The 144179-nt window shown below is 46.7% G+C and overlaps 1 long non-coding RNA gene across 1 annotated transcript; it reads right to left on the reverse strand.

The window, feature by feature from the left end:
* Positions 1 to 7796: 7796 nt before the first annotated feature.
* Positions 7797 to 93987, reverse strand: LOC138247329 (uncharacterized). Its single transcript, XR_011194445.1, has 3 exons — positions 93967 to 93987; positions 9213 to 9315; positions 7797 to 7821 (listed from the first exon to the last, which is right to left on the reverse strand). It is a non-coding gene; the product is annotated as an uncharacterized lncRNA (long non-coding RNA).
* Positions 93988 to 144179: the final 50192 nt, after the last annotated feature.

Raw genomic sequence — 144179 nt, forward strand, 5'->3', positions numbered from 1 at the left:
TTTGGACTGCAAAAATGTTTTAAAAAGTTTTTTAAAAATGTTTTTGTCATTATGTGCAAATAATACATTTGAACAATATTATTAGCACACATAAATATATATATATATATTTTAAAATACTGTCAACGGAGGTAGTACTACCCCATGGCACTTTAGTTGACAGTCAAGATCCACATTGTATTGTGTCATATCTTTCCAAGAAACGTTTTGCTCGTATCTGACATTTAGAAATGCACCAGCCTCCATTTAGAGTGTTGGTGATGCAGTAACAATGGAAAAATGTGCAGCTTCACACCCTAAAATGGTGGCTCCCTGAACTTAGGCTAATGTGTGTGATGGCTACTCTCAAAAGCCAATGGCTGTGTCCGTCTCTGTCACGGATCGTGTCAGCCATGTACTTGCACGTCCCATTGTGAAAAAACACTTGCCTACTTACATTGCAGACATCAAGACTTCCTTTCTTTCTGCTGTTACTGACCTTTGGGAGCCAGGATGCCAGCCAACGCAGGTGACAAGTTCCCTGTCTTCTCCCCTCTGGAGCTCCTTGCCAGGAAGGTTCTCCCCTGTGCAGCCAACTCCATGGGACCCTAGAGAAACACATGAGTGTCTGATTGGGGAATGTCTGACTGAGTAAGCCCTTCCTTTCTCATTCATCTGCTATTTGGTTCCTTTATGGTAAAGTGAGCAGTGTTGTGATAGAGTAGACAGAATGATATAGCTGGGACAGAGTTTTGTGACCAATGTCTGCAATGTGCATGGCAATGCTAAGTCACCTACCTGAAAGTAGAAGCTGTAATGTGTGTCCATGTAACACACAAATCCTATTTCATCATACATACTGCAAGCCGCTGACCACCAGTGGCCGTTAGACAGTTTACCAGTAGTGTGACTGACAACATACAGCCAATGTTGAAATGAAAGTGATATTGATGGGAACATTTAAAGTGTCTGGAGTTATTGATGCTGTACTGTCAGGTGGGATTCCAGCATATATTGTTTATTAGGTTGCTGTGTATGGATTAAACCTGTCCTGTAGCCACATATAGGGAAATATCTTTTAGATGCAGCAAGTTCAGGCAACACTGGCTCACCATCATTCATCCCAGTCTGTCCCATTTCAAAACACACTTGTTCAAACAACCCACAAATCCTTGCTTTCATTGACACATAGCAGCCCTTCTATCTTGCATTCAGTTTAGGCAGGAAGCCAATGTACTTAGGAGATTAGGCAGGAAGCCAATGTACCTGTGAATATGATTATGTGCAAAGATTGTACCATTGGTTTTGCCTTTAGTAGCTCACAATGATTGTGAGTAATCAAGGGCGGCTCTCACAACAGGATTAGCTACATAGCTTTGGACAAGAGGATGTTGTAGGCCTGATTAGGTACACACGAGAAGCTAGTAAATATTGAAGCTAGCAAGTGTTGATGAGATCACTGCAAATCAGTATTTCAGCTCTACCTGTAACACTTCGCTGGTAAAAAATCTAGTAACTGTTTGGTGAAAGTATGTGTGAATTTCCAAAATGTAATGTCACTGCAGTACTCCCCAACAATAACACAGAATTTTCTTTTCTTGTTCCTTTAGGTCACTTATACAGGTCAACGCCTATCAGAAGCGGAAAATCTGGAAGGCCATTGCCATGAAGGTGATGATCCTGGGGGTCCACAAGCGATGTAGCCTGCACTGTTGAAAGAGGTGGGAGGACCTGTGTCAGGCAACATGAAAGTCAGCTGAAAGCCAAGTCGGGCAGTCCTCCCAGTGATCCAGACAGACCCTTACCCCCCCTATTGGCCCGCATCTTTACAGTGGCTTACCCAGACCATGATGGGCAGTTAAGGGCCCAAAAGCAGCAACAAGGGAGTACATAATTTTCTGTAGACATTGTTGTGGTTTTATCTAGTTACTTTCCAGTTATGTTGTATGCCATCAAATTTGAGGTTGACACAAATCCAAAGCCCACAAGGTTTTTTCGAGATGCAATTTGATCAAACACTGTCTGATGCTATGAGTGCTGTATTACTTTGTGCTATGGGATGCAACTAGATTCCTACTCACAAGGCAAGAACTGTTGTGAGCAGACATGTGTATAGAATGTATGCTTTGTTACTGGTAAGTGTGGCAAAGTGCACAATTATGAAGCAGCTGATAAATCAGACTTGACAATGCTTAGTTTGTTCTATGACAATGTGAACATGTGCATCTGCACCAAAAGTATTGGTTTTCTGTATACAGTGGCATCATTCCATATCTGACACACGTTTCAAAGCAGTTTGTCAAGCAAAAGTCTAATAAGTTGATGTGAGCAGTAAGGCAAGTAGACCTGAGCCCTTAAGCCCATATTTATAATTTTTGATGCAAAACTCCGCAAACGCAGTTTAACGTCAAAAATGTTAGCGCTGTCTTGGGTCATTCATCAGCACCAGCCGGCCGCCATATTTATGGAATGGCGCAAGCCAGCACTAATAAATGATCAGTGTCAAACAAAATTACGCTAACCCTTGTGCCCTGCTTTAAGGCAAAACAATGTTAATGCTGCAAAAGTGCCGCTAGCCAATTTTGTGGCATGTAAACATGTCGCAAACGGGGTGGCACCATCTTTACACCGCATTGGCATAAAATGTAAGCACACATGCAGGAAAGAGTGCAATTGCAAGAGAAGATGGAAGCAGCAGGCCAGGAGAGACCCCAGGAAAATGCCCAAGCACCAGCCAGGAGGATACACAGAAGTCCCAGGAGAAGGAAAAGAAAAAGCAAAAGTGTTGATTCAGTGAGGAGGAGCACGACATCTTTGTCAGAGAGATGACGGAGCACCAACACCAACTCTTCGTCACCTCCAAATTGCCAAGTGGTAAGAGAGAGGCTATATGGCACCCAATAGTGGACAAACTTAACAGTGTGGCAGAGGTGAAGAGAACTCTCACTGAGTGCAAGAAGCGCTGGTATGATTGCAAGCGCAGAACTAAGGAGAAAATGGCCAGGAACAGAAAGGCAGCACTCAAGACTGGAGGTGGAAGTCCTGCACCACAAGAGGACCTGGGTGAGCTGGAGGAGATGGTTGCAGCGGTCATCCCGAACAGCTGGTCACCAGACTCCAAGGACAGGACAGCGCAGACTTTCAACAACCACTACAAATGCAGGGTAAGTTGCATGGGGGAAATAACCGCAATTTTACTTTACAAATGCCAGAAGGTGAAGGCACATGGGACACACTCAATGCATGCTAAAGGATTCTATTGCGACACATTGGCCTGGAATTAAGATGCCTCATCCCCACACAAGTAACAACAGCACACATGCCTTGGTTGTGCTATGCACTCAAACATATACGAAATATGGACATACACCAATCAACAGAGCTATACTCCAACATGTACATATGCAGTACATTGGCTGGAAGAGACGTCTAAATACTGTTGCTGTGGCATCACAACACCCCTTGCTCTCCTACCTACATGTCTCATTGCTTAAACACATGTGTGCTGCATCTTGCAACACACATTGAAATGCCAACTTACCTAACATGACTTGCACAAGTGCAGGAAGGGGCACCACCCAGCACATACAATTCATCCCCTCAAGGCAACTACACCTTCATCATGCTGCAACAATGCCTGTCTAAGTGCAGGGAGAACAAATCTGTAAAGACGCAGGGGTAATTTCAGGGCGGTCCCATATCCCAGTAAACATGGCACTTCCCTGCATATCTAACCTGGTGTAGTGTTGAGCAACAAATATTCATGCTGACCTGAACTGTGCCACCAGAGAAAAACCTGCACTAAAGCTTGCAACCAGTAGAACACAACACATACAGGGTGAACTCACAATAACTCTGACACAACCAAATTAATCAAACAAAAACAAAAATGGCATATGTCTGTAAACATTATGGTGCCCATGACGACATTGGCATGCCACAGATGCCGCCCAGTAAAGTCCAGCTTTGGTAAGACTGCCAGTGCGGTCTTCCCTCCACGGCAGGCATTACGAATTGCACGTTGGGATGGGGGTGGAATCTGCGTTTCTGTTTGCCAGCTCTGTGGAAATGTCACCACAACATTGTCGCTGGATTGTAATACAGCCACTGCCAATGTTGGGGTGCGTTGTGTGTGACAGCACATGCTGCGCTTTTCACTGCCTGTAAATCAGGCAGTGGAAATAACAAAGGGGCTACCCATAGGGGCCCTGCACTGTCCAGGCCAGGTGCATAGGCAGTGCGGGGGCACCCAGGGGCCAGCCACAAAACATTATCACCGACCTTTGCATGGCGGTTTGAGCACCATGCAAAGGCTGGTGGAAAAGCTGGATCATAATCTGGAGGGTAGTGCTAATTTCAGTGCTGGCCTGGTGTAATAAGACCAGTGGCATTGCCATGCAATATGCTGGTGGCAACCAGGCAGTGCCAGGCCATTGTACCTATAACACTTTCACCACAGTCCTAATTTGCCAGTTTGACTGCCGCTGTTGGCAGTGGTCCAATCAGCACTGCAAGTCTGGTGGTCACAGGAACACCAGACTTGTAATGACGGCCCTTGTGTACAGTTGTACAAGTAGCTGCAATCTCTCCATCAAATCCTGATCAAAGTAGAAATGAAAGCGCAGACTCAGTACAAAATTAGATGGGCTCAGGCACTTTCATTTACAAAACGCACTTGTCATCACAAATCATACCCATACCGGCCATTCCTGGGTCCACATCTGTGCCAGTGGTAAGATAGCTGTCCCGTCCCAACACTGCAACCCTTGCACCATAGTGCAAGCATGGCTGGGTTGAGTTTCGAGATTATTATTGTGTAGGAAGGAACATCTTCCTGCACAACTAGAAACTGAAAAGGCAATCTGCTAGGTCCATGTGTGCTGTGGAATGTGGCACACATAGACAAAGCCAAAGATGAGGAGGGATTTAAGAATACTTCATCATTGTGCCTTGGTCAGGCCACCCCTGGGGTTCTGTTAGTAAGTGGAGCTGACTCAGGTGTACAAAAACACGTAAATTTGAGTCAGCGTCAAAATGCGATGGGTATTGGTGTAGCCCACACACAGCAACAGTCATTGAATTCCCCTTCCATGCAAATTGATTCATGGGAAGAGACCCTATTTACCAGGTAGCGTCAAGCAACAATAAGTGGCTAAATGATATCTTGTAAACATGACACAGCCCATAGCACCACCGTGTGTGCCTTGACGGGACACTCAGGTGGCACTAAGGGCTCATAAATATGTATGCTTCATAATGTACAATCACAACTTTTGGCCTGTAACTTGTCACTGAGCCTCCACTGCCAAAGAAATGATGTGTCATGTCAACTGCCACAATGATGGAAGATTGTTTGTACACTATTTTATAGCAGAGGATGATGGCTCTACTGCTGTCCTGCCTGTCCTGGATTCACTGATAACCTGGATGACCAGCTGGCAACCATAAATCAACAGACTTTCCAGGATGTCCTAGGAGCCCTCCAGACACCACCTACAGTTGCAAGGAAGACACACAGCGTTGTGAGGTCTCCACAAGAACCACCCAACAACCAAAATATACCACCTGCCAGTACTGACACAGCCCTGGACTCCAAGGACCCAGAGACAAGCTTTCAGAGAACAGTGGTTGCAGTTCAGCAGGAGCTAGCCGAGCAGGTGCAGATGGTATGGAGACCATGGCAGGCAGCCTAGAGGGAGTGCGAATGTACCTGGTGACAGCTAATGACAACACAGCTGCCATCTGAGGCACAGACTCCCCACTGCATGGACTCCAGCTGTCTCTGACAAACATAGCTCCTGCCATGAGGGATAGGCCACAACAACTGCTTTCCCAAACTGGCAGCAACATGACAGACAACTGCTGGAGTCCTTTCAGTAGAAAGTGACCTCCCTCAGGGAAGACATGGTTGCCTACCACCACAATCTTGCAGGTACATTGAAAAATCAGTGGTTCCTCCTTACTGCAGTGATGCTATATGTCATACCATAAATGACAGCTGCCGGGAGCTTGGACTCCACATCTTTATCCCCTGAAGTGTGGTGGCCCCCTCCACCTCTATACCAGCACCACCAATGGCACAGGAGACAACACACACATCAGATGAAGAAGATGTGAAAGAAATTGATTTCAGTAGGAAAGGTACCTGGTAGCATCAGTCTGGGCCACATGTACATTTTTGCCTTAGTTTTGGGCTTAAGATCATGCCAGTGTTGTCACAGTAGGAAATGTGCTCTCTTCACCCACCCAATGTTGACTTGTCTGCTATGGACTGTCATTGTCTCTTACATACCAATCGGCACTTTTTGTACCTCCTCACTAATCAACACTAATCCTAAGCATGTCTCATGGCATGCCCCTCAACCCTGGAATCTGATTGTGTCACATATCTATAAATTTCACAAATGGGATCTCAGACCTGGACATTGTAAATATTCACTTTCACACTTCCAGCTATAAATAAACACCTTGTACACAGTTAACATGTCCATGTTTACTGTAATGCATCTACCTATGTAAATTATTACAGAATAGCAGTACATGAGTGCAAGACTTGGGGGACACAAAGCTACACACATGGATTCTAACATGAGAAATGTGTATGATGGTATTGTGTGATAGTAGCAATTAAATGAGTGTAAAATTAAATTTGGATACAAATATAATTTTCTTATGAAGTACGGCAGGCAGGGCTGAGAATCAAATCAATGGAGGTATAGCCAGCAGGGAGTACCAGAACAACTCATTGGTGTGGTACATAGGTAGATAACCTGATCAGTGATGGCCACCTATCAGTGTTGCAGGATAGAGTTCCAAGTGTGCCTGTTGTCAGATGTGTCACATTTCCCAACATTGTAACTACAGGATCCCAACAATGACAGCTAAAGTTCCACACTTACCTGTCCAATACAAAGTAAACATGGACATGATGAATGGTGGGTACACTAGATGGCAGATGCATGGACCACTGGACGTGATATTGTAGCCAATGTGATAGCTTCTTCCTCAATATTGGAAGCACATGGTAACTCAGGGATTTGAAGGCAGGAAGTATTCCCTTGCCCTTTCCCCCAGTTTGTCTAGTTCACTCATAGGAAGACTCTGATACTCAGGCAACTTACACAAAATGTATGCAACTATTAACAAAATTGATTAAGTAATCATATAGCTTAAAACAACCTAAAACCTACCCTATCCTAAACTAACCCATCCTAACTCTAACCTATATTATGCAATCCCCCACCCAATAAAATAATAAAACATGAGAAGAAAAAGCCATCCCCCCCTATACGCAACCTAACTAATGGCTACCCTACACTAACCTAACACTAACTAACTAAAACCAAACCCAAACTTGATAAATACTTTAAAAGGGAGGGGAAGGAACTAGGAGGTAGTCCAATGCAGTTGAAGATCATTTCATTGGTTTCTTCATTTTCGTCTTGATGTACTTCAACATGTGAATGATTGTCCACAGATTCCTCCTCCAACTTATCAAGTGTTAGTGTGATCCGATCCATGTTCCTCTTTAGGTCCTCTGCAAAATGGGTTGGTACAGAAGCTGCTGGTGGCCATACTTGGGCCTGTGTGGGGACAGGTTGAGCTGCAGTTGACGGGGGAGGTGCTGATGTGACCCCTGCATCCCTGAGGTGCCTGCTTCAGTGTCCATGCTTGTGGACTTTCTGGGTCCCCCATGTGCAATTGCACACCATTCCCCAGATGCCTTCTCTTCTCAGAAACGCCGGGCCATCCTGCAGTACCACTCTTGCACCTGTGGGGTGTAGCGGTAATGCTCAGCCCTCCGCCGGTTATTGCGCCTCTCATCCATTGTCATGTTGGCTGCTGAAATATGAGGACAAGCAAGCATCATTAAAAAGTACACTGCAAAAGCAAATTAAACATACAGTCCTACACACATCACTTAACAATGACTTCCTCCTCATCTGTGTCAATTTCCAACCATACATCATCAGTATCATGTAGCTGTCAGTGGGATGGCGGCAATACATTGATAATCAATAGGGCCCAGACCTGATGGGAAAAAAGAACCATGATCAACATTTGTGTCTTACAACTTGTGAGGATCATATGACTCTATAATTCTTGATTGAATGTTTCCCTGGGCATAAGGGGGGCTGGGCATGCAATCCATCACCTGAACACCCCTGGTGATTCTTCAAGATGACCACCAGTTATGGAGTCAAGTTGTGGCCTATATGCTATGGGAGCTGCTGACTACCAACCACCTATTCTAAGGTTGGGGAAATGAACAATTGGGTTTCCTGGTGTAAGACTGGACCTGAACATACGTCACAAGGGGCTACACCATTTCCCATGATGTGTCCACATGTACAGCTGACGTACTGTTGGCAGAAGAAAAGCTGAGCAAAGCCTGAGCTGCACATCACATTTGTCATCACATTACAGAACTGAAACCCCCTAACCTGCGCTATGTAGGCCTTCATGTGTTAAACAGCAGACATGGCTGTATGGATACCCTTAACCCCACACTGGTATTGGCACAGCATTGGGTGCTGCAACTGTACCCTGAAACATGTGACATCATTGGCACATGCATGTTCAGACATCCTCAAAGAACCAGTAACACACACAGCATAAACATCATATGCATATGTGATTTGACCTACATAAATCACAATTGTCATGGTGGCAGAGCCATGTTATGAAAACTGCAGACATCTGTTGTGAGAGAATCATAGAATGTTCCCACACACATCTGGGATGGAGTTGTCCACTATCTGTGTACTCTAAGGACTGCTATGCAGGATATGACGGCTCCTTGCTGTACTACTAACACAACACAACTGAAGATAACTGAGGCACCTGTGGTGTCTGTATCTCCTACATGATCCCCCTAGAGACTACTGCAGATAGAACCGACATCTGTACTTGTCAATTAGGGTAGAATATGTCTGACACACATTGCTGACTATGATGCAGTGAAAAAGTGGTTGTCAATAGGCATGCTATATACATGTACAGATGCCCTGTGACCTATGATGGTAGATGGCAATGAATATGTGGTCAGCCATTACTATTCCTATTACACGCAATTCCATGCCAGCATACGTTGGCCTTTGTACTACATGAAAGCCATTCTAATAGCACAACATCACAACAGTATATTTGTCACCATCCATCCACCTATACTATCTGTTCATTGGTCAGGCAAAAACATCTGTCATTGTATTCCACGCTTCTGACTGACTTACCACAAACCCTGGATTTGCTCACAGGACGCGCAATATGACACGTATTGGATGCCTCGGGTCTTCAAATGTCGCCACCTCTCCAATGGTATAGGGGGCAGGTCACCTGTAAGACATGAATGATCAAAATTGCTAAGTGTAAATGCTAAGTAGTCATCAATGGACAACATTGGTCAGTGTATACCTGTTAGGCTGAGTGAGGAAGTGATCCTACTGGTGGATCATAGTAACTGACAAACATCTATGATCATTCAATTACACATACTCTCAGAGAAGATAGACATGCGCACCCATGAACCATCACTGTTTTTGACATTCCTGTGGTGCTTCTCACTAAACCATTTAGACAAGGTATAGTCATGCAGCTGTCTGTTACCATAATACCTCCATGACCATATGGGAATGCTGGAGAATACATATACCATCTTAGGGGCATGCGATGGTTGTTGCAGTGGCTGTCCCATTGTAACAGCCTCAGCATTTCAGCCTGCATCAGATGTTGTACACATCTATGTCATTATCACAGCAAACTGACAAACTACTAGCCTGGGGTTATGTGCATCTTCCAAGGTGTTTGAGGGTTGGCATTATACATCTTTCTTTGAAGTATGTCAAATGTGTGTGCCATCACAAGGCACACACACTTTACAAATTGCTGTGTGAGTGTATGCATGTGAATATGATGTACATACCTGTACACTGACTGAAGTAAATCGTGGATGTTTGCCCAATAGTGTGTGCTCTGTCATTGTTGCCATTTACACTATTGGTAGTCCAGAGAGGGATATGTACATGGGCATGGACATGCGGCTCAGCATAGACACACCTGCTCAGAGTTCAAAGGATGCATCTGGTGGCGCAGGTTAGTGAGTGGTGTGCCAGAGATGGAACTGATGCAGTGCAGCCCAATATTTTCAGTGAGAAGCAGCAGGCCTGTGGAACAGACACTGCAATTGTGTGTGGTTTGTGAGATAGAAGAAGCTACCTGTTATACACAATGAACTGAAAAATTGAGCTGCCAGTAGTCGGGAGCCAGTGCATGGAAAAGCTGCTTTACAAGGCTTTGGCTTATGACACAATGGGGCAGATTAATGGAAAGTGGTGCTGCAACAAGCGCAGCAATACTTTTCCTGCACCCCTTAGCGCCCCATTACCACCACAATGTATGCGCCGTATATTCAATATGATGCACCAATGGTGCAGCGTAGTGGGCAATGGCATCATATTTATGATGCTACTGATGTGCTCTGCAGGTGTCCCCCATTATCTTGGCACTACTCATGCACAGTAAATAGGGGCCCACACTAAATTATGGAAGCACCCTTTAAACGCCTGCTCTGAGCAGGCATTAACATTTGACGTACAAATTGGTGCAAGGAAATCTCATAGATTTCCTGCACTAAATATTCGGCCCCCCAAAGGAGGAACAACCTCTTTGACTACATTATGCCAGCTGCAGACATAATGGAGCTCAAAGGGTTACAGAGTGGTGCAATGCATGCATTCCCCCATTCTGTTTATACGGCATGGCAATGTTTGGTTTGTTGGGCACATTGACGTCAAAACACTAATGATTTAAATGTGGCACAAGGTGGTGCTAGGGGATCGTCAATATGCCCCAAAGTGTCCAATTGGACTACAGTGCTGCAGCACCAATTGCATCCATTCTATCCATGTGGACCCCAGTGCACCCCTTACTCATGCCATGTGTGGGTGTTGTCAGTTATGAGTCATAGCATGATGCTGGTGTGGTCCAACATCATCTATTCATGTGAAGGTCAATGATGTACTCATCAAGAGATGCAACAGATCATCACAACTTCTGCTGGGTATATGGAGGCCCTTCGCATACAATTATGTGCCCACATATCACATCTACTCTCAGCAGCTGTTCAGAGTGATTGGAAGTTATACATAGGGAATAATCTTCAGACTCAGAGGAATGTGCTTTGGCCTACCAAATTGGTTTGGGAACACACTTTCATGCCTGTTGCATGGCACAGGCGTCATTTGTAGCTGCTCAATACCAAGTAACACTATGCATATATCACAATACTTTGTGATGGTTGTGCATGGTTAATGTTACTTCTGTCCTGCATTGGCTTATTTGTAGTACATTTGTACCTTCAGGCCTGAAGTGGTGCAGAGACTCTTCATACAGGTTGCATACAACATGTTCACAGTCATTGCATGCAGCACTCAAACTGATCTGCAACTGCCATGCTCATGCTAACAAATTGAGATGTATGTCAATGGCAGACTTACCAACAGTTCTACCGATCACGATGTACAAATGGTCAAGCAGATCCTGCTCCCTGCCCAGCTATGCTTTATCTGGTGGTCATCCATACCGCCATTTGTCACCAGAAGCATGCTGACCTCAGACCTCTCAAAATGAGGCTTCAGTCGGTTCTGATGGAGCACCCTTAGGGGATTTCTAGGGGACCTGAGGACCACTAGGTAAGTGGCCTCCCCCTTCTGCTCCTTGATTTCAAATGGGCCAGTCCAGTGGTCCTGGAGAGCTCTAGGCTCTACTGGCTCCAGTACCCAAACTTTGTCTCCAGGTTGGAACTATACCAGTGTGGCCTTCTGGTCATACCATTACTTCATAACCTCTTGATTGGCCTCTTGGCCTTCTTCCAGAAGTGTTGCATCTGGTTGCAGACGGCCAGCATGTAACTTACCAGATCCTCGGGTGTTTCCTGGGAGCTTTCGCCCACCTCTCTTTTACTATGCTTAGGGGTCCCCTGACAGGACACCCATAAAGAATTTCAAAGGGGCTGAACCCCACCCCTTTCTGGGGCACCCCTCTATAAGCAAAGACAAGGCATGGCAATAGGAGGTCCCATTTATGCCTTGTGGCCTCAGGGACTCCTGTGATCATGCCTTTCAAGGTCTTTTTGAATCTCTCCTCAAGACCATTGGATTGAGGATGGTAAGGGGTGGTGAACCGGTAGGTCATCCCACATGCATCCCACATAGATATCAAGTATGCAGACATGAAGATGGTGCCTCTGTCAGACACAATCTCCTTTGGGAATCCCACACTGGTAAATATCCCCATCAGAGCTCTAGTCACCACCGGTGCAGTCACTGTCCTCAGAGGGATTGCCTCTGGCTAGTGGGTGGCATGGTTCACCAAAATCAGGATGAACCTGTTGCCTAAGGCAGGCTTGGGGTCAAAGGCATGAATGACGTTGATGCCCACAATTCAAAGGTGGTGCCAACGATGGGGAGTGGGATTAGGAAGGCCTTGAGCCTTTTCCCTGTCTTCCCACTACTTTTGGCAGGGTGGACATGACCTACAGAATGCATCTGAATCCACCCACATTCGGGGCCAATAAAAGTGGGTGACAAGCCTGGCGAAGGTCTTGTCTTGCCCAAAATGTCCCACCAGGGGGATGTGTTGGGCCAGACCCAGTAGGATGGCCCAGTAGAACTGGGGGACCACCATCACACATGCTGCCCCAGCCTCCGGCACCTTAGACTCACTGTTGAGGAGATTATTCTCCCAATATATTTGGTGATCGCTAGAGGCTTCACCTGCTGCTTGAGCAGAGGCCTGTTGCCTCAGACCCTAAAGAGTTGGGCATTCCTTCTGTGCTTGGCAGAATTCCTCCCTGTTTGGTCCAACCTCAACTTGTAGCCAGCAAGCTCAGGTAGGTTGCCCAGGGCAGCAATGTCCTCCCCAGTTGGCTCAGGGACCTCCTCCTCAGGGACCCTGCCAACCACTGTGGGAACTTCAGGGACTGGTTTCCAGCACCTCTTGCCCCTCTTCTTGGCAGCTGTCTGGGCCATTGTTCCAGGCTCGAGACACCCTTGACTCCCTTTCCAGGTAGCCATGGGTCTTGTGGTCATGAAAACCAACTCAGGCAAACTTAACATCGCCAGGTGAGACCTGAGCTCTACCTCCTTCCAGGTAGTATGCTCAAGGACATTGCCTAACAGACAATCTACAGGCATGGCAGGACTAAATGCTACTTTCAGAGTACCAGAGACCTCCTGCCCCCACTCAAAGGGAATCAGAGCCACAGGTAGGTGTTTCTCACAGTTGTCAGCGACTATGACCTGGTGGTATGTATTGGGGATGATCTGCTCTGTTGACACCAGCCGACCCCTGACAGTAGTCATGCTGGCTCCTTTGTCAAGCAGAACCTCCACCCTTTGCCCATTAATGCTGACCCACTGACTATACTTGGAAGCATTTGCAGGCATGTGGGCTTTTGGCACCATTTCCTCATCTCCCAGGGACACTAGGTTCACCTCTATCTGTTCCCCAAAGCTAACTGAGACTACCTCCTCCGTAAGCGCTACACTAGCCAACCTTGTGTGTGCGCCCTCCAGTGGGGGGCTGTGCCCTCTGGGGACACTTGGAGTGACCATATTACGTGCACTCTGCACATTGGAGTACAAACCTCCCTTTCTTATGATCAAAGAAACCTGGTTTCTTTTTTAAATCAGATTGGGACTTTTTACTGCAACCTCCCTGGGAAATATTTTGGGGGCTGTTGGAAAGTGGATTATTGATAAGGGCAGGAAAGTACATACACTTAGCAATAGGCCACTAACCTCCATTTAGGTCTAGTTAGGTCTCAATAAATTAGACCCAGCTCAACCCTTGGAAGCTTGGCAACGAGTGACAAGGCTTAACTTAGGAGCAAGTGTGTAAAGCATTTAAAAATCACAAAAAAAGTAAATAAGTAAAATAAAAAACATAATAAAAATCCAATACCAATTCATAACAATAGATTATATTTGTATCTTGAAAATGACACCACAACCAATAAAATCAGATAAGGGGAACCGGAGAAATGAATTTTGAAAGAATTAAAGTTTTCTATTGCCTAGGAAAAAATCCCGCCAATCTGGTCATCTGGTCACACCTCGACCAGGGCAAAGTCAAAGTTTAAGGCTGACAGTGATGGAGCCCTGCTCGGCTACAGCAAGCGGGAGGCTTTGGTCAAACGTTTCCTTCAGATTTAGTCATTTTCTTGAAGCTTTTCTTCAGGATAAAGTTGCCAGTCTGATCCAAACTCCCTCAAGCCCTTCCTCAAATATACGTTGCGGGTGACCTCAGTGAAGATTTCTACGTTCGGACTTAGGTGATTTTTCGAAATGAAAATCCTTCGACCAAGCAGAATCTGAATCTTGATCTGACATCCCTGGAGCACTCTTCGGATATAGTGCTCAGGAGCACCGGTCAACTTTCTACGTTTGGATGTAGTCACTTTTTTGGAGATTTTCTTCAGGGGGGTGAACCTGCAAGTTAGGCTGGGTCGCAGTTGAGGCAAGCCAGCTACAGTTGCCGTGCTGGATTGGTCCCTTTATGAAGCTTTTTGCAGAAAGTTCTCCCAATCTTCTCCAAACTTCTGGATCTTCTTCCAGAAGGTCTTTTAAGGTTCTTTTGGAGTCCACAGCTCACCCCAAGGCTCCAGAAGCTCTGCTTTGCTCCTTGAGGGTGTGGACAACAACTCCCAGAATGCACTTAGCTCAAACACCAAAACAGCCACTGGACAGTGGTCAGCTTGTCAATTTCTTCAGGATATGAGGCAGGGGACTCTGGTTAGCAATGTTTCACCTTTAGCCAACATGGAGTCCCTCCTTGAACTAATTAAATCCAGGCAAAGTCCTTCTTGTGGTGGAGCCCAAGTGTGCAGCTGGTGCAGTCCTTCAGAGTACAGTGTCCAGGTGGAGGTCAGGGGTCTAGAAGGGCAGTCCTTCTTCTTCTGATGATCTTCCTTGTTGGGATCTGGTAGGGATCTGAGGTGTGGGTGCAGCTCTGCCATATTTATCCCTGCTCCTAGGTGAAAAACAGGGCGGTCCTTGTTCTCCAATCACATGGAAGGTCCTTCCCCCTGTGATGACCACTTCCTGGGAACTGTGGCAAAAACCATTCCCAAGGAGCAACATTCTTCAAAAATCCATCATGGCTGAAACTGATTTTTAGAGGTTACATCTGGCTGAGCCCACCCACTGATATGGCAAAAATTTCTAAACACATCCCTCTACTGCCCTCTCTAATTTCATCAAGAGGGCACCTAATTGTTTGGGGTTGCAGGATGTGAGGGAGGTGCTGGGTTGCTCCAAATGTCCTTCCTTGCCTTTGAAGGCCAGTTTGGCAGCCCTCCCCCCTTCCTGCTTTCCCATCTGCCGAGGTAGTACTCCTCTTCCAGGCACATCCTTTGTGTTCAGCCCATGCTACCTCACACCTTATCAAGGCAGACTGGCTAGTCTGCTAGAGGCTGGCCAATCAGAGAAGGGCACTAAAAAGCTGAAGTTAGCAACTTTTCAGGTAGAGTTTAAAACTATTTACTTGAACTAGTTGTATTAAGCCCAACAATTGTAAGTTGTGTTTTTTTTTAATAACAATTAATTTGATACCAAACTTGAGGTATCTGACACTTATGGGGACTTTGTTAATTAAAATAAAGTCTCCCCATTTTAGCCTATCGAGGCCATTCACTATAGTGAAGGAAAAACAAATTTGGCTATTTTACCTCATCAGGGCTTATAAAACTATTTTTATAAGGTCCCAGCTTATACTTACATGGCACCCAACCATAGGGGCACCTAGGGCATACCTTAGGGTGACGTATTTGTAAAAATCAGGTAGTTTAAGACTTTGGAAGTACTTTTAATTCCAAAGTCATATTTGCATTTAGACCTGCCTTTAAAACGACCTTGGGCACCTCAGCAGTGCACCTTAAGGTACACTACCTATGCTGGGGTCTCTTAACCTATATGCTCTACCATATACTAGGGTCTTATAGGTAGGTTGACATAGCCAATTATAATTAGCCTAATTTGCATACTGATTTTACGCAGAGCACAGGCCCTGGGACTGGTTATCAGTACCCAGGGCACCATCAGAGTCTGGAAAACACCAGCAAAAAGTGGAAAATGGGAGCAAAAAGTTAGGGGGCTTCTGCTGTTGTGAAGCCATTTTAGTTATAGCTCCATGCATGTCATTTTAGCACACTAGGCCTGCCGCCGGGCACTTTAACCTATATATATTTTATTCAGCTTCATTATTATTTTAGCAATAGCCACATTTGTGGTCCTGTTTGTTTCTCCCTATCTAGTTGTTCTTTGCCTAGGCCAGCACTATGTTCTTAGACAAGACATTTCTTTCTCTCTGTGCTTCTCCCAAGGCTACAATAAAATAGGTTGCCGGTAAACTTGGTAACATTTTGTCTCTGGTATTCATAGAAATACAGACATCCTTACATAGGGATATTTTCTCAGAACATCAGCTGTTTTATTATAAAAAAACTTCCCTGCCCCATACAAGTTAGAGGTAGATTCCAGCCAGATGACCACAATGGTATTCTGATTGCTGAATGCTTCGCTAAAGCTGCTTATGAAAACTTCAGGCCTTTCCTCAGGTATGGGAAATTATGTCTTCCCAGAGGAACCTGAAGGGCAGAACTAGAGCTAAGCATGCTGTGCTCTAATATAGCTGAGGTAGGAATGAGTCTATTGACTCTAGTGACAATATGGTAGCGTTATTTCTATGCTTTACTCTGCTTGTCACAATTTTAATCCTGTCAAGCTTTATCGTCCTGGTTCTTGCAGCACATGTTTTATTGTGTAAGATGCAGTTGCTTCATTTAAACCTTATTGACACATATACTTCTTCTGCTTGTCCTTGTATATGTGAGACTTATGTAACTGAGAGAAACGGATGATATCTGAGTGACCACGATTTCCTTGAGGAGTCAATTGTGTCATGCGCTCGTCTGCTGATTCATCCCTGCCCTTGGGTAAAGTTGAGGCCCTGCTAGTAAGCCAGAGCAAATCCCAGATCGGGGCATCAGGTGTAACCTGTAGTGGGTTAGACTCAGTCTCTCACACTGCAGGTGATTCTGCCGCTGAAATCCAGTAGTCTCATTAGAATAATGAGAGCCTACGCAACACTGCCATCAGCCTTATTTTCTCACAGGGCTCTTTTGAGAACTCCTTATTTATAAGCCCCCCCCCTTTCTTCTGGTGGGATTCCTGACCACCTTTGGAGGTGTGTCCCCCCTTTTTGGACACTCTGGTGCCAACCCAGAGGTCCGCTTCCTCAGCAAGCTTTCTGGGATCAGTCAGCTTACTGTCAACCAGGTGCTGGCACAACTCTGTAAAGCAAATACTGAGCGTATGATCAAATTATACAACCCCACATTATCATTTACCTTACTGCCCACACAATCCATTTAGTGCCTTACTAGAAACATCTAAAAAGTCTACCCAGGTTTGTGTGGAGAGTTTGGTACTGTCCTTGAATTTCTGGTGATACTTTTCAGGGGTCAGTCCAAACTTGGTAATTAAAATGGCTTTCATGAGCAGGTACATGTTCTGGTCCTTCTCTCCTAGTGTGAGAAGTGTGTCCCTCCCACTTACTGGTACACGTTTCCACAAGCCTCCCCTCTTGGTCTTCAGAAACCCATGGGCCCTTTGTGCAATTTCATAGGCAGCAAACCATTTGTCAATGTCATCTCCCACCACATAACTTGGCACCACTGCTTTGGTCATATGAACCTTTTTGTCTCCAGCATGTCCTGTAGGTATGCTGCTACCATCACTGCTGGACTCAGACTGCCTAGACTTGAGGTCCAGGTCCTTTAGACTCAGTTCAAGAGCCAGAAGTAATTTCTTTTCAGTCAAGGCCCTTTCAGCCTCAGCTTGCTTTGCTTCTCTCTCTTCTCTTCTCTCCTCTGACTCCCTTTCTGCTCTTTTTTCTTTCAGCTTTAATCTGGCCAAATGCAGTTAGAATTCTCTCTCCTCCCTCCTTTCCTCTGTAGTCAAGCCTTAGCTTGAGACACTGCTCCCTAATATAGCCGGGGGCACAAATCCAGAGATGTCACCCCCCACTGCTATTGGCAAATCCTCTTGGGAGCTATCCTCTGACCCCACCACCTCACCTCAACATCCTCATGTGAGTTCCCCTTGCAGAACCCTTTCAGCTGGCTGACAGTGTATGTCTCCAGCTTAGCTAGGTCAAACTCCCCAGCTCCTCCTGAGACCCAGTCAGAGACATGTTGTTTAGGATTAGATTAAAAATGTCAAGCAGAAGGACATTGCAGTAAAAAGAATAATCTAATTGGCCTTTAACTGTAGGTAGGTAGTGTACATGTAGCTGTTGTATGTTACTGCACAAACACAAGTCCTATCCTCACTGCCGATCACCAATGATGGAAATTGGGTCTCTAGTTGGCAGAGGTATACACCCTTGTCCAAGTATGGACTGCAAGCCTAGTCAGGGTAAGTCACAAACAATGGAAATTATCCCGTGCCCACCCTCTGGTAGCTTGGCACTGAGCAGTCAGGCTCAACTTAGAAGGCAATGTGTAAAGTATTTGTGTAATAAATCATGCAATAACACAGTGACCACACCACAAAAATACACCACACAGGTTTAGAAAAATATGATATTTATCTGGATAAATTAAGGTAAAAAATGATCAAGATTCAATAAGCACACATTGAGATATCACTTTTGTAAGTTTATAAAGAATCTTAAGTCTTAAAAATCAATAGTTGTCTCTTGTTCGCACAAAGTACCTGATTTGCATTGAGAATTACCACGCACGGAGACCACAGAGGAGGAGATGAGGCACAGATGATATGTTGATTCTTTCCACGCTGCAAGGGGCTTTGTGGCTATTTCCGGTGCGTAGTCTTGGATCCTCACTGCATTGCGGGGATCTTTTGATGCCCCGGGCCGATGCAGAGAAAAATCCTGGGTGTGCGGGAAGAAGTCACAGGTGTTGCATCAATCCAGTAGGGGATACGTCAAATTTTCTGACACACGGCAGGCACTACATCGATTCTTCACTCAGGAAGTCAGGCTGCATCATTACGGCTCGGCTGTGCGTCGATCCGGTAGGGCCGTGTGTTGAATTTCCGGTCGAACACAGATGCTGTGGAGATCTTTGCTCTGGAAGTGGGCTGCGTCATTCCGGTTCGGCTGTGAGGCGATTTTCTCATCACATGGCAGGCTGTGTGTTGTTTCCGACAGGGTGTACGTCAATTTTCAGTGCACAAGGAGTTTCCTTGAAGAGATTAAGGCCCTCATTCTGACCCTGGTGGTCGGTGATAGGCCGGCGGTCTAAAATATGCAATTCTGACCCTGGCGGGAACCGCCAACACAGCCCGCCAACTTAACACTCCGACCGCCACAGCGGTACAAACAAACAGCGCGGCGGTTCCCGCCAACAGCCCGGCGGCAGACAAAGTACCGCCCACCCTATTACGACCCACCAATCTGCCACCTTTTCCGGGGCGGGAGCACCGCCGATAAGAACACGGCGGAAACAGACTACGAACGGGAAAACGCTCACCTCTACGCACTCCACGCGAGATTCCGGCAGTATGGAGCCAGAGTTACAGGTCATCCCCGCACTCCTATTCCTCCTCATATACCAGGAGCACGCCCGGCGGCGCGGAAGACATCGGTGAGTACTGCACCTACGACACAGGGGAGGGAAAAGATTACCGGCACACACCCACCCACCCACACCCACTACAACACACACATCAATGCATTCCCACAGATCACTGTCACAACCCACAAACCACCCCCCTCCGAAATAATGCAAAGACCAAAAGAAGAGATCATAAACGGGCAGATATATTGAAATATGTACGCCATTAATCCCCAAAAATAAATAAACTATGTACAAAATATATACAGCTACTAAATGTAGTCCAACCACTGTCCGTGGATCACAGGGGTCCTGTGCAAAGGGGCAAGGCCCAGTCCCACGACAAGAACTCCACGGAGAGAACACTGCAGGGGCATCAGAAAGAAAATAGGACAGGCACCTCAGGGGGAAGGGAAGGGGGGGCACCTCAGCCACTTGAGTACACGACGCCAGATCCACGAGGGGACTCCATGACCACTGGCCCATCCTGGGGAGAGCAAAGCCACAGTCCATACAGTCCATACAGTGGGTGGCCTGCCCACTGGGCCATCCTGGGGAGAGCAAAGCCACAGTCCATACAGTCCATACAGTGGGTGGCCTGCCCACTGGGCCATCCTGGGGAGAGCAAAGCCACAGTCCAAACAGTCCATACAGTGGGTGGCCTGCCCACTGGGCCATCCTGGGGAGAGCAAAGCCACAGTCCAAACAGTCCATACAGTGGGTGGCCTGCCCACTGGGCCATCCTGGGGAGAGCAAAGCCACAGTCCAAACAGTCCATACAGTGGGTGGCCTGCCCACTGGGCCATCCTGGGGAGAGCAAAGCCACAGTCCATACAGTCCATACAGTGGGTGGCCTGCCCACTGGGCCATCCTGGGGAGAGCAAAGCCACAGTCCAAACAGTCCATACAGTGGGTGGCCTGCCCACTGGGCCATCCTGGGGAGAGCAAAGCCACAGTCCAAACAGTCCATACAGTGGGTGGCCTGCCCACTGGGCCATCCTGGGGAGAGCAAAGCCACAGTCCATACAGTCCATACAGTGGGTGGCCTGCCCACTGGGCCATCCTGGGGAGAGCAAAGCCACAGTCCAAACAGTCCATACAGTGGGTGGCCTGCCCACTGGGCCATCCTGGGGAGAGCAAAGCCACAGTCCATACAGTCCATACAGTGGGTGGCCTGCCCACTGGGCCATCCTGGGGAGAGCAAAGCCACAGTCCATACAGTCCATACAGTGGGTGGCCTGCCCACTGGGCCATCCTGGGGAGAGCAAAGCCACAGTCCATACAGTCCATAACAGACCCCACTGCCACTGGAGGAGGCAAGTTGGCCAGAGGACATCCTGCAGCCCTGCCCGAGATAGATCCTGCCCTGCCACGTCTGCCAAAGGGCCAGCGGTTCTTGCCCTGAAGGACCCAGTTCAGCGGTTCTTGAGACGGCGGGGCCCAGTTCAGCGGTTCTTGCCTTGAAGGGCCCAGTTCAGCGGTTCTTGAGACGGCGGGGCCCAGTTCAGCGGTTCTTGCCTTGAAGGGCCCAGTTCAGCGGTTCTTGCCTTGAAGGGCCCAGTTCAGCGGTTCTTGAGACGGCGGGGCCCAGTTCAGCGGTTCTTGCCTTGAAGGGCCCAGTTCAGCGGTTCTTGCCCTGAAGGGCCCAGTTCAGCGGTTCTTGAGACGGCGGGGCCCAGTTCAGCGGTTCTTGAGACGGCGGGGCCCAGTTCAGCGGTTCTTGCCTTGAAGGGCCCAGTTCAGCGGTTCTTGCCCTGAAGGGCCCAGTTCAGCGGTTCTTGAGACGGCGGGGCCCAGTTCAGCGGTTCTTGAGACGGCGGGGCCCAGTTCAGCGGTTCTTGCCTTGAAGGGCCCAGTTCAGCGGTTCTTGAGACGGCGGGGCCCAGTTCAGCGGTTCTTGCCTTGAAGGGCCCAGTTCAGCGGTTCTTGAGACGGCGGGGCCCAGTTCAGCGGTTCTTGCCTTGAAGGGCCCAGTTCAGCGGTTCTTGAGACGGCGGGGCCCAGTTCAGCGGTTCTTGCCTTGAAGGGCCCAGTTCAGCGGTTCTTGAGACGGCGGGGCCCAGTTCAGCGGTTCTTGCCTTGAAGGGCCCAGTTCAGCGGTTCTTGCCTTGAAGGGCCCAGTTCAGCGGTTCTTGAGACGGCGGGGCCCAGTTCAGCGGTTCTTGCCTTGAAGGGCCCAGTTCAGCGGTTCTTGCCTTGAAGGGCCCAGTTCAGCGGTTCTTGAGACGGCGGGGCCCAGTTCAGCGGTTCTTGCCTTGAAGGGCCCAGTTCAGCGGTTCTTGAGACGGCGGACGGTCTATGGCCAACTGCTAAATGCCTGGTGGTGCCCTCCTGGGCAGCGGGGATGGTGCTCCTTCACTGCCCACCTGGGCTGTGGGTGGTGGGGCCCTCCTGGCCAGCTGGGCTGGGTCCTCCCTGGGCAGCGGCTATGGGGCTGGTGGGCTCTCCCGGGGCAGCTGTGCCGGTTCCTCCCGGGGCAGCGGCTATGGGGGTTGTGGGCTCCTCCTGGGCAGCAGGCCTGCTGCCTGACCTCTCCAACTTGCTGCCCTTGCCCTCCTTAGTCGTCAGCCTGTGGCCCTTTCCTCCCTTTGGAGCTGTGGCTGGTGACTGTCTCTGGGTGGTGTCCGGGGGGGATGTAGAAGGCGGGCTCCTGCGGCGCCCCTTCCGCCTTCTGCTCCTCTTCCCAGGGGGTGGGCTGGCTGTCCCCTTGCTGCTGGGCGAAGATCCAGACATGCGGGCTGGCGGGCTCCAATACCCCTGCACCCTTGTCAAGGGGGCTGCAGGGCTGGTGGTGGCTGAGGTGCTCTTCTTACCCCGACGAGAAGGAGGGGGGGGCTCAGGGTCAGGAAAGAAGTTAGTAGTGGCGAGGAAGAGCTTCTTGGGACAATGGAGAGTGGTAGGTACAGTGGGAATGGGAGTGGAGGGAGAGGATGTGGTTGTAGGTGAGTCACGTTTGCTGTCTTTGGGTGCAGGTGCAGGAGGGATAGGCTGTCGTGAGGTGGATGGCTGTTGGGTGGGTGGGTGGCTGCGTTTGTGTGGTGTGGAAGAGGGGGTGACAGACACAGTGGGAGAGGACACGGGGGACGTGTAAATGGCAGTGGGGGTGGTGACTGCACGTGTGCGGACTGGAGTGGAGGGTGTGCTGGTGATGGAAACACTGGCTGATGGTGAGGTGAATGGAGGTGTGAGTGTAGACGTCACAGGGAGGGAGGAGGGAGACGAGGAGGTGGGGGTCACAGAGGTGGTAGTGACTGTTGGCATGTCTGCATCGGAATGTTGCGTGTGTGAATGTCTGCGTGATCTGTGGTGCTTATGTTTGGATGAGCTTCTCTTGGGTGTTGAGGTGTGTGCAGGCTGGTCTGATGGTGTGGGTGGGACAGGCAGAGGAACAGGAGACTGGGAGGAGGGAGTTAGTAGAGGCAGGCAGGAGACAGGGACAATGGCTGCCGTCAGTGCTGAGGCCAGAGCCTGGAACGATCGCTGATGGGCAGCCTGACCCGAATGAATGCCCTCCAGGTACGCATTGCTGCGATGAACCTCCCTCTCCACCCCCTGGATGGCATTCAAAAGGGTAGTCTGCCCAACAATGAGCGTTCGGAGGAGGTCAATGACCTCCTCACTGAGGGCAGCGGGGGCAACAGGGGCAGGGCCTGAGGTGCCTGGGGCGAAGGAGATGCCCGGCTTCCTGGCAGAGCGGGCACGGGGCGAACGCGGAGGGGCTGCTGGGAGGGCGGAGATGGTGCGCTGGGTGGCGGCTGTACCTGTAATGGCGGGGGGCACGGATGGTGCCACCCCCGCAAGGGAGCCCTCTTCCGAGGACGTGTCCGTGTCGCTGCAGGCTCCAGTCGTCCCCGTCGTGGAGCTCCCCTCGCCCTCCGTCTCACTGGTCCAGTCTGACTCTGTGGCCTGGCCCTCCTGGGCCATGTGAGATGCAGCTCCCTCCTGCCCCGATGCCACTTCTCCTCCGCCTGATGATGCTGATGCACACAAGCACAGAAAGACAAACAAAAAGGGGGGGGGAGAGAGAAATAAAGGGATATTGAGTACATGGATCTCCGGTACAGTTAGCGGACATGACAGACACAGATGCCCCCTGCACTAAGTTGCGCACTTGGGGTCCGCTACGCATTCCGTGGAACATGCCCTACACGCCTAGAGTTGACAACTGCACCCATGGATGACACGGCCCAGGGATGGCTGTACTGACAAACTACTGAGGGTGGTGGCTGGGGACACAGGGGCTTACGGGGGTGCCCAGCCTACAGATATCGCCCTGGCCTAGGGGGACCCACAGCCCTCCTCCCCCACCCAGACACCTCCACTGCGCGACAACAGAGTAGATAATGCTTGGACTCACCCCCTTGTGTCTGCTGTGCTGCCCTCACGCGCTCATCCAAATCAGGGTAGGCCACCGCCAGGATCCGGAACATCAGGGGGCTCAGTTGACGGCAGGCACCCCGCCTACGTTGGGAGGCCATCCCCAGCAGAGACTCGGCGGTCTTCTTGGTCCCGCGGCGGATGTCCTCCCACCTCTTGCGGCAGTGGGTGCCCCGTCGATGGTGGACCCCCAGGGCCCGGACTTCCTTGGCGATGGCACGCCAAATCCCGATCTTCTCATGGGCGCCGACCTATGTGACACGTACAGGGAGGGAGAAATACCACGTTCAAGTTACTCAGCATTTTCCTTTCCAGTGGCCCAACGCCCCCCATCCCCGCCAGGCCCCCCGCCAGGCCCCCCGCCAGCCCCAACATGCCCCCCATCCCCGCCAGACCCCCCGCCAGGCCCAACGCCCCCCATCCCCGCCAGGCCCCCCGTCAGGCCCCCCGCCATGCCCAACATGCCCCCCATCCCCGCCAGACCCCCCGCCAGGCCCAACATGCCCCCCATCCCCGCCAGGCCCCCCGCCAGGCCCCCCGCCAGCCCCAACATGCCCCCCATCCCCGCCAGGCCCCCCGCCAGGCCCAACATGCCCCCCATCCCCGCCAGGCCCCCCGCCAGGCCCCCCGCCAGCCCCAACATGCCCCCCATCCCCGCCAGGCCCCCCGCCAGGCCCCCGCCAGCCCAACATGCCCCCCATCCCCGCCAGACCCCCCGCCAGGCCCAACGCCCCCCATCCCCGCCAGGCCCCCCGCCAGGCCCCCCGCCAGGCCCAACATGCCCCCCATCCCCGCCAGGCCCCCCGCCAGGCCCCCCGCCATGCCCAACATGCCCCCCATCCCCGCCAGACCCCCCGCCAGGCCCAACATGCCCCCCATCCCCGCCAGGCCCCCAAGCCAGCCAGTGGCCCCAAATCCAGATTGAATTAAACTCACTTGTTGGTCTGGAGGACCGTAGAGTAGCGCATACTGGGGGAGGACCCCATCCACAAGTTTCTCCAACTCCTCTCCAGTGAAGGCAGGGGCCCTTTCCCCAGTCGCAGCAGCCATTGTCCCTTCCAGACCGAGGTCACAGCAACACTTGCAGTATAGGTCCTCTCCTGTGAAAGTTCAAGTCGCAAGTGGATAAGTAGATAGAAAATGGCGGTCACGTCCGCGGCGGTGCGTACCGCGGCGGTGCGTCCCGCCACCGCCGGCGCCCTTCGCCATTGGCTCCTGAAACCCATAGGCTTCAATGTTAACCAATGCGGCTTCGCGCCGCGGTCTTCGCCCGCCGCCCGCCGCGGTGTGCCACGCCAGCGCATTGACCTCACATCCCATTGTCACACTTCACAGGTCAGGCAGCCGCCATTTCCAGGACCCACATGGCTCAATTTCAACTGCGTCACACAGGCCTAGGCCTTGGTTAGCCACTCAGACACGCCATTCACTGCATAGAGAATCGTATACTGTGCTAGCTGTGAGTACGTACCTGTGGGTTGCTTGACTGTGTGCTCCATGTTGTCCTTCCTAGGCACCGTCCGCTGGGTTGGGCGAGGAGACGGATGAATCCTCCTGTGTACCGACCGCTGGTGGACCTGTCGACAATGGAAGAACGCCACATTATCCTGACCTACCGTCTTAACCGTGCCACTATCCATGAACTGTGTGCCCGGCTGGAGCCCGACCTGATGTCCCCCATCCGCCAACCCACAGGGATTCCCCCTCTGGTGCAGGTCATGTCAGTACTCCATTTCTTGGCAAGTGGGTCATTTCAGACAACCGTGGGAATTGCTTCCGGGATGTCTCAGCCCATGTTTTCAAAGGTGTTATCCAGAGTGTTGTCTGCCCTGATGAAATCCGTGAGGAACTACATCATTTTCCCTGAGGTGGGCGAATTGGCTACAGTGAAGGGTGATTTCTACGCCCTTGGACATATTCCCAACGTAATTGGTGCCATTGATGGGACCCATGTGGCTTTGGTTCCCCCAAGAGACAGGGAGCAGGTGTACAGGAACAGAAAAAGTTACCATTCAATGAACATCCAGGTGGTGTGTTTGGCTGACCAGTACATCTCGCATGTAAATGCCAAATTCCCAGGGTCAGTTCATGACGCCTACATCCTGAGGAATAGCAGCATCCCTTACGTGATGGAACAGCTACAGAGACACCGTGTATGGCTAGTGGGGGACTCTGGGTACCCCAACCTGTCGTGGCTACTGACCCCAGTGAGGAATCCCCGGACCAGGGCAGAGGAACGGTACAATGAGGCCCATGGGCGTACTAGGAGGGTGATCGAACGCACCTTTGGCCTCCTAAAGGCCAGGTTTCGCTGCCTGCATATGACCGGTGGATCCCTAATGTACTCACCTAAGAAGGTGTGTCACATCATCGTGGCCTGCTGCATGCTTCACAACCTGGCTTTGCGCCGCCAGGTGCCTTTCCTGCAGGAGGATGGTCGAGACGGTGGTGTTGTGGCAGCGGTGGAACCTGAGGAGAGTGACGAGGAGGAAGACGACGGGGCTGAAACAGACAACAGGGACAGAATCATTGAACAGTACTTCCAATAGGACACAGGTAACATTTCAAAGATAATTTAGTAAATGTTAACTACTCTGCAGCATCTCTGCTGCCTGTCTATTTGCCCCAGTGTATGATGACTGAGTTTTGGCTTTTCCCTCCCTATTTCAGATCTGGGGTCCCCACTACGAGTCCTGTGCTTCGTTTCCCCATGGACTACAGCTTTGTGGCAGCTGTTTGTTGACTTCACCATGTACAAGGACATATTTGCACTGTCATGTCAATTACAATCTATTGAAATCACAGCCAGACTCCTGATATTTTGGTGCAAAATCGGTGTTTATTGAAGTGCTCAAAATGGGATGGGTGGTTTCAAGTGGGTGGGGGCTATGGTGAAGGAATGTCCATGGCAGAGTCCAGAGTAACAGTCACACAGGTGCATTGTCCAGAGGCCTGTGGAGAGATGGAGCATGGGCAGTTCGAGGATGGACAGGGTGACAATGTGGGACAGTGGGATGACATCAGGTGGTATCCATTGCTGGCGGGGGTCTTGACATCCTACTCTGTCTTGCGAGATCTCAGGGCCCTCTTGCGGGGTGGTTCTTCTCCTGCAGGAGGTGGGGGTCTGGTGGGCTGCTGCTGTGCGGGGGCCTCCTGTCCACTAGCGCCGGCGGAGGTGGATGGCTGTTCTTGGTCCCGGCTAGTGGCAGGGGCCCTTGGGTGTTGTTCAGTGTCCGCCCTGCTGTTTACGAGGTCCTGCAGCAGCCCTACCATGGTAACCAGGGTGGTGTTGATGGCTCGGATGTCCTCCCTGTACCCCCGATAGTGTTCCTCCTGCAGCACCTGGATCTCCTGGAACCGGGCCAGTACGTCGCCATCGTCTCCTGGGAGCGGTTGTATGCTCCCATGATGGTGGTGAGGACCTCGTGGAGAGTGGGTTCCCTGGGCCTCTCCTCCCCCCCCTGTCGCACAGCTGCCCGCCGAGTTGCCCTGTTTCCCTGGGCCTCTGCCCCCTGGCCGGTGTGCCCACTACCACTGCCCCCAGGTCCCTGTTGTTGTTGGGGTGGTGGGTTATCCTGGGTGCCCTGTAGTGGTAGACACACCGCAGATTGACGCGCCCTGGAGACAGAGGCATGGGCCCGCTGGGTGGGAGCTGTGCTGGTGTTCCCAGAGGGGTTAGGGACTATAGTGGCCTGTGCCTGTGTGAGGGGAACCGACTGTCCAGAGGTCCCCGATGGTCCGGGCTGGTCATCGGTGTCCAGATCGACAGAGCTGCTGTCATCGCTGACGGCCTCTTGGGTGGGGGGTGTGGATAATTCTGGCCCCTCCGCCGCGGTGTGTTGACGGTCGGGTCCTGCAGGGGTATAGAGGTATGGTTATAGTTTCAATGTGTGGCATATGGGTGTATCTGTGGGTTCCCGTGTCCCCAAGTGCTGGCATTCGTGTGTGGGGGCTTTGGTGAGGGTGGCTTGTGGGGGGGATGTGTATATGCATTGGGCATGCTTTGGTGATGGGTGTCCATGCTTAGTGGACGCATGCAGGCCTAGGTTTTGGGATGTGTGGGTTGTGATGGTGAGACATTGGCGGGGAATAGGTGTGGTGGGGGTGGGGGTGAGGATGGTGGTGGGGGTGAGGATGGTGGTGGGGGTGAGGATGGTGGTGGGGGTGAGGGTGGGGGTGAGGGTGGGGTTCGAGGATGGGGGTGAGGGTTGGGGTCTGATTTGGCATGCAGGTGGGGGGGAAGCAGTATTGAAGCTTCAACTTACCAGTATCCATTCCTCCGCCGACTCCTGCGAGGCCGTCAGGATGCAGGATGTTCAAGACTTCCTCCTCCCATGATGTGAATTGTGGGGGTTGAGGTGGGGGTCCTCCGCCAGTCTTCTGCACGGCGATGTTGTGCCTGGATACCATGGAACGCACCTTCCCCCGTAGGTCGTTCCATCGCTTCCTGATGTCTTCCCGATTTCTGGGGTGCTGTCCCACTGCGTTCACCCTGTCGACAATCCTCTGCCATAGCTCCGTCCTCCGGGCAATGCTGGTGTATTGTATCTGTGTGCCGAACAGCTGGGGCTCTACACGAACGATTTCCTCCACCATAACCCTGAGTTCTTCGTCTGTGAAGCGGGGTTGTCTTTGGGGTGCCATGGGGTGGTGTGTATGATGTGTGGGGTGGAGTATGTGTATTTAAGTGAGTTGAGTGTGGTGGTGTGTGTTGTTTTGTGTGTGGATAGTGTGTGGGTGATGGTGTTGAGTGGCTGTGGCTGTTATGTTTTGGATGCTGGTGTCTCGCTCTTGCCTTCTTTACGAATTTGTAAGCGTAGGGGTTTGTGGGTGATGTGGGTGGGTGTTTTATATTGTATTGTGTGTGTGGGAGTGGTGTGTGTATGTGTATCAGGTGTGTGGGATTCAAATCGTCCAATGTGGGTGAGTTTTGTTCGTTTGTGTGTATTCTGACCGCGCCGGTGTGTCCCGCCAATGGAATACCGCGTTTGAAAGACCGCCGCGTGGATTCGTGGGTCGTAATGGCATGGGCGTATTTCTGTTGGCGTGGCGGTGGAGGTTTGGTCACCTCCACCTTTCCGCCGACCGCTGGTCTGGCGGTCTGTTGTGGCGGTCGGATTTTCGGAGGTTTGCCTTCTGCGGGTCAGAATGACCGTGGCGGGTTTCCGCGACCGCGGCGGGATTATGGAGGATTTCTGACCGGCGGTAGGCGCCTTTTACCGCCGAGGTCAGAATGACCACCTAAGTCTTTTTGGCCCTGAGACTTCACAAAACAGGAGGCAAGCTCAATCCAAGCCTTTGGAGAGCACTTCTCAGCAAAGTCAGAAGCCAACAAGGTGCAGGGCAACAGCAAGGCAGCAGTCCTTCACAGCAAAGAAGTCCATGTGAGTCCTTTGGGCAGCCAGGCAGATTCTCTTGACAGGTTGCAGGATCTGCTCCAGAGGTGTCTGGTTTGGTGGGGACAGGATCCCAGTTTATATAGCAAAAAATGCCTTTGAAGTCTGGGAGACTTCAAAGAGTGGTTTTGAAGTGCACAAGGTTCCCTTTCAGTAAAGGTCTGTTTGCCAGGGTCCCAGTAGGCGGTTTGGCAGTCCATTTTATGAGGGCCGGCCACTATCCTTTGAAATGTAACTGTCAGTCCCCTCCACCCTTCCAACCCAGGAAGATCCATTCAGTATGCAGATGAGTGCTTGTGCGACTGAATATCCTGTGTTTGTGGTTGTCTGGGTGAAATGCACAAGGGATCTGTCAACCAGCCCAGCCAGACTTGAATTATAGATAGGCTGTAAGGCACAGATAGATTTTAAGTGCAGAGAAATGCTCACTTTCGAAAGTGGCATTTCTAAAATAGTAATATAACATCCAATCTCATCAATAACCAGGATTTCCTATTACCATTCTGACCATACTAAACATGACCTGTTTACCCCTTTCTGATCAGAATCTACCACTCAAACAGTATATGAGGGTAGCCCTAATGCTAGCCAATGAAAGAAGCAGGCTGCACAGTAGAGAAAAATGAATTTAGGAGTTTTCCACTACCAGGGCATATATAAAACATACAGCTTTATGTCCTGCCTTTTATCTACATAGCACCCTGTCCTCTGGGTTACCTAGGGCCTACCTTAAGGGGGACTTATATGTAGAAAAAGATGAGTTTAAGGCTTGGCAAGTACTTTTAACTGATAAGTCGAAGTGGCAGGGAAACTGCACACACAGGCCTTGCAATGGCAGGCCTGAGACATGGTTACAGGTCTACTTATGTGGGTGGCACAAGTGATGCTGCTGGCCCACTGGGAGCAATATGATTTACAGGCCCTGGGCACCAGCAGTGCACTTTACTAGAGGCTTACACGTAAATCAAATGTGCCAATTGGGAATGAACCAATGTTACCATGTTTCAGGGAAAGAGCATATGCACTTTAGCACTGATTAGCAGTGGTAAAGTGTGCAGAGTCCTAAAACCAACAAAAACAGTGTCAGAAAAGTGGATGGAGGCAGGCAAAAAGTTGGGGGATGACCACCCTACGTCTATCAGGTTTAACAATGTTGCTCAGCTTCATGTGTGCCATGTGGTTCACCATGCATCTTAGTTGCTAGGGATGTTATGAAAACCTGTGTTAGTGATTTATGGTATATGCCATGTGGGTGTATGTAATGACATGTGTTGTGTAATTTCTGTTACACATGACGGCATTGGTGTGTCAAGGTGATGTGCAGGTTCACATTACAATCTTCCTGCATAGGCAGAAGTGCCTTTTTACTATTGCATATGTAGTTGCATCACTGCCACCCATATGTCCGTATGTCAGCACACATTTGTTGATTATTTTTACTGTCACAGGTCTTGTGATACCTAGGACATCATTGTTGTGCTAGTTTGTCTATTGTACTGGTTTCATACACATTACCATGCCTAAGCCATAATGGTGGCACGTGTGTGCACCGATATGTGTTATATGTGTGCCAGCCTCCAAATGGGCACTAAGATTGGTTATCAATATCTTTGTCATGACTGTCTCATACTATGCTGTACCACTGTGTAGCAGTGTTGCAGTGTGGCATTGATGGCAGGCCTACTCATCGTCATCACTGTGTGAGTATGTGTGGCAACACACACCCATGTTGTGTGTGAAGGGGGCAGGTTAATGGTATTCCACTTTCCTGTGCCCTCTGTGCGCATGCATCAGGCACCTGAAAATGTCATGCGTTGATGTAGGCAGAGCAGTGGTGTGTGGGTTTATTGTGCTGGGATCTCAACCATTAATGAATACTATTCAGCAGCCTATGCACACTTCTCCTGCAGTACTTGATGTCAACCTTCCCCTCTCAAGTACAGAGCTTGGATACTTGTACATGTGGGACATGTCTCATTATTTGAAGTCCTTAGTTAGTTCTATGTGCAACTTGTTTAAGAGTTGTATGACTGTTGTGACTTCAATGTTAGACAGATGGCCTGGTACAGATGGTGTTGTCTGCGACTTCCTCCTGTCATGGTGCCATGCGAGGCCAAATACCATGGAAGGCTAGTGCCACACATATCTGGGTCATGTACATACCTGGCCACCCTCTATGTACAATTATGAAAGTTAAACATGTAGACATTGATGTGTTGCACACTGTTTTGGAGTATGTCTATTCATTGTCCACTTTTTTCAGCTATTGCTGTTAAGATAGGTATTGTGTCCTCCATTGCTCCCAGTCTTTTGGCTGCTAGCACTTTGCACCCATCTTCTACAGTAACATTTTCTGGTCATTTAGGGACAGTATCCAACACGTGACTTGTGTTATGTGGAGATGTATCCTTCTCCTACTACTGGCAACTTTCTAGTTACCATTCCAATTCCGGTATTAGTGTGATGTCACACATTACAGATGCCACATCACTTGTGTTGTTTCCGAGGGACATGGCATGTTGTATTTGCAAGGATCTTTGGGTATCTCTGAAGTCTCCATCTACATCTTCCTTTGAACATGGGTATACAAAACTCCCTGTATGCCACAACCTAGATAACTTTTATCATGACTGAATGATGTAGAGATGTGAAATCATCTCAGTGGTGTTGAATCTTTTGCCAAATGCTACCAATGTGGCTAGGTCTACTCCCACTCAGTTTGATGTTGGGCCTCTGACAGTGTGGATCAATGATGGACATGTTACTGCATGCCATACCTGAGTCAGCTGTTGGACTCCAAGACATGTATGGGCTAAGTGGTACCAGTTAATACTATGCAATTGATCTGTCATGTGAGTTGCAATGAATGGTGTTGATTGCTATGTGATGTTGTGATGCAGAGCATACTTAGTAAACATGCAGACACAGGTCAAGCATTGTGGATAATGGCATACCCGTTGCTACCTGGGACAGACACCCATACGTTTGTCTTCATATGTTTGTCAGTATTAGCAGGAGACATGTTTGAAGCCAGCTGATTTGTGTGACAGGTGTGCAGCTTATGTACATTGGAAGTCTTACACACTCTGCCTACATTCAACCAAGATTATAATTTTGCTGATGCATTGTCCCATTTAATTCATACATCCTGGCTATCTGTAATGGGTTTGTATATAGGGTGACCACCTGTCCATAATTTTCACAGACTACCATTAATTTTGCCCCGCTGTCCGTTGTCCATGATGAAAGGCTTAACAGACAGATTTGTCGTAATTTTAGCTTTTCAGCTAAGGTACAAAATTTAATTAGGACTGATCAGTTTCACTAGCTGGATTGAAAGGCAGGGAGTTTACAGTGCTGTGGGGGAGGGAGGAGCAGACAGAAAAGAAACAGGCCTCCTTTCCAGGGGGTCTCCTCAAAAGTAATGCAAATGTGTCCAATTGGTAAATCTGCAAATGTAAAGGGGCCTGGATACCAGTATTGACTTTAATCCAAGGAATCGCTTGAAGTTTTCTGATGGAAAAGATATTTTCTTTTAGAAAGGTACTGTAAGTGTATTCCAATCTGAGCTGTGGAGTCTGGGGTTTTAATGAACCAGTTATAAAAAAAAATTGCATTAGGTATAGGCCCTCATTATGAACACGGCGGTCGAAACTGCTGTGTTCATGCTGGCGGTCAAACTACTGACCGCCAGCGTCCCCGGATTCCTGCCGGCCGTATAATGAACATTCCTGTGGACCGGCGGGCGGAAGCATTGTTTCTGCCCGCCGGCCCACAGGAATGCCTGGCCGGGACATTGACGGCGGCTCCACATGGAGCTGCCGCCAATGCCTCTGTGCGGCGGGTGCAGCTGCACCAGTCGCGCAGATCACTGCCCGAAAATCAGCCAGTGACCTTCGCGATGGGGCACTGCACAGGGCCACCTGCACTGCCCATGCCAAGTGCATGGGCAGTGCAGAGGCCCCCAGGGGTGTCCCGGTGCACCCCCCCCACCAGCCTTTCCCTGGTGGAGAAAGCCGCCAGGGAAAGGCTGGAGGATTAGGGATCATTATCCGAGGGGCAGCACCGCTGCCCTGTCGGATAATGATTCCGACTGCCACCAGGCTGCCTGACGGAGGCAGCCTGGCGGTGAGTGAGGGCCGCCGATGGCGGCCCTCATAGTGTTCATTATGTGGTGGTGTGGCCCGCCATGCCGCCATGATCACAATGACCGCCATAATCCCTATATTATTGAAATTTGTATTTTAGAAGGTCATTTTTTTTATTTAACCTAAATGTATTTGCGCATTTTTTAGCATTCTATGTTATGCGGGATGTAATGCATGTTTAAAATAAGGACTTAACATTTACATTTCTTTCAGGGACCTCAGTATTTCATAGTACTAACAAACATTGGCAAAGCCAATTAGTCTCATCTATGCACATTATTGGCTTTGCCAATGTGTTTTTGCCATGTTATACACCAGAGTGGCTGCTGTTCAGCATGGCTAAAAGTTAGTGGCATAAAGGAGAGGTGCACAGTGTTGGAGAGTGCAATGGCAAAGAGTGGAGTAGGGTGTTGTAGAGTGGAGTAGCAGAGGGCGTTGTGTTTAGAAGTGCCATCCTGTGGAGTTGTGTAAAGTGGCATATAGTGGGGTGGTATGCAGTGGAGTTGACTGATGTAGAGTGCTTTGTTGTAGTGTGTTGCAGAATATAATAGTGTAGCGTGAAGTGGCATTGAATGTAGTGGCATAGAATTCAGTGGCATACAATGTAGTGTCATAGAATGCAGAGGCATAGAGTAGAGTGGTGCACAGTAGAGTGTAGGGGTGCAGAGTGGGGTGGTGCTGAGTAGATTGGCATGGAGTGCAGTGACAGAGTAGAGTGGCAAACAATAGAGTGGCAGAGTGTGCAGTACTGTAGAGTGGTGTATGGTGCTATAGCGTAGATTGCAGGATAGAATCGAGTGGCATAGAATGCAGTGGTGTAGAGTGGTATAGAGTAGAATAGCATAGAGTGGTGCAGAGTAGAGTATAGTTCTGTAGAGTGCACTGGCATAGAGCGGAGTGATGCAGAGTAAATTGCCATAGAGTGTAGTGGTGTAGAGTGTATTGGTGTAGAATGCTGTAGTACAGAGTAGAGTGGTGTAGAATACAGTGCCAGAGAGTGCAATGTTGCACAGTAGAGTGTCAGTGCAGTGGTGTGGAGTAGAGTGGCATAGGAGCAGTGGCATAGAGTGCAGTGATGCAGAGTAGAGTGCAGTGGAGTACAGTGCAGTTGTTTAGAGTGAATTGGTGAGAGTGCAGTGGTTTAGAGTGCAGTGGCATGAAGTGGTGTGGGGCAGGGTAGAGTGGCATAGACTGCAATGGAGTAGAATGGCATACAATAGAGTGGCAGAAGGTGCTGTAGTATAGAGTGGTGCGGTGGTATAGAGTGCAGAGTAGACTCGAGTATGCATAGAGTGCAGTGGGGAAGAGTGATGCAGATTGGAGTAGTGTATAGTGGTGCAGTACAGAGTAGAGTATAGTGCTGTGGAGTGCAGTGGCGTAGAGTGGAGTGATGCAGAGTAGAGTGGCATAAAGTACAGTGGCATAAAGTACAGTGGTGTAGAGTGTATTGGCATAGACTGCAGTAGTTGCAGATTACAGTGTCAGTTCAGTGGTGTGGAGTAGAGTGGCATAGAGAAGTGGGGGACTGCAGTGGTGCAGAGTAGAGTGCAGTGGTTTAGAGTGCAGTGGCATAGAGTGGCATTGGGCAGAGTAGAGTGGCATAAAGTGCAGTTGAGTAGAGTGGCATACAATAGAGTAGTAGAGAGTGCAGTAGTGCAGAGTGGCGCAGTGGCATAGAGTGCAGAGTAGACTTGGGTGGCATATAGTGCAGTGGTGTAGAGTGGTGCAGAGTGGAGTATTGTGAAGTGGTGCAGTGCAGAGTAGAACATAGTGCTGTAAAGTGCAGTGGTGTAGAGTGCTCCATCTCATGCAGGGGCAGGCAGACAGGCAGCAAACCACCCATTGGACCTATGCAGCTAAATAATAGTGTTCCAAGTCCAGAAGGCCTAATCCACCCGCAGTCACAGGTGGCTTTAGAGTGGAAAGAGCTACCCGATGGTGCCCCAGTGAACAAATCAGATGTGTGGCATGTATGAAGAAGGAATGAAGGACGAGCAGGGGAAGGTCTGCAAAATATTACCATCATCGGGGTAGCACACCATTTTCACTGGTGCCCAGTGGCCCACTGCAGAAAGCAGAAGAGAAGACCAAATAGCAAACTGGGTTCCGAGGGATCATGACGCTCTACCGAGATTTCCATCCTGCAAATCAGTGGGGAAATGTAGATATTAATCACTACGTATCGAAAGGTAACTGGTTCCCAGTCCAATCTAAGGTCTAATTGTATATAAATGGGAAAACAGTACCATATGTTATAGAAACACCAATTACATTTGAAATTCTTTCCCTTGTTCTTACATTTTGTTTGTGCAATGAACATCCCAAATATTTTGAAGATTCTATGTGTACTTTACACTTAGGGATAACCCAGATCACTGGTTTGGCTTTTGCTCAATTGTAAAACCATTTTAAGAGATGGACGAGTGGGCAATTGCCTTGCACAACCTTGCAAGCAAGGGGTCTGGCCCCTGCTTACCCTTCACAAGCATGAACAGTGGACCATTGCACCAGAAGAGTTTGCCAGGATTGGTTGGTGCTGCTTGTTCAACACTTGACAGTGCCTCTTCTGTTTCTCTCCTGTCTGCAGAGACAACTCCCCAGGAATGCAATACCTTCCGATAGTCTTGGTGAACTCACCTCGTTTGGTTTTAGGAATTGTCCCACCTTGTTCTTCTCCTCCTTATTTATCTAGTTACTAGCAACAACCCTTTGAATCAGTTGCTATGGATCTCCCATTGGATATCAATTTCATCCTACCCTTTTAATCTCTTTGATTGGTAGTCTGGGCTCCCAGTTCTGAGATAAATGTCACGGATATACACTCTAGTGCTGTGAGACTACAGACAAATTATAGGAACTTCACATCCTGACATTAGGTGTGTTAGACTGTCACCCACACCATCTGCTCTGTCTCATACTTTTTTTTTAGGTTGAACGTCCATGGGCAGTTGGGTTGAGCCAAATGTTTTTGTTAAGAATGTTTAAATGAGCATAAAGTTACTTACCTTAATGTTTCCTAAACTGTTGCAAGGGGGTTTAAAATTTTTAAAAAGATAATCAAGATTTTGCTATTGCTTTCTCTCCGAGAGAGATTGGGTAGATTTGAGTTGGGGTAATGGCCTTGATACAGTGCTGAGGGGCATTAATTTACTACTAAACAATGATGTAATGTTACACCTGAATGTAGCATACCAGGAGGCAATCACAAAAAGACCACAGTGAATAAATAGTGTTATGATAGAAAAGAGTAAATAAATGCACTGATAACGTAATGGGGTATGGTGTTTCTTGGGTGTGTCTGTAAAACTGACATTTGTTCTTGAATGTTTGTCCTGTATTTTGACCCTTTGCCCTGAATTTTTGTCCTGAATTTTGACCGTTTGTCCTGAATTTTTTACAGTCCTGTCCAGAATTTGCCTCAATGCCAGGTGGTCACACTATTTGTATAGGGATTCTACACCCATAGCTGCTTGATATGTCTGCCAACCCATTACGCATTCCCCAGCCAATGTGTGTGTGCCATACGTGATGTAGAGTCCACCATGTTTCAGAGTTGTGCCTAATAGGAGTGGTAGAACCTAATTCCATGGATACACTGTGCAGGCTCTGCTTCACACATTGATTACAATCCCTGGGCAATTACTGAAGGAGCATAGTGACCTATGATGTCCTTTCCTTGTCACACATGTACCATGCAGGCAAAGCTACAATCAAACTGAGTGGTGACAGTGACAGTGTTCAGTTCCAACAAAAAGTAACCTCCATTTCTTGTCAACCCCTTCCTTATACATACATCATATTAGGCATGGGGTTGTTGAGGTGATTGGTCATAAAATTGCCACCTTGCCCACCTGCTGCCACACTATCTATATGTGATGCATGGATCTGGGCCTTCAGAAGTCACATGCCAGTGATTATCATACCACAGAAATGTGAGACACAGTCAGTAGAGCCCCCACATCCAGGATGTTGGTACCATAATTTTTGTGTTTCTAACAAGCTCCCGAAGGTTTGTGTCACATTCCAATTGTATATGTAGTGGAGAATGAGTAGATCAAGGAGAAACAGTTTAAAGCTACTTTATTTGTGCTTTTTACAAAGTGACGCTCTTACTTCCTATGCATAAAAGTTCTGCACAATGTTGAGTCTCCTGTGAACTCCTGCAGCTGTGTGTAGTTGTTCCCCCTCCAAGTTATCTGCTCCATTATCCTCATCCTCCACATTGGGGACATCAACGTGGCTATCCCGGGGACATTTGTCCTGACACAGATATTGTGCAGGATTGCACTCATAAGTATGATCTTGCATACAAGAGGTGGAGCATACAATAGGCTTCCTCCTGTCAAGTCCAGGCATTAAAAAATGACATCGCTAGTCACCCTAACTACCACCATGGTGCGCTGTATTTCACATATGGCCCTACCATGGTGGTGTTGGGGGACGCTAAGGGGCATAAGAATAGTGGCGCTGCTCTATGTGCAGCACTACTTTTCATTAATCTACCCCTTAGTGGTCCATAGTGGCAGATGATGGTTGTGGCAGCCATCAAGTGTACAAGGGTGTGTATCACATATCAGTATGTTGCTCACATTTGGTACAGGTGTATCCTATAGCTTCCATTAATGGATTTTCTGACATACTTTCAACACATGCACAGTGCAGCCTTTGGGAGGGGGCACAGCTATTTTTCTGAAGTGTAAATTAGTACAGTGCATATATGGTAAGTCCTGCCCTCTATACTCCTACAGGGGCCTACTATGGCATTCATGATAATTTAAATGTTGCACTGGCTCTGCACCATGGTGCTCAATTTAAATCTACTGAACAGACATGTTGATGTTAGGGGGCACTAAGTGACTCATGTGAGGTGGCAGTAGAGTAGGTGTGGCACAATTTCTCATGATTCTTCCCCATGTTATTTCACAGCAGTTACATTTGTATTCCTGTGTGTGCAACACATTGCATAAGACAGAAGTATGGGCACACTACAGGTATGTCAGTTATGTGTGGATGAGATGTAGTTGATTTTGGCAACACTTGGGTGGCATTTGTTGTAGATTGTGCCAGAGGCTTGCATGTCATGCGTTAGGTGGGGCTGTGCTTAGGTGTGACTTTCTTTACCTAGCCATGGCATATGCCATTGACATAGCAGAGCTATTCTTAGTTTGCTGTGATGTGTGTGAAGTGAATTTAGTAGTCAACTAGTGGACTCTTGTAATGATTTGTGGGCTTCTTCCCTATGCAAGGGGTACATGGTTCAACCTGACCTTCACATGGTGTGGCTGTCAGGTTGTGGCTGCGTTAGGTACAGGTGGGTGTATGCATTTGTGATGTGAAATGATTGCTGTATACTGCAGCATGTTGCATAGGCGTTGATGCCTGTACATCTGTGTGGTCCTGCCCATGTCCACTTGTGGTGTGTGTCTTGTTTGTCCTACAAGGTTGGTGTGTTGTGTGTGTTTTGATCAGTTTGTTGACTTACCGACAAGTAGGCCATTGCCATATCGCCCATCCTGGAACTGCTCATTGATGGTGGAGTGCCGGAATATGAATGCATCACGAACACTGTCTGATACTTGGCCAAGAGGTTAGAGAAGAGTTCACGGTGGCCCACGATGGCCTCAACATTTATGGAATGATTGTGCTTGCGGTTCCTGTATAGGTGTTCTGTAGCTGCAGGTGGCACCAGTTGTACATGGATGCAGCCAATTGCACCCAGCACATGCGGAACCCCAGCAATCTGATGGAAACCTTGTTCAGTCTCCTGCTGTAGTTACTGGGTGTTTGGGAAGCAGATGTGGCAGGTGTGAGGCGGATGAAGACATTTAGGACATTCAGTAGAAAGACTGAGAATGATGGCTGGGAGACCCAAGAGATTAGTGCCCTTGTTGTATGAAAGGACCCAGACGCCAGAATGTGCAGGACAATGAGGAGCTTTGTGATGGGTGGTATATTGGTTGGAAGTTGCAGTCTGGCTGTGATGTCTGGTGCTATGCAGTGCAACAGTCACATAATGGACTCCTGATTGAGGTGGTAAATCATGATGACGTCTTTTTCCCTGAGGCTAAGTAGGGCTGTGTGCTGTTTGAAGAAAATCTTTTGCCTTCTGTGCTGCTTTTGTGGGTGCTGTGGTGGTGGAGGGAGCTGCTATCTTCGCTGATGTCTGTGGCATGTCCCAAGCTGGAGCAGTACAACTTCCATGTTGTCCTGGAGGTTGCAAATGTAGCTTCTGTGAGTTTTCCTTAAGTAGTGGTGTGTGGGCCTCATTTTAATGCCTGGTCTGACAGAGGCATTAAAATTTGACGCTAATCAGGTTTTGCTTCATATTTTGGGTCCGCTTCCGGGGTGGCCGTCATTTTTGCGTCGAAAGATAAATATGGCGCAAGGGCTTGGATGGGAACGCCCACCATGCATCTCATTGCCGCAAGGTAGCTTCACGCATCCCAAAAATGGTGCAACCTCCAATATTTTGGTGCTAGATGGGTCTGGCATCAAAATATAAATATGGGGTTATGTTTGCATTGCATTTGCATAAACACAAATATTCAAATGCGGCGCAAACAGAGTATAAATATTCCCCTTAGTGTTTCACAAATGTGCATGTCAGCCAGGCTGTAATTGCCAGTGTGAATTTCTATGCCAAACTGTATTTTTGGCAACATAAAGGAATGTGTCCACATTTTTGACAGAATTGTGCACCTTACAGACAACATTTTGATGCCCTTAGTCCTGCCCAGGGGAAACAATGATGATGGAGAGCAATGTAATACTGAAAGGGTCATTTGCATATGGAAGGTAACATCACACAGATGTTGGGTTGTCCCATTTTGAACAGACAATTTCCATCCAAAATCTTACCCTTTAGGAAAAGTGAACCAATTTTAGCTCTTTACTTTAGTGATTCAGAGAAGTAACCAGGACTATGGCCCTCATTACAACCCTGGTGGTAAATGCCGCTTACCGCCGTGCAGAAGACCGCCAACATACCGCTGAGGCAGCGGAATTCCGCTACCGGTATTACGACTCACAGCTCGGACTCCGCCATAATACAGACACCCATACAAGTCCGCCACACCAAAGGTCAGTGATAAACTGGCAATAACAAAACCTCCACCGTCACGCCAACAGTAATACGCCCGCTGTATCACGACCCACGAATCAACGCAGAGGTCTTTCAACCGCGGTAATCCATTGGCTGTACACACCGCCATGCTCAAAATAAACACACACTTACAAAACACAACCACATTGGACAAATTGAAATACACACACCTGATACACATACACACACCACACCCACACACCCAATCCAATATAAAGCACACACCCACATCACCCACAAACGCTTACTACCAGAAATTTGAAAGCAGGCCACAGAGAGACACTACCTAAAACAACACCAGCATCCACAGTCACACAACACCATCACTTACACAACATCCACGCACCTCAAACAACACACATCAAAACATCCCTTCACACATCACAACAGACACCACCTCACACATTACCCACACCACATCATGGCACCTCAACGACACCCCAGGTTCTCTGAGGAGGAGCTCAGGGTAATGGTGGAGGAAATCATCTGGGCAGAGCCACAGCTATTCGGATTACAGGTGCAGCAGACTTCCATTGCAATGAAGATGGAGCTATGGCGCAGAATTGTCGAAAGGTTCAACGCAGTGGGACAGCATCCAAGAACACGGGATGACATCAGGAAGAGGTGGAGCGACCTAGGGGGAAAAGTGCGTTCCATGGTCTCCAGACACCAGATTGCTGTACAGAGGACGGGCGGGGGACCCCCACCACCTCCCCCACAACTAACAACATGGGAGGAGCAGGTCTTGGCAATGCTGCATCCTGAGGGCCTCGCAGGAGTAGCAGGAGGCCTGGACTCTGGTAAGGCAAATCTATACTACTTTATCCCCCACCCTACCTGAATGCCATCACATACCCCACCCTCACACCCATCACCCTAACAACCCACAGATACCCCACCAACACAACCCACACATACCAAAAACTAGCCCTGCATGTAACACCAATGCATGGACACCCATCACCAAAGCATGTCCAGTACAGATACCCACACAGACCCCCAAACCAACTATCACACAAGGACCAAACCAAGAATGCAAGCACTGGAGTACAGGGTCACTCACCCATTGCACACGATGACACACACAGATGCAATAATCATGTCTTTACACCCCTACAGGACCCCTACCCAATGTCACTGGACAGGAGGTGCCAGACGTATCCAGTCCCCTCACAGAAGAGACCCAGAGTGATGATAGCAGCTCTACACAACTGGATCAAGATGACCAGCCCGGCCCATCAGGGACCTCGGGACAGTCGGTTCCCCTGACACGGTCACATGCCACCACAGAGCCTCCCCCTCAGGAAACACCACCACAGCACCCACCCAGTGGGCCCATCTCTCTGTCCCCAGGACACGTCAATCAGCAGTGTGTCCAGCACTACAGGGAACCCAGGCAACCCCACTAACACAGGACGATCAGGGACCTGGGGGCAGTGGCAGTGGGCACACGGTTCAGGGGACAGAGGCACAGGACAACAGGGAAGCTGGGAGGACTGCTGTGCGACAGGGGGAGGACAGGCCCAGGGAACCCACTCTCCACAAGGCACTCTCCAACATCATGGGAGGTAACCATCATTCCCAGGAGACGATGGCAACGGTACTGGCCAAGATTCAGGGGACCCAGCAGCTGCAGGAGGAACACTACCTTGGGATCGGGGAGGACTTGAAGTCCATTAAAAACACCCTGGTCACCATTGCAGGGGTGCTGCAAGACCTTGTCAACACCAGGAGGGACACAGTGGTACAACAAGGGGCCCCTGACACTAGCCTGGATAATGAACAGCCCTCCACCTCCACCGACGCTAGTGGACAGGACGCACCGCCACAGGAACACAACACCAGTACCCCACCCCCAGCAGATGGAGAACCACCCTGCAAACGGTCCCTGAGATCCAGGAACAAGACAGAGAGCATTGCCAAGACCCCTGACACGAAATGAGACCCCCCTGAATGTCACCCTTCTGTCCCACTTTGTCACCCTGTCCATCCTTCAACTGCCATTGCTCCACTTCCTATGCCCCTTTGGACAATGCACCTGAGAAACAAATAGACTGGACTCTGCCTTGGTCATTCCTCCACCATCCCCGAGCCCATTTTACAACCCCCTCCACTTATTTGCACAGAAATAAACACACTTCATTCACAAAAGAATCTGGAGTCAGTCTGTGCTTTCACAAACGTGTAATTGCAATAACCATGGAATATAGCAATGTCAATTTACTTGTGTACATACCGATGTAACACAGCTGTAGGCCTGGAGGAAATATAGCAGAGGGCACAAAGTGGGACCCACATCTGTGAAATGGAAACGCAAAGTGAAAAGTCAGGGTCCATACACTGAGTGAAAAAGCTAGCTCCACAAATTGTATGAGATGTGGGAGGCAGTGACATCTTCTTACCTGTGCCTCACTGGAAGTATTGCATGATTATGTTGTTTCGGTTGTCGAAATCCTCTTCTTCTGCCTCCTCTTCGTCACTGTCCACAGGCTCCACAGCTACCACAAGACCACCAGCTGGCCCATCCTCCTGCAGAAAAGGCACCTGCTGTCGCAAAGCCAGGTTGTGCAGCATACAGCAGGCCTTGATTATCTGGCACACCTTCTTTGGTGAGTAGTAGAGGGAACCACCTGTCATATGGAGGCACTGGAATCTGGCCTTCAGGATGCCAAAGGTTCGTTCGATCACCCTCCTAGTTCGCCCATGTGCCTCATTGTAGCGTTCCTCTGCCCTTGTCCTGGGATTCCTCACTGGGGTCAGTAGCCATGACAGGTTGTTTTAACCAGAGTCACCTGCAAATATCGAGGGACAAGTGTTAGACACACACTAACCCATAGGAACAACCCCGTACCCAGACACCTATTCACACTGTATTGGGTCCTTGGCCTCACCTATTAGCCACACACGGTGCCTCTGGAGTTGCCCCATCACATAAGGGATGCTGCTATTCCTCAAAATTTAAGCATCATGCACTGAGCCAGGAAAATTGCCATTCACATGGGAGATATACTGGCCTGCAAAAAACACCATCTGCACATTCATAGAATGGTAGCTTTTTCTATTGCTGAACACCTGTTCACTCCTTCGGGGGTGTACTAATGCCACATGTGTCCCATCAATGGCAGCAATGATGTTGGGGATATGTCCCAGGGCATAGAAGTCACCTTTCACTGTGGGCAAATCCTCCACCTGAGGGAACACGATGTAGCTGTGCATGTGTTTCAGCAGGGCAGACAACACTCTAGACAACACGTTAGAGAACATTCAAATCAAATCATTAACATTTATAAAGGGCGCTACTCACCCGTGCTGGTCTCAAGGCGCTAGGGGAAAAAGAAGGGGTTATCGCTGCTCGAACAGCCAGGTCTTTAGGAGTCTCCGGAAAGCGGAGTGGTCCTGGGTGGTCCTGAGGCTGGTGGGGAGGGAGTTTCAGGTCTTGGCCGCCAGGAAGGAGAAAGATCTCCCACCCGCCGTGGAGCGGCGGATGCGAGGGACAGCAGCGAGTGCGAGGCCAGAGGAGCGGAGGAGGTGGGTGGGGACGTAGAAGCTGAGGCGTCTGTTGAGGTATTCCGGTCCCTTGTCGTGGAGGGCTTTGTGTGCGTGGGTGAGAAGTCGGAAGGTGATCCTTTTGCTGACTGGGAGCCAGTGAAGGTGTCTCAGGTGTGCGGAGATGTGGCTGCTGCGGGGTATGTCGAGGATGAGGCGGGCCAAGGCGTTTTGAATGCGTTGCAGGCGATTTTGGAGTTTGGCTGTGGTCCCTGCGTAGAGGGTGTTGTCGTAGTCCAGGCGGCTCGTGACGAGGGCGTGGGTCACGGTTTTTCTGGTGTCGGCGGGGATCCAGCAGAAGATCTTGCGGAGCATGCAGAGGGTGAGGAAGCAGGCGGAGGACACGGCGTTGACTTGCTTGGTCATGGTGAGAAGAGGGTCCAAGATGAAGCCGAGGTTGCGGGCGTGGTCTGTGGGGGTCGGTGCGGTGCCAAGGGCCGTGGGCCACCAGGAGTCGTCCCAGGCGGAAGGGGTGTTGCCGAGGATGAGGACTTCCGTTTTTTCAGAGTTCAGCTTTAGGCGGCTGAGCCTCATCCAATCTGCAACATCCTTCATACCCTCTTGTAGGTTGGTCTTGGCGCTGGCGGGGTCCTTGGTGAGGGAGAGTATAAGTTGGGTGTCGTCGGCGTAGGAGGTGATGATGATGTCCTGCTTGCGTACGATGTTGGCGAGGGGGCTCATGTAGACATTGAAGAGTGTCGGGCTGAGTGATGAGCCTTGGGGTACGCCGCAGATGATCTCGGTGGGTTCTGAGCGAAACGGAGGGAGGTAAACTCTTTGGGAACGGTTTGAGAGGAAGGAGGCGATCCAGTCCAGGGCCTGGCCTTGGATTCCGGTGGAGCGGAGGCGGGTGATTAGGGTGCGGTGACAGACGGTGTCAAAGGCAGCCGAGAGGTCGAGCAGAATGAGGGCGACTGTTTCACCATTGTCCATCAGGGTTCTGATGTCGACAGTGACTGAGATGAGGGCGGTTTCAGTGCTGTGGTTGGTTCGGAATCCGGTTTGTGAGGGGTCGAGCAGGTTGTTGTCTTCCAGGAAGGTGGTCAGTTGTTTGTTGACGGTCTTCTCTATTACTTTGGCTGGGAAAGGCAGAAGAGAGATGGGGCGGAAGTTTTTCAGGTCGCTCGGGTCAGCCATAGGTTTCTTTAGTAGGGCGTTGACTTCGGCGTGTTTCCAGCATTCGGGGAAGGTAGCAGAAGAAAAAGAAGAGTTGATGACGGTCTGGAGGTGCGGGGCGATGATGTCGTCAGCTTTGTTAAAGATGAAGTGCGGGCAGGGGTCCGAAGGGGCGCCGGAGTGGATAGAGTTCATGATGGATTTGGTTTCTTCTGTGTTGATGTGGGACCAGTTGTTGAGGGTGATGGCCGTGGATGCCGGTTCGGTGGTGTTTGGTTGGGTCTGGTGTCCGAAGCTGTCGTGGAGGTCGCTAATCTTGCGATGGAAGAAAGTGGCGAGGGATTCGCACAGATCCTGTGAGGGCGTGACGACGTTGGCGCTGGGGATGGAGAACTCCTTGACGATGCTGAAGAGTTCTCTGCTGTTGTGTCTGTTTTTGTCCAGTCTGTCAGTGAAAAAGTTCCTTTTGGCGGCGCGGATCAGGTGGTGGTGTTCGCGGGTAGCGTTCTTGAGGGCGGTCATGTAGTCAGCGGTGCGGTCCTTGCGCCAGGCTTTCTCAAGGGCGCGACAAGTTTTCTTTGATTCTTTGAGGGTGTCAGAGAACCAGAGAGGTTTTTTGGTGTTGGTCTGTCGATGCGTGCGTTTGAGGGGAGCACGGATGTCTGCGCAGTTGGAGATCCAGTTTGTGAGGTTGAGGGCTGCGTCGTTGGGGTCAGTGGTGAGGGTGGGTTGGTTGGCGGCGAGTGCGGAGAAGAGTTGCTCTTCGGGGATCTTGTTCCACTGTCGACGAGGGATGGGTTGGGTGCGGAGGTGGCGGGTCTCGCGTCGGAATGTGAAGTGGACGCAGCTGTGGTCAGTCCAGTGTAGGGCGGAGGCGTGGCTGAAGAAGATGTGTTTGCTGGCGGAGAAGATGGGGTCAAGCGTGTGTCCGGCGATGTGGGTGGCGGTGTTCACCAGTTGTTTGAGGCCGAGGTTGGCGAGATTGTCGAGCAGGGTGGTGGTGTTGGGGTCGTTGTTTTGTTCCAGATGGAAGTTGAGGTCACCTAGGAGGATGTAGTCCGGCGAGGCGAGGGCGTGCGGGGAGATGAAGTCGGCGATGGCGTCGCTGAAATGGGCGCGTGGCCTGGGAGGACGGTAGATGAGGGATCCTCTGAGGGTGGTCCTTGGATCGGTGCGAATCTGAAAATGCAGGTGTTCCGCGGCGAGAGGGGTGTCTTCGGTGGAGGTGGTGATGCTGATGGAGTCTTTGAAGACGATGGCGATACCTCCTCCTACCTGGTTGGTGCGGTCTTTTCTGGAGATCTTGTAGCCTTCGGGGATGGCAGTGGCGATGTCAGGGGCCGAGGAGGCTTTCATCCAGGTCTCCGTGATGAAGGCGACGTCCGGTGCTATGGAGTCCAGGAGGTCCCAGAGTTCAACGGCGTGTTTGTGGACGGAGCGAGCGTTGACTAGGATGCACTTGAGGTGGTTGATGGCACGTGGGCTTGTGGTCGTGGTTGTTGCGTGGTGGAAGGTGCGTTTGCAGGAGTTGCAGGCGAAGGGTCCATGGGTGCGTTTGGGGTGAGCTTGGAAGCAAGTGTTGGAGCGTCCTGGGTTGAGGGCGTGGAGGGTGGTGGGGTCGTAGCGGGTCAGCGGGGCTTGGGAGAGCTGGGGACCAGAGGTCGTGGAGCTGGGCGCGGGACAGGCGCGGACGGGCGCAGACGGGCTTGCCTCTGGCGCGCCTCTGGCGCCATATGAGGTAGGAGGGGTGGGAGGGGTCAGGTGGGGGCGAATGGGAGCTGGGGTGCGGGGGCGTGCAGGAGGTCGCGGCGGGAAAGCGCGAGGGAGGGGGGGACAGGTAGAGTGAGAAGAGCTGGGGGAGGGGGGTTTAAGGGTGGAGGGGGGTGAGTGTTAGGAGGTTTAGGAGATAAGGGAGAAAGATAGGAGTAGGGTTGAGAAGATAGGGGAGGGGGGGTTGTAGAGGTGGGTGAGGGTGAGAGGTAGAGTGAGAGGATAGGAAGATAGGTAATAGAGGGGGTGAGGGAGGGGGGGAGAGATAGAGAAATAGATAGAGAAAATAGATAGATAGGGAAATCGATAGATAGGGAAATAGATAGAGAGATAGGAAGATAGGAGGAGGTGGAGAGTGAGGGAGTTAGATAGTGGGATAGAGAGATAGAGAGATAGGTAGATAGGAGGAGTGAGGGAGGTAGATAGTGAACGGGTTAGATAGGGGAGATAGAGAGGGGGATGCGAGTGGGGGAGGGGGATGAGGCAGGAGCAGGAGGGCAGGCGTTGGGAGAAGAGGACGGAGGAGGCAGAAGAGCCGAAGTCAGAAGACAAGAAGAACAGAAGACAAGAAGACAAGAAGACAAGAAGAACAGAAGAACAGAAGAACAGAAGAACAGAAGAACAGAAGACCGGAAGGAGAGAAGAAAGGAAGATCAGAAGACCGGAAGGAGAGAAGAAAGGAAGACCGGAAGAACACAGAAGAACACAGAGGAACACAGAAGAACACAGAAGAAGATACAGAAAACGAAGAACAGAGGGCAGAAGACCACAGGAGAAGATGAGGAAGAAGAGAAGTAGAGTGAAGACGGGGGAAAGAAGAGTAAAGAAGAAGATTACAGACGAGGAGCGAGGAGGAAGAACAGAAGAACAGAGAAGAAGAAAAGAGAAAAGAAGCAGGAGCAGGAGAGAGGGTGAGTAGCTTGGGGCAGAGCGAGGGGCTGGGGGGGGGTACTTACTGTGAGGTGGGTCTCAGGAACTCAGGAACCTGGAGGAGCTGCAGCGACAGGGGAGCGACCTACCCTTGGGACATCCCTGATGCAATGGCCACTGTTGTTTGAAAGGAACCACTTGCCAGGAAATGGAGTACAGACAGGACCTGCACTAGAGGGGGTATCCCTGTGGGATGGCGGATAGCTGACATCAGGTCAGGCTCTAACTGGGCACACAGTTCCTGGATTGTTGCACGATCAAGTCTGTATGTGACTATTATGTGTCTCTCTTCCATTGTCGACAGGTCCACCAGTGGTCTATACATCGGAGGATGCCGCCATCTCTTCACCTGCCCCAGCAGACGTGCCCTATGGATGAGAACAGCGAGATGAGAGTCAGCCAACACTGAGGTATCCCAAAATGTCATTTGCACAAATGTATTATTCTGCAATGTGCCTGTAACTGTGTGTATTCCAGGCCTGCATAGGTGTGACGCAGTTATTATTAATGCCATGTGGCCCCCTGAAATGGCGGCTGCCTGACCTGTAAGGTGGGACAAGGGGATATGAGGTAACTGCGCTGGCGTTGTACACCATCACGGTGGGCGGTCGAAGACCGCGGCGCAATTCTGCATTGGTTAACATTGGGCCCTATGGGTCCGAGGAGCCAATAACGATGTTCGCCGGCGGTGACGGTACGCACCGCCGCGAATGTGACCGCCATTTTCTGTCTGTTCACTCACATACCTGACCTTCAACAGGAGAGGACCTACACTGCAAGTGCTGCTGTGACCTCAGTCTGAAAGCGACGATGGCTCATGAGTCTGGGGAAAGGGCCCCTGCCTTCACTTCGGAGGAGTTGGAGAAACTAGTGGATGGGGTCCTCCACCAGTACACACAACTGTACGGTCCTCCAGACAAACAGGTGAGTCCACTGAGAGCATGCTGCATGGGCAATCCCTGGTTTGAGTGGTGTGGATGGAAGATTCATGGGGGCTGAGGCCTGCATGTGCGGATGGTGAGTGTGGGTGCATCACGGCAAGGGTGGGAACGGTGGGCAATGAGTATGACAGTCCGGACGGGTAAATAATTTCCTTTCCCCCTATACCATTCCTATAGGTCAGCCCTCACCAGAAGAAGGGTATTTGGCGTGCCGTCGCCAAGGACGTCCGGACCCTGGGGGTCCAACACAGACGGAGCACCCACTGCCAGAAAAGATGGGAGGACCTGCGCAGCTGGAGTAAGAAGATGGCAGAGGCCCAGCTAGGATGGTCTCCCAACGTGGGAGGGGTGACTGTCGCACCATGACCCCCCTGATGTTCCGGATCCTGGCAGTGGCCTATCCGGAGTTGGATGGGTGCTTGAGGGCATCACAGCAGCCACAAGGGGGTGAGTACACTCTCATTCAGCTGACTTTGTGCGCATTACGAGGTGTCTGGGCGGGGGAGGTGGCCAGTGGGTTCCCCTAGGCCAGGGCGAACTTGGTAGGCAAGGTCCCTTGTGAGGTAGGCTATGTGTCACCCCAACCCCACTAGTGGTTAGAGCCCTCTACACCTAGTCAGGCTCCTGTGACTTCCAGGTGTGCAGCAATTGGGCTTAGGCCTCGTACCCCATGGGCATGTGATTAATATAGGAACTATAAATGCATGGCGTAGTGCAGAGGGCTGCTCACTGTCTGTTGTGTCCGCCAACAATAGTGGTGTTGCATGCACTGAACATGTTTTTCATTGTCTTCCCCCCCTTTTTGTGGCCTCCCTGTTCTTTTGTGCAAGAGCATCATCAGTCAGAGGAGCATTGGCACTGAAGCAGGAGGGAGCTGCATCCCACTTGGCCCTGGAGGGTGAAGCTACGGAGTCTGAAGGCACCAGTGGGATGGAGGGTGAGGGGAGCTCCACGGCGAGGACAGGAGCATAGACCTCCGACAGCGACTCCTCCTCTGATGGGAGCTCCCTGCGGTGGCGGGCCCCTATGTGCCCACGGCATCAACAGGTACAGCCAAAAAAAACCTACCAGCACTGCCCTCTCAGCAGCCCCTCAGCGTGTGTCCCATGCCCGCTCACCCAGGAGGATGGGCTTCTCCTTCGCCCCAGGCACCTCAAGCCCTGCCCCAGTCAGCCCTGCTGCCTCAGTGAGGAGGCTATTGACCTCCTGAGATCCCTCACTGTTGGGCAGTCTACCATTCTGAATGCGATCCAGGGTGTTGAGAGGCATTTGCAACAAACAAATGCATGCCTGAAGGGCATTCATTCGAGTCAGGCAGCCCAACAGAGAGTATTTCAGGCACTGGCCTCAGCACTGATGGCAGCCATTGTCCCTGTGTCCAGCCTTCCCCTCCAACCTCCTCCACCCAGACCCAATCCCCTGTACCTCAGCCTATCCCAAGCACACCATCAGACCAGCATGCACACACATCAACACACAAGAGTGGCTCAGGCAAACATAAGCACCACACATCCCACAGGCACTCACACAAGCAGCATACACATGCACACATACCAACATCCACTTCCTCCACTGTGTCCCCCTCCTCTATGTCTCCCTCCTCCCTCCCAGTCTCATCTCCACTCACACCTGCATGCACTACATCCTCAGCCACTACCTCCATCACTAGCACGTCCATCACCACACACCGCTCACGTGCACTCACCACCCCACTACCATTTACACATCACCAGTGTCCTCTCCCAGTTTGTCTGTGAGCCCTCCTCCCAAAGTACACAAACACAGGCACACACCCACCCAATAGCCATCCACCTCACAACAGCCTCCAGCCCATGCACCTTCACCCAAATTCAGCAGACGTACACCTCCAACAACCACTACCTCTTCCTCCACTCCCAAACCCCCCTCCATCTACCCGTCCCACTGTGTCACCCTTCACCTCCCCCCCGTCCTTCCCCTAGGGCCAGGCTTTCCAGGTCCCAGCCCAGCACATCAGCCACCACATCCCCAGGCACAGTGGTGCCAGCAACTGCGGGTTCATGGAGTGCGCCAACCATCAGGGCTGCCAGTGTGCCACGTAGCAAGGACATTACGCCACCTGCCAAGGTGAAAAAGGTGCCCACATCCCGGAGGGAGAAGCCAAAAACACCAGCCACCAAGGGGTCAGCAGAAACGAAAGGGGATAGTGGCAAGAAAACTGTGCCACCATCAAAGGTGGGAAAGGGCCAAAAACTGAAGGGCAGGTCAGGATAGGGCATGGTGGCACAGACTGAGGGACCAGTGAAACACCTTATGTCCACCCCAACCTGTACGATGGCGAACACCGCCATCTGCACTGCTACCTGCACTGCCACCTGCACCGCCTCCAGCACGTCTACAGCCGCTGCGACAGTCCCCAGCCTCTTCCCGGTGGGCAGCCTTCCGTGGCTGCAGGAGACATCCTGCTTTCTCCCTCAGCAGGTGCTGACACATGCCCTGCAACCACAGACCCCGCCGCCAGCACCGCCGCCACAGACCCCGCTGCCAGCACTGCCGCCACAGACCCTTCCGCCAGCACCACCGCCACAGACCCCGTCGCCAGCACCGCTGCCACAGACACCGCAGCCAGTACCGCCACGACAGACACCGCTGCAAGCACCACCACGACAGACACCGCCGCAAGCTCCGCCAGCGGCCCGCGACATCCTCGGACAGTGGCACCACCACTGACATGCCTACCATCCCCAGTGGTCAGTCGTCTGAGGCTGGTGATGAGTTCCAGGACCCTGGGCAGCTTCCATGAAGCATTACTGTCATCACTGTTGTCACCTGCAGGTGGAATGCAAAGCCGCAGCAGTGTGGGGTATGTTGCTACCTGCATGGCGTATCATGCTACCTGTACCTCGGCAAGCTCGTGACACACACCCCCAAGTGAGGGAATTGTACCGGCCACATTGCACGTGGAGCACTCTGGGCACCAGGCCCCCTCCAGAACCGGTGGAGATGCACATCTACTACCCCAGTCCTTAGCAGGATGAAGCACTCTGGGCACAAAGCCCCCTGCAGAACCAGTGGAGACTGACATCCACTTGAGAGACTGTGGCTTTGCACTCCCGAGGATAAAGCAGTGGGCAACCCACCCACTGGAGAGACTTGAGAGACTGTGGTTTGCACTCTCCAGGATAAAGCAGTGGGCAACCCACCCACTGGAGAGACTTGATAGACTGTGGCTTTGCACTCCCCAGGATAAAGCAGTGGACAACCCACCCACTGGAGAGACTTGAGACACTGTGGCTTTGCACTACCCAGGATAAAGCAGTTGGCAAACCACCCACTTGAGAGACTTGAGAGACTGTGGCTTTGCACTCCCCAGGATAAAGCAGTGGGCAACCCACCCATTGGAGAGACTTGAGAGACTGTGGCTTTGCACTCCCCAGGATACATCAATGGGCATGGAGCCCACTCGTGAGACACGGCGTCATGCGTTCATCTGGCTGAGGTGCCCCCCTCCTGCTCCCCGTGAGGTGCCTGTTTCATTTCGTTCTGATGCCCCAGCAGTGTTCTCTCCGTTTCCAGGCAGGTATCATGTGTGGGCTTCGCCCATGCATTTTGGGCCCAGTGGTCCATGGACAATGATTGGTGCACTATCCGGACTTGTGTAGTTGGTGTACATAATTGCGTTTACTGGATTTTGAACTTTGATAATGAGATTTCACATGATTACACTCGTTTAAATCAATTCCTTTTGTCCTTGTGTTCTTCCAGGGGTGGGGAGGGGTATGTGTACTGTTGCTGCATGTATTTATGTGTATGGTGTTGTGGGTGGGGGTGGGGGTGTTGCGTGTGTGTGTCACTCTATTTTCCCTTACCCCTCCCTTGTGTTGTAGGTGCAGTACTCACCGTGGTCGTCACCGCCGTCATTCATGCTCCTGATAGAAAAGAAGGAAGACCAGGTCAGCAGTATCTGCAATTCGGGCTCCATGGCGTCCTGGTTCCTCGTGGGGTGTGGAGAGGTGAATGTTTTGCCTTCTGTGTACTGTTTCCGCTGTGTTTTTGTTTGCGTTGGTTCTGCCCCGGAAAAGGTGGCGGATAGGCATCTTGTGATAGGGTGGGCGGTACATTGTCTTCCGTCTGTCTGTTGGTGGTTACTGCTGCGCTGTTTGTACCGCCATGGCGGTCGGAGTGTTAAAGTGGCTGTCTATGTTGGCGGTTTCCGCCACAGTCGTAATCCCATTTTTTTCTGCCGGCCTGTTTGCGGTACTACCGCCGGTTTAACACCGACCGCCAGGGTTGTAATGAGGGCCTATGTGTTCACTCATGCTGTTGAAGCCCTTTGTTATGGAGTGAACTGCAAGTGTACAAGTGACAAAGGAATACATGATATGGGTGCTGAGATGGGGGATTGCTGAACTTGTTGCAAATGTTGTGTGATGTACTTGATGTCCAATTGTATTCTCACAGACACACTATGACTGCTGTATCTTTGGTTTTAGCTTCATCTGGGCAAGGTGAAGGTGACAGCGGCCATATTGGCGGGGAAGAAGCTGGCCACTGAGGATCAGGTGTGGACACCACAAACACTGATGGACCCAATGGCATAAAGGGGGCATAAAGGGGGAGGGGACTAGCACGGAGTAGCACGGAGACCACCAGTGACTCTTCCTCAGAGGCCCCCATTGAAGACCTGTTCATAGTGGGGGTGGTCCCTTGGGAGACAGTGACTCCTGCATCTTCATCTGCCCTCCCATTCCAATCTCCATCCCTCTGTTTCTCCCCCCCGTTTAGCTGTAACCGCCCCCCTAAAAGGGCAGTGCCAATTTTGCTGTAGGCACCTCTGCCCCTGCCCGGGTGTCCCAGGCTGTGCTCACTAAGGAGGCTGTTGATCTTTTAAGAGTGAACGCTGTAGGTCAGATCACACTAATGAATGCCATCCAGGGGCTGGCTGGCCTCATGGCTTACCTGGATGGCATTCATGGTGCCCTGTCTGGCCTACAGTGGTCATTCCAGGATCTGGCCTCCTCAATGGCTACAGACTCCCACCCACCCAAACCTCAAGTTCTGACTCCGACCCCTTCCCCATCCAAAATCATTCAATCCAGACCTGTCCAAAGCACATGCAAACATATACACACACCCACAACAATACCCACAAGTGGCACATCCCAAAACCAACACAGCAAAAAACACAAGCAGGCACACACATGCAGACAGCACACACACCACCACAACAGTCACAGCCCCAGTCATTGCACCCACCACTACACAACCACACACCCCTGCCACTATCAAACACATAGACACAACACCCACACACACCACAAGCATACCCTAAGCCAGTGTACTCACATCTCAGCACCACCACACCCCCACCACAACCACACCCACAGACACAACACCCACTACTACAGCAATACCCACACACACCACAAACACACCCCCAGTCTGTACACCTACTTGGACACAACCACAAACCTCAATCACTACTACACCCACAGAAACATTACCCATCACTACAGCAACACCCACAAACAATACAAGCACACACCGAATCAGCAAACCAAACACAAAACACAAATGTACCAGTACTCCCACAGGGAGCACACCCACACATACCACATCCACTACAGACATCCATACATACACACACCCTACATAAACACCCACACTCACCTACCCAACAATCAGTAAAATACACAAATCTAACATTACAGCATTACAGCATATAAACCAGAACCTCAAACACTCCCTTTACCTTCCAAATCCAATTCCCTCATTAACACCCTACCTATTTTCCTAAGGACAGCCTACTTTTTCCCTGGCCCTGACCCCTTCATATCCCATTCCACCACACTCTTAAGTAAATCCACCCCTTCCAAATCCCAAACAACCCACCCCTCCCAAACCCACCCGTACAAAACCCAAAACCACCACTCTCAAACCCAAACCATACCCTCCCAAATCCAAGGACCCACTTCCCCACCAAGATCACTGAGGTGCCTGCTCTCTGATCCATATATGCCCCTTCTATCGGAAGGTTATTACGGCAGTGCAAATAGAAGGCAAGTTATGGGCATGTAACCCAGATGTTGAACTTTCTGGCCTAGTGCCTTTGATGTTCCTTTCTTTGGAGTGAATCTTACAGAAAATATGAACTAACTCATTGTTTGCTGATGGTGCTCTTTCTGCTAATGTGTGTGCCGTGCACTTACTCTAATTTGAGACAGTGACAAACACAGGTTGTATATTTTGGTTGTTTTTTTAAATGCAAACATTAGTGTTGCACATTATCTATTGACATATTAATTTTGTGGCAAACATTCATGTTGTTACTGAACACTTACACCAAAATTATATGTGTTTCTGTGAGTGGAAAATGCATGTGTGTTCATATTGACATGATGTGTTAATAATATGAATATATTCATTACACAGATGACCTGGCATTCTACAGTTGAAAGGGATCTTATGTTAGTGATATATTGCACACACCAAGGGGACATGTGACCTCCATACATCATAAAAATTGTGTTACATTCTGTGTATTCCCACCTCTAGCATGTTGTAGTGTAATTGCTACTTTATCCTGGGACTGGTTGGTTGCAATTGGGGTTCCAGTTTAAACTGATACCTAAGATATTATGAGGACATTATTGCAAACACCTTTACGGACATGTTTCTATTTGTGATTGTTGAGACTTTTTATGTAGGTGTCCACAAAGGCAGTCCATCCTAGATTGGTGGATGCCATGTATATCTGAAGGTCTGATCTGATAAATTTTCAGACTTCAGCATTAAACACTTTAGCATTGCACAACATTATGGTGGTGTTTACACAAATTAAGGAACCATGGACAAGTCTAGTAGTACTGAGAAGCTACAACTCTAAGGGCAACAGGAATGCCTATGGCTTACTTACCATGCTGGTGATGATGTGGCTGATTTCTATCTTGGACCTGGCCCAGGAGCAATGTTAGGACTGGTAGCAGCAGGTTCATGGTGACAGGATATGTGGAAAGTGTTATTAAAGTTAGTTTTATGCTTACATAGCTCCCAAACCACCAACTCATGTGTGGGGTTTGGCTGCCATAGTTGTGTCAGCGAGACTCCACATTGTGATTGGCTCATTGGTAAAAGGGGCTGACATCTGGCTGCCTGCCGCTTAAGCCTATGGCAGCACAAATGCAGGTAAAGATTCTCTGAGGTGATTGTAGACCATTGCAGTCTTTAGCGCATGTTCCCGCTGACATCTAAATATAGAGGGTTGACCATCAAGATGGCGGGCGGGTTTCCTGTCAAAAAGTAAATGACAGGATCGTTACCACCAACATCTAAATCAGGCCCCGCGTTTTTTCATATACATTTTATTTGTAAATAATACCTTACCGCTTTTGTAGATTGTGAAGTTAAAGTCGGCAGAAAATGTGAAGTTGAGAGATTAACTATTTCTTAACATCGGTCACCCCTACACATTTTGACATGTTGGAAATAGTTTGAAATTAAGATGCAACTGTTTTATCAGGAACTTCACTGGAGTTTACAATACAGACTAAGCCTCACCTGAAGCTTCTTTCTCATAGATAAATGCGGAGAAACAAATCCTGGCCTGTGATTTTCCCAGACATCCCTCAATGACTTATTCACAAACTGCCTTTTAGAGTATATAAAATAGTAATCCTGTAATATGATTCACTTACCACAAAATTCAATTCACAAACCTATGGGTGGAGATGTTTACTAGGCCTGCTGGCATAGTTGGCATTCATTGGCAATTTTGTGTAAGAAAACCTAGGTAAAGTTACAGATGGATGTCTTTACAGCACTGTGCATAATTTGAAAGAAATATTTTAACTTGAGATAACACATTCAGCTAATTTTTGATAGTGAGAGGCATTAAAGGTAATTTTTTTACGCAAGTGGACCATTAGGATAATTTTTTTCAAAGATAAACTACAAATCTGAATGCCAGGTGCAGTGTTTGAAAGGCAAGCAGAAGTTCCTTGAACCTGGGTGGTCCACAAACATTTCTAGTAGATATTTTTACTTGAGCGGATGAGCAGACAGTTCAGGTAAATTTTTAGCACAAAACTACCAATCCGAATGTGAATGGAGGTGACCAGAAAACAATTCAAAATTACATTTTCACATTAACGTTTTACCTAAAAAGACCTTTTGGGTAAATTTTTCAGTGCAAGATACATTTTACATAATTACGCTAAAGCAAATAACATGAGTTTCGCACACCACTTATCATCACCTGTGCCTCGCCTATATTTTCTGCATGGACGTCTTCTCCTTTGTGGGGATATATAGATATCTGGTTTTGTAGTAAGTATGGGAAGTACTGGTGAAGTGGTGGAAAAATGTGGAATAATTACTGCAAAATGTGTAGGGTTAGTGTAAAATTAGTGAGGAGTTTAAGGAAGGATATGGTAAATCAAAACCCACAAACTTTCAAGAGATTAAGGCCCGTGTTTATGGGCTTTGTAGCGCAGGGCAGTGCAGCAAGTCACCTTGCTGAACTGCCTGCCCTGCATCACAGGGAAAGGACAGGAATGTGTAATTTATCCAGTATGGCACATTCCTGTTCTTTTCCCTCTACTGTCTCCTTTTTAGCCCACCTAGCGGAGCACAGACCTGCATTGAAAACAAGATTGTTTTTGTGCAGGAAGGTAAAAGTTCATGCACAATAACAATCCTGAAAGGCTTTTTCCTCTTTCTATGTGTGGTGTACTGTGGAATGCAGCATGCATAGAAAGAGAAAAAAATCAGAAGAAATAAACATATTTCTCTTTGTCACATCTCTCTTGGGGAGGCACATCTTATTGGCACATTCTTAAGTTTACAAGTTCTTATACATCTGGGAATGTGTCAAAACCTATGGATGTTTTTGGAAACACCCACGCAACACCCATGCAATCTCCTCCCTGGGGTAGAGTAATGTAACACAATGATTTGTACTGCATTGCATTACTGAAGATTTGTGATGTCATGAAGGGCCACACAAGCTGGCCTTACATGGCTTCATAAATCTTACTTCAGGTGTACATCGCTCCTGCAGCACTTTGTGTGGGATGCAAAATAGACCATAAATAGGGCCCAAAGACCATTGGAATTGTCAAAATGCATTTCTAAATTGATTACAGCCCTAATATAGTCATATCAGGCATACATGTACCTCAGCTGAGCTTGGAGTAAGTCAAGCTCTGCACATGGATATCTACAGGTACTGCAACACCCTTCCGTGGAATAAAATGAAGTCAAAGAATTATACTAACAACACATAGACCCTCATTACAACCCTGGTGATCAGTGATAAAATGGTGGTAATACGGGCAACAGGCTGGCGGTAATTACCACTAAATTATGACCATGGTAGAAAGAGCTCAAATAGACATCCACTTCACTACACTGACCGCCAGGGCGGAAACAACAGGCACCACAGCGGTAGCCGCCTAGAGCCATGTGGAAGTCAATGTTCCACCCACCGTATTAAGACCCTGCAATCCGCCACCTTTTCCGGGGCCTGGTGGAAACACTGCACAGAAGGGAAATGACCCACCTTTGGATACACAGGCAACAACCACAGCACCATGGAGCCCAAGCTGCAGATCTTCCCAATGATCTTCTACGTCCTGCTCCACCACAAACACCAATGACGACAAAGACGACCACGGTGAGTACAGCCACCTAACACACAGAGGAGGGGGGAGGAAAAAGAGAGTGACACACACAGCACAACCCTCTCCACCCCCAACGCCATACACACAATCAGATGCACAAAAACATTTTTACCACGCACTCCTCAGGAATAATGCAAGGACAACACCAATAAATGAAAGTGAGTTTAATAATATAAATACATCTAAAATACGTACATCCAATCTAAATTTATATACATATGTACAAATCAAGGGGCACGGCCCAGTCCTCAATGTACGTGGGCCAGGGGGCCACATCACAAAGTCCAAGGCCCCACTTGTATCCTGCAACAAGACAGAGAAAACACTGCAGGGGCATCAGTTGGAAAATAGTCAAGCACCTCAGGGGGGCGGGGAACGGGGGCACCTCAGCCAGCAGATGGAACAAGACCAATGCCCATTGCTCTTTGTCCTGGTGAGTGCAAGGCCACAGTCTCTCAAGTGGGTGACTTGCCCACTGGCTCTGGAGGGGGCAAAATGCCCATCGCTTGGTCCTGGGGAGTGAAAGGCCACAGTCTCTCAAGTGGGTGAGTTGCCCACTGCTTGGTCCTGGGGAGTGCAAGGCCAGAGTCTCTCAAGTGGGTGACTTGCCCACTGGTTCTGGAGGGGGCATTGTGCTCTGTGATCTTCATCCTGGTGAGGATGGGGTGAGTTGGTGCCATACCCACTGGTTCTGGAGGCATCGTGCCCTGTCATCTTCATCTTGGGGAGGATGGGGTGAGTGGGTGCCATACCCACTGGTTCTGGAGTGGCATTGTGCCCTGTGCTTCTGATCCTGGGGAGTGCAAGGTCACAGTCTCTCAGCTGGGTGTCATACCCACAGGATTTGCATGGGGCAGGCCGCACAACAGCCCATGGATACAGGTCTAATGAATATTAGCTGGTGGTGACGGCTGCTCAGTGATGGCAGAGGTGTTGCTGCATCTGCTGGTGGTGGCAGTAGTGGGGGGGTAGCTCCAGCCCATCCCCTGCAGCCTCGGACGGCTGCCCACTGCTAGTGGCAGTGCTGCTGGTGATGCTGGTGGTGGTTGTGGGGGGAAGCTCCAGCCCATCCCCTGCATCCTCGGACGGCTGCCCACTACTTGTGGCAGTGCTGATGGGGATGCTGGTGGCGGTTGTGGGGGGAATCTCCAGCCCATCCCCTGCAGCCTCGGATGGCTGCACAACCATGGTTGGTGATGGGGGCTCCGACTGAGGCCCTGCACCAGGCCCCTTCTCCTTCCTGCCTGCTGGTGCAAGCCCCTTCTTCTTCCTGGCAGCAGCTAGGGATGGCTTGTTGCTCTTCAGGGCAGCAGCTGGTGCAGGCCCCTTGCCCTTTCTAGCAACAGCTGGGGATGGCTCCTTGCCCTTTCTGGCAGCAGCTGGGGATGGCTCCTTGCCCTTCCTGGCAGCACTTGGGGCAGGCACCCTTTCCGTGAGGCTGGCTGGTGGCCTGGATCTTTTACCACCACGAGTTGCTGTGGACATTACTGGGCCCATGGACTGGGTGGCTGAGGTGCTTGCCTGGGTTTTACACACCCTGGCCAGATGTGAAGGAAGAGGGGGAGGGCGAGAAAAGAAGTCAATGGTGGAGAGGAAAAACTTCTTAGGAACATTGGGACAGGAAGAGGGAGAAGGTTTGGGAGTGGAGGAATAGGGAGTGGTTGTGGGAGGTGTCTGCTGTGTTTGGGTGCAAGTGCATGGCCTGCGTGCTGTTGTGAGGTGGATGGCTGTTGGGTGTCTGAGTGCTTGCATTTCTTTACCTTGGGAGGGGGGGCACAGACACAGTGGCAGAGGACACAGGGGACATGTGCATTGCTGTTGGGGTGGGGCCAGCCAGTGAGTTGTGTGTTTTGATAGGTGTTCTGGTGATGGCGGTAATGGCTGAGGATGTAGTGCATGCAGGTGTGAGTCGAGGCACAACTGGGAGGGAGGAGGAAGAGGAGGACACAGTGGAGGCAGTGGATGTTGGAATGTCTGCATCTGGATGGTGTTTTTGTAAGTGCCTGTGGGATGAAGTGTGGGGTTTGTCTTTGCCTGAACCACTTTTGTGTGTTGTCTTGTGTGCATGCTGGTCTGCCTGTGTGTTTGGGATAGGTTGGGGTTGAGGGAAATGGGATTGGGTAGAGGAAGTTTTAGGGGGTAAAGTGGAAACTGGGACAATGGCTGCCATCACAAAGGAGGCCAGAGCCTGGATTGATCTCTGCTGGGCCGCAAAGCCAAAGTGAATGCCCTCCAGAACTGTATTGGTTTGTTGCATTTGGGCTACCAGCCCCTGGATGGCATTCACAATGTTTGACTGCCCAACAGAGATGGATCTTAGGAGGTCAATAGCCTCCTCACTCGGGGCACCAGGGATAATTTAGGCAGGGCCTGAGGTGCCAGGGGCAAAGGAGATGCCCACCCTCCTGGATGAGACGGCACAGGAAACTAGCTGAGAGGCTGATGGGAGGGCGTGCTGGTATGGGGGTGGCAGCTGTACCTGTTGCTGGGGTGGTCACAGAGGTGTCCGCCACCACCAGGGAGCCTCCATCGGAGGAGGAATCTGTGTCTGAACTGTCCCCTCCAGTCTCCGCCGTGATGCTCCCCTCGCCCTCCATCCCACTGGTGCCCTCAGCATCGGTGGACTGAGCCGCCTGTGTCCTGTGGGATGTAGTTCCCTCTGGCCCCGGTGCCTCTGCTCCTCTGTCAGATGATACCAATACACATGAGGACAGGATGACAAAACAAAAAGGGGGGGAAGCATACAAAGGAAACACTTGGTCAATGGCTGCACCAACACCATTGTTGGCTTACTCAGCAACCTCACACACAGGAAACAGCCTTATGCACTATGCAGTGCACTATCAGTAACAATGCTAGTCACCAGGGCATGGGGAGGGACACATACCGCCATCTGCAGCATACTGGGACCCATATAGCCCTGCCCAGTCACTTCTGAACCTTGCCCAACATGGGACCTACTCTGCAATGTCTGTGATGTCAGGCTTGGCCTAGGGGCACCCACAGACACACATCCCCCACCCGGATATCACCCTACCATGTGTAAGTTGTAATGATGGGCACTTTACTCAGCCCCTTGTGGCAGCTGTGATTCCCACAAGCACCCATCCAGCTCTGGATAGGCCACCCCCAGTATGCAGGCCAGCAGGGGGGTCAGGCTGCGATGGGCACCACTTCTTCTTTCGGAGGCCATCCCCAGCTGGGCCTCTGACGTCTTCCTGCCCTGCGGCACAGGTCCCCCTACCTATTGCAACAGTGGGTGCTCCATCTGCTGTAGACCTCCAGGGTCTGCACATCCTTGGTGATGGCACGCCATATACCCTTCTTATGATGGGCGCTGACCTGCAGAGAAAATACAGTCAGGGAAACGTATTACTCAGACCGTCCTGCCTGTTACACTCATGGCCCACCATACCGCTTCCCAACCCCATTCGCAGAGACATGGCCTAGGACACAAGCTGCAACTTGCCCAGAGGACATACACCAGCCCCCCCCACACAAGGCCTTTACACACACCACTCCATGCATTCATGCCCCATGCATCGTGCTCACAGTGTGTTCACCTGTTGGTCTGGAGGCCCACACAGCAGTCGGCACTGGGGTAGGACCCCATCCACCAGTTGCTCCAACTCCACTGAGGTGAAGGCAGGGGCCCTTTCCCCAGTCACACAAGCCATAGTAGGTTCCAAACACAGGTCACAGCAGCACATGCAGTGAAGGTCCGCTCCTGTTGAAGGTTAGGTAGCAAGTGAGAGAACAGATAGAAAATGGCGGTCACGTCCACAGCATGCAATCACCGCCGCCATACATCACCATTGGCCACTGTACCCCATAGTGGACAATAATATCCAATGAGGCGTTGCACGACGCACAATGTCAGAGGAATTACCTCACTTCCACCTGTCCATCCACAAAGGACAGGTGGACGCCATTTCAGGTGGTGGGAGGCAGGCCCTGGATTACAACTGCGTCACAGTTCACAATTGTACAATCTGGGCAAATGCAAAAAATTCTTAGCACATTTACATCATGCATTGTACTGTTTTGGCTCCAATGCACAGTTTATGACTGCCTCCTTACTCTTTTGCCCCATAGATTACAACCGCAGTGGAAGAATAGGAGATGGAGACATACCCCCATTTACAGACCCCTGGTAGACTTGTCAACAATGGAGGACAGGCACCTGATCCTCACCTGCAGACTTAACGGGGCCACAATCACAGAGCTGTGTGCCCATCCGGAGCCTGACCTGATATCTGCTATCCGTCACCCCACTGGACCCCCCCTCTTGTGCAAGTCCTGTCAGTGCTCCATTTTCTGGCAACTGGTTCTTTCCAAGTGACAGTGAGCTTAGCAGCAGGAATGTCATAGCCAATGTTCTCAATAGTGCTGACCAGAGTCTTGTCTGTCCTGATTAAACACATGTGCAGCTACATTGTTTTACCCCAAGTGGATGATTTGGCCACAGTGAAGTCTGACTTCTATGCAATGGGACGTATCCCCAACATAATTGGGTACACATATTGCATTCCCTCCCCCCCCCCCGGCAAAATGGACAAGTCTACAGAAATCGAAAAAGTTTTCATTCAATGAATGTGCAGATGGTGTGCCTGGTGGGCCAGTACATCTCCCACGTCAATGCGAAATATCCTGGGTCTGTGCATGATGCCTTTATCCTAAGGAATAGCAGCATCCTAAATGTGATGGCCCAACTACAGAGGTACTGTTTGTGGCTAATAGGTGAGCCCTGGTTCCCACCCAGTGGATGTTGATGTATGGGTATGATGTGGGCCATAAGGGATAGTGTGTCGTTAAATGTTGTCCCTCGATATTTGCAGGTGACTCGGGTTACCCCAACCTATCATGGCTCCTGACCCCTGTGAGGAATCCCAGGACAAGGGCAGAAGAACGTTACAGTGAGGCACATGGGCAAACCAGAAGAGTCATTGAAAGGTCTTTTGGCCTGCTGAAGGCCAGGTTTTGGTGCCTCCATCTAACAGGTGGATCCCTGTGCTACTCACCCAAGAAGGTCTGCCAGATAATCATTGCATTCTGCATGTTGCATAAGCCTTTCCTTGAGACGCTGTGTGCCTTTTCTGCAGGAGGAGGAGACTAGAGATGGCCGTGTGCCAGCAGTGGACCCTATGGGCAGTGAAGATGAGGAGGCAGAGGATGAGGATGAGGACAACAGAACTGCAGTGATTCACCAATATTTCCAAAGACACACAGGTAAGACAGTGTTACTTCACATTTCATTGTCATTTTATTGTTTGTGATTGTCACTGGCAGGCTGTGATTTCCCACTTCTATGCCCACTCACAGTACCATTTATAAACTCTTTTTGCAGATGTTGGTGCCCCACTATCGCTCCTGGGGTGTTCACTGCAGCCAACTACAGGTCTACCCTATGTTCACATCACTGTACAGTTGAATTTCAATGTTTGAACCTTGTTAAACGAATACATACTTAAATCATTTGACATACTCCATACTTATTTTTTCAAAGTGTGTTCATTGTGGTGCTAAGAAGAAAAGGGGGACATTCAATGGGCTGAGGTGATGATGGAGGTAAGTCCAGGGTATAGTTCCAGTCTATTAGTAGCACAGGGCATTGTCCAAGGGGGCATAGGAAGGGAAGCAATGGCAGTTCAAGGTGGACAGGGTGACAGAATGGGACACAAGGGTGACAATCATGAGAGTCTTATTTCCTGGTGGGGGTCTTGGCAATAGTCTCTGGCTTCTGCCTGGATCGCAGGGAAAGTTTGCAGGGTGATTCTCCTTCTGCAGAGGGAGGAGTGCTGGTGGCCTGTTGGTCCTGTGACGGGGCCTCCTGTCCACTAGCGGCAGCGGAGGTGGAAGGTTGTTCAATTCTCTGGCTAGTGACAGGGGCCCACTGTTGTGAGGCTGCCTCCCTCATAATGTTGGCCATGTCTGCCAGCACCCCTGCAATGGAGACCAGGGTGGTTATAAGGGCCTGCAAGTCTCCCCCTGATCACCTGATACTGTCCCTCCTGCAGCTGCCTGTTCTCATGCACGTTGGCCAGGATCTGGCCCAGCGTATCCTGGGAATGTTGGTATGCTCCCAGGATCTCAGTGAGTGCCTCCTGGAGAGTCGGTTCCTTGGGCCTGTCCACCCCCTGGCGCACAGCAGTCCTCCCAGCTTCCTTGTTGTCCTGTGCCTCTGTCCCCTGAACCATGTGCCCACTGCCACTGACCCCAGGTCCCTGATTGCCTTGGGTATGAGGGGGTGCCCTGGGGTCCCTGTAGTGGTGGACACACTGCAGATTGACGTGTCCTGGAGACAGAGGTGTGGGTACGCTGGGTAGGTGCTGTGGCGGTGTTTCCAGATGGGGTAGGCTCTCTGGTGGTGTGTGACTGTGCCTGGGTAACCGACTGTGCGGAGGTCCCTGATGGGCCAGTTTGGTCATCCAGATCCAGGCGAGCAGAGTTGCTGTCATCACTGTGGACCTCTTCTGTGGGGGGACTGACTAGTGCTGGCACCTCTTCTCCGGTGACATTGGCTGGGATACCTGTGGGGATGTAAATGCACTGTTATTGTTTCTGTGTGATATTTTGTGCATGGGTGGGTTGCCCTCTTAGATTATATTTGCCCTGGCAGCTTTAACTTGTGTGGGTTGGTATGTGGTGGGCTAGCTGATTCTCTCCATTGTGCATGCATTAGTGATATGTGTCCATGTAGGTCTGTGAGTGGTGTCAATGCATTGGTGGTCCATGCAGGACTCGGCAGTGGGATGGGTGAGATGTAAAGGTGAGGTGTGTGGGTAGTGGTGGAGTGATAGGAGTGAGGGTGGGGGTATGTGATGGCGTGCGGGTACGGGGGTGATAGTAATAAAGAGTTGACTTACCAGCATCCAGTCCTCCTGCTACTCCTGCCAGGCCCTAAGGATGCATGATTGCCAGGACTTGCTCCTCCCATGTTGTTATTTGTGGGGGAGGAGGTGGGGGTCCACCGCCAGTCCTCTGTACAGCTAGTTGGTGCCTTGCTCCAAGGAAATGCACCGTCCCCCGTTGGTGGTTCCACCTCTTCATGATGTCGTCCCTTGTTCTGTGGTGCTGTCCCACTGTGCTGACACTGTCCACGATCATCCGCCATAGCTCCATATTCCTAGCAATGGATATCTGCTGCACCTGTGGTCCAAATAGCTGTGGACCTACGCGGATGATTTCCTCCACCATGAACCTCAGCTCCCACTCAGAGAATATGGGATGTTGTTGTGGTGCCATAGGTGTTGTGTGAGTAGTGTGGGTTAGGGTGTGTAGGGTGCTGTGTTGGGGTGTGTGTTGTGAGGTGCATGAGTGGTGTATAGGTGATGGTGACTCTGGTTGTGTGAATGGTCTTGCTGTCTCTCTCTGGTGGAAATTATTTGTATTAAAAAAGGGATGTGGATAATGTGGGTGGGTGTTTTATAGTGGTGTTGGTGTGTGGGTGTGGTATGTGTATGGGTGTCAGGGGTGTGTATTTTGAATTGTAAAATGTGGTGCTGTTTTGTTTGAGTGTGTATATTTTGAGCGCTGCGGTATGTACTGCCAATGGTTTACCACCATTGAATGTCCGCCATGGTGATTCGTGGGTCATGATGTGGTGGGCGTAGGTCTGTTGGCGTATCAGTGTGGGTTTTGATACCGCCAGTTTATCACTGACCTTTGGTGTGGCAGAATTATGTCTGTGGCTGAATAGTGACGGATTAGTGTGTGTGTGTCAGAATATGGTGAACGAATATCCGCTGTGGTGGCGGTATGTTGGCGGCTGTCAGCATGGCGGTAAGTGGGATTTACCGCCAATGTCATAATGAGGGTCATAGTAATTAATGTTGAATTTATACATTAATTCTAAATTTAAACTATATATATTTAATTGTTTTAGTAGTACCTTGGGATCTTCGTGAACTGTGAAGCACAAAATATCCTCACAACCAGAAGTGTCTAGTGGGCATAACAATATATTGATTTTGAAAGTCTGCCCTGGCTGGAAAAAGTTACAGACGAGAACATAGACATAAATGACTGTTGTTTTCAACTCAATTTCAATATGTTTTTAATTCAGCTGTTACTTTCTATAAGAAAACCTTGAAGAATCTACACATCCCTTGCTGAATTTAGAATTTTGGCCACTTTTCAGAAATGTTCAACTGTCCAGAATCCACCATTGGTTTCACACCCATTTCTGGCACTAAAGCACAAAAAATAGTAAAAGTGGGGCATATCTCAGTAAAATGCCAAAACTGTGTTGAAAAATTTGGTTTTGAGATTCAAGTACACCTGTTCCTGAAAGCTGGGAAGATGGTAATTTTAGCACCAAAAACCCTTTGTTGTTGCCATTTGAAGAGGAAAAATACAGAGGTTTTCATCTGCAGCAGTTGTATCTTGGCTAATTTCCCAGTCCCCACCAGGGGAATCCACAAAATCTGGGTCCCTATGAAATAGTCAGGTTGTTTGTAAAAAAAGGAGGTAAATTTGACTAGATAGCTTATGTGGAAAAAAAGTTATGGAGCCTTTACCGCAAACTATCCCAAATAGCCAAAAATAGGCTCAGCACTGGCGGAAAAAGACCCAGCACCTAAGGGGTTAATGGTGGCATACACCTCTGCTAAAGCATGCGGAAATGCTAAGTTACCTCAGAGTTATAGAATGTTTTGCCCTCCGTGGGTGCATTATTCCGATAACGTTACAACCCTTCTGCCAAGGGCTATATCTGTCTTTAAAAAAAAAATCTGTTTCTTTGGAGGGGATTTAATGACTGTTAAAGTAGAAACAGGCTAAAATGACTAACATGCATTTCAAACAGGAATAGATTATATTTAATTTATGTATGCGCAATTACCATCATGTGAGCTCTCCATAAACTGGAGTTTAAGGTTTCAATTGATCACGATTCTCCTATCACAAAAAAGAATAGAGTCTTTTTGTGTTGACAGCAGCCGTTCCTTGTCTAACATAAAGACACAGATAAACAGTATCTGGTATTGCGTTTCACAGATATTGGACATCAGAGAACTAATCATAGCACATAGCTCAGAAGGCCTGGCAGGCTTTGGTGAAGCAATACTCGGAGGTAAACTGGAATGGAGATTGAATTCCGTGTTTTCCCCGGAGAAGATGCAATCTTCATTTCAGGTTAAAGGTCAGTAGAGAAGCACAGCCATGGAGGCTTACAGTCGTGGGTAGGGGAGATTTCTTTCTGGCCCGTCACTGAAACGACTACACCCTCCCACTTTATGGGTTTCCTGACCTTCAGAGACATCAAAATCTCAAACAGAAAAGGAAAAATAAAAATGTTTAAAACATCATGATAGGCGCCTCGGTGACCTTTAAAAACAAACAGGCCTGAAACTGCTGCGTAAGGCTGCTTATAATGAGTCCTGACAGCAGTAAAAAAAACACAAGCAGGCTTTTCAAGACTTTCTACTGAAATCTAAAACAAGGCACAACCTTTGTGAAATTCCAGGCGTCCTGGCAGCTATAGCAAATACCTCAGACCCTTAAATAAATAAATACGTACTCGAACTTCACAGTACACCAGTTTCAAATAAGCAACCACCGATCCAGACCTGAAACTTAAGTGCTATATTTCTGCTTGTTGTAAGAAATCTCTGAATCAGCATGCTGCATGTTCACTCACTGTCCGAGGAACAGTAGGTTTGAATCTCAATCGTGGTGGATCGGCACTCATTCCAGAAAAGGTGCAATTTAAACAAATCATCTCCGTTTTGCATTACAGTGGGGTGCGATATTTAGCAGGTGTGCTAGTACCACTCTATTATGATTAGCACACCTCGAAATGCGGAATACAATGCTGTGTAATTTGTGTTGCAGTTCCAATGTGCTCAAACTCAAAATGAACGCTATTTGCCCGACGCAGCAAGAAGCAACATGTGACAAACACGGGAAAATTGCCTTAAAACGTGTAATCCCTAAACTCACATTAGTACCCGATTGGGACATTTTATAAAGAACCCAAAATTAATAAATGGATTACTAATGAGTTGAGTCAACACAGCAAAAACATTATTGCAGTTCTCCCATAACATAGGGATACAATGCATTATGACAGTATAATATTATTATTTATATTGTTATTATATTTATTGTTATTGTTAATATTATTAATATCACAGTTGCAGTAGTGAAAGTTGTAGTTGTGGCCATCCATAGTTGAATAATGGTCATCACCATATTCAGAAGACAAGCAGGAATTAAAATGGGGTAAGAGTCATCATTTAAGCTTTATTCACACTGTACGTTACATGATACTGAAGCTGAAACTAGACAATGACTCAATCTTATGAAAAGTTATATATTTTGCAATGTTTGCATGCATATTTGAGTGGCAATTTCTTAGGACTTCCGGGTGTGTTGTAGGCTTTCATTGTAGCTCAAATCTCTGTGTTTGCCCCTTAAAAACAATCAAGAAAGCGTCTCTCATTCCCACAAGTTGATTGGATACACATAGAGAAGGATTTATGCTTGACCCTAGGCCCAAGGAGAGGCTGAAAGTAATTTAGAAATACAATGATAGTACGTTGTTTTCATAGAAGACTATAGTGTGCATTATTTATGGCAGACAATTGAAAGTGCGATGCCAGATGGTTTCATAATATAACTTTACAATGGCAAAGAAATGCCTTTTGTATGTAAAGAATCTGTCCACTCAAGTGTCGTCATCATTCTTGGAGTGTTTTTATTGCTTGGCATGTTTTGGACATCTGCAGTTAAAACAGCAGTTACATATTATCTGGTTCTCGCAACATAGACATGTAATGTAACTTTATAAACTCATGTGAGAGGGAGTGTTCGTGTGATGCAGACACAAGTTAGCAAAGAGTTAAATGTGGTTTAATTACAACCCCGCAAGTAGGAAGTTCTCCGAAGTGTATGATGTGGTTAAAATGAATGTTTAGATGTAAGGTAGAAAACAATACTTTTAAAAGTAGCACAACATTCTGAATGGTAAAGAAAGTATGCAAGAGCAGCTCTTGACCCACAGAGAGGGATTTCACTGCAATTCTAGACCACTGAAGTGAGGATAACAGAGCAGGAGAGAGAGGTAAAGAGCTGAGGGAGAGAGCTAGAGAAAAGCAGAGGCAGAGGGAAAGACAAAGGGGGAGAGAGCAAGACAGAGATGGAGAGAAGAGACATATTTTAAAATATTCATAGAAATAAGAGAGTGAGAGAGAGAGAGATACTTTGTCATGATTTTAATGTTTAAATGCAGATATAACTAACTGGACTGTGGCAAGAGGAATGTCTTTCTTTGTCCTCCATACACCAAGACAAGATTTTGTTTCCGATCTTGCTATTTAATAAGAGATATACCAAGAAAAAAAGAGACAATTACTTTAAGGAAATGCCTCTTTTTGCATGTTCACCTCCACATTTTTCAACTGATGCTGCTGGTTTTTGACTCTCAGAGTGCCCTGAGGCCTGCTAACCAGATCACGGTGCCAATGTTCAACCCCATACAAAGTACATGTTGAAGGCCTGACCTACTTATAAGTCCCTAGTATATAAGACAATGGCGGCAAAAACAACCACGGTGACGGCTGCCAAAAGTCTGTCGCCGTAGCTACTAGCCGTCCACCATATTATGACCACAGCCGGATTTCAGCCACAAGCACTGGCGGATGGCAGTAACGTGGTGCTGCTACCACCAGCAGCACCCCACCAGTAGACTGCCGCCAGTCGTATTATGAAAAATATTACGGCCTGGCAGTGTTCTGCTGGCGGGCGCTGCTGGCGGGTGCTGCTGGCGGGTGCTGCTGGCGGGTGCTGCTGGCTGTAGCAGTGCCCCGTCCTGTCCCTTGCCGGAAGACCCCCTGGATCCAGGTAAGTTGGGTTTCTGACACGGGAGGGAGGTGGGGGTGTTAGGTGTGAGTGTGCATGGATGTGTGAGTGTGTGAATGGGGTTGTGTGAGTGTGTGTATGTATGAAAATGGGAATGTGTATCTGCGTGTATGTTTCGATGTGTGTGTGGATGTGTGCGTGGATGTCTGAATGTGTATGTATGTGTGGATGAGTGTCTGTATGGGTATGTGTGTGTAGGGACGGGGTGTGGATCTAGGGGGCTAGCTATTGTCTGGGGAGTGTAGGGGGCCTCCTATCAGTGACAGGGAAGGAATTCCCTGTCACTGATAGGGCCTACCTCATGGTATTGATGGTGTTACGAAGGGTCGTAATACCGCCGGTGACACAATAGCGGACGCTGGGCTGGTGGTGGTTATCTCCAGCCCTGCGGCTCCTACTGCCAAGCCGGTCGGAGTGGTACATTGGCAAGTTGGCTTCAGCCAACCCGCCAATGTCATAATGTGGCTGTAAGTACAGCCAGACTGTTGGCAGTACTACCACCACATTAAGACCAACCACCAGCGTCATATTGACCCCTAGAGTGTCCACGCAGGGCTGCCGCACTGGTTGTGCCACCCATTGTGTGATAAGGTACAGATGGCTCACAGCCTTCCGCTGCAGAGTGGAAGGGCAGTGTTTAATTGCCAGTTTGGCTTTGCCAGTTAAACCAATGGTAAAGGCACCATATCCCTTATCATTATATATGTATCCCTTAAGGAAGGCCTATGGAGTCCAGTAGGAGCAGTATTTTGTTAAGTAAGACATATGTTTTTCAATATGCCTCAACAGCAACGCTTTCAAATTGTCATTTTGCCGTGAGTAAAGTTGGTAGCCTCATTTGCTAATGTCATGTTACTGGGTGGCATCCCACCCCTGCTAAATTTTGACTTGGACTACCAAACTGTATTATGTAAGGCATCAAGTTGATTGTGATATTAAATGTGACCTGATGGCCAGGTCCAAATTAATGCCACTATTAAATGTAGGCAACTTTCAGTGTTCTGCTCTTCCAGTAGCCTCAAAAAGACACACAGACACACACACACACAACTTTCTGACCACCAGGGGTGACATGTGAATGAGTCCCAGGCTCAGGAACAAAAGTCACCACCTCCACCAGGATGGCCAATCAGGGGTTAACCCAGAGGCTCGCTTTAAAGGGGAAGCCACTTTTATGGGTTGCCTGGCTCAACATCCATCAGCACAATGCCTTTTGTTTCTGTAGACAGCATTTAGGGAGGGCCAGCGAGAAGAAACTCGCACCCAAACCAGTTTTACCATAGGCAGTTAGCCCTCACGGTAGCCACACTTCTAGGGTGGTCGACCAAGCTCCTGATGACTGAGGAAGAGTTATGTCATCTTTAAAGGGGTAAGAATGTGGTATTATTATAGAATAGTCAGATGCCACACATCCCAGAAACTTCATTACTAGGAAGGATGGGCTCAGTAGTGTATTTGCTAGTGAGCTCACAGCACTTTTCGGATAAATATGGCATCCCTGGCCCCCTGACCCTCAGATCTAACTGGAATGGGAGAGAGGACCAAAGACAGACTGCCCAGCTGCCTTTGGACCAGCTCAAAGAGAGGATGAACTCGGAATAACTGCACCTGCAGCACTTTGGGATACAGAAGATTAAATTATGCCTATGGCTCCTGATTCAGGGAAAAGTTGATTCTTGTCATCCAATCACAGCAGTGACTCCAAAGATCCTATAGCTACTCTCCTGGAACCAGCTCCAGGGACACAAGAGCTGACGTTGCCCAACTCAAAAAGTTGGTAGCCACCTCATAAGCTTTGCCGCTACCAGTCGCGGGGCACCCAAAAGGATATATCAGAGAAAGACAAAACCCACACCCATGTCTGCTGATCCCAAGAGTGTTATCTAGGACTAGATTCATCACACTCAAGGGACACTAGCTTCCAACAATCGATTTAGCTCCAACTGCAGTGCAGAATGTACAGTTGCCTAGCATCGGCTGAACGACAATTGAAATTTAGAGGACTTTGAGGGACCCCGAATGCTGTAGCTAAGTTTGCCTAGCTTCACCATGGACCAAGGAATCACCACAAAGGCACCCCTGTCGACCACACCACAAATGGATCATCTTTGAGCAGCATTTTGCCGGCATTCCTTAGGTTCAGGACCACTCCATTGTTGCCTATATCAGTCATCCTGTATATTTTAATCTTGACATAAAAATGCTCAGGCTGCTAGATAACTGTCCAAAGTGTTCTTTCTGGCCTTCTGGACCTCTGTCCTGCCGGACTTGGTCACACACTCTAGTTGGAGTTGCCAAACTTACTTTTTACAAACTTTTGAAAGATTTCCAAACTTTTTGTTGGACAATGATTGTTTGAGGTTGATATAAATGTATTTAATGCTTCTACATTGTGTATTTCCAGAACCCTCTGGTGGATTTTGATGCTTAAGGTCTTTAAACATTTATTAAAGTATAGTCTAATTGAATAAATTGCTGTCTTATTTCTTTTGTGTAATGTGACTTTCTTATTTTGTTGTTTGGTGATTTTCAATGCTTTGCCCATTACTCGATTGTTAAGCCTCACTGCTCGCAGCCACAGCTACCCTGGGGTGAGCTTAAGATTAAGTAAATGTACCTGACTTGACCCAAGATGGTATTTGTGAGTGTACTGCATGATAAGGCCTCCCAGCCATCTCATATAGCACACTTAAGTCCTCACAACTACAATCAATTCACAATTAATATTAAAAATAGAAAACACAAAGGGCTACATATACTAACATTAGGCATAGTGATTTCCCAATTGCAGTGTCATGTGAATCGCACATCATAAAATCACTATATCTAATGTGTAAAAATTGTAAATTAAAATGAGAGATTCCTAGTGGCTTTAAATTTGACCTACCTCATGAAGATTATTGAGGTAGGTAGCAGTTTGCTACCCATTTAGAATGATGGCTATCAGAGAGATAAACCACCATTTCTCTGATTTGTTTTAAATAAAGCAATCCTTTTTTTCTTTGAAATGCATCCCATTTTCTTCAAAGGAAAAGAGGATGTGTTTCAAAATGAAAAAATTGAATGTTTAAAATTCATTTTTTAGGAGTAGTCAGTGGTCTGTGGGAACATCATATGCTCTTAAAAATATTTGTTTCTACATTCTTAGAGAGGAGGGGTCTGATGGGCACCCCTTTCTATTTGTGAATGATTATCATTACTTTTCAGTAGTCTGAAACAATGAATTTTGTGACCATAATTCAGTCTCATAACTTGAATACATACTACTGAGATTCAGTGTTTGGAAGGAATAGTCCCAACACGCCTCTTCCACATATTGATTCACAAACCCAAACTGTGATTCTTAGTGTTTTGTTGCATACATTTCAACTTTGTAATAACTCTACAATGGGTGCCTTCCCACCCAAGAAGATCAGGGTGAACTTAGTTCAATAAACCAGCAATGAATTTGAAGACAATATATTTTAGCCTTTCAAGGGTTGTTTGAAATCATGAGGGGAGCTGGCAAAGGTCCTTTGACTGTAGAAGGCTACATCTGTTGACAAATATCAAATTTTCTAACATAGTCCCTGGTTTGTTCATATCTGTTAGGCCACTAGTGGCATTGCTACAGTTGCATTTATTCCTGCACGTGCAGAGGCCTACCCCGCACAATTCTTTAATTCTCATCTGGACAGATTATTAGGTATGACTCTGCTTTCTACTCCTTGTATGGTAACTACCCAAATGTTTTCTGAATTAAGGGTCTAGGAGTAATTTGGAGGATACCTACTGGAGATTCCCCAGCTTGTTTGGTTGCATTTGTGGCTGTTAATATATCTATGTCGATCTTCATTTAAAACATGATTAAACTGCTATTAAGTCAGTCTGGATTGCATCTTTTGCTGCTAGATCAGTTGCAAAGTTCCCTTTAGGTCAAATACCACTATGCTGAAAGTCTGCCTCACATGAGCCAAAGGAAGCTTGTCTTGTAAGACAGCTGCCTTTCCCCAAAGCTATTTGTTCTTTCTAGGCTTACCCCTTGAATTATTAAATCCATTCAATTGTCAATTATTAGACCTATTAAAGTTCACTACAGGTGTCCAGGGCCTTTCAATTAAATGCTACTAGTGGGCCTGAAGCACTGATTGTGCCACCCATATAAGTAGCCCCTTGAACATGTCTCAGGCCTGCCAGTGCAAGGCCTGTGTTTGCAGTTTCACTGCATTTAAAATTACTTGCCAAGCCTTAAACTCCCCTTATCCGGCATGTAAGTCACCCCTCTGGTAGGCCCTAGGTAAACCATAGGACAGGGTGCAATGTAGGTAAAAGGCAGGAGCTCTTTTGTATTCTACCTGTCCTGGCAGTGAAAAACTCACAAATTAATTTTCCATACTGCAAGGACTGCTCCTCTGATAGACTAGTTGCCCTCATATATTTTTAAGTGGTAGATTCTGATCTGGAAGGAATGGCCCTGTCATGTTTAGTATAGCCAGAATGGTAATAGAAAATCCTGCTTACTGGTTGATGTTAGATTTAAGATTACTATTTTAGAATTGCCACTTTTAGAAAGTGGACATTTCTCTGCACTCACGCCCAGGCATAATTCATGCAAGGGGGGCGTTCCGGCGTTAGGAGGCCCGCAAAAATGGTACAGTGAAATCTACAAGGTTTTTGCCATAATTTTTAATGCCTGCTCAAAGCAAAAGGACACAAACATTGAAGTCAATGGGCCTCTTTGAAGTTTGCTGCACTAGAGTCAAAATTATTGATGCTAGTGCAGCAAAGCTTCACAATAGGGTCAAAAGTGTTGACACAATATGCCCCATGGTGCGCCGTATTGTAAATTGTTATGGGGGGGCACAAAAAATCTGCCTCATTATTACTGATCCACCAGATTCTTGTAAATCTGGACCAATGAGTGTGAGAGCTGATGAGTCAGCTTTTTGAAATGCATGTATTGGGGCATGTAATTCTGAACATTGTGAAGTGCTGTCACCCAAAAGTGTAGTGCAGGTGTGTTTTAGAATGAACTTGCCATTGTTCATTACACCTTGCACTACTATGCAGGCTGGGGAGGAATTACTTTTGGTTCCTACCACAGGTTGGGCAGATCAATCTGTGTAAAAGATTCTCTGGTAAGATTAAATAGGTAAATGTGAGTTGGAACAGTAATCTGTTCATATTGGAGAAAAGCTTGTGCACAAAAAGAGAGACCAAGCTAAAGTTTTGCATCCACTTATCTCAATGAAGAGGCCCACTGTACCCATCTTAGGTGTAAGGCACAAGCTTTAGAAAAGCTTACCTCCCTGGCCACTTTTAGTGCTGGTATGGTATAAATACTTTGTTTTATTTGTGCCAAGGGATTCATTTAGCGTCTGTTTGTAGAGCTGTTCGGATTTTCTCCGTAGAAGCAGGGGATATAAATGAGACTTGTAGGCAATGGGAACTATCTGTCCTTCATTGTAGGTCAGGTGAGTGTAACTACAATGTCTTGGTATGATTCTGATAACTAGGTTGGTTTTATGGTCCCTTACGTGCAGTTTCCCTTTGGGAGCAGGTAGAAATATAGTTGGGTTGTTTGTGGATCTCTTCTAGACAGTGACACAAAGGGAGCTGGGGTGTAGCCTGCATATCCTGATGAGCCATCTGAGCAGGAGTGGAGGGAGGAGTGGTCACTTACACCTGCATGGGCTGTGCCTGTCCTCACAAAATGCTGTCTCCAACCCCCTGGTGTGTATCTGGGGCCTGATCTGGGCAAGGCAGGATCTTGTGAACAACAGAGACTTTAATTTGAAGTTTGCCTACTGCAAAGGCAAAAAGGGGTATCAGTAGTGGACTCAAATCCCCAGACTTTAGATCACTTCCGGAACCAAGAGGAACCTCTGCCAAGAAGAATAAAAGTGCTGCCCCTGCCTGTGACTGTGCTTTGTTGGGCTATTCTGCAGTTGCTGCTTCCACCTATGAAAGGAGACAAAGACTGGACTTTGTTGTGCATTCCTGCCTGAGAAGAATCTCCAAGGGCTTGAACTGAGCTTGCCTCCTGTTGATGAAGTCTCAGGTCCATCAAAGACTTCCCCTGCCAGCATCTGGACTCTCTGCTGAAACTCCTGCCCTGCCAAGTGGTGCCCTTTCCAGTTCCTGGGCCCTTGAAAGGCAAAGTTGGCGGGCAAGGACTGAAAATCCACACACAGGCCACTGTGTGGGGAACTTTTCGACACACCTTTCGTGACACAGCTAATAAACGATGCACCGCCAGCAGCTGAAGTCAATGCTCCACCTGCATCGCGGCTGGGGAGTCGATGCAACGCGGCTGGAGAAATGATGCAAAACACCTGCTAACGGATGCTGATACGAACGCAAACCCCATGCAGTGTGGTTTTCTGATAACGCACAAACGGATTTTCAAAGCAACATCGCTGAGAGCGGAAAATCAGCACAATGCCTGCCCAGACCTGAGGTGCCTGTCCGGATCTACGCATCGCTCTCTTGTGGGAGAGAAGAAATGACGCACACCGACCTGACCAAAGGAGAAACGACTCACGTTCTTGCTTGCGAGTGAGAAATTGGCACATCGCTGGCCTTTTTCAACGCACGTTCACCTATGCAGCTTTATTTTGACGCAATCCAGGAATTTTTGAGCGATAACAGCGTTCTCACTGTTTTCTAAGGGTTAAGACTCTTAGGCCCTCATTCTGACCTTGGCGGTCGGCGGAGAGGTGGCGGTCGGACCGCGAACAGACCGGCGGTATTAAAAATGGCATTCTGACCGCGGCGGTCACCGCCGCGACCGACCGCCACTTCCCCACTCCGACAGCCACGGCGGTCATGACCGAGGGGCTGGAGTCTGCGCACTCCGGTCCGGCGGTCGACCCAAGTCCGCCAACGGTATCATGACCCTGCTTACCGCCGCGGTTTCTGGCGTTCGGGACCCGCCATGCGAACAATGGCGGTAGGCACTATCGGGGCCAGGGAATTCCTTCCCTGGCACTGATAGGGGTCTCCCCCACCCCCCACTGCCCCCCGAGTCCTCCCCCCACACCCTCCACCCCCCTGCCACCCCCCAGAGGTGGTACGAAACCCCTCCCCACCCCACCCCGACATGCACATACACGCACCCCGACATGCACACACCCCCAACATGCACATATACACACCCCCTACACACACACATACACAACGGGGACACATACCCGCACACATACATGCCGACATGCGCACCCGCCGAACTACACACATTGCCCATAGGCACAGCAGCACTCCCCGCCCGCATGCACGCACTCACACACCCCCTCTACACACTCACACGCACACCCCCATGCACGCACACATCACACAACACCCCTCCACCCCCTCCCCTCACGGACGATCAACTTACCTTGTGCGTTGGTCCTCCGGGAGGTGACAGGAGCCATGGGGAGGTGACCGCCAACAGAAGACCGCCAACAGAAGACCGCCACACAGAAATGTGGGTCGTAATTCTGTGGGCGGTGTTCTGCTGGCGTGGCGGTGGAGGTTGACCAGTCTCCACTTTCCCGCCGACCGCCAGTGTGGCTGCTGGCGGTTTTCCGGCGGAACGCTCCCAGCGGTCAGAATGCGCACAGCGGCATACCGCCGCGGTCGGCGGTCTTCACCGCGGCGGTAACTCGGCGGTCTCGCGAAAAGACCGCCAAGGTCAGAATGAGGGCCTTATTCTTTTGGAAATTCATAACTTGACTTGTGTATGTTGGATTTTTGTCATTTTGGTCGTGTTTCGTTTAGATAAATATTAACTATTTTTCTAATCCTGTGTTGTGTCATTTTATAGTGTTTTCACTGAGTTACTGTGTGTGTTGGTACAAATACTTTACACATTACTTCTGAAGTTAAGCCTTCCTGCTCATGCCAAACTACCAAAGGGGTGAGCAGGGGTTAACTGAGGGTGGTTCTCCTAGGAGAATGTTCTTGGACAGAGGGTAGCCTGAATGCCAACCAAATACCCCATTTCTAACAGTATGGCTTAGCTAGTGGAGTACCTTCTCACTGTTTTCTAAGGGTTAAGACTCTTATTCTTTTGGAAATTCATAACTTGACTTGTGTATGTTGGATTTTTGTCATTTTGGTCGTGTTTTGTTTAGATAAATATTAACTATTTTTCTAATCCTGTTTTGTGTCATTTTATAGTGTTTTCACTGAGTTACTGTGTTTGTTGGTACAAATACTTTACACATTACTTCTGAAGTTAAGCCTGCCTGCTCATGCCAAACTACCAAAGGGGTGAGCAGGGTTAACTGAGGGTGGTTCTCCTAGGAGAATGTTCTTGGACAGAGGGTAGCCTGAATGCCAACCAAAGACCCCATTTCTAACAGTATGGCTGAGCTAGTCGAGTACCTAAGGTATCTTCACCTACAGAGGTGTAAACATCTGTGACTATTTTTTGTAGTTTCTTTTCATGATCCTAAATGAGAACTACTTCTAGATTCTGACATATAGCAAGAACTGAGGCCTCTCCCTTTATGTTGCTGAGAACGATAAAGGAAACTATAGAGACATTTCCCATTACCTAATTCCTACATCTAGAGCTGGTGCAGCTCTGTGTTCATTTTGTAATTGTCTAAGTACATCAGAGAGAACTGCCAATAGAGGTGTACCATGCGTGCTGGGATAAATGCATGCAAAGGAGTTATAATCCTCTATGGGAGGCACCATCGCAAGAGGAAGAAGCATAGTCAGTATTCTGTATTTTTCTTAGGGGTAGTGTACGGATACACTGCTTCTACCTGGTTGGTCTTGCTAGCAATCCAGAAAGACATTTCGTCATGCTTTGTGGGTGCTTTGCCAATGATAGGGTTAATAGTCTCAGGACTAATAGTTTGTATTTGTGCAGGAGCAGCAGGTCCAGCTACTACAGCAATTCTTTAGCTGAGGTTACATTGCAAAAAACTGTATGAGTCAATCAATCAATCAACATTTGTAAAGAAAGTCTAATCACCTAATAGGGTATCCAGACACCGGCAGGTCCCATGAAAAGCTGTGGAAATGAGGGAAAAGCAAGAAGATACACAGAAAATGGGGTAAAGAGCAACAAGAAAGCATTGAAAAAAGGTAAAAGCAAGGCAAAGGCACACAAAGCACAAGAGAAAAAGCAAGGAGAAAGCAGTAAAAAAAGAGAAAAGCAAGGAGAAGGCACACAAAAATAAGGGAAAAGTAAAGAGAAATCAATGAAAAAGGGAAATGCAATGAGAAGACAAAAAACAGAAAAAAAAACAAGTAGAAAGCAGTGAGGATGAGGGAAAAGCAAGAAGGCACTCAAAAAATGGGGGAAAAGGAAGGAGAATTCAGGATCAGCACAGGAAGAGCTGGGCCTGGGACATGCATAGGGTCTTAAATAGGACAATTGTGTCATTTAAAACACCTACTAGGTCACCATGGGATAGGGTTTTGTAGCAAGTAACAAGAATGTAACCAGCCAATTGAGGCCAGGTAGGCCCCTCATTTCTGAGAGGCCCGAGACAAACATGTCTGTTCGTATGTGGCAAATAACCACCAAACCAATTTTGGTGTTCTTGATATGTCAAAGGGATTTTTAATTCTTTGGACACCGTATGTTGTATAGGTGGATCTACCTGCATGTATTCATAAAACTGCCCTGAGGCAGCGACAGTGGCTCTAACCCAACCTAGGAGTTAAAAAATCTCAAAGGCAGATACTGGGAATGCAGCTGTTGTGATAGTAACTGTCTCTCTCTCCCTGCTTCCATGCAATTGGTTCCTAAAACAATAGGTGCTGCTATGATGAATGAATTCAATGTGTAATTTGAATAAAAAAATAGAAAACCCACAGAATAGGAAATAACCCTTTTTGTGTCAATTTTGCCAAACATACAGAAAAAGGAGTTCCCTTACTCCCAATATTAGGTAACATTGATTTCTATGGATGTCTCAACAATAATGTAATAATGGTTCTGATGTGTGTGATAAGTGAAAGATACTGAGGGCATAGCCATAAGATACAAGCTCCAACTGGGGGGCACCAGCTATTGCATAAATTACAACTCTACAAAGGGTGCCTACCCACCCATGATTGACCCAAGTGAACTTTGTTCAGTACACCAGTGACGAATGCAAACACAAGATATTGTAGCCTCACAATACACTTTTCAATATATAGTTGATATAGTACAATTCCTTTTGGGTTTATAAACAACCCCATAAAGGGACCAGGTGTACTGTAGAAACAGTCGCAAACCTGAATCTGTTATTCACAGTTGCACGCACACTGTACTAAGGGGAATTAACACTTTTGCATTAAAAGTATTGATTGGTACAAGAATATCATGTTTATCAGTACATGTAAATCAACCACACAGAATATTATACATACAGCAATGAGACACATTGTAAGTAACAATAACAAAATGAGCATTTCCAGGATTGTGAAAACATAATTTAAAATATCTAGGTGCTATACTCTGAGAGCATGAAATTCAGAGCAACTTGCAATCTAGAGTTTCTTAGGAAGAACTGCATACCTTGTTGATAGTAAAGGCTATTTTCATCTGTGGAGGCGTGAAGATCGTATTCTCAGTAAAGGGGAAAGACCCTCTGTGGTAGCAGTGAGTCAGTTTTTCTCCAGGACTTGACTCTATTAGTTTTAATCTTCAGATGAGATGTGTCACTCAATCAATAAATCAGGATTTATGAAGCTAGGCTAATCACCCGCTAGGGTATCCAGGTTCTTCCAGGTCCCAGAGACTTATTTGAAAAGCCAGGTCTTGAGGGCCTTTCGGAATTCTGGAAGTGAGGTGATGGTCCGGAGGTGCATGGGGAGTCTGTTCCAGGTTTTTGCTATGATGTGAGAGATGGAGCATCCTCCACTTTTGCTTCGGTAGATGCAGGGAGTATGGGCAAGTGAAAGGGAGGCAAAGAGTAGTCTTCTTGACAGTTTGTGGAAGTTCAGGTAGTGGTTAATGTACATGGGTCCTTGGTTGTGTAGAACCTTTTGTGTATGGGACTGCAGCTTGAATTGGCATCTCATCTGTACTGGGTGACAGTGAAGTTGCCTGAGGTGGGGTGTAGTGTGGGTTCGTCAGTGGAGGATGAGTCTGGCTGTGGTGTTCTGTATGGTCTGAAGTCTCTGTAGGGGATGTATCATCTGCAAAGTGTGAAGTGCGCTGGCAGTAGGTCAGAGTCTACCTGTCTGAATGTCAGGCAATAATATGGGCTATGGACCTATCTTCCAAGTCACTGAATGACAGTCCTTATATTCTAAATTTGATCAACGATTGGAATGTCTGACCCTGATTATGAACATCAAAGTATAGGTTTCTGGTGTTGATTTATGGACATATAGGGAAGGAGAACGTTAATTTTAGATACACTCTTTTGATTAAATATCTATATCAGTTGTTATGTATTCTTGAGATAATGGAGAATCAACATTTGACCCAGACAAATGTTGCCTTAGGTGTTGTTTTTATGTCACTGAACAAGGAACTTGTTATTACCACAGTTCCTAGAAAGTTAAGGTCTGGTGACAAAGGTGCTAAAAGGCAGACATGACAATGATTCTGCAAAAACAGGAAACATGGCAATGTCTGCCAATCAAGACAGAGAGGATGGCCGCATCCATGAGCTAAGATGAAATCAGACTTTACGTTAATTTGTGTATCAAGAAAATAATATTTGCAGCTTCTAACTGCCTGTTTCTGTGAAACAGAGCATTTGCAGCCTGGAATGAGGACATTTGCACCCTGAAAAAAGAGTTGTACATGTGGCTGAAAGTCCATGCTACTAAGAGTGAGTCTTCTTCTCATTTGAGAACTACCATTGTAGGTTAATTTGAGGAAAAATCATAGAAGGCTACCAAAGTGATGGAAGCAAATGCATTTTAGAACATCCACACTCCTAATGTACTTTTTTATTACCAAATAGCGATCCTTAGTCTGTCACAAATTAACCTACCTCGTGAATATTAATAAGGTAGGTCGCAATTTGTGATCTATTAGGAATCACTGCCGTCACAGGGATTGTGCCTACTGGGAAGAGCAGACCACGAAGTCTGTGTTTGCTTTTTAATAAATAAATCTTTACAAAGATGTCAAACCAAGACAAATATTAATATTAATTAATGAAAAACACAAAGGGCCACAAGAACTAATATTAGGATTAGCAATTTCCTAATGGTGATTTTCTGCAAATCGCAATTAGGAAATTGCTATTCCTATTATATGAAAGTTCTAAATTAAAATCAGTGATCCCTAACCGGTCAGAAATCGACCTACCTCATGGATATTGTTGAGGAAGGTACTACTTTGTGACCCATTATGAATGATAGTCATCACAGCGATGTGGCCTGCATGGGTCAGAATGCCACCATCTCTGTGATTGCTTTAAAATAAAGCAACCTTTTTTATTTGAAATGCAGTCTGCTGCTTTCCCTCAAAGTAAAGCAGGATGTGTTTCCTAAGAAAAAAATTGAATTTTTTAAATTCATTTTTTAAGAGTAGGGAGTAGTGAGTAGGAGCACTTCCTGTTCTTCCAAAATATTTGTTTTTACATTCTTAAAAGGGAAGGGATTTCATGGGGACCCTTTCCCATTTGCAAGTGATTACCACTACATTTCAGTAGCCTGTAAAAAATGAATGTCTTGCAAACATAATTTGGTTGCAAAACATTAATAGATGGTACTGCAAATAATTATATGGCAGTGATGCTCTAAACACCCCCTTTCAAATACAAATTTGTGGATGCTCTCAACTGATATGTAAACCCAAACTGTGGTTCTGTAGAATTGCAGGTTTGTGTTTGTACATCAAAGAAACATTTTTGCCATTTCTAATGGCCCGATTCTGAAAATTGGGCCATTTGCAACCTCCAAAAAGATTTGTGCATGAGGCCCAATGTCCCTAATACTAAGGGTAGGTATTTTTCCCATTTCCATTTGAGAACTGCAATTGCAGCTTTATTTGAGGAAGAATCATGAAAGCCTTCCTAAGTGAAGGAGGCAATGAGGCTAAGGGCCAAATGTACAAACATTAGGAATATTGATTTCCTGATTTCCTGATTGTGATTATCTCCAAATCGCAATTAAAAAAATTGTTTTCCTAAAGTATGAATGTTTTCATTCCCAAATAGTGATTTCTAATAGATCACAAATGTACCGATCTCACGAATATTAACCATTAGAATTGCCACCATCATAGGGATGGTGGATAGCAGAGCACCTTGTCTGACTGCTTTTTAATAATGATTTTTTTAAATGTAAACTGGGCCCCTTAAGGTCAGCACCTGTTCTTAAAAAAAATGTTTTCCAAGGGGACCCCTTCCCTCTTGCGAATGGGTTGCCACCACTTTAGAATTGGTGGTGAAGTACTAATGTTTTATGAATGATTACTGTTACCTCTCAGTGGTCAAACTAGAAGTTTTTTTGAGCCTGTAATTTAATTGCACAACATTAACACACCCCTTCCAAATACCAAATTGCAAATGAAAATTGTGATTCTGTAGCAAGTTAGTGAGTCACATTTTGCCTTTTGTACACTAAGAAAGCATTTCTATGGTTGCCAGCAGCCTGATTTTGCAACTCCAAAACATCATTGGTACATCTGGTCCCAACTGTCATGGACCTTCTCTGAAGATTTCAGCACTCTTGGTCCAGAAGCCATGTTGGAAGAGCCTAAGGGCCAGATTTATGTAGCGCCACTTTTCTTATGGCTCCTTGTGCCCCTTACCGCCACCATGCGTGTGCCGTTTTAAAATACAGCGCATCACGGTGTAGGGTAGGGGGCACTAGCATCAGAATTTCTGATGCTATTAATGTACTGTTCAGGGTTAGCAAAAAAAATTTGCCGCTAACCCTGAGCAGTATATAGGGACCCATTGTTAACACCTGCTCTGAGAAGGTGATAGAAGTGCCACAACAATGTTACAAAGAAATCTCTTAAATTTCTTTGTGCCATTTTTTAGCCCCACTAAAGGGGAATGCCCTCTTGCATACATTATGCCTGGTGCAGGCATAATATAGAGCAAAGTGTTATAAAGTGGCACAATGCATGCATTGCACCACTTTGTAAATATAGTGCAGGAAAAAAACACTTCAGCGCTGTCTTAGCATCAGAAGGCTAGGCTCTCCTAAATCAGGGTCTAAGGGCCAGATGTAGAAAGCTTTTTGCATGGTGCAAACTACGAAAATCGCAGATTGCGCCATGCAAAAAGCCTTTTGCGATGCTCATTCACAAATTGCGAGTCGGTACCGACTCGCAATTTGTGAATGCGACTCCCAAATAGGAAGGGGTGTTCCCTTCCTATTTGCGACTCGCATCGCAAGTCACAGTTGCTTTGTGACCGCGAATGCGGTCGCAAACCAACTCGCAGTTACCTCCAGTGTCACACTGGTGGTAACTCATTCGCAAAAGGGAAGGGGTCCAAATGGCAACCCTTCCCCTTTGTGAATGTCGACAAAAATATTTTTTCAGAGCAGGCAGTGGTCCTATGGATGCCTAGTCCTATGGACCACTGCCTACTCTGAAAAAAACGAAACCGGTAATCGGTATTTTTTTCATTTAGCAACTCGTTTTCCTTTAGGGAAAACGGGCTGCAAAATGAAAAAAAAAACTGCTTTCTTTACAAAGCGGTCACAGATATGGAGGTGTGCTGACTACAGCAGGCCACCATCCCTGTGAGTGCAGGGAATCGCTATGGGGTCGCAAAATGCGACCCACCTCATGAATATTGATGAGGTGGGTCTTTGCGACCCCATAGCAAGTCACAGAAGGTGTCTGAGACACCATTCTGCATCTGTTTTTGAGACTTGCAAATTGCGAGCCGCTCAGACTCGCAATTTGCAAGTCGCAAAAACAGATTTTGCTACATCTGGCCCTAAGTCCCTTAAGTGTGCATAAACCACTGCTAAAAACAACAAGCTCTGGACACCCAAACTAGCAAGAACGCATTGAAAAATAATTTATAAAGCATGTGGAGACAGGATTACAGCACAATTATTTGTGATTAAGAAGAATTGTGCAAAATGAGTAACCCAGCATTTAGGACTATTTTCTTAGAGCTGAATGCAATTTTACATCCATAAATCACCTGATGGTGCATTTTGCATCAAAGAATATACCACTAAATACAACATAACTTAAACAGCTGCAGTTGCTCACTAAGGGCCTGATTCTAACTTTGGAGGACGGTGTTAAACCGTCCCAAAAGTGGCGGATATACCACCTACCGTATTACGAGTTCCATAGGATATAATGGACTCGTAATACGGTAGGTGGTATATCCGCCACTTTTGGGACGGTTTAACACCGTCCTCCAAAGTTAGAATCAGGCCCTAAGTTTGCTGTTTTTTTCTGTAATTTTGTATCAAAATAACAACGCAAGATCACTGAGATTACTTTGATTACTCAAGAGGAATTAAAATTTCACAGGCCTAACTGTGTCACAGTTTAGTTATAAGCTTTAATTAGAATATTTTTAGAGTCTAGCCAAAAATGAGTCCAAACACTGCTAGGAATATTTGATATATAAGTAAATTTATTTGTACATTATAATTGTTTGTATATGAAAATCTAGCCTATGTCCCTGTTGGAAATTGGGCTGTTAGTTGTGTGGCCATCACAAGTAACAGATCCACAATTGTCCATACTGGGAACCAAACACCCCAATATTAGAGCTTGACTCTCACAGGGGAGGGAAGCAGAGCAGTCCCAGACTGATTCAAAGGAGGTGGTGTGGGCTGTAATCACCAATCACAGGCACACAATAATAACACTCAATAACTGATTGTCCAGTCAGTATTACATTTACTACAGGAGGATTACATTTACTACAAACACACTCTAAATAACATGCAATAATTCACAAATATAAACATTGGCAGATGGAACATACCATAGATTACATTGTATAGTCACTGGTGACCCCTTAAAGGAGTCATCCAAAATTATCAAGCGAGTTTCAGGATTAATTTTGTAATAACAAAATTACATTGGCATGAGTCATTATCATGACTACAAAAAGGTAGAACCAGTAGAATGTTTGCAATTGTTATGATAACCTAATAAAGCATTTCTAAGAAATAAAACCTTGAGTTTGAGTATTTGTTTCATATCTCAGGCTGTCTTGAATGTCACTATGTACCACGTCCTCCAGAAGGCAAAGCACTCCCTGCTGCAGAGCAAAAGCTCCAGACAGTGAACAGCTTAAAATGACATTGAAAACCAGCCAAAAGTGATAATTTTGCCCCTCCAACTTAGGGGCATTATGGAGTATACTGGGAAGGCTACGTTATACTGAGTAATTTGGTAGTTGTCCCATGGCCCTGGGACTGCCACAGGCAGAGATATCGGTGAAAATGTATTCCAAATAGGAGGCTCCACAAGGCATTATGGGCAAGTCTCCAAGAAGCAGTGCATGTTAGCGCAACGCCACCCTCCTGCGCAGGGGATAAATGTATCAGTTTAATTTCTGGTGCTTTTCTGCTTTTTCCTTTCTAGAGCGACCTCACACTTTGTTCTATTTCTTTTGTTTAGGTAGGGGTGCTCAGTCTCAACCATGCATCTCAGTTACTGTCCTGGTTGGAGGGCAGCTCATTAAGCCCACCCCGGCTGCCTTCACTGAGTCCTTGCGCTGGCCGCATACTCATGTGCTGCTGGCAGAGCCAGCAGCCTTCATTTATGTCTGCCCGCTGAAGCAGCAGACTTGCACTCTTGTGTGACTGTCTCCCACTCACGGGCCTGGGGAGCAGGGAAAATAGACCACCAAGTTGGGGGATGGCAGCAACACTGCCCCATCCTCCATTTCCATAACTGGGCCCAGGGGTGGGGTCCTGGGCCTCTCCTGCGTTCTGTAAGGGAGTGTGACTGCGCTCACACCAATTGTTGGCCCTTGAGAAAAGCACAATTTACTCTCCTCCACATTGCTGCAGCACTCGGTCATCTGGGGATTTGATCCCAGCCCCTGCACCAGAAATTGCTCAAGGGGTGAGGTAGAAGAGTGAGGAGAGGCCTTCATGCCATCCCCTGGGTGCTAGAATACCCATGGGAAGAATATTAGAATGGCAGCAGAGCCCAATAAGCTCTGAGCCATGAAAAAGGGCCAAAGGTCATCAAAGTTTAAAATGCCATTACTCAGGTCCAGTTGGGCCGAGTTGGACTATCCATGGTTCATGTTACTCCTGGTGGCAAGCTCTATTCACCAGGGGAAGTTGCAGCAACCGGTCATAGCAATTAAATCTTCAAATGCTGGTCCTCCTGGCTGCTTGCGCCATTTTCCTTTGGTGCTTTGATGGTAGGCCTTCCCCCAGCTGGTCCTCAGGGAGGAGTAAGGGGGCCAGCCTCACTGGCCCTTGTGGGGACCCACTTGTCCTGGGGTCAACTGGGCAGAGTCCTGGTTCCTGAGTGAGGCTCAGGGAATTCCTCCTTCCAGTTCTCCATGGCAGTCTATGATTCCAGCAACACAGCAGGTAGAAAATCCTCAGGCAAGAGAGAGTCTTTCCCCTGTGCAAGAGTTTAGAAAATGGAGAGGAAGGTTCTAGAAGACAGGCACCCATAGTAAATTCTGGGGTGCCACATCACCTCACCACCACTGTGCCAACTCTCCTGTTGGGACAATCCAAAATGGTGTCATCCAGGGGACACTTGTCACATCAGCTCCTGAAGTCTCACCTCCATTCCTCATTGGTGTCAATGCCAAGGACTTGCCCACTAGAATTTCAAAGGGAGCCCCATAGTGGGTTGGATCCAGTTGTCTGGACACTCTCCTTTGCTCATTGGGCTTGGGCAGGCCCATCCCTGGTGCAGTGTAACAGCTGGGTGATTGACACAGATCATTCCACCCCACCCCACCCCTTTCCTTCTCAGGAACTGGGAAAAGCACTGCTAATTGCTGCTTTTGTGTGGATGTAGCCTTTATTCTTCTGATGAAGAAAATGTAATACTGGCACGGCCTGGCCTGGGCTCTAAGCCTGAGCTGAACCAGGCAAATATGGGTACTCTGAATGACCCATCAGGTGTACAGTTATCATTTTGGAAGTTTTCTTGCACAGGTTACACTCCAATTTAAGCTCTAAAGGGTCTATATAGGTCAAAGGAAAGTGAAACTACTTTCTAAGACAATTCCCTCACTATGCATATAAAGGGTTACCTCTATAGTTAAAACATTAAGCACACTGAGTTTCCCTAATAGTGTACACCGCCGACATGAGGTCTATCCCAGGTGAATACCTAATCCTGCAGAGACCCCATTATGCAAGGCAATCTTTGCTCTGTTACCGGGCTGCACACAACAGTAGTCTCCCACGTGCAACCTGCATAAGTGTGCACACAGGTGTGCACACCTGTTCTTGTGTAACCAGCTGAGTGCCCCTTACACTTGTTACATTGCAGCTGCTTTGTCTTAGAAGATGAACACTGGTGGTAAGCACACGCAGTCTTTTTGCCATCTGTTTACATGGGCGAGACACCAGTAGTGAGAGGCACTCACAGTAAAAAGTCCAAAAACAGATGCTCAGTTATGCAAAAAATCTGGGTGTACTGCAGGGGCAAAACACAGTGCAGGTCAGTAACAGCTAGAGAATACTGAATCATGAATGAGCCTATTTTTAAAAACTGTTCAATGAATTTAGGAAGATTTGTTCATGCATGTTTTGCCATACAACAGAAATTAGATAAGGTAAAATTGTTTTAATGATCTATACATTGATGTGATATATTCATTCATAAAATATAAGAAAAGCCTGCAATCCAAGCATAACAAATATGTCTAGGTTCTTTTTTACAGTTGAGTTGAGATAAGATGCAGCTGCTCAACTGCAACAACTTATTGCAGGTGAGTTACGACATCATACTGGTCATAGAGCGTCAATGCAGTTGTATTTTAAAAACAAATATGAGAAATGACTTCTAATTATTTGTTTTCCTAAAATGAACAAGGATGAGAAGAAAGGATTGACTGATGTCAACATGCTTATTTGTTGTACATAGTTCATTACAGAAATGTGTCTGCATATGTACTACTCACTCTGAGTGACAAGACTCTCTAAATGTGATTCATGTTCACCTGTTGCTAATACGTTTTGCAGCAAATTACTAACTGCTTTTTCATGTGTTTACTGCTCTTCAGATTATGCTTCTATTCGTCATGTCTGTAACCATACTATCACTTGTACGTGAATCGGAAAGGCCCCATGATATCAGAAGTTAATTTGAAGAGTGATGGTGTGGTCATGTATTATAAGGAATAACATACTCTCTGCTGTGCATTAAAAGGATATTGAAAGTGACCTTGGACATCTTTATTTGATGAAGGAACTCAGCATTCGGCCTTTGTCCTTTCGGTAGTCAGAAACTCCTCTATGACTTAAAATATCCTATACTGCATAGGGTCTTACCTCATATATGTGTAGTTTATCAAGCTTAAGTAAGTTATGTTACATGCTTCATTTCTGACAAATTGCGGTGTGTTTGGTAAATGGTAGACATTTTTCTATCTTGGACAATGATCATAATGTTAATAGTATCAATAATCCTCTGAAGTCATGCTTATGAAAGTTATACAAACACATCTAAATAAATAGATAATACATATGATCACCCAGAAAAATGCAAAAAGAACACTTAAATATAATTGTACCCATTTCATTGAATCTCTGGAAGAAGAAATGCTCATGAGAAAAATATAGAGGTGAGATAACACAACCATGTATTTCTTAAGAACAAGATTTTCCGAACAAATATTCATCCAGGCAGATTGGCCAACCTGACTGTCTTATAATGCATGTTGTAGCTATTTCGGCTTTTCTGAATGCTCACCGCAGATTTTTCACCTTGTGTGCACCCTATTTTTGCTGGACTCCTTACAATTTTCCAGAGCTAATATGTACTAGCAAAGTGCATGTATTTCTCCTCTCAAACATGTGCTGTACATTTACCTACCTGCTTACCTCTAACTTCCCTTAAGTCCCTTGAATATCCTTTTTAAAGTCCACCTATGATATGGAGAGTTAAAAGTCATAGTTTGGCACTGAATAAATTTGACCATCCACATGTATGACGGAATTATATTTCTGCCCAGACCATTACTCTGTTTTGACTAGGCTGCATTTAAAATGTACTTTAGTGGTATATCTCCAGGAAAAGCACCTTAGTCATGTAGGAAAATACTATTTTTATACATTCATAAGGCTCCATTAAAAGCATCACGAAGACCAGAGGAGCAGGGTGATAATATACAAATGTAGGGCCAATACATATTGAAGTAACTGTACGCTTTCAGTGAAATAAATGCCAAAAGCTATTTCAACTTGTAGGCCTGGCCTGACCTTTCACTAATAGGCCTAGGTGGCCTTAAAATATTTCACACCTCTGCTAAGGAAAGGGTTACAAAAAATGCTTTCAAATGATTTCCTGCTTAGTTTTAAAATCTGACTTAATGGGGATATCAGGAGTCAGATTTAAAGAAAAGTGTCGCCAAAATTGGGGAATACAGCGCACCCCTGCATTTTCCCCTGCATTGGCGCTAAATGTAGCTGCACCATCGTGCAAGGAAGTCTGTGTAGAGGGGTGTGATTGTTTATGTGCCAGAAGGTGTCTGTTCCTGCACATAAACAATCCACAATGCAGCACACACAGAAGTGCCAAAGTGTCATTTTCAAATGATTGTTTATGTGCAGGAAGGAACACCTTCCCACACATAAACAATAATTCTGGCATTTTGCTTTTTCTATCTGTGCAGCAGAATGTAGAACACACAGAAAAAGCAAAAAAGAGGAGGACTAAAAGTATTCCTCCTCACTGCGCCCTGCTAATGCCACCTCTGGGGGCGATGTTAGATTTTGGCACTGCCTCATGTTTATGAATTTTCCACGCACAGTGCTGTGTGGCAAGGGGCTGTATTTACAAGGTGCCGTTAAGTGGCTTAACACTACCTTGTAAATACAGTGCTGCGCTTAGCGCCACAAGAGCGTCACAAAAAAGTGACACTGCAGTGGCGCTAGGGGCCTATAAATACGGCTCCAGATGTTTTAAAGATAACTATGCAAAACTGTACTCTAGGGTACCAGAGCCAGAATGACTTAAACCAGTTTTTCCAATAATTGCACCTCTAGAGATCGAATACACATCCTTGCCTGGGACAGTTCACAACCTAGACTCAGAAGACAATAATTTGCCTCTGGGCCAAGGAAAGGCCATTGGTGTTTACTTAAATGAGTGTTAGCCTTTGGGCCAGTTAAAGACAGTTCAGACCAGTTCTGCCAGGTATCACACCTCATATTGAGGCCCATATTAATCAAAACAAAGCAAAGCAGCAAGCAACTTGCCAGCACTGCACTGAGTGAAAGGGAATGGGCAGGAATGTGCCATACTTCCCATTATAATATACGTGCCTGTTCCTTCCTAACACAGGTTCACGTTTGACTGCCTAGTGCCAATTCAGGCCCCATGGGGTAAGGATGCCTGTACTGTAGGCAGGGTTGTCTTTGTGCAGAAAGGTACACTGTTTTGCACAAAACAATCTCCTGAGGCAATATCCTCTTTCTAAGTGTGCTACAGGATAGGAAGGCAGGAAACACATAATATTGAAAAGAAAAGGAAACCTTCCAATCCACGCACAGGCTAAATTAAACTATATTTTTCTGTAACTTCAAACCTCTCAGAACCCATCCAGAATTTACTTCTACAATACTCATAGCAGTTTATTTCCTCCAATCAAACTTCTTTCTATCATCTCCACCCTCATGTACAAAACTCTACCGGACAGCTACAAATGGAGCCCCATCCAATGAATTTTCTACAGTTATCTTGACCAAAGTCAACAAGGTCTTAGAGCTCTCTTATGAGTACCTCCTAAATATTGACAAAACCCCTAATCTAATCCTATTATAATAATCTTATCTCTGTCACAATCATCCAAAATAAACCTTTCAATATTCTCAGAAACTTGAGAAAAAACATGAATGCTTCTTCAAATCAAGGTGACTTTTCTGATCCTTACATTATGCCAAACCTCCACCTTACTAAAAAAAAATCAAATCTACATGGAAAATGAAATCAATCTGCAGTGTTTCTTGGTTGTGGAAGATGACTGAACACTGTATCTTCTAACAACGTTTGGAATTCATCAAGAGGGGTAACCTGCTACTAATACACCAATCTGGTTTCAGAGTAGGGCATGCATTTGAAACAGCATCAATAAAATTCTTTGATGACCATAAACCTGCCTGACATTACCCCAACATTATCACTAATCATGTCCTGCCTTGCAATAACTCTATATCCTTCATTAATCCAGACCTTGGACATAAATATAAATGCCAAGAGGGTGAACTTTTCTCTCCAGATGTTAAAGAAATTAAAACCAATTCTGACACTGGAACACAGGAAAACAGAAGTGTTTGCCTTAATTTATTTGTGCCTGACCTTTGGCAATGTGGTCCTGGGAAAGACATTAAAAAGGGTCTTGCATTTCACAACAACACAAAAAGATGATGGATGGAGTGCTGAACAATGCAAACACACCGCAGTCACAGATCTGGGTTTAATCCATTGTTCTTTTGCTCACCATGCCACCCTAGTTTGGACCCAGCCATACGCAAATCAGTCATCACCCTGTTCCTCATGGGAACAGTCCAGCCCGAACTGCCTGAGGACTACTATCTTCAGACACAAAATTCAACTGCATCTAAGTACCAGAAAACCGTGGCTGTGTACAAAGTTTGCACCTCCTATCCATAAGTATATTGTAATCATACCAACACAGTCAGTACATTATTAACAAGAAACACAATGGGTGTCCAACTGGTAAGCATCCAGCCACCAAGAATGCAGATGGTATCATTTGAAATTCAATTGATACTTGAAAGTTCATAAGTATATACCAAGACACACTAAATACATGCAATTCTTCCTGTTGTATCAGTAAAGATTCCAATTCAAAATTGATGTGTAGTAAAAATAAGAAGGTCGTTATTCTCTAACACAGATAGTACCTAAAACGTGCAGTGAATATTTCCCTTAACATATAAGTTTTACAACATCCGATGGTGGACACAGTTGTGTAGAGTCAAGCCTGTATCGTATGTTTAATAGATGCCCAAATCAGAAATATTGAAAGTAGTATGCTTCTAGAGAAATAAAAAATATCCAAGTTTGGAACTCATAAGCCATTAGAACGGCAAGTCACAAGCGGCGACCGCTAGTGTGTTGAACTGACCATCAATAATTATGAAGTGTCCTGGGTATACGTATATATAGAGAGGCAAATATAGCTCCACATCAAAAAATCATTGCAATGTAGGTGGTGGTAATAATTTATAGGATGTGAAGTCTGTTCCGAAATTTAACGTGGATACTTTCACACAAAAATTGTAAGCGTGAGAAAGCGCCATGTACTGCTAAAAACATAGCAGAGTTATGGCATTATTCAGTAAGACCACGAAGCATTACCTGCTTTAACAATCAAACTATTCCAAGTAAAAAAGATAATTTGTAGACTATGCAATGCTGGTAATAATGACAACATCCCGATCCCAAAAGTTACCTATCAGAGCATGAATGTTTGTTCAAACGCCAAGTATCAGTAGCGCGGAATGCCGCCATGATCCTTTTTAAAAGCACACTCATCATAATCGTAGAAAGGAGATGCCCGCGGTCAAGGAAACCAATGTAGGAGGGTATGCCTAATCTCATTACGTTCGGTAAGACTACAAAACAACAGTCAAACTATTCCAAGTAAGAAGATCACTTGTAGACTACACAATGCTGACACTAATTAGAACATAACTGATCTCAAAGTTACCTGTCAGGGCATGAGTATTTATTTAGAGGCCAAGTATCCGTAGTGTGGGATGCCGCAATATTCCTTTTTTTTAAAAAGCACACTCGTCATAGTCATAGAAAGCAGACTTCCACGATCAAAGAAACAGATGTAGGAGGTTAAGCCTAGTCTCATTACATTCTGCAAAACTACAAAACAAATCATAACGAGCATAGGGAAAGGACTGGAAAAGCTAAGCATGTCAATACTGAGTTGTAAACAATTAAACCAAGTTCTGAAAATTACGAAATGAATGACAAAAATAAAAATAAATAATATATCAATGAGTGAAAGCCCTATTGTACAACAGATGTAGAAAAGGACAGTGGGAATCACAGTTTAGTAAGTGACTAGTAAAGCGTAAACAGAGGCAGATAGATGAGTAATCTGCACACAAAATATCACGATATATTGATCAACAATGAAAATAAAGATTTGCATAGCCCATTCAACCGCATCTAACAATGCTTAATTGAGTTACATTGGTTTCCCATTGAGGCCAGAATACATTTCCAAATGGAATACCTTGCCTTTAAGTCAGTTTATTCCAAAGCCCTGCCTTACTTGACCAACCTCCTAAAGATCTTTGGAGGCTCCAGGACACTCAGAAGCAAGAACAACCTCCTTGTAGAAATTCAAACCTCACATGCCTTTCACTAATCATTCTCAGGTGCTGCCTCATTATTCTTTAACTCCTTGCCTACAGAAATCAGTACGGCACACACTTTACTATACTTCTGCAGCATTTTAAAGACTTGTCTGTTGACTATATTTTATTCAGTAATCTAATTTACCCATGTTTTCTGAGTTTTGTTAAATCATACTGTGTTCATGCTTCACTAATCAGTCTCTTCTAACCTTCCCCCTTCCACTGTCTCTTCATTTCTACTCCTACTCTACCACTTCCTTATGTTGGCCTCTATAGATCTCTGTTCCTGCTCTACCCTCACACATTGCTTCCCCGTGTGCACTGTACATAGTATGTGTGTTGAGTGTTTAATGTATCTATAGTGCTTTACTCTAAGAGGAGCTGGAATAAATTTTTGGATCCTCTGTGTGAGATGGAAAATCCATAGAGCCTGTCGAACAGGGATGTAGATAATACGCACATTCCTGAGGTCTTTTTTTAAGTGGACTAGGCACATGTGAAAGGAAGGAGGGAGACAATCCTTTGAAATAAAGAGAGACTCCCAGCCACCTTCCTGGTTTATTCTTTCTACTTTGTGACATATCTCAGTTAGAAGGCATAACTCTTTCTCTCTTTCTCTTGTCGCGTGGGCTCTCATTATTCTAAATGAGACTACTGGATTTCTAGGTAGCAGGATCTATAACGGTGTGGGGGACTGAGTCTGACCCACGTGTAAAGAACTCTGTCACCCTAAATCCGTTTTTTGCTCCGGCTAACTAGCAGTGCCTCATTTCTCCCATGTGGAAGGAATGATTTGGCAGCCGAGCGCATGACATCTTTGGAACTTCTCAGGGAAGTCGTGGTTACTCAGATCCAAACCAACTCTCTTATTTCCAATGTGATCTCATATACAAATGACAAAGACAGTATAAGTTTTATATAATGTTTTTAATAAAACGACTGTATTTTAGATATTAAGGCGTGAGCCGCAATAACCAGAACGATACAACACAGTAGGATTAAAATAGTCACCAAGAGAGTAAAACATAAGAACAAAGCTATCATATTGTCTAACAGTTTCTACTCTCCCTCTGCTTGTTCTATTTAGAGCACAGCATGTTAAGCTTCTAGCTTGCCTATTAGAATCACTGTGGAGACATCAGCCCTCATACCAGAGCAAGACCTGTGATCTTGGTTCAGCATCTGCAACGAGGCAGTCAGCGTCTAGTTGTGGTTCCCTGGTCGGAATCTCCCTCTTGCGTGTATTGGGACAAGGAAGTGATTTTATAACTAACATGTCATCGTGATCACAAAATGTTCCTACGCAGGAATGCCAAGTCTAAACTCCTACCACGTCTATCGGCAATGTACCAGACTGTATCCTTGACTGAAGCACAGAGTAAATATGTTATGGTGAACTCCAGTGCAGAAGTAGGCAAAACAGCGTGATATGAATAAAAAACAACACCGTAGAACTGGCTATTTGAAAAATAACAGTACGAAGCCTAATAAAAAGCATGTAAAGCAAAGTGCACAGAGGCTCTAAACCATCAGCAAATGAATAAAATATATTCAGGGCAAAGTGCACAAAGGCCTAAAGCCTGAAGCTAAAGCGCAATGAATACGTAAAACTAACCACACTACACCCTCCCCTTGTCGGTAGCAAGTGGTTCCAATAATATAAAAGGATGCCCCAAATATAAGCAACACCTAAAACAATTATTTCGACAAGGTGAGAAGACAACAAAGTCATAAATTTAGGTAACATGTGACCATGAAGCCAAATTCAATATAGTGTCAATTTTGTAAAAATCCAATCGTCAGATAGAAGCAATAGAACGCAGGAGTTCCTCCACTTCGATATATGTCAATATCGGAAGATCCAAGCCACAAAGTACCATGGAGCAGGTGTGATCCAAAGCCCCAAAACCATTCAGGGCGGCACCCCGTGCAGGGCCTATGAAAGAGACAATACCATCTTCCTCCAGGAAGGGAATCTCATAAACTGCCTCACGAAGCAAGCGCATCCGTAGTGCACAAGTCTGGGAATGAGCCCTAATCGGGAACATCAACAGATCAGTATCGACCATTGGAGGGCGCTGCAATGAGAGACAGAGAGCCAGTGCATGTTCAAACGAGCACCAAAGGCATCGAAACACGGGTTGCACACAATCCAAAACCGGTCTAAATGACAGAGACCAGTCACACTCCAAATGTCCCAGGAGTGTCGCTCCAAAATGCTGCATCATGCGTTCACGACACAGCTGCGCCGACGGGAGCAGCAATACAGGATCTCGTCGTGACGGGACAGCCATTGTGAAAAAACAGCAACAACAGCAAGACTCCAGCCAATAAAGCCAAAGTAATCGGGAAACCCCCAAAAATGCTTCCGAAAATAGAATGTATAGCCGAAGGTATCAAACCGAATATGGAAGAGAAGGTATGGGCAAAACCAACACCAACGACTTTGAAAAAATGTGCAATACCAGTAGTGCTGGATGCATTAAATATACGTCCCACAAGTTCACCGAAGTGATTTGGAAAGTTAGTATTCAAAAGGGACTGTATCTCCGCAGATGACCTTGCCACTTGATGTGCATAGGTCTCGCTAGCAGATGTAAGGGCCACATGCTTTTGAAACAATAAAGCTTTTAGCCGACTCAACTTGTCGAAATCAACCTTGGAAGTAGCAATATGAGGCCAGATGTCCGCTACCTCCCTAAATTGAGTGGGGGGAAACAACACATTCCCGCAGCACGTAATGGCCTTGTTGACAACAACGATGTAAACTATTCCGGCACGCAGGCCACAGCAGCGTTCGCTGTTAAGAACAATGTAACTGCCGTTAGAAAGCACCTGGAAAGTGTTTTTAATAACCGGGACTGGAACTCCCTTCACATAACAAGCTAAGTTAGCAATCGAAGCGTTACACGCCCCGTGCAAGGACAGCTGTTTACAAACCATTGAATGGCTGACAGAAGCTTAGCATTCGCTGCCGCTAAGAAAAACCTCCTTCAAACCATTAACACATCTGTACTGAAAGGGAAGGTCCCACACCTCGTGTATGTAACTGTCTCCCAATAGTTCATATCTACCCAACGGAATGTGCTCCAAACAAGAAGTAAATTGCAAAGTAGAGATAGGCAAATTAATAACCCCATGTATCAACCATTCAGCTGACGGAATCTCAGCTACCGTGAAAGGCAGTATCTCTAATTTCTCAATATTTAAAATAACATATGTCGCTTCCTTTTTAGCCATCAGTTTTTGTTGACGAGTCAAATTAAAAGAGATAAAGATCTCTCTGGCACAAACGTGCTGCCATGGAACGCGACCCGCCTTCAAGGTCTGAAGAGTCCAACCCAGCTGCATGATGGACCGCGTCTGACTCTGCCCATGATATAAAGAAGACATGTCCGATTTAATAATGTCAATGGCAGAGGAAACAATGCTGTCAATCGTGTAAACACGGTCAGAAAGGGTATGCATGCCATTATCAACAACAGACAAAGTCTGCATCAGATTTTCCTGATCAATCTGCCTCAACCGGGATGCAGCCTCTTGTTGTGAAAGCTTCCAAATCTCATTATAAACCTCGTATAAAAACGTGGTACTTTTGGACCTGACAAAAAATCTTGTAAATCAGTATCATTAGACAGTAACGTGAGATGTGACTTAACTGCATCCAGCGTGGATGACTTCAACCATTGCTGACAAAGCTTCCCCACACTGTATGTAGTTATAATATCAGCATGTTCTGGTGATACGTAACGAGGGTCTGCCCTACTAGTCCTGAACCCCCCTGAAGAGGTGACAAAACGTTGATGACACACATTAGTGTCTACAGGCCATAATAACCACCCGCCTGGATGTAACGATGAAGTGTTAAGCGTACCATTCTGGACCCAATGTGTAAAGTCACTAAAAGTAGCATTCACATAGTGCTGCCAATTTGTTAATTTAGAAGGGACAGGTATACTAGGCAAAGTCAACTCCCTAATTGTCGCTAAGCCCAAACAGCTAGTCTGTTGTACTGTGTCATTGAGGAAAATCATCTGCACAGGGATAATACATGCTCTAAATAACGTGTCCCTGCCTTGCATTTGCCAATTTTTCGAACCCCAAACACTTTTTAAGTCAACAGTTTTAAACCAGTATTCATACCCCTCGACCGAAAGTTTAGATACAAACAAATTTGAATACAGTAATTTAGTATCGGTCAATAACATTTGCTTATTAGAATACGGTGCAACTTTAAAATAGTAGGACTTAGCATTCCGTTGATCATGCCCAGAAAAATATGCAAATTTATCATAATAAGTTTTCGAACTCCCTTGTGGAGGAGTCGAGCAATGTTCCCATTGCACATAATTAAACATGGGCTTAGGGCTACTAGCTTTATGAATAAAATGGTGTCCATAACAGTTGTAGCAAAACATGTCACCATGATTATCTCGAAATTGGTAAGCATCTTCATCGTCATAGACAGTATAATATTGCAAATCCGTTAGCATAGAATCTACTGTCTTCACATCCCAATCATCAGAAACAATGCCAGGTATAACAATATAATTCATTGATAATTTGAGGACATACGGTATTTGAATCAATTCAGTGGGACCATATATATCAAACATTACTTTATACCACACAATTCCATCCGGAACTGGTATTGCAGAAATGTTTACAGTGGACAAGTCTCTTCGAACCATATGAGACGAAAAATGCGGTTTTAACACAGTCTCCACGTGCTCAATGTCAGATCGATCAGGAAGAAAATGACCATGTATTATCAGAAAAAAAGTAACCACAAATCCCAACCATAATAAAACAGTCATCACGGCCAAAAACAGCCAAAAATAGTTCCAAGGAAAAACAAAATATGTGTGTTTAAGCCAACCCAGCAGCCTTCATGGACCGTGGACAGAAGACATCGAGGACGAGGAGCCGGACACATCATTATCAGCGTCGTTGAAGCAACCAGAAGCAGTTCTAGCAAAAGGAGCAACTGTGAACAAAGAAGCAGATGGAGGCTCTCGCCGTGGCACACTATAAACCACATGTTCAGAAACATCAGTAGAATGTACAGCAATTTGATAAAAAGATTCCATATTAATCGCTGTCGGTGGAACAATCGCAAGATCATCATCCACCCTCCCCAAGCTCAGAGAGGAAACAGTGTCGGTGAAAATCACCTGCAGCGGGACTTCTTCCCCAGTAGTGAGAGGGATTCCGGAACTACTGGGTGTCCCTCTTGGTCTGCTGTGCAGAATCGGCCACATGTTGTAACTTGACATTATCAATGGAAACAAAGCGATTTCCTTTGGCCCCGCGTAGCGGTGGTAAAATCACAGTTCTCGTGCCGCTCACCCCCAACACAGGGACAGGTTCTCGATAAGAAGGACCAAATTCCTTTTTAACTGCGACCTTTACACGCACTAGATCCCCAATCCTGGGTATCCAACCAGTAGGTGTTACTGGTTCATCCTTAATTCCTGAGGAGGCAGCACTGGCAGAAGAGTTATCTTCACGGAATTGTTGTAAATCCTGCAATACAATGACACGATCATTTATGTCAAAGGGCGTATCTGCCGCCTCCACACCAGGACCATCTAGGTCAGGAACATACATTCGTATTACAAACAGGCACTCATATGAAGCACGACCCCCCAGTGACCTTCTAGGCAAGTTATTAAGTGCTCTCTGTACTCCATATAGGTGGGCTAGCCAACCACGACCCGTACCTATAACTCTGGCCATTAAGGACTGCTTTAAATCACGATTTAAACGCTCCACGACAGAATTTCCCTCGGGATGAAATGGAGACGAGAATTGGAGTTGGACCCCCAACGAAGCCATGGTGTCCCTGAATGCCTTAGAGGCAAAAGCAGGGCCCTGGTCCGAATGAAAAGCTGCAACTGCAAATGTATCGACAAAGATGCGCAAATCTTTAATAACATCGAGCGTCAGCCGAGCGTTGTGGCCATACCCACACAAATCTGGAGCACGAATCTACAGCAACCAATATATATTTGTATGCACTATCTGGTGTCAGCGGACCACAATGATCCAAGTACACACACTGTAATGGTTTATTTGAAATCAGAAGGGGCGTCTGCTGCGGGCGTCTAGCCAATGATGCTTTAATTTGTTGACAAACGTCACAACAAAGGACATATTGCTTGGTCTCTTTATAGAGACCAGGCCACCAGTAACGAGCCTGTAAAAGTGAAATCGTAGCAGCCACACCAGCATGTGCAGAAGCCACCCCCTCATGTGCTGCACAAATCAATCGAGGTCTCTCAATTTTATTGGGAATTTCACGTACACCAATGCCTGGAATTGTAACAGTAGCATTCAGCGCACCATTCAAGCAGTAACTATATTTTGAAGGAAATCCTTTAGGAAAGGGCGTGCCATCAACCGTAGCCTTTATGGCAGCCGAAATCTCTGTGTCTGGTTTGGAACTCGAACGAGTCACTGTGGCCACAGTGGCGACAGCCACTGCTGATTTCACGGCTTCATCAGCCAAAGTATTCCCAGCAACGTGTATTCCAACACGCTGGTGTCCAAGTGTATGCACAACATGGACGCTAGGAAGCGTTTCCTTCAGATCCGCAACCTTACCCCACAACATTTTATGTTTAATGGTGTTGCCTTTAGAATCTCTGAACCCGTTCATCTTCCAATAGTGTAGATATTCATTGAAAGACTGAACAGAGTAGTAGGAGTCACAGACCAGCAACGTTAAAGTCGCGGGATCCGCGTGCTCCAATGCTAACAATAGAGCTTTGAGCTCAGCCAGCTGTGCCGTGCAATCTCCCAAGGTTTTAGTATAAGTATGTCGGGGGCAGAACAAGTCCCCCTCCATAGTGCCGCTCACCACCGCACATGCAGCAGAATACTGTTGTTTAGTCCCAACCGCTGGTTGCGCAGAGCCATCGGTATACATGACCACTTGATATTGGTCAATAGGCAACGTACCAGCAGGAACTGGGTATTCCATTTCATATTGAAGAAATTCATGAGTCTGCAGTTTAGGGTCAAATACATAATCTACATCAGTGGCTGTCAAAGACTTAGCCCATTGTATCCATCGCGGGTGTAAAGCTTTCGAATTTGGAACACTCGCTTTTGTAACTGCCTCTAAGGCCGGAATCGGGGAAACGACAACGATGCGTTGACCCTGGGCCAGCGGGCTTTCTTTAATAACAGCCATCTGAACTGCCGTGAGAATTTTCTCAGTCTGTGCAAAACGTTGTTCTGCAGCAGAATACAAGTGAGACTTGTATGCAATCGGGACTGTCTCCCCCTCATTAAAGGTGACATAAGTAAACCCAACAGCCCCAGGTATCACCCTGATGACTAAATGTGTCTTATTGTCCCGTGTGTGTAAATGTTTAACTGCTAAGAGATCACTTTGTAATTCTCGTAGTATGTGTGTATGTTCAATCGTCCAAAATCTACTCGAAAAATTTGGGCGAATCAACTTGTATAAGGGTTTTATACGCGTCGCATAATCAGGAATGTAAGTTCTGCCAAAATTCAGAAACCCCAACAATGACTGGAGTTTCCGAACCGTATTAGGAGGCTGCAATAAAGCACATTTCTCCAAAAAATGTGGCGCTAAGCTCTTGCCCTCACTCGACAACTCATATCCCAGGAAAATGACGCTGAGGAAGGCAATCTTTGATTTCTTAAAATTAAACTTATAGCCAATATCAGCAAACCCCACAACAATGCGCGATACACGCCTTAGATGTTGCAGAATCTCATCGTCTGTCAAATATATGTCATCAACATATGATAACGCTTCAGGGTCGAACTCATGCAGCATTTCAGTTACACAAGCTGAAAACAGTCCTGGGCTATTCTTATATCCCTGAGGCAAACGACAAAAAATTTCCTGAGAGCCAAACGCACTGAAACAGGTATAGTCCCGACTCTCGGGCGCTATATTCTGGCAGAAAAATCAATTTGAGATATCTAATGTTGTCTTGTATTTTTTACGCACTATATTATTCATAAGCGCTGCGCTGTGTGAATTCTGTATTGCATATGTGCGTGTATGACTATTCAAATGTCTAAAATCCACCACTATCCTATATGAATGGTCCGGTTTAGCAACCGGAAATAAGGGATTATTCATCGGCGAGACACAGGGCTCAATTACACCCTGATATTCCAATTGTGAAAGAATTTTTCTAACCGATGCCCTTGCTTCAAATTTGATAGGATACTGCGGTTGTGGCTGAGGTTCACCCTTTATCGGAATTACATGATAAGGTGATTGTCTGTCCCACCCCACGTTATTTCTATACAAGGCGGGAGCCTGTGCTAGAGCCCATGATTTACTATAGGACTCCACTAGTTCTCTCGGAACAAGTGGTGAGAAGGAAGGTGTAATAACCTCCTCCCCAACTGGACAGTCGCGAACAAAGTCAGGTGGCAAATCCTGTTCGGCCAGCAGAACATCATATGATTTTACCACATGGTCCCAAAAAATGGCGTTTATAATACGGTCAATGTCCCCTTCCAATCGTAGAGTCACTTCATATACTCTATCAGGATCAGAGACTCGCATGTCCGCCGTCTCGACTTGTATGAAGTCATCAGTTGCTTTCACCTCCAGATGCTCTAGAAGACTCCGGCGAACTATTGTGACCTCTGCCGCGCTGTCTAACAGTGCTAACGCCCACGTCTTGTTCGTCAAGAGAACTCTCTTCTTGAGCGGCATGTCTAACTGAGACTGCTGCCACTTTCTTCTTTTTAAATTGCTGTTTTTGTTGCAGCGGTATCTCTTTTTGTTTAATAGAAACCTCCGCCGAGCGTTGTGAATCCTGTCTCGGTTTCACGTACTCCGTCCTCCGCTCTGACCGCCCACCTCTCTCACTTCTCTTTTCCGAGGAGTCCTGAAAGGAACGAGATTGGCGTGTATCAGTATATTGATATCTATCAGGCGTCTTCAAAGTATCCCTATTCCTGAGATTATACTTATTCTGTGGGGTCTCCGGTTGCGGAGACTGCCCACCATCTTTCTTAGGTGTTTGCTGTTTCTTTTCCCAGCGCTTTTTCAAACCCTCAGGTTGTTGCTGTTTAGCAGTATCTTTATTATTTTTACCCTGTAACTGGGGTTTTTGTGGTCTAGCCCCTAGGCTATCACGACCAATACTAGAATATGTTTCCGCTATTATTCTCGGAAGCTCCCGCTCCTGATTAAGCAGCGGAACATCCCGAAGACGCATTCGCACTGCCAGCGCTACTGCCTCTCCTTTGAGATTACTCAAAATAATAGAAGAAACTGTGGCAAAATTGTCCAGCAACTGCATGCCCAAATCTAAGGCAGGGGCAGCCCCATATTCATCCTGAATCTGTTTAAGCACGTCCGGTAAATTAGCTAATGTCGGTGTACCGTGTGCCGTAGTGTAGAGCGCGGCAAACACCGTGCCCCAGGTATTACAAAGGTCCACCGGAGGAACCATCCCATGCGGCAAACACATCGTCAAAATTCTATGTTTATCCTGAGGTCCCATATGGGGAAATACTGCTTCCAGCGTATTAATTTTTTGCGCCAGCCAAAATGGAGTCTCCTCTCGTTTAGCCGGTACTTTACCCATAACAGAGTGTACAGTGGCCGGATTAATACCCGGAACCACAGCCTGTGGGTGCGCTGGAGCAGCACGCGCTGCATTCGTATTTAGTGTCTGCATGACAAACTGAACTAATCGTCTATATGTAGCCGTTAATTCCGTATATAAACGACGAACTTCAACCACTGCCAATTGAGCAACCGCAGGATGAGGTGTATATGTAGCCAATAAAGGCCAGGTAGGACCATCATTACTCAGTGGACCTAACCTAACTTGTGCTACTGAGTGTGGGAGGGCGCCATCAAGCCAATTATGGTGTTCTTGATAAGATAGAGGTATTTCTAAATAAGCGTAAGCCCTGTATCGTCCAGGGACATTCGCAACAGTGTATTCGTGAAAAGTATTTGTTCCCCTATCCACTGCTGGAAATCCGACCCAAGAATAAAATAGTTCCGTTCTATAGGCTGCATGGGCGTCCACCACAAAAGTGACTGGACCCCCCTGGACTGTCAGTCCATGTGTCAATAGATGTCCCGTGAGCGGGTGACGCATATTAAGTGCTATATTCACTACATTAGGATTCGCCATTTTTATAAAAAATAGCTTCAGGTCAGAGAAGGCACACCAATATCGGAGTTTTTCCTTTCAAAGTTCAAGCTTGAACAACCAACCGCTAAGCAATAGGAGACACCTATGCCGTGGTGGCGGAAACCCTCAGCCCCACGGACGTCTCCGTATACGGAACCGAGGAGTCAAAATATATATGAGACCAAGAGAGTCAGTCGGACCCAATCATTAGTGCCAGACCAAACGTTGGCGGCGTCATGTCGCGTGGGCTCTCATTATTCTAAATGAGACTACTGGATTTCTAGGTAGCAGGATCTATAACGGTGTGGGGGACTGAGTCTGACCCACGTGTAAAGAACTCTGTCACCCTAAATCCGGTTTTTGCTCCGGCTAACTAGCAGTGGCTCTTTTCTCCCATGTGGAAGGAATGATTTGGCAGCCGAGCGCATGACATCTTTGGAACTTCTCAGGGAAGTCGTGGTTACTCAGATCCAAACCAACTCTCTTATTTCCAATATGATCTCATATACAAATGACAAAGACAGTATAAGTTTTATATAATGTTTTTAATAAAACGACTGTATTTTAGATATTAAGGCGTGAGCCGCAATAACCAGAACGATACAACACAGTAGGATTAAAATAGTCACCAAGAGAGTAAAACATAAGAACAAAGCTATCATATTGTCTAACAGTTTCTACTCTCCCTCTGCTTGTTCTATTTAGAGCACAGCATGTTAAGCTTCTAGCTTGCCTATTAGAATCACTGTGGAGACATCAGCCCTCATACCTGAGCAAGACCTGTGATCTTGGTTCAGCATCTGCAACGAGGCAGTCAGCGTCTAGTTGTGGTTCCCTGGTCGGAATCTCCCTCTTGCGTGTATTGGGACAAGGAAGTGATTTTATAACTAACATGTCATCGTGATCACAAAATGTTCCTACGCAGGAATGCCAAGTCTAAACTCCTACCACGTCTATTGGCAATGTACCAGACTGTATCCTTGACTGAAGCACAGAGTAAATATGTTATGGAAAACTCCAGTACAGAAGTAGGCAAAACAGTGTGATATGAATAAAAAACAACACCGTAGAACTGGCTATTTGAAAAATAACAGTACGAAGCCTAATAAAAAGCATGTAGAGCAAAGTGCACAGAGCCTCTAAACCGTCAGCAAATGAATAAAATATATTCAGGGCAAAGTGCACAAAGGCCTAAAGCCTGAAGCTAAAGCGCAATGAATACGTAAAACTAACCACACTACACTCTCTTTTCACATGCTTTTGTTTGAGATTAAACACAGGGCTCCATTCATATTTCTTGCTAAACACTGAGTGACAAAGGCTTTATTGTGGCATCAGTGGCTGTAAATCTAAATGTTGTAAACTGCAAAAAAACAGCTGTTCTCTGGATCTCTGGATCTAAGGTATTTCTGTCTCCCTGACTAAGGTAAATACTAGATAAAACCCCAGGTCAGTATACTGGTGTCCTCACTGCCTGGGTGAAGATCAACACTTCAATTGAGGCAGAAATTGGCTGAGTTGCAGAGGCAGGACATTTAATTACTGGCTTTCTTACTGGGGGTGGACGTGAGGGGGCAAAACCCATGTAACAAGAGCTCTAAAACTGCCTGGGGAAACAAGAAACTTCTTGCTGGAGAAAGGGATTGCTGGTCCACATGCCTCAAAAAATAGAATTTCCTATTGCATCATCAACTCTGCTGCTTGGTGATTAAAAAGCTGTACTATGAATTTGGGCCAAGATTTTCTGTCATTTCATGAAAAACAAATGCAGCAAGACAACTTGCTGTGCTGTGTCAAATGAAGAGAGCAGAAATGCAACATATCTACTAAGATATGGTGCATTCCTTCTCTCTCTCTGTGCGCTGGTGAATTGAGTGTTGCCTAGAGCCAGCACAGGCACCTGTGCGCCTTGGTGTGGACACATCACATTTTCCCACAGAAAACAGAGCTGTTTTTTGCAAAGTGCCTAGCTGTGGATTTTGGCCTCTAGCTCCCCAGCACCAAGGGAAACCTACCAAACCTGCACATTTTTTAAAGATAAACACCTAGGCCAATCAAAGATGGGGTGACCTGTGGGGCTCTCACCAGGTTCCGTTACCCAGAATCCTTTACAAACCTCAAAATGTTGCCCAAAAAAACACTTTTTCCTCTCACTTCGATGACAGAAAGTTCTGGAATCTGGGAGGAGCCACAAAGTTACTTCTACCTAGCGTTCCCCCATGTCACCTGATAAGAATGGTACCTCACTTGTGTGGATAGGCCTAGCACCAGTGACAGGAAGTGCCCCAAAACACAATGTGGACACATCACATTTTCCCAATGTAAACAGAGCTGTTTATTTGCAAAGTGCCTAGCTGTGTATTTTGGCCTCTAGTTCAGCCGGCACCAAGGGAAATCTACCAAACCTGCACATTTTTCACACTAAACACCTAGGGGAATCAAAGATGGGGTGACATGTGGGGCTCTCACCAGGTTCTGTTACCCAGAATCCTTTGCAAGCCTCAAAAGTTGGCCAAAAAAACACCTTTCCTCTCATTTCAGTGACAGAAAGTTCTGGAATCTGAGAGGAGCCACAAATTTTGTTCTACCCTGAATTCCCTCAAGACTCCCGATAAAATGGTACCTCACATGTGTGGGTAGTCCTAGCGCCCGTGACAGGAAATGCCCCCAAAACACTATCTGGACACATCAAAATTATCAAATACAAAACAACCTGTTTTTGCAGGGGGGTACCTGCGTTTTTGGTCCTGGTCTCAGCAGCCATCTAGGGAAACTTACCAAACCGAGGCATTTCTGAAAACTAGACACCCGAGGGAGTCGAGGGAGGTGTGACTTGCATGGATCCCCCAATATTTTCTTACCCAGAATCCTCAGCAAACCTCAAATTTAGCTAAAAAATCAAATTTTTCCCACATTTCTACGTGGGATTACCACACCAGGACAAATTTCCTACCACCCAATGTTCCCCTCAGTCTCCCGGTAAAAATGATACCTCACTTGCGTAGGTGGACCAAGTGCCTGTGACAAGGAAGAGCCAAAAACATGTCGAAATTGAGGGGGAACCAAAGCGTGTCAAAAAGGGTGGTTAGTTGGGGTGAGGGCGTAACCAGGCCCATGCTGGTTGGTAGCTAACACCCACAATTTTTGTTTTTAATTCCTTGGCATCTAGTAGACTTTCTACCCCCCTGGGTGTGGACCCAGGGGTAATTGCACAATCTGCCCACTTGTGGGCAGAACAAATTTGGACCCATTTATTTGGGGTGCGGGTATGGCCCTGCCCCACCCTCTCATTTTGAAAAAAATATCTTCCCTAGTGGGTTTTCAGCACCTCTTGGGGGCAGATGATCCTTCCAAAAATAGGCCGATCTCCCCCCAAGGGAGGCAGATATGGCCAACAGTAATGTGCCCCCATGGGAAGTGACGCTTACCCAAGGGGCTGCCCCCCCAAACAAAATACACACATACACACACACCCATCCCTGGTGTCTAGTGGTTTCTGCCCCCCTTGGGGACAGATTGGCCTGACAAAAGTAGGCCGATCTGCCTCCAAGGTGGGCTGAAATCCCACCAGAGACCAGGGAAGATTTTCCCCAACAGGAGCAGAAATGGCCTAAATACAATTTGCCCTCCAGGGGAGCAACCCTTGCCTAAGGGGTCGCTCCCCATTCATAAAAACATAAAGTAAATTTAAAAATATATATATCCCTGGTGTCTAGAGGTTTCTGCCCCCATCAGCCTAATTATATTAGGCCGATCTGCCTTTAGGGGGGCAGAAAAGGCCTAAAAATATTTCCTCCCCAGGGAGCGGCCCTTGCCCAAGGGGCTGCTCCCCTTATGCGTAAGTATAAAAATAAGAAAAATTCCCTGGTGTCTAGTGGCTTCTGCTCCCCCTGCGGCAGATGGGCCTAATTACATTAAAATAAAATAATTTGGCCCCCCAGGGAGCAACCCTTGCCTAAGGGGTTACTTCCCACATATATATAAAAAAAAAAAAAAAAAATAAAAAAAAATGGTCCCTGGTGTTTAGGGGTTTTCTGCCCCCCAGGCGCACATTGGCCTGAAATGGCATAAAAATAATTTGCCTAAGGGGTCGCTCCTCACACATAAAAAAGAAATATATATATATCCCTGCTGTCTAGGGGTTTTCTATCGGCCTAATTATATTATTCCGACCTGCCCCCGGGGGGGGCAGAAATGTCCTAAAACTGATTTGGGTCCATGGGCAGCAGCCCTTGCCTAAGGGGCCGCTCCCTTCTTGACAATTGCCAAAATGCGATGCGATCGGGCAGCAGAAATGCTAGCAGATGCATGAAAGGAAAGGAAAAGCCTTTCCTTTCATGCCTCTGCCAGCCCCCTCCTCCCGAGCAGAACAGAAATGCTATGCATTTCTCTTCCTCATCGGGATGGAAGAATGCTTCCAGCGCAATGGGAGGTGACCTCTGATGAGGTCAGCAAGCGATCGCATGCCAATGTCATAAGACGGCACTGGGGGGGGTGAGGGGTAGAAAGGAAAGTGATTCCCCTTCCAACCCTGTCCTGGGAGGTGGGGGTGCAGCCCTCGGTGGGAGTGCTGGCACTTCCTCCGAGGGCCAGTGCCTCAACGTAATGGTTACGTCTGTGGCGCCAGAGAGGCGCAGCCACGAACGTAATCATTACGTCCATGGCGTGCAATGGGTTAATGAAGAAGTTATCTTGGTTTTTAATTTATTCCTACAATTGTACACATAACTCTGAGCATTATTGGCAAATTACCTCAAATTATACAACTGAGGCTCATTGATCCCTGAACACCTGCGGCACAAATACGAACAATTCCTTCCACTACTTAATATTATAAGATTTCTATTTCTTTAGTCCCAAATAATATAGAATACAATACATGCCTGTTTTAATATTGTTTACATTTTAGCATTTGCATTGTGCATTACAACATTTATTTACATTGATTTATTATGTAGGAAACTATAAAGTCTTATGTATAGTTGTGCTTTCATTATTGTTGTGAGCTATAGAGCCAATCAACTGTTTAGCATTGTTCATTTCATAAATTATAAACACAATCATTTAAAGACTAGTGTACATGTCTCCGATTTTCTGTTTTGTTCGTTCTACCTCCACTTATTACCCTGCATACTAGATAATGCTTACCGTTTGCATAGTTGTCAGCCTTTGCAGGCATCACTGAAATGACTGATGTCTGCCTATTCACAGTTCTGATATATCTCGCTTAGTAAATGTTGAAGGAAATGTAGAAAGCAAAAGGCACTTATTTAACTGGAATTGATATCTCCATTGTTAAATCAGTTACACACCTCTAACTTACCTGAATTGTGAGCTAAAGTAGTACCTGAAGTCTAGGATCCTTGACTTTGAGTTGTAAAACACTTTGTAAAAAACATGGGCCCAGATTTAAGAGGGTCAAGCGCCTCCTTGCTCCACATCAGTGTAATTTGTTATGATGCTAATGTGGCCTAACAAGGCCAAATTTGCCACACCATATTTACAAAGTGGTGCGACGCATGCATTTCACTGCGCCAATTTTTAGAGTCTATTTTTAACACGACCACAGAGCATGCATTAAAGGGGGCATACCATTGTTTTCAATTGGCCCCTATGTATTCTCCAGGAGGTGCTAATCCTGCACAGTACATCAGTAGCATCAAAAAAAATGTCTATGCTATTTCTCCACGCCTGCGCCATGCTGCGCCTTAGATTCAATATGGCGCACTCATGGTGGTGGTAGGGGGCGCTAAAGGTTTGCAAGAAAAGTGGAGCTACATTGGATGCAGCGCCACTTTTCTTAAATCAGGGCCTTGAAATTCTCCTGCAAGACTCAATCCTCTTTTGGCCAGTAAATTCAAGGGTCCTCATGCTCCATGTCCCAACGGTGATGGTGTTGATCCTATGGCGGTGAAGGTTTTGTGGCTTCCAGGTAATTTCTTCTTTCACCACAAGTTGTCATAGCTCTCCGTGAAGCATATTCCTCTTTCGCCAAGGCCAGGATGCCCTTCGGTCTTTTGGTTGACTTTTCTGTAGCTAGGAATTTTTTACATGATAGGGTAGCTATCTCCTTGCATAACCCTCCTTCTTTCACATCTGGGCTTGGGACCAGCCTTGGCTGAGTTAGATACAAAACTGTCTAGTCTACATCTCCAATGAACCTCACTCCTTGCAAAGAAATAAGAGATGATCCTTCTTAGTTGAATTCCAACTTGATTTTGAAAAAGAGGAATGATTGATTGTACTTACAAACCCGCAACCCTTGCTTCCTCTGTCATGAAAAGCATTATCATATGATTTACAGCAGTGGCCACTGTAAATCTCAAGGGGAAGGGTGGAGGTGGGGGCATGGAATGGGAAATAAAATAATATTTTGAAAAAAAAACGTACCTGTTGCCGCCTCCACCCATCTCGATCCTCTTCCTGTTATTGTATTGGTGTCCCAGTATTCCCTGGGACACCAGCACAGGCTCCACAGCAATCCTGGCTCTACTCTCATGCTATAACTAGCATGAGAGCAGCATCAGGATTGGCCTGAGCGGCTTGTTCTGGTGCTCAGTGCATTGGGGTCTGTGCAGTTTCTCCAACCTGGGTGTAACACAGCTGGGTTGAAAAAACCTAAGTGCGCATGTCAGTTTGGTTGGCCAAACTCACTTGCACACTTGGTGCAAATTGACTCCACTTCCCCTCATCACCCATGCACCAGCACTGCATCTCCCTGCACCACTCCCTCCCTGGCCGAGCTAGCAGCTGAAAAATAAAACAATGTTAAAATAATTGTATTTTTCAGCTGCTGGCTCATTCAGTGGGGGACGCTCCTTTGCCATTGTAAAAGAGCCACCCTGGATGAGTTATATGAAATATTAGAGCTCTGAGAGAAAAAATATGTTGAGGCATTTTGTGAACCACCAAGAAGCTGAGGCCTAGACAAAAATGAAAACAGGTACACCTGGAAAGTTTCATTTAAATTGAAGAAATCTTTTTGGGGAGCTGTAAATACAGAAATGCAAGGTAATTGTGCTTCATTTCCAAGTAACCCATTTCAAACGTTGAGAGTGAGCCTTAGATGAATAATGGCCAGTTTCTATTTTAATAATAGTGGCTGTACACAATCTGTGATGTTATTTGTTCTTTGGTAAGCTAGGCAGTGAATGCCTGGAACTGGACTACTGTCTACCTCCAGAAGCAAGAAGGCTCTGGACTGATCATGGCAGTGTCTGAGGCATGGATAATTCAAAACAATTGGAAATGGCTTGCATAGATAATTATACTGTCTCTTTGCAACTATGTTCGCTAAAAAATGAAACAAGAATGAAGATTTTCTCTAGAATTGATCATTCATTGTCTTTTGCTCTTTTTGCATTTATCGTCCTCCATGCCTTATGTTTCCTTTTCCCACAGAAGAGCTCTAATGTTTTGAAATGATAGCCTACCATACACCAAAATGGCAAATACTGAAGAGTAGGTCATGCTATAGTAGAGATGAAGAGTGATGGGATGGCCTGGATACATGGTGAAGTAGAAGTGCCTGAGCTCCACATCAAGCTGCTATAAACCCTAGCATGAGCATATCTTACACTTCAAATAGGTGACTGGAGGAATTAATTGGGTGCTCATTACGGCTGATCAATCCATGCAAACCCTTCAGTGAAAAGCAGTATCTATTTAACGTTTTGTGAAGAGAAGACGTCCTTTATTCGAGGACCAAAATGGCTGGCATGAGTGTATTAAATATTTTTGTGAAAGCGTCCAGCCTACAAATCTCCAAGAAAAATGATAACATTACAGTGCAAAAACGATGCAATTTCATGCATATAACGTTCCATCACACATGTTAGAAAATAAGCATATAAACCCAAATACTAGCTATCATTGGTATTTACTTTTAAGTAATCTGACAAACACGGGCCTTTAAAAGTGAATGAGTCACGTTAACAGTAGAACGAAAAATTTAACACATGCCCGTTTTATATGCAGAAATGGAAGTTGGCTAGGAAGACTTTGCTTGGTACTTTAAATTATTGACTCCTGTTCGGTCATTCCGAAGTTTTTATAGTTGTTGCCTTTTTTGGATTATAAGAGACTTATCTGGAGAGCTATTCCTTTCCCATCTATGATTAGACTATATAACTGCAGCTTCTTGTTTGTGATCATGAAACCTGTACTTCGCTCTGCAAAGCCTGGTTCTCTCAGAAATGGTAGAATAGCTCGTTCGTATCATTAACATATCATCCTAGACCTTTTGACAATTACTAAAAGATTTTCAGTTCTTCTGCTTAACAGAGGAGCTCATAGAAATACTTAAAGTTATGCCTCCCATCATGAATACACAAGATGACGTTTGTTCTCTAAGGTCAGTGTGCATACTCCTAAAGTAAGTTTCCATTATTCTCTTTCGAGCTGGGCACACATCATTTCGGGCTACACCCTACTTAAATGGAGGTTGCAGGCGATTAATTAGTTTGAAAGTCCGGTAGAGAGTCCTCACAGGACTCTTCGAGGTGCTTCCTTCCCCAAAACCACAAAACTGAAAGCAGGGATTGGCTGAGGAGTTCCATACTGAGTCTCAGATCCTTGTCTTGATGGTGGCATTCTGCATTTGCTCAATGCTTTTCCAACTTCTACCGCTGCTGAAACCTCAAAATTTGATTCTGGGTGACGACTTGCGAACTGAATGTAATTGAGTGTTTATGTCTGTTTGCATGTTAAAATAGCTGCTCATGAAACATAAACTCCATGTACAAATGTCATGAATTTTCTCCTCATAGACTGTGTCAAATCAGATAAAACTTTGAGGTGATTTTGCAAACAGTGTACGAGGATACATACCAAGCTGTTTACTGCTGGCAGCTAATAAAAGTTTAGAAGATAACTAATGATTTGAATGCTAAACGTAATTCGTTATTTCCAGTTTTCTTGAGTTCAAATTAACAATCCTTAGCAATGGAAGAGAATAGTGTTGTTGAAAATCTTCCTTGGTAGTTAGCAGAAATATCTAATAGGTAACTCTTAACAAACGTATGGCAGCGGGCGATGATGTAACTCTACAAATTTCAGCAATAAATACTCTTCTGCTTAGGCCCAAGATGTTGTTACTCCCTTAATAGATCTGCAAAAACGCTCCGATGGAGATTTATTGATTAAGTTTCGTGGGCTGTAAATTGCTTTCTAGTGAGAGTGGGGTTGAAAGTTCAGCATTGTATATGATTAAACCAAATGTGCTGAGCAAAGAATTTGATGACCTAAAAGAGGCTTTCTTTTTTCGGTACATTTTCAATTCTCTACTAATATCAAGATTTGGCCTGGGTTACTTCATCCCCAGAATTCAAACTCAAGTCGTGTTACTACCTCTTTCCTACAAGGAAGCTCATGGAATTGCTTGTAGCATCCCTCAAGACACTTCCCTGTCATCCATCGTCTTTAACGTCTACATCCAGCCATTGTTTGTGCTTAAATTCTATGGCTGTTCTACGATTTCTTGCACAAACAACACCCAGATCTCCCTTCAATTGGTTGAAGACTTAATTGCTGGTGATTGGCAAAAACCCAGATAGATGGAATCATGCTCTGTGGACTACAGTTTTGGTCTCTTTGCCATCACCATTAACCTCAGTGAACTGAGGTTTGAGGTTTACCCTAGTTCCCCAGTTATCTATGATGTCCCAACTTAAGATACTGATCTCATCCTGTGTTTTACAACTTAAATTTAGGAAAAAAGCACTTTGGTTTTTTTCCAAAATTTGTATCTCCAATTTATTGTCTCTTGTTTTCTATCAAGGCTGCATTACTGTAGTGTCCTCCAACTGGGTCTCCTTGATGTAGTGCTGTCCCAATATCAGTGAGTCCAGAATTTTACTATGTGTGTGGCTAGTGGTTAGAGAAAAAATGACCACATTAGTCAGGCTTTTATACATTCGTAATGACCTCCTGCAGAGCAGAGGATTACTTTTAAGACCTCATGCATCCTGTTTTGCCATTTACGGACGATTATGCAGATGAAACCACGTGTCTCACCCTGCTCACCCAGCTGAAGTGATAGCCAAAAGAAAACACAGTTTAATTTTAATGTGAGAAAAACTAAAGACTCCTTCTCCACTAGCTCAAAGGTATGCCCCAGAAGTGCCTTCAATGTTAGAGAGAGATCCCAAGCCAGTACAACAGAGAAGGAAGGAGGTCTTATCAAAGAAAACTTCTGAATAATCATGAAACTACATTTTCAAAGACTAATGTAAGAAATTTCTGGTTCAGGTTTTCTACTCATTTGACTAAGAGTTGAACAAAGTAATTCGTTTTCATAATCATCTGCTAGGACGTAAAAAATAGAACAAAGATTACAAGTAATAGAATACAATAAATTCTTGAAACACCATGAAGTACATTTTGCCAGGGTGTTCATAAGAAGATCTTGTAGTGCACTTTCTATATTTGTGAATACAGACAGCCACATTTTCAGGACAACACAGTCTTGTGAGGGCTAACATTGCATTTGCTAAGACAGCAGCTTCTGATGGTTTAGAGATGTCTAACAAAGAAGTCAAGAGAGACTATAGGAAGCCTGCTACATATCAGAGGGCGGCTCTCCATAAGCTGTTGTGTTAAGGGGAGCCATGGTCTGAGTGATCAAAATAGTGGCTTCAGATTTATCAGTACTCTCTCTTTCTCTCTCTCTCTCTCTCTCTAACTCAAGCCTTCTCAGAACTCTAGGAAGGAGAAAGAACAGAGGGAAAGTATACATGAGCCCCTTTGGCCTGAAGAGGTATAGTATCTCTTGCCTGATCTTTCTGGCAATATGTTCTGGAATAATCCGGGGAAGAAGATAATCTACCTTTAATGTAAAGACACCTCACACTGGCATCCCCAGCTTAGATATCGGATACAGAAAGTTTCTCTATTTGAAGATGACAATCCCCTAATAATGGAAATACTAAACTGAGGAAGTCTTGCCTTGAATTCTCTACTGCCACTAGATATAATTATTACATAAAAACTAGATTTTGATCTGCTCACAGCATGAATAAATGATTTAACTGTGCCAGGTTTCAACATCTCATAACCTCTGGAGGTTTATGTATGCCTTGACCACCTCCTTGTCAGAGGACTGACATATTTCACAGAAGAGGAACAAAGGTTTTCAAGGCTGTGACAACTGCCGACAGTTCTCTCCAGTTAAATATCAGTGCTTTCTCCTCCTGTAACTATCTGCTCTGCACTGCTCTTTTTGTCTAAAGTGGATCCCAACCCTATTGCACTTGAATCTGTAGTTACAATTTTGGGGATAAGAGGTTCAAGAGAAACTCCTCAGGAGATTCATGTCTGATAACCATCTGGATGTCAATGGAATCAATTGCCTCAGCTCCTTAGTTGCAGGATCCCAATATGATAACATTTAGTAATTCATGGGCTTCAGATGAAAATAAGCCGAAGCCCCCACAGATGTTGTTGCAGATATGAATTCCTGTAATTTGAATAAAGTTCTTGCTGAACAATCTTTGTTTGTGAAAATACTTCTTAGTTGTTTCTGAACCTTCAACATTCTGTTGTGTTATAATCATCAAACAATTTCTCCTCTAGGTATTTCCCTTCTCGAATTATAGATGCAGTTTATTCAGATATAGGATTTAAAATATAAATGCACATTTATTCATGCTGTTATTCATTATAATGGCCCTCATTCTGACCTTGGCGGTCGGCGGAGAGGCGGCGGTCGGACCGCGAACAGACCGGCGGTATTAAAAATGGCATTCTGCCCGCGGCGGTCACCGCCGCGACCGACCGCCACTTCCCCACTCCGACAGCCACGGCGGTCATGACCGACGGGCTGGAGTCTGCGCACTCCGGTCCGGCGGTCGACCCAAGACCGCCAACGGTATCATGACCCTGCTTACCGCCGCGGTTTCTGGCGTTCGGGAACCGCCATGCGAACCATGGCGGTAGGCACTATCGGGGCCAGGGAATTCCTTCCCTGGCACTGATAGGGGTCTCCCTCTGCCCCCCCCGAGTCCTCCCCCCACACCCTCCACCCCCCTGCCACCCCCCAGAGGTGGTACGAACCCCCTCCCCACCCCCACCCCGACATGCACATACACGCACCCCGACATGCACACACCCCCAACATGCACATATACACACCCCCTACACACACACATACACAACGGGGACACATACCCGCACACATACATGCCGACATGCGCACCCGCCGAACTACACACATTGCCCATAGGCACAGCAGCACTCCCCGCCCGCACGCACGCACTCACACACCCCCTCTACACACTCACACGCACACCCCCATGCACGCACACATCACACAACACCCCCCCACCCCCTCCCCTCACGGACGATCAACTTACCTTGTGCGTTGGTCCTCCGGGAGGTGACAGGAGCCATGGGGAGGTGACCGCCAACAGTAGACCGCCAACAGAAGACCGCCACACAGAAATGTGGGTCGTAATTCTGTGGGCGGTGTTCTGCTGGCGTGGCGGTGGAGGTTGACCAGTCTCCACTTTCCCGCTGACCGCCAGTGTGGCTGCTGGCGGTTTTCCGGCGGAACGCTCCCAGCGGTCAGAATGCGCACAGCGGCATACCGCCGCGGTCGGCGGTCTTTACCGCGGCGGTAACTCGGCGGTCTTGCGAAAAGACCGCCAAGGTCAGAATGAGGGCCAATGTGTTCATTAGGTCTGCTTACATACATGTTTTTCTATATGGATTAAATTGGGGCCAGTATAGGTGCAGTTGGCACTGGTCTGTTGGATACGTCTGGGATAAGACCTCTTGTAGCTTATTGTATTACTGTAGCTTGAACAGGAGATCAGCCTTTAGAGTCTATTTCTTTGCCCCGGGTACAACAGGGTGCAGGCCCAGCCCTTCAGGTCTCCTCTCAGGGTACCAACAACAGAACCATTTTTTTCTAATATTCGCAGGTCCAGAAGTGTTCTGAGAGGGGTATTAGGGATGCCACATTTTTGCCTGGCACCAACTTGTAGGGTAGGTAGGTGGGGATGACTTCTGGGCACAAACTAACAAATTAAATAAAAGTTCCCAGGGCCATATCTATCCACGTAGGGCATTTCAGGCTGGCAAAAGTCTTTGAGGGCTCAGGGTGTGTGTGGGGAGTGTACTGTGGCAATCTTGGTGTCCTCCCAAATCTAACACTAAAATCCAGTTTACGGAAGCCACTATACCGACAACAATCCCAGAGACAAACATCTTGTAGTTGAGCTGAGACTATCAGCAACTAGACAGCGGATCCACAAGAAATGTCTTGGCATCCTGTTCTCTCTGTGCCCAAAGTGTTATATATGGTTCAGCATAACTGTCAACCTGGATTTGACAGTGGGGTATGAATACAATGGTCACTGCACCATCCCTTCTACTGAGTTCAAAGGAGTCATCCCTCCCCATTCAAGTCAACCTTTCAGTCACAGTGACCTATTGTGTAGGAAAACAGAAAGCATTTAAAAAAAAAAAAAGAAACTTTGGCGTTTCATTTAAAAAAAATAGTCAGTGGTACATGAAACTATTGCCTCATCTTGAAAAAATATTTTTTCAACATTCTCAAAGCGAAAAGGGCCCCTTGGGACCATTTCCCATTTAGGAGTGGGTTACCACAGCTTTTAAAACTGTGATAAAGTATTACTGTTTTGAGACACAAAGTCAATCTCAAAAATGTAATACATACCATAACAATTGAGTAGTTGGAAGGGATGCCCAAAACAGGCCCCTTCCAAATACCGAATCAGTAATGCAATTGTGATTTGGTAACTATTAGACTTGGCATCCTTGGGTTGGTCTCCCCTAACTTTTTGCTTCTGTTTCCCAGGCTGTTGATATGTGCTAGACTCTGTTTTTGCTGTTTTTGTTACTCTGGACACTTTACCACTGCTATCCATTGCTAAAGTGCAAGTGCTCCATGGTAAAATGCATGTGTAATTGGGTTTCCATGATTGGCATTTTTGATTTATTGGTAAGTCCGTAGCACAGTGCACTAAAGGTGCCCAGGGCCTGTAAATCAAATGTTACTAGTGGGCCAGCAGCACTGGTTGTGCTACCCACATTAATATCCCTGTAAACATGGCTCAGACCTGCCATTGCAGTGTCTGTGTGAAGTTGTAAACTCCCAATTTGACTTGGCAAGTGTACCCACTTGCCAGGCCTAAACCTTCCCTTTCCTTACATGTAAGACACCCCTAAGGTAGGCCCTAGGTAGCGCCCCGATGGCAGGGTGCAGTGTATGTTTAAAGTAGGATATATACTAATGTGTTTTACATGTCCTGACAGTGAACTTCTGGCAAATTCGGTTTTCACTGTTGCAAGGCCTATCTCTCCCACAGTTTAACATGAGGGCTGCCTTTAAATATGGTTAAAGCGTAGATTCCCTGTGGGAGCAGATAGACATCTGGAGTTTGGGGTCCCTGAATTTACAATTTAAAAATACATCTTTTAGTAAAGTTGGTTTTGAGATTGTGTGTTTGAAAATGACACTTATAGAAAGTAGGCATTTTCTTGCTTAAACCATTCTGTGACTCTGCCTGTTTGTGGATTCCCTGTCTAGGTTAGTTTGACAGTTGGGCTGTTTGCACCTCTCTCTAGACAGTGACACAAAGGGAGCTGGGGTGTAGCCTGCATATCCCGATGAGCCGTCTGTGCTAGGAGGGAGGGAAGGAGTGGTCACTCACATCTGAAAGGGCTGTGCCTGTCCTCACAAAATCCAGTTTCCAACCCCCTGGTGTGTCTCTGGGTCCTGACCTGGGCAAGGCAGGATTTCACAAACAATAGAGACTTTCCTTTGAAGTAGGACAACTTCAAGGTGTATAAGAAGAGCACCCAAAACCCCTGAAAATGAGATCACTTCTGGAATAGGGAGTAACCTCTGCCAATGAGAAGAGCTGAAGAGCTGAGGAGAAGTGCTGCCCTGCCTGTGACTGTGCTTTGTGGAGCTATCCTGCAGTTGCTGCTTCTGCCTGTGAAAGGGGACAAAGACTGCACTTTGTTGTACATTCCTGCTTGTGAATAATCTCCAAGGGCTTGAACTGAGCTTGCCTCCGGTTGTTAAAGTCTCAGGGCCCTCAAAGACTTCCCTTCCCAGCACCTGAACTCTCTGTGCCGCCAAATGGTGCCCTATCCAGTTGCTGGCTCCTCGACAGGTGAAGCTGGCAGACAAAAACTGAAAATCCACGCACAGACTGCCGTGTGGGGAACTTTTCAATGCACCTTCTGTGATGCTGCTAAAAAACGACGTGCCGCCGGCTTCGTGGCTGAAATCAATGCTCCACCTGTGTTTAGGCTGGAAGATCGATACAACACGGCTGGAGAAACGGCGTGCAACACCCGCTAACAGAGGCTGAGAACGATGCAAACCACACGCAGCGCGGTTTTGTGATACCATGCGACCGGATTTTCAACGCAACATCGCTGGGCACAGAAAGACAACGCAAGCCTGCCCGGACCTGAGGTGCCTGTCCGGATTGACGTGTTGCTCTCTTCTGGGAGAAGAGAAACAACGCACGCTAGCCCAACCAGAGGAGGAACGATGCACGGTCTTGCTTGCGAGTGAGAAATTGACGCATCACTGGCCTTTTCTGGCGCACATTTGCTGGTGCAGTGTTATTTTGAAGCTACCCAGATACTTTTGTATGCTAACAACGTTCTCACTGTTTTCTAAAGGATTTAAGACTCGTTTGCTATTTAAATTCATAACTTGACTCGTGTATGTTAGATTTTTGTTGTTTTGGTCTTGTTTTGTTTAGATAAATATCTATTTTTCTAAACCAGTATTGTATAATTTTCTTGTGCTTTCACTGAGTTACTGTGTGTGTTGGTACAAATACTTTACACATTGCTTCTGAAGTTAATCCTGCCTGATTGTGCCAAACTACCAAGGGGGTGAGCAGGGATTAACTGAGGGTGATTCCCCTTTACCCTGACTGGAGTGAGGGTCCTTGCTTGGACAGGGGGTAACGTGACTGACAACCAAAGACCCAATTTCTAACAAGAACAATTGTATTCTACATTTTGTACATTTTTAAAAGCATTTTTCAGTTGCACACAGCCTGATTCTGCAAATTGGAAAATTTGCGACCTTAAAAATGCTTTGTACATCTTGCCAGTTGAGTCGTTCTTAGAGTTTGGTGAATGTCCCATCTGTAGTATTGAAATTGGATTGATGTCAATGGCAGCAGCACTTTTTGGCAGATGACCCTCCCCACCATACTTTAAGTACAGCTCTCTGTTTTATGTTTTGCCCTTCCCTCCCATCATAACATTTTTATCACATGCTGTAAAGTTGCAAGCGAGCACATTGTCCTTCTTTTCAAAAGTATGTAGCTGTTTAATTGTCACAAAATGGGGAAGACCAGGGGCACATGCAGTGCTAGCTGCCTAACAATGAACAATTGTGATTTTGTTCCCAGCTTCTATCAGTGTGACTGACAGGAAGAATGTTCAGATGGCAATCCTTGTTCAATAAAACAAATCTGACTTTAAAGAAGGGGCTAAATCAATTTAGTCTCATCATAAATAATTTACTGTTGTGAGACATTACCTATTAAAATCGTTGGCTATGGATTATGATGATCCCTAATAATAAATTTTTTATACCCTGTTCTCATGCTCATAAGTACAATTTCTATGTGTGCAGTGCAGTTTCTTGATGAAAGGCCACTCTTGTTGTTTACATAGCCTGAAGGTCAAAAATAATGAAAAGAATGTTTGAAAGGATAAAAGCAAAGAGAGGGATTAGATCTGATGCTACTGCAGTGATATGGGTTTACTATATAAGTAAATTGCAACTAGCGCAAATGTAAAAGCTGCTTGTCGTACAGTCTGAGAGCCACATCAGTAAGCTGACAGTCGGACCTCTATGTGGCAAAATAAAGAGGCACTCACAGCAGGCTAGACGCAGACACATAGTGAGACACATAACCAGTTCAAAAGACAGGCGTGTAGGTAGAGACCGCCAAAGGCACATGTTTAAGAGAGTATCACTTGTATTTTGAAGAAATCAGGAGACTGCGTCTCATACAAACCATGCAACTAAAATTACAAAAATGAGATATCTAGAGAATAGGCCTTCACTGATTCTTCTGGCCAGATGTATCAAATGATTTTGCATTCGCAAACGGTGCAAATCGGTAAATTCCACCGTTTGCAAATGCAAAAACGCCTTTTACGATGTATGAAAGGCATTTGCAGTGCAAATGTAAGAAATCACTAAAATAGCGATTCCTTGCAACTGCGATATGAATTTGCGTGTCGCATTCTGCGTATCGTAAATAGCAACATGAATTTGCGAATCGCATTCTGCCAATCGCAAATTGCATTCTGAATTTTCAAATCACAGAATGCGATTTACAAATTCCATCTTGAAATGCAATGCATCAACAAATCACAAATAGCGAATATTCGCAGAATGGGCTTTTGCACATTAAATTTACCACAAAGTGAAATCATGTGGTAAACAGGTGCAACCTATATAAAGAGGCCCAGAATGACTCAGCCTCTTTTCTACAATGGCTGCACTCTACGTGATGGCGAGGAGGATGAGGATCCTGACAGGTTTGAGGAGAGGGAGGAGGAGACAGGAGTGCATTTTTAGAGTGCGCTTTACCCCTTTTGACCAGACAGAGGAGGAGACATATGATAAGTACAGGTTAAGCCCAGCCATGATACTTGACCTGATATCTGATCTAAAACCCCTACTGCAGCGAAAACACAAACAAAGGACCAATAGCATACCCACCAATGTGGAGGTATTATGCTCCCTGCACCTATTAGCCTCTGGGAGCTATCAATGGGTCATAGCAGCAGCTGGAGGGGTCTCACAGAGTGCTCTCTCATGATTTTCCAATGCATTTCTCAATGCCATGCTGAGCAAAATTCAACAGCATATAAGATTCCCCAACACCCCACAGGAATTACTACAGACAAAATTTGATTTATACCTGATTGCCCAATTCCCACATGTAATAGGTGCCATTGATGAGACACATGTAGCTATCTGTCCACAATTGGCCACAGAGTATGTTTATCAGAACAGTAAAAGTACACATTCCATGAACATGCAAGTAATTGGCAATGCCTCCATCAACGGATCTCGTGGCCAGATACCCATGTAGCACACATGTTTCCTACATCTTTCGGCACTGTGAAATACACATGAGACTACTTGCTGGGGAGTTTGGCGAAGGATACCTACTTTGTAATGTTATAGTTGACAATTTCGCCTTGATGTGCATGTGATGTCACGAATAACAATTACTCATTTTACTCTCCTGTCATTCTAGGAGACAGTGCCTATGCTGTGTGGTCATTCATACTGACGTCCTATCTGCATCCTGCAACGCCAGCCAAAAGGAAGTATAATGCTGCTCACAAGAGACCGCTGTTGAGAGGACCTTTGGTCTGCTGAAGAGCCGCTTTAGATGCCTACACAAGAGTGGTGGTGCACTACAATACAGCCCTGAAACAACATGCAAAATCGTGGCTACTTGTGCCATGTTGCACAACAATACAACAACGAGGGGCATACCTGTGGAACCCACTGAGCCGGACTCAGATGAGGATGATGATCCCTTGCCACCCCTTCACCCAGCAGACAGAAGCAGTTCAGCAGAGGGCAGATAAAGACGTGCTGAGGTCACGCACAACTATTTCTGATGTAAGTAATGACAATACCACATCAACATTTATGTATTGCTGTAGGTAGCATCTTTATTGCCTTGACTTCAGGAAATATATGTGTGATTAAGACTTAGCTATGCACCATACACAAACAGGTGCAAGTAACAGTGTTTCACTATTAGCATCAGAGTATGACTGCTTTGCTACAGGTTATGTAAGTCCCCTGTACCCCTCAACATTACTTCTTACGTCCAAGCACTCCACTTGAGTGTTCAGTGGCCTCAGTGGTACCTCTTGTAGCGGGTTCAAAGATAGTATTGTGTCTGGTACTGCGCCGCCTAGGATCCATTACAGGGGCTGTAAGACTGCTGATGCTAGAGAGCTCCTCACTATCCCAACCGCCAAGTTTGTTGTTTGTAGCACTCCGTGCTGTCTGCATTGTCTCCAAAACATTGGGTATTTGCACCAATCCTTCTGCAACGTCCCAACTGCAATGTGCCATCTCCACTTGTCTGCCCACAGCTCGTCGTGATACCAAGGCAGTTGTGGTAGTGAGCCAATTGACAGATCTGTAGAACCCACCCAACCTGCCCATCAATTGGTGATGGCGCCTACAGTGGCTGACATGCTCCTGCTGCATCACAGTGCAGAGTTCCCTAATGGCATTTGTCATCTCCTTTGAGTTTTCTGCTGCTGTTTGCTTTCCCTCATGCAACTTGCACATGTTTTCATTGAGAGACTCAAACTGCTTGTGCACTGATCCCATGTTTTCATTTAGAGACCCAAACTGCTTTTGCATTGATCCCATGTTTTCATTGAGTGCATCCACCTGCTTGTGCATTGATCCTATGTTGTCATTGTGAGACTCAAACTGTCCATGCATTGCGGCCTTGTTATGATCGATTGACACCAACTGCCTGTGGATTGACCTCATGTGTTACATTGCAGGTGCTGCACTTTCAGCATGGAAGCCTCAAGGCCACCAAAGAGTGATGGGCCCTCACCTTCCTCTGGGCACTGTCTGCCTGCTTTATTTCGTCTCCTGGGGGGAGTGGACTGACGCTGGGATAGGGACTGCTGTCTTTCAGTGCTTCGAGCCTCTGGGAGTGGTGTGGGTTCTTCATCTAGCATTTCATCAGAGTCCAGGTTATACTCAGGGAGAGGCAGCACTCTTGCCCTGCATCTAGTTGGTGCATGTATGACAGACTCACTGGTGTTTGAGTCGGACTGTGGCTGAGTTTCGCTATCCCCCACATTTCCACCTTCTGCTGTGTCAGGGCCCGGAACATCTGCAACAACAATGTGCAGCATGTCGATTTTTAATAGTACTCAAATAGTTGCATAATAGTATTAAATGTACACTGGCATAGTATCACTGAGAGTCGTTTGTGTTGTTTCTCTATTTGTTTTAACACTCTCTTGCTATTTATGTGGTATTTGCACTTTAGGGGTGTGGACTACCACTCCCATAAGACATTGTTGTGTTGTATGTAAGATGTGGCATGGACTACCTATAGTGCCAGTAGCTATTTTCTAATGGGCATTTGTACATGCACATATGTGGAAACACAACATTACTGGCCTTACTTTTGCTGGTGCTGGGTGTGCCTGAGATGTCAATGGGTGTGTCTGAGGTGTCAATGTCAGTGACACCCCTGACAGCTTCAGGAAGCAGTGTGGGCTCCACCATGTCATCCATTGATGTGGACAGTGTCTGGGTGGATGGTCCTCCTCCGGTGCTCCTTGCCTCTTTTAGCCTTCTGGCTATCCTCTCTTTGGCATGTGAACGCAAGTCGTACCATCGCTTGCGTATCTCCTCGATGGAGCACTGTGCAACACCCACAGTGCATATTTTGGTCTGACTACAGTTTCCTTTTCTCACTTTTGGTACCTGTAGTGAGTTTTTCCCAAAGAGTTTGTCATGGTTCCTGACACCTCCTCGGTGAGCACCTCCAAGTCCTGCTGACTGAATTTGAGTTTGCACAACCTTTCTCCTTCACATTCCCATTAGTAGCCATAATCCTGTTTGGTTCTGGCTTGCTGTCAGGGCTGCCTCCCCGGTGCTTGGCTGGGTCTCTCTGCCTGATCCTGTGGGTGGGGCTTCTGGAAACAGCATGGGCTGACTCACTTCCTGGTTGTGATGTCATCTGGCTGTTCCGGGTTGCTGTTTTCGCAATTTTCGATTTGCAAATACCGATTCGCTATTTTTTGCGATTTGGTATTTGCAACTCGCAAATAGGTATTGCGAATTTTAAGAAATCGCTATTACCAACTCACAATTTTCATACATCCCATTTTGCATTTCTGAAATAGCGATTTCTTAAAATTAGCTATTTAAGTAATGCAAACCGGGAGCTTGATACGTCTGGCCCTTGATCATGTATCCTGATCAGATGCAAAACAATCCTACTCGGAAGTTCATGAGGTGTCGAAGGAAGGATAGAACATGACTACATTGACTTTGACATAACATGAATGAGGCACTTGACAAGAAGGTCACACCCCTTTTTCTGAAGCAGGTCATTGACAGGGTAGCAAGCAACTTTAAACACAAAAAAGATTCTCTTGTTGTGATTCTTTATCTCACAAGCACACTACCTCCTTGTAACCCTAAGATTCACAATCAATATGTATTTCACTATTTCTCATGAGCCATTGTAAACAGTATTATTAACATGCAAAGTACTATTCACAGGATTCACAAATAACTCTATCTTGATGTATTATTATAAATATATCCATTTATTTATTAAGTAAATCTTCTATTTTATGTTTAAAACATCATCTGCATACTTTCAAAACAATTAAGATTGTTTATTGCAATCTAAAAAAAATAACAAAAAACAAAATGGGCAAGAAAAAACTAGTCTTTAGCAATAACATTAACAAGTATTACAAACACATTTGAAACACACATTCCTTGTCACATGATTATGAAAACAAATAGAAAACAAGATAAGAAATGAAGGACATGATTTAAGAAATGAGGCGCTGGATCCAATGCAGCGCCACCTTTCTTCTACCCCTTAGGGACCCCCTAACGCCATCATGTTTGTGTTGTATTTAAGATATGGTACACCATGGCGGTAGTTAGGAAACTAGCATCAAACCTTTTGCCTATAGCTTGGCAAGTCGCAGGATTAGCATAAAAAATGTAGAGACTAATCCTGCAAAGGCCCATTATAAATAATGGTGTTCCTTCTCTTAACGCCTGTTCTGTGCAGGAGTTAAAATGCTGCAAAAAATGGCACAAAGCAATGTTTTAGATTTCTTTGCACCTTTTTTTCATGCCCCTCCCCTAATGTAGGAATTCCCCCCTTGTATACATTATGCTTGGCACAGGAATTTTGTGATACAAGAGGTAACAAAGTGGCACAATGCATGCATTGCACACATTTGTAAATATAGTGCAGGGAAAAGGCCACCTTAGCGCCACCTTAGAATAAAAAAAATTATGCCAAGGCGGCGGTAATGCGGCGCAAGGGGCTCTAAAATCTGCACCAAAATTAGCAAAATAAAGCATTATAATATTGGCTAATAACACATAGAAGACTATAAACACAACCCAGTACAACTAAATACCACCAACAATCACAGAGACTCTTATTGCATCACTTCACCTCCATCTATATTCAATGAGGTAACTATAACTTGCGCCCACATAATGCACTGCTTATGACATCACATATTGCATCACTCATGGCATGCTCAATGACATTACTATAGATTAATTGAACCACTGCTGCCAAGCTCTTCTGCCAACTCCCCTAACCATCCAATTCCACATATGAAGAATTGCCTAAATGTGTAGCTGCAACTATATCCATGTGAGTAAGTGCATGAACTGAGTGAGTTTATAGCTGGTGTATGGGAGATTGGCTGAGTGTAACAGTGTGTGTATGAGTGAGGAAGGGAGTTTATAAATAGTGTATGGATGCCTGTAGTAGTGAATAAATAGTGTATGGATAATTCTCTGAGGATATGAGTGCAATTATAGTTAAGTGTTTGAGTGGTGTATGGGTGAGTGAGTCTATCAGTCATCTATGGATGACTGAATGAGTTTATGAGTTTGTGTATGGGTAGTGAATACAGTATGTGTGTGTGTGGTTCATAGGTGAATCAATGAGTGTAGGAGTGAGTGTATAGATAAGTGAGTGAGTGTATCTGTGCAAGCATGGGTGATTGAGTATAAGATTGCATGTGTGTGTAAGTGAGTGAGTATATAAGAATATTTATGAGTGAGTGTATAAGTGGTGTATGGTTGATTGACTGAGTGCATGTATGTGTTTATGGGTGACTGAATAAATGCAAGAGTGATGTATGAGTGATTAAGTGAATATATACCAGCATGTATGAGCCAAAGAGTGAGAGTTTATGTATGAGTAAGTGACTGAGTGTGCATGGGTGTGAGCGTGAGTGTATGATTGGTGTATGGATGACTGCATCATTTGTGTATCAATAAATGATTGAGTGCTTGTTAGAAATTGGGTATTTGGTAGGCAGTCAGGTTACCCCCTGTCCAAGCAAGGACCCTCACTCTAGGCAGGGTAAAGGAGAATCACTCTCAGTTAACCCAAGCTCAGCCCCTTGGTAGCTTGGCATGAGCAGACAGGCTTAGAAGCAATGTGTAAAGTATTTGTACCAACGCACACAGTAACTTAGGAAAACACTAGAAAATGACACAACACAGGTTTATTAAAATAGGTAATATTTATCTAAACAAAACAGAACCAAAAGGACAAAAATCCAACATACACAAATCAAGTTCTGAATAAAAAAAAAATAAGAGTCTTAGGCCCTCGAGATATTGGCGGTAAGTACCATTTACCTCCATGCCGATTGCCGCAAACATACCGCTGCCGCAGCGGATTACCACTACCCATATTATGATACACACATAGCAATCCGTCTCTATACAGCCACACACACAAGTCCACCAGCCCAAAGGTCAGTGATAAGCTGGCAGTAGCAAAACCTACACCGTTACGGCAACAGAACAACGCCCACAACATTCTGATCGATAAATCACCTCAGCGGACATTCAATGGGGGTAAACCATTGGCACTACATACTGCTGCACTCAAAATACACACACACATACAAAACAACACTACATTGGACAATTCAAATAACACACACCTGACACCCATACACAAACCACACCCACATCACTATAGAACACACACACACATGACCCACAACCCTTTACAAGTAAAAGCAAGTGCCACAAGAGAGATAGCAAGACCACAGACAAGATCAATGCCACACACCGCCATCACGTATGCACCAGCCACGCACCTTGCATCACACACCCCAACGCATCACCACACACAATCTCATCCACACCACTCACACTACACCCATGGCACCACAACAACACCCCAGGTTCTTAGAGGAGGCACTAAGGGTCATGGTGGAGGATATCATCCGGGTAGAACCACAGCTATTTGGATCACAGGTGCAGCAGACATCCATTGCTAGGAAGATGAAGCTATGGTGGAAAATCGTGGACAGGGTCAACACTGTGGGACAGCACCCAAGAACAAGAAATGACATCAGGAAGAGGTGGAACAACCTATGGGAGACGGTGCGTTCCATGGCAGCAAGACACCAAATATCTGTACAGAGGACTGGCGGTGGACCCCCACCTTCTCCCCCCCAACTAACAACATGGGAGGACCAAGTCTTGGCAATCATGCATCATGAAGGCCTGTCAGGAGTAGGAGGAGGAGATAAGTTAACTCTTTACTACTTTCAACCCCCCTACCTGCATGCCATAACATACCACCACCCTTACCCTCACTCCCATCACTCCACCACCTCCCACACACCCCACAATCACATCTCACTCATCCCAAAACCAAGCCCTGCATGCAACACCAATGCATGGACACCACTCACAGACCTGCATGGACACCTATCACTAAAGTATGCACACAAGAGGGAAATAGCAAGCCCACTAAATAACTACTCACACAAGGCAAAGCTGCCAGGGCAATAACAACCATAGAGGACAACACACCCACGCACAAGATGTCACATGCAGAAACAATAAAACTGCATTGACATCCCCACAGGTCCCCCAGCCAACGTCACCAGAGAGGAGGTGACAGCAACATCCAGCCCCCCCCCAGAAGAGGCCCACAGTGATGACAGCAGCTCTGGACGCCTGAATCTGGATGACTATCCTGGCCCATCAGGGATCTCCGGACAGTAGGTAACCCTGGCACAGCCCCATACCACTACAGAGCTGCTCCCTCAGGAAACTCCAGCACAGTACCCACCCAGCGGGCCCATTCATCTGTCCCCAGGACACGTCAATCAGCAGAGTGTCCACCACTACAGGGACCCCAGGACACCCCACCAACACAGGATGATCAGGGGCCTGGGGTAAGTGGCAGAGGGCACACAGTTTGGGGGACAGAGGCACAGGACAACAAGGAAACTGGGAGGACTGCTGTGCGACAGGGGGAGGACAGGCCCAGGAAACCGACACTCCACAAGGCACCCACCAAGATCCTGGGAGCATACCACCATCCCTGGAAGATGATGGGCCAGGTACTGGGCAAGATGCTGGAGAACCAGCGGCTGCAGGAGGGACAGTACCTGGGGATCAGGGAGGACTTGAAAAACTGAATGTCCCTTCTGTGATTCTTCTTGTTCCCCCATGTGCCTCATTGTAACGTTTCTCTGCCCTTGTCCTGGGATTCCTCACAGGGGTCAGTAGCCATGAGAGGTTGGGGTAACCGGAGTCACCTGCAAATATTTGGAGGGACAACTGTTAGCCACACACTAACCCTTAGGGTCCACACCATACCCACACACCAACATCCACTGGGTGGGAACCAGGGGTCACCTATTAGCCGCACCCAGTGCCTCTGGAGTTGAGCCATCACATATGGGATGCTGCTATTCCTCAGGATAAAGGCATCATGCACAGACCCAGGATACTTTGCATTGACATGGGAGATGTACTGGTCCGCCAGGCACACTATCTGCCCATTCATGGAGTGAAAGCTCTTTCGATTTCTGAACACCTGTTCATTTCTCTGTGGGGGAGGACAAATGTAATATGTGTACCATCAATAGCTCCAATAATAACTCTGTGATTGTGGCCCTGTCCAGTCTATAGGTGAGGATAATGTGCCTGTCCTCCTATGTTTCCAAGTCCACCAGGGGCCTGTACACGGGGGATGTCTCCATCTCCTATTAATCCACAGCGGTTGCAATCTAGAGGGCAAAACGGTGAGCAGCTGGTCAGTATTCCATATTTCCAAACACTACACTGCATTGCATGTTGTGACTGTAACAGTATATTGTTGGATAGGCCCAAATAGTCCTTATGTGTACTGTGACGCAGTTAAGTGCCATGGCCTGCCACCACCTGAAATTGCGTCCGCCTGCCTGTATGGAAGGACAGGTGGAAATGAGGTAATTCTGCTGCCGTTGTGCACCGTTGTGGGAGGTGGTCGAGAACCACCATGCAACTCCTCATTGGATACCATTGGGCCTTATGGGTTACAGTGGCCAATGGTGATGTACGCCGACGGTGACAGTACGCACCACCATGGACGTGGCTACCATTTTCAATCTATTCACTCACTTGCTACCTGACCTTCAAAAGGAGAGGACCTACACTGCAAGTGCTGCTCTGACCTGTATCTGAAACCGACCATGGCTCATGTCACTGGGGAAAGGGAACCTGCCTTCACCTCGGCGGAATTGGAGAACCTGGTGGATGAGGTCCTACCCCCAATACCGAATGCTGTATGGGCCTCCAGACCAACAGGTGAGTCCACTGTGAGCACGATGCATGGGGCATGCATGCATGGAGTGCTGTGTGTGAGGGCCTCTTGTAGTGGGGGGTTGGTGGAAGGGCCCTGGGCAGGGTGCTGCATGTATGGTGGGCTACGTCTGTGCTTAAGGGGATGTGAGGGCTATGGTGGGCCATGAATGTAACAGGCAGGACGGTCTGACTGATACCTTTTCCTATGTGTATTTCTCTGCAGGTCAGCGCCCATCAATAAAAGGGTATATGGCATGCCATCGCCAAGGACGTGCGGACTGTTGGGGTTTACGGCAGACGGAGCACCCACTGTCGGAAGCGGTGGGAGGACCTGAGATGCTGGGCATGGAAGAACGTGGAGGCCCAGCTGGGGATGGCGTCCCAACGAGGAAGGGGTGCCTGTCGAACCCTGACCCCCCCCCGATGGCCGGATACTGGCAGTGACCTATCTGGAGCTGGATGGGGGCTTGGGGCATCACAGCAGCTACATGGGAGTGAGTACAGTGCCCCAATTTACTACTTTCACATGGTGGGGTGGTATCTGGGTGGGGGATGAGGGCCTGTGGGTGCCCCTAGGCCAGGCCGGACATTGCAGGGTAGGTCCTATATTGGGCAGGGTCTGATGTAAACCTCCTCCAACCAAGGTAAAGGGAATCCACTACAGGGCAGGGGTCTGTGGGTCTCAGGTATGCTTCAATTGGTGTTAGGTATCCCTACCCATGGGCTTGTGACTAGCATTGTGACTGGTAGAGCATTGCCTAGTGCGCAGGGCTGTTCTCTGTGTGTGTGTGTGTGTTGTGTATGCAACAATGGTGTTGTTGCTGACATTGACCAAGGGTATCCTTTGTCTCTCCCCCCTCTTTTTGTTTTGTCACCCTGTCCTTATGTACATTAGGATTATCTGGAGGAGGAGCAGAAGCACCAGTGACGGGGAGAGCTGCATCCCACAGGGCACAGGAGGCCGAATCCACAAACAGTGAGGGCACCAGTGGGACAGAGGACGAGGGGAGCACCACGCTGGACACTGGAGGGGACAGTTCTGACAGTGATACCCTCTCCGATGGAAGTTCCCTGGTGGTGGCAGACACCTCTGTGCCCACCCCATCTACAGGTTCAGTCGCCTCTCCATGTACCAAAACCACCCTCCCAGCAGCCACTCTGCGTGTTTCCTGTGACCGTTCACCTCCTGAGCATCTCCTTCGTCCCAGGCACCTCAGGCCTTTCCCGAGTTAGCCCTGCTGCCCTGAGTGAGTAGGCTATTGACCTCCTGCAATCCATCTCTGTTGGGTCAACCACTGTGAGTGCCATCCAGGGGCTGGCAGCCCATTTGTAACAAACAAATTCATTCCTGGAGGGCATTCACTCTGGCATGGAGGCCAAACAGAGATCAGTCCAGGCTCTGACCTCCTCCACGATGGCAGCCATTGTCCATGTTTCTAGCCTACCCCTTCCAACTTACTCTACCCAATCCCATTCCCCTCAACCCCAATCTATCCCAAGCACACAGCCAGACCAGCTTGCACCCAGGACAACACACAGGAGAGTGGTTCAGGGAAACACAAGCACCACACATTATCCCACAGGCACTCACACAAACGCCATCCAGATGAAGACATACCAACATCCACTGCCTCCACTGTCCCCCCCTCCTCCTCGTCATCCTCCTCTCTCCCAGTAGCATCTACACTCACACCTGCATGTCCTACATCCTCATCCACTACCTCTATCACCAGCACACCTATCATTACACAAACCTTCACTGGCATTCACCACATCCACATCCATGTACACGTCCCCTGTGTCATCTCCCACTGTGTCTGTGCTCCCTCCTCACAAAGTACACAAACGCAAGCACTCAGACACCCAACAGCCATCCACCTCACAACAGCATCCAGTCCATGCACCTGCACCCAAAATCAGCAGACAGATACCTCCTACAACCACTTCCTCTTCCTCCACTCCCAAACCTTCACCCTCTCCCTGCCCCAAAGTCCCTAAGAAGCTTTTCCTCCCCACCCTTGACCTCTTCCCTAACACTCCCCCCTGTCCTTCACGTCGGGGCCAGTGTGGTCAGAACCTAGGCAAGCACCTCAGCCACCCAGTCCACGGCCATAGTAGTGTCAACAGCTACTGCAGGTGGGGGAGGATCCCAGGCACCAGGCAGCCACACTGAAAGGGTGCCTGCACCAGGTGCTTCAAGGAAGTGCAAGGTAGCACCACCAGCTGCAACAGGGAAGGGCAAGGAGGCAACACCAGCAGCATCTAGGAAGGGCAAGGAGGCAACACCAGCAGCGTCTAGGAAGGGCAAGGAGGCATACCCTGCTGCTACAGGGAAGGGCAAGATGCAATCCCTGGCTGCTGACAGGAAGGGCAAGGGGCCTGCACCCGCAGGCAGGAAAGACAGGAGGCCTGGTACTGGGACTCATTCAGAGCCCGCACCACCAACCATGGTGTTTCAGCCGTCCAAGGCTGCAAGGGAAGGGCTGGGGCCTCCACCCACCACTGCCAGCACAGACACCACTACCACTGCCAGCAGCAGCAGCCCCAGTGGGCAGCCATCTGAGGCTGCAGGGGATGGGCTGGAGCCTCCACCCTCCACTGCCAGCTCAACCACCAGCACCACTGCCAGCACCAGCTGCCCCAGTGGGCAGCCGACACAGGCTGCAGAGGATGGGCTGGAGCCTCCCTCCACCGCTGGCAGCACTGGCACCAGCACTGCCACTAGCACCACTACCAGCAGCCCCAGTGGGCAGCTGTCCGAGGCTGCAGGGGATGGGCTGGGGCCTCCCCCACCACTGCCAGCTCAACCACCCGCACCCCTGCCAGCAGCAGCAGCCCTAGTGGGCATCCGTCCGAGGCTATAGGAGATAGGCTGGAGCCTTCCCCCACCACTGCTAGCTCAACCAGCAGCACTACTGCCAGCAGCAGCAGCCCCAGTGGGCAGCCGTCCGAGGCTGCAGGGGATGGGCTAGAGCCTCCCCCCACCACTGCCAGCACCGACACCAGCACCACCGCTGCCACCACTGAGCAGCCATCACCGCCGGCAGACAGTGTGTAGTCCTGCATCCATGGGTTGTTGTGCGGCCTGGCCACTGCAAATCCTGTGGGTCTGACACCCAGGTGAGAGACTTTGACCTTGCACTCCCCAAGATCTCCATCACAGAGCACAATGCCCCCTCCAGAACCAGTGGAAGAAGCCATGCACTAGAGGGACTGTGGCCATGCACTCCCAAGGACCAAGCAGTGGGCAACCCACCCACTTGAGAGACTGTGGCCTTGCACTCCCCAGGACCAAGCAGTGGGCAACCCACCCACTTGAGAGACTGTGGCCTTGCACTCCCCAGGACCAAACAGTGGGCAAACCACCCACTTGAGAGACTGTGGCCTTGCACTCCCCAGGACCAAGCAGTGGGCAAACCACCCACTTGAGAGGCTGTGGCCTTGCACTCCCCAGGACATCGCATAGGGCATGTAGCCCCCTCCAGGACTGGAGGTGTTGTACCATCTTCTGGCTAAGGTGTCCCTCTATCCCCCGTCCCTCTGAGGTGCCCGTGTATTTTCGACCTGATGCCCCTGCAGTGTTCTCTCCCTGTTGTTGCAGGCCTTGGCCTATGTGATGTGGCCCTGTGGCCCACGGACATTAAGGACTGGGCAGTGTCCCAACATTTGTAAATTTCTCTATACGTTTGTATTTTGATGCACTTATTCATAGTATTTTATTGTATTACACTCACTTTCTTCAAATCATTTTGTCCTTGCTTTATTCCTGAGGGGTACGGTGTGAATATGTAATGTTTGTGCATCTGGTTGTGTGTATGGTGCTGGGGGTGTTGTGTGTGTGTGTCACTCTCTTTTTCCTCCCCATCCCTTGTGTGCTAGGAAGCAGTACTCACTGTGGTTGTCTTTGCTGGCGTTGATGTTCATAATGCAGCAGAATGTAGACAAGCAGCGGAAATATTTGCAGCTTGGCTCCATGGTATCATGGTTGTTCCCTGAGTCTCCATAGGTGAGTCCTTTGACTTCTGGGCAGTGTTTCCGCCAGGCTTTAGATGTCATTGGTACCGCCCCAGAAAAGCTGGTGGATAGGACTGTCTAAATATAGTGGGCGGTAGATTGTCTTTCGCCTGGCTGTTGGCGGTTACCACCGTGGGGCCTGTTGATTCCTCCGTGGTGGTCGGTGTGTTAAAGTGCTGTCTGTCTGAGCAGTTTCCGCCATGGTCATAATTCCATTTTGGTTACCGCTGGCCTGTTGGAGGTATTACCGCCGCTTTATCACAGACCGCCAGGGTTGTAATGAGCGCCTTAATCCTTAAAAAACAGTAAGAACGCTTTTATTTCACAAAAGTACCTGGGTACCGTCCAAATAAAGACGCACGGGTGAGTGTGCGTTGAAAACACCCAGCAATGCGCAGATTTCTCACCCACATCAAGAACATGCTTAGTTTCTTCTCTACCATGAGAGAGCGATGCGTCGATCAGGACGGCACCTCGGGTCCTGACAAGCCTTCTGATGATTTACCTTGCCCAGCGATGTTGCCTTGAAATCGTGTTGCACGGTGTCATTGCATGGAGGCTTGCATCGTTAACAGCAACTGCTGCAGGTGTTGCATGTCATTTCCCAGCTGCATTGCATCAACCTCGCAGCCGTGATGCCGGTGGAGCATTGATTTTAGACACGAGGCCAGCGGCGCATAATTTTTCAGCCGCAAGGTGTTGAAAATTGCCCTGCACGGCAGTCTTTGTTTGGATTTCTCTCCTTTTCTACCATCTGCAGCTTTCAAGGGCCCAGAGATAGGTTAGGGCACCACTTGGCAGGCAGGACTCTCATCAGAAAGCCCAAGTGCTGGCAGAGAGAAGTCTTTGTTGCCCCTGAGACTTCAAAAACAGGAGGCAAGCTCAGTTCAAGTCCTTGGAGATTCTTCACTAGTGGAAAGTCACACAAAAGTCAGTCTTTGTCCTCTCTCAGATAGAAGTCGCTACTGCAGTCAAACCCAGCACAGGCCAAGGGGCAGTACTCCTCCTCCAGCTTCCAGCTATTCTCCTTGGCAGAGGTTCCTCTTGGTTCCGGAAGTAATCTGATTTTCAGGGGTTTCAGGTGCTCTTCTTATAACCTTTTCTGGCTTTGAAGTAGGCCTGCTTCACAGGGAAATCTCTGTTGTTTCCAAGATCCTGCCTTGCCCAGGCAGGGCACAACATAACACCAGGGAGTTGGGGACTGCATTGTGTGAGTGCAGGCACAGCCCTTTTAGGTGTAAGTGACCACTCCTTCCCTCTTCTCAGCCCAGATGGTCCATCAGGATATGCAGGCTACACCCCAGTTCCCTTTGTTTCACTGTTTAGAGGAGAGATGCAAACAGCCCCACTGTCAAACTGACCCAGACTAGGAATCCACAAACAAGCAGAGTCACAGAATGGTTTAAGAAAGAACACTTTTGAAAAGTGGCATTTTCAAACACACAATCGCAAAAAAAACATCTTCACTAAAAGATGTATTTTCAAATTGTGAGTTGAGAGACTCCAAACTCCAAATGTCTATCTGCTCCCGAAGGGAATATACACTTATATTGTATATAATATTTAAAGTCAGCCCCCATGTTAACCTAAAGGAGAGATAGGGGTTGTAACAGTGAAAAACACATTTGGCAGTATTTCACTATCAGGATATGTAAAATACATAAGTACATGTTCCACCTTTAAAATACACTTCACCCTGCTTATGGGGCTACCTAGGGCCTACCTTAGGGGTGCCTCACATTTATGAAAAGGGAAGGTTTAGGCCTGGCAAGTGGGTACACTTACCATGTCAAATTGGCAGTTCAAAACTGCACACACAGACACTGCAGTGGTAGGTCAAAGCCATGTTTACAGGGCTACTAATGTGGGTGGCACAACCAGTGCTGCAGGTCCACTAGTAGCATGTGATTTACAGGCCCTGGGCACTTTACTAGGGACTTACTAGTAAATCAAATATGCCAATCATGGATAAGCTAATGTACGCATATGATTTATACAGGGAATATTTACAGTTTAGCACTGTTCAGCAGTGGTAAAGTGTCCAGAGCAAACAAAATAGCAACAAACAGCACACAGAAGCAACCTGGGAAGTAGAGGCAAAAAGTTAGGGGAGACCATGCCAATGATCCCAAGTCTGACAGTGGTGCACACAAACAGGAAGAAACCACTAGATATTAAATGGGTAAGAATTAGAAAAAGAAAAGAAGGTAGATAAAAAAGTTAGAAAGTGATAATAATTTAAACATATATGTATTTTTGCTGTATTTTTTGTAAAGGTTTTTAAGGACCAATGGAGCCACAGCGGTGCCACAAAAAAAAGGACAGCAGTAATCTATGATTTCTGTAGCGATCGAGTGAGCAGGAGGAATTTGTGGACCCTGACCGGAGTCGCAGATCTTGCTACTTTTGTTATGCGGTTGTTTTCATTGTATATGCGCCTCTTTTTCTGATATTGGTATTATGGTGCATCATTATTTGGTATATATAAGTTACTCTATGGTTGCATCACTTTTAAAGAAATGCTTTTAGGATTTATCAGGAGTCACAGTTCCATGAAATTAAACTTTTCCATTTCACTGGCTGCATTTGGACCACACCATATAACTGTTGTTGCCACACCCTAGACTACTGATTTGTAGGTAGAACTCTGTGGAGACAACAGTCACATCTAGTGTGTCTGGTATATTGCTTGTTCTGTTGCTATTTTTATCTTTAAAAAATGGCAAGTGCTTCACAATAAGAAGAGCAGCAAGATCCTGGGATGAAAGAGGAACCTGGGACATCATGTGCAACAAAGCTGAATGACAGGTGGAAGTATTTTACCATAGCTCAATGTGAAAAGAAAGTAACTGCAAAGTTTGGTACCTGAAACATTTGTAGGGAGCAACTTTCTTGTGGCACATCGAAAAAACTACTCTCACTTTACTAGCTCCATGTGGAAGCATCTTAAAACAGTCCACAAGAGAATCTACACCATTATGATGAGTGAAAGGGAAACTGAAGAAGGTGCTACAACATCCACTGGTGAAGGAGCAGTGACAGGAGCAACTGTCACAATACCATCAGAGAGCTGAGAACTGGGAGGCACATAATATCTATATATATATACATTTTTTGTCATTTTGTATTTTAATTTATTCATTATTATTATTATTTGTTTTTACATTAATTTGCTTATTTATAATCTGAAGTTTATTTATAGATGTTATTTTATTTGGTTTTATTTAATTGTTCTATAGTAAAGTAGGTCTGGAGTGATACATACATAGATATGTAAATACATATTAAGGGAGTATATGTTCAAGAAATATAATAATGGATATAATAATATGGGAAGAAAAGTCATATTGTATAAACATAGACTTTCAAGATTTGTAATATTTGAAGCTAATTAATAAGTGTACTTTTCTAACATGTATTTATCTTTCCTCAGTTTTTGAATAGCGAAATGCTTAATGTAATAAAACATTTGATCAGTGTGATATAAAGACGAGAGCAGCGATTCATCAGTATCTAATATCACAACTTATCTAGGAGCTGTTCAATTACCTATGATCATGCTAATTATCAAAATCAACAATGCCCTTCTAGGAGGACAGAAAACGATTCACACACATCATAAATATATCATAAAAATCACATAGGTGGACATGCAAATAACTCTTTTATTCAATTACATATAAATATTAAAAACATGTCTCAGTCTCTTTGCCACAGAGAACAACCCATCTCATAATCAAAAAAATTAAAAGGACAAACCAAATAGTGAGAAAAAAGTGCTTGTGATGGATAGTAACCAAAGAGAGAATAACCAATATCCTAAATCTCGACAATCACAATCAGAGCCGTCGGTTGGTTATCCTTTTACTGCATTGAATCAAATCCAGATCATCAAGAGATATATATCTCCATCTTATGTCCTTCTATAATACTTTATGCAGAAACCAATCCCGACTGGAATATGTACGTTGACGTTTCGACCCTTCTCTAAGCTGGGCCAAATCACTGCTCCATAATGGGTCTTCTTCAGGACTAACTGATGGGCGTCCCGTATAATCTCTATTAATCCCTTCACTGATCGGGAATTCCTATTTACCCAGCATATGGATCTATACGTATTTGTTGCATAGTTCTTCCATAAGTCCCACTCCAGAGTATTCTTTCAAATCAATCTCTGTGTCAGTAAGTGTTTCTCTTGCGAAAGCGTGTCCGATTGCTGTGAAGACAAAACCTGAACATGTTAAGCATAGAATAACATACACATATACATGTATATACACACATTCACACATGCATACACACACACACACACACACACACACATATATATATATATATATATATATATATATATATATATATATATATATATATTAAGCTCAAACAGATCCACAAAATGAAGCGCGCTCTACTCGTCGGTGCCGGCATCCGGGAAAGACCTATTCCCGTAAATCATTATACCAGTTTAACACTAAGGTTAAAAATGCCGCACTCACAGGATTGTGATGAATCCACTTTTATTTTCAATAACGAAACATCCCACCACCTAACACCTACGCGTTTCAACGCCATCCAATGCTCTTAGAAAGTCTCCAGCATCTTGTGTATATGAGTTCAGACCTTTTACCATTGGGGCCAAAAAGTGATCTATATAATTTGAGATACCTTCATATAGTGAACCACAGCTTGATATAATAGGCCTGCCATATATATATATACACCCAACCATGAGTAAATATATATCTGTTAAACAGGTTTTAAAGATTATTTGTGTAATTTATTGTTTGGATATAGTAGCGATACATATTTCCTAAAGAACTATACATAGGTAGAGTATACACATAATCAAATAAAAAATATTATTGACACATTGTTTGAATATGGTGGTTATGAAGGAAAGAGCCAACTCTTGAGTAGTCTTCTGAAGACAGGTAGTTATCCGTGGATCTGATATTTGGGGGTAATGAATTCCATAGTTTGGGTGCTTGAATGGAGAAGGATGAACCACCTTTAGTCTTTTCTTGTATGGTGGTGTTCCAAGGCAGGGTGCCAATCTTGAGAGGAGGTTTCTTTGTTGGATGTATTTGGTTATTTTGTTTCTAATAAAAAGTGGTCCTGTTCCATGTATAGCTTTGTGGGTGATACAAAGAAGCTTGAAGGTGGATCTTCTGGCAACGGGTAAAAAGTGTAGTGCTCTCAAGACAGAGGAGATGTGGGCATGTGGCCTTACATGTAATAGTAGCCTGGCAGTGAAGATCTGAAAATGTTGTAGTTTTTTCATAATAGATAGAGATGATCCATGGTAGAGGCCATTGGCATAATCCATAAAAGAGACAGTAGCCTACACCTTGTGTGGAAATCCCCGTGGGGAATATGCGTTGCAGAGTCTTCAAGGTGATGAAGATTGTTTGTGCTAATTTGTCCACTTGGGCATTCATTGTTAACTTGGAGTCTATGGTAATTTCAAGGTTTTTAACTTCCTCGGATAATTGAGGAGGTGGTCCGAGATAGTCAGGCCAGGCGTACAGTGGGTCATAATTTTTCCAGTCACCACATGTGAGTATTTCCGTTTTGTTAGCATTTAGTTTGAGATGGCTCCAAGTCATCCACTGATCAACGGCTCTGAGCCAACTGAAGATTTATGAGTTTTCAATGTCTTTGGGGCATTCCTATTTAAGTAGTATTTGTGTGTCATCTGCATAGTTGTAACATGTGAGTTGAAAATGATTTATCAGTTCCGGCAATGATATCATGGAGGTGTTGAAAAGCAAAGCTGAGATGATTGATCCTTGGGGGAACCCTGCTTTGTTAGGTACAGTTTGGATGAGAAGGGGGGAATATATATAATATTATTGCTGTTTTGAAGGTGGGATGTAATCCAGTCGAGAGCAGTCCCTTCTATGCCTGCTTCGTGGAGTCTTTGAATAAGGGTGTCATGCTCAACCATATCCAAGGCAGCCGAGAGGTCCAAGAGAAGTAGTGCAGCAACATTGCAGTCAACTGTGTTTTTAGGATCATCACAGATTGCTATGAGTGCTGATTTAGTGTCTCTTCTTGGGCAGAATTCAGTTTGGTAGTCTGAAAGTATGGAATTGTCTTCACTGAATTGTGACATCTGGACAAATGCTGCTCTTTCTCTCAATTTGCCTATGAAAGGTCCATTTCTGATTGGTCTGTAGTTGTTCGGGTCCTGTGGGTCTAGGTTTGTTTTCTTTAATAGCGGACATATGTATGCCTTTTTCAGGTCTTTGGGAAAAGTTCCTGTAGTTAAAGAGGTGTTGATGATTCTTCTTATGTGTGTGGCAGCAGAAGTAGATAACAGAATGTTCTTGAAGATGTGTGGTGGGCAAGGGTAAGAAGGGCAACTGGAAGGCCTGCTTGCTTTGACCAAATCCATAAATTCTCATTGTGATATTTGTTTGAAGGACTGTATAGGCTGGGTTGGTTTATTCTTAGAGGGGATTTTAGGAAAGGAGTTGGTGCTGATGGTTTTCTTCTGTTTTAAATAGGAGTCCTATGGGTCTGCCTTGGTTGTCTAATGAGTTGCCTGTTTGTTTGTGAAGTCTTGAGTAGTGGGACGATTTCCTTCCATACATTTAAGTTTTCAAAATTAATTGAGAATTTTATAAAATTCTTTGGTTGTGGATTTATCACTTTAAATTCTGTCTGAGTAGTAACTTATTTTAGCTTTTTTGATTGATGATTTGTAGATTCTGTTAAATTTGTGTAGCTGCAGTTTGCCTTGAATGTTGTTTGTTTTGAGCTAGGTCCGCTGCAACCTTCTGATTTGTTGCTTTATCTTTTTAAGTTCTGGGTCTCTCTAAGGTGTTGGTTTTCTTTTTTCCTGTTTAGTTTTTCTGAGTGGTATTAGGATATCAAAAGCTTCCTGTAGCCACTCATAAAGTTTTAGAACATAATTAATTGTATCTAGATCTGTGTTGGCTGTTAGTTGTGTTTCAAAGTTTTCAAAATCGAGTTTTGTTCCATGGTCTATAGGTGCATGTATGTAGGTAGTTGTGGGGTGTGTTGATTTGTGGTGTTTTATGTTGGAAAGTTATGTTGTGGTCTGACGTGATTGGTGTGATTTTATGAACAGTAACTAGTTCAGGCTTAGCCAAAATGACATCTAGGATGTGTCCAGCACATGTGTGGGGTTGTGTACAATCCAATATAGGTTCAATGTGACTAGGCCAGTGGTGATAGCTTTTGGATGGGGCATATTGGGTTTGTCAAACCAAATATTTAGGTCCCCAAGAATGCATAGGTTTGAGTATAATGTAATAAGGTTTGCGACTGTATCTAGAAAAGCATTTGGGAATGTTGAGTTGTTGGGTGGAGTTCTGTAAAGGAGGAGAAAGTTACAGGAGGGAGTTGGAGTAGGGTGGCATCTGGTGAGGAATGCCTCACAACCTTATATGGAAATGTTGTCTGTTTTACTGAGATGTATTGCTTGTTTGAATATAATAGCTAGTCCACCTCCTCTCTTGCCTATACGTTTTTATGTGATGGTTTGATCGCCTGGAGGAAAAGCTTAATGCAACACTGGGGCCATGTCATCTCCCAACCATGATTCTGTTATGAATAGTAAGTCAGGTTGTGTGTCTGTGAGCAGGTCGCAGATATGGTGCTTGGTTTTTGAGAGGATACACACACACACACACACATATATACATATCAACCACTGTCAATCGCCAGTACGTAGCAATAGTTAGGACTACATTTTCACCCAGATGAAGCGTTTTTTTTTGTTTGCTCATATCTTTGGTCTTGATGAAATTTTCAAAACTGATATGCTAATTAGGTCAGCTGGTGTCTGGAAAGTTTTGGGGTGATTCATCAATCAGGGGCTGAGAAAAAGGGAGGGTCACAAAAAAAGTTTTCCCCATGCAACGTCTGTGGGGTTTTTGAACATGACTACAGCCCGAACTGCCGAACGGATTTACACCAAATTTGGCAGAAACCTAATCTTGGTCCACAAAGATCTGTTTTTGCTATATGGTGCAAATCGGTTCAGCAATTTTGGAGTTTAAGGACAAAATAGATATCTAGGGACACAGATTCTTTGCTGATCTACGGGATCCCGTGGATTAGAAGCCCAATGGGGAAAAAAGAAACTCACCTCCCCTCACACCATACCCCTGTTGCGCAAGGCCAAAGGCCATGCGCATCGAAGGGTTGGGTGCATGTGGGAGGTTGACTGCAGTGCCTGGCTGTAGGCGAGGCCCTGTGTAGTGGTTCTATTAATGACCGGTATTTATATATTACTTTACATTTTAAAAAAACTGAAATTCACTGAAAATACTGAGGCTTCAGCTAAATTACAGCTAGATTCACGATCCACCCACACAAATCCATAGAAATTCAGCAGTTATACGTATCTGAGAAAATGACAACTTGTATCGTTCAGTAACTTTAGGCCCAGAGTTATAGTTTCATCACATAACTATAGCTATAAAGGCTGAATTTCCATGGTTCGGTGCGGGCAAAACGTGAACCCAACCGTAACATCCCTGTTATCTTGTTTTTTTAGTGAATATATATATCTTATGTAAGTCTAGGTAGTTATCTTCACATGTGTATTGACTGATTTTGGTTATTGCAGTGTCATACACATTTTGTTGAAATTAAATAAAAATGTTAATCTACACATTAAACAGGACTGTCTTATGGCTGAATGTCTGCAACTTTTACCTACAAATAGCAAATTATCAAA

This window comes from Pleurodeles waltl, chromosome 7, assembly GCF_031143425.1.
Source record: "Pleurodeles waltl isolate 20211129_DDA chromosome 7, aPleWal1.hap1.20221129, whole genome shotgun sequence".
NCBI lineage: Eukaryota > Metazoa > Chordata > Amphibia > Caudata > Salamandridae > Pleurodeles > Pleurodeles waltl.